Source organism: Humulus lupulus, chromosome 4 (assembly GCF_963169125.1).
Source record: "Humulus lupulus chromosome 4, drHumLupu1.1, whole genome shotgun sequence".
NCBI lineage: Eukaryota > Viridiplantae > Streptophyta > Magnoliopsida > Rosales > Cannabaceae > Humulus > Humulus lupulus.
In genome coordinates this window covers 144,575,169-144,719,347 of record NC_084796.1, presented here as the reverse complement: position 1 = coordinate 144,719,347, position 144,179 = coordinate 144,575,169, and the positions used below count along the sequence as shown (strand labels likewise).

Sequence of the window (144,179 nt, the reverse complement as noted above, 5' to 3'; positions counted from 1 at the left end):
GACGGGATTACTGAAGTATAAGGGTCGGATCTATGTTTTGATGGATTCAGATATCCGGCGAGAGATTTTAGATGAACTGCATACCACTCCCTATTCCTTACATCCAGGCATGACGAAGATGTACCAGGATTTAAGAGCTTTGTATTGGTGGTCAGGCATGAAGAGGGATGTGGTGGATTATGTGGCCAAGTGCTTAACTTGTCAGCAGGTCAAGGCTGAATATCAGAGGCCATCAGGGTTGCTCCAGCCTCTAGGGATTCCGGAGTGGAAGTAGGAAGATGTCGCCATGGACTTCGTGGTTGGGTTGCCGAAGACCATGGGACAACATGATTCAGAGTTGGTGATTGTGGATAAGTACACCAATTCCGCCCACATTTTACCAGTCAGGATGACTTATACTGTGGAGCAGTATGCTGAGCTATATGTGAAGGAGATTGTTCGACTGCATGGGGCTCCGAGGTCGATAGTATCCGACAGGGACCCCACCTTCACTTCCAAGTTTTGGGAAAGCCTGCAGAAGGCTATGGGCACACAGTTACGGTTTAGTACCGCTTACCATCCTCAGACAAATGGACAGACTGATTGGAAGATTCAGATATTAGAGGACATGCTACGAGCCTGTTTGCTAGATTTTGGGGGATCTTGGAGTAAGTATCTTCCTTTGATTGAGTTCTCGTACAGCAAAGGCGACTATCGGAGTCGCTCCGCATGAGATGCTTTATGGGAAAAAGTGCATATCACCTATCCATTGGGATGAGATAGGTGAGAGGAGGTATTTAGGTCCTGAAATGGTTCAGAGGACCAATGAGGCGGTTGACAAGATTAGAGCTCGAATGCTCGCCTCCCAGAGTCGCCAGAAGAGTTATTCAGATCTGAAACACAGGAGCGTGGAGTTTCAAGTTGATGATCATGTGTTCCTTAGGGTTTCACCTTTGAGGGGAGTAAAACGATTTGGTGTTTGGGGCAAGCTGAGCCCTAGATTTGTTGGGCCCTTTGAGATTTTGGAGCGAGTTGGAGAGGTAGCTTATAGATTGGCGATGCCTCCATCCTTATCAGGGGTTCATGATGTGTTTCACGTGTCTATGCTTCGGAAGTATGTGTCTGATTCGACGCATGTTTTGAGTTATGAGAATTTGGAGCTGGATCAGGATTTGTCTTACAAGGAGAAACCAGTTCAGATTCTCAACAGGAAGGACAAAGTCTTGCGGAACAAGACCATCGCCTTGGTGAAGGAGCTGTGGAGGAACACCAAAGTCGAGGAAGCGACATAGGAATTAGAATCAGAGATGTGGGAGCGGTATCCCGAGTTATTCAGGTAATTTCGAGGACGAAATTTCTGTAAGGAGGGGATAGGTGTAACGACCCAAATTCGCTGATAATGCTTAGGGCCTTGATTAGCGTGCCTGGAGGGTAATAAGTGAATTATTGTCTAATATGTGAATGTGTGTGAATATGTGATTAGTGATGCATGTTTAGGTAAATTAAATATGCATGTGGGCCCCATCTGGTTATTAGGGGCATGATTGTAATTTTAGCATGCTGAGGGAATAAATGTGATAATTGTGATATACCTGCGTTATATCTGTGTTGCACGATCCGAGATAGTTCTAGGGAGCGGTTAGCTAGAAAGTCACAACGGGGTCGAAAATCCGACCAGGGGCGAGTCGAGGGGTATTTCGGGTGTCAATCATTTTATGGGGTTATCGAGTTATAGAAATAAATATTTGGAGATATATTTGATGTTAGAATGTCTAGGAGGGAATATTAGGGAAATTTACCATTTTGCCCTTGGGGACGTTTTTGGTACTCCGAGCCTTGAGGTAACCTTAGAGACTAAGTTAAATAAAACAAAACATTAGAAGCTCTCAGAACTTAGGGACCGACCCACCTATTATATCTCCCTCTCTCATCTTTTTCCTAGGATGCTTGAAGGCCTAGTGACATTTTGGAGGAAACTAGCCAAAAACTAAGGAATTGGAGTTGGGATTTTGGGGAGCTTGAGGCTTGGAGCTTGGTGCTTAGGAGATCAGCTCAGAGACTTAATTAAGCAAGGGTAAGCCTTTAAATTATTTGAATTATGCTTGAAATTTCTGCTGGTGTGTTAAGAGTTTTGCATGTTGGAGAGATGAAGATCCAACTTTGAGTTTGATGAGGCTTTGAACTAGAATTCTGGTTAGGTTTTGTTGTTGAATCTATAGTATAACCTCTGTGATGATTAGTTTGGATTGTTGGCTTGCATTTGGGTTTAATTAGATTGGTTTTTGGGGTGAAAATGGTGAGTTTTTATGGGCTCGAGGGTTCAGGCCGCAGCGCTATTCTTGCGGAGCTGCGACCCCTTAAAACTTGGGGCGTCTCAAAATGGAGGCGCGCCGCGGCGCCCTACAGCAATGGTCGCGGCGCGTGTGGGCTAAAATGAGGCAGGGCCTTGGGTTGAGCTGGGGGCCGCGACATGAGTCCCTAGGGCAGCGGTGCTTAGTGCATTTTTGGGTTCTAGAGAGGTTTTAGGCTCATGAATTCAATAGTTAAGGCTCGGGATGGATTCTATCACCCGGATTGATAGAATTCAACATTCTGGAGATTAGAATTATGACCCAAAGCTATTTAATGGATTAGAACTTGATGGGTGGAAATTGTTAATGCGTTGTGACTAGGGATTCGGCGAGGCTCAGACTAGGGAACTGTGCTCGGGACATCGGTGCTTGGAAAGCTCGGGACACAGGTAAGAAAACTACTGTTCTCATAGAGCTTGTGTTGCAGGGCTCGACCCTATAAGATTAAACTGCAGGGCTCGGCTCTATATAATTGTGTTGCAGGGTGTGGCCCTTTGATTGTATTTATATGTGCTTCAATATCTATTTAGTTATATTATGTGTGTATAAAAATGGTGGAACAGAGATGGCCGGGAACGGCGAAGGCCGGGAACGGAGAAGGTCGAGAACGACAAGGGGCCGAGAGCAGCGTTTAGCACACGGAGTGCGAGTTTCCAGGGGGAGACCCCAAGGGATACCTGGGATATCCTTACGGTATAGACTACGAACCCAGCGCATGGGACGGCATGGTCGTACGTGTATAGCCTGATGATGCCATGTTTTTATATTAAGTGTTTGATATGCATGTATTATCTGCTTGTGAGGGTTTTCTTGCAGGGCTTCGGATCACGGGTGCTCTATGGTGCAGGTAAATGCAAGGGGAAAGTCGATCAACCTTGAGTATGGTGAGCGTGACGAGCGACGCGGACATGTCTGGTCTGCCTGGCTGCCACGGCCGGGGGTGTTTTTGGGAGATGATTGTACCAAACTTGAATTTTGTCGTTTAGTAAACTTTGGTTATATTTTTAGTTGTAAATATTTCTAAACAATGTTTTTGGGATCCCAAATGTTAAACGTTTTATAAATTTTTGTTCAATGAAAGGTTTATTCTCAAGTTTATGACTCTGATTATGATTTAATTACACTTTTGTCCTAAAAACCTCGGTTAGCGAGTTAATTGAACATTTAAAACTCACTCAGTAACGACTCTAAGGCAGTAGGGCGTTACAAACTCTAAGCAAAATAATACAACAGACAAGATGATAGAAAAATAAGTGTTACAACTCTATTGCTCAAAGTACAAGTAAATAGAAGGATATAGAAGAAGAAGATTACAAACTCAAAACAATATGATAATACAAGTAAATAAGAACAAGAAGAGCAACTCATACAACCAAAGTGTAGAGTAGTGGAGATCACCAATTTGAACAAGGTTCAAAATTTTTGTCCAAAAGCTTATTTCCCTCTATTCTCTAAGCACTAAGGGATCTCTCTAGGAAATAACTCTTGTAACGCCTTGGTTACCCCAGAACAGTTACGGTGATCGGTGGACCGGAAATTTGACCCGCTACCCGAGTCCTTTGGTAAGAAACGTGCTCTAAGTATAATTAACAGGTTAAGGTGGAAAATTAATAAAAGGGAATGGATATCTTTTATTACAAACTGCTCTGCAGAGTTACTCAAAACATTTACAAGCTGTTCTCAGTGCAAAATGGTCATTACTGTTTCAAATTTACAACCCCGCCGACCTAAGCGGCAAAAATAGGGTGAACCCCCTAATGTATCTGAGAACGCCTTGGCCGTGGTGGTCAAGCGGCCGCATATGTACACATCACCACCTAAGCTCTCCACTCATGGCTGGGTGAGCTTTTCTTTCCCTTTACTTGCACCACATACCACCCATGAGCCAAGGCCCAGCAAGAAAACAGAATAAAGCGTGATATAATATCAACAATGATCGTAATAATCATCCAGGACTATCAGTCCCAACAAATAGGTGACTATCGCAAGAGTCACTAATACAGGGACAACACCCTCCAGCCATGCGACGATAGGGTCACCAGGGCTTAACTGATAAGTGAACCTTTCATAAGTTTGAACAGGATAGGTGTATGGCGAATAGTCACCAACATAACCTTCCTCATGACTATAGAGTCATAACCCTGGAATAGTGTTCCCTAGCCACGTGACAAACAGTCACCGGGGCCATATGCCCTGGCTATGAATAACTGGTCTTAGACCAGACAAGCGCTTATAAGTTCTTCGACCTTAGGGTCGGTCCAGCATTAATACCCCATATGAGTCATTCAATGCTGATGTCGATTAGATCTAATCTTCATTTGGCTCGACGTTCATGACGCTATGCCATTTCTGACTCTCTAGGACAGTATCCCTGACTAATCAGTACATATACAAGTATTCAACATTCACTAGCATTCAATAGGCAATCCATGTCCACATTTATCAATCAACATGCCTTAATAATAACCACGCATGTCACATATACACAAGGTGCAGTTTTCTTACCTCCTGTTCGAGTGAGAATTTATAATAAGAACGACCCTTGAGAACGATCAACCTTTTGGTCCTTAAGCGGTTACCTGGTCATAACCAATTATGGGGTTCCATCAATAAAATGAATAATAAAAGGTTCCCAAACCAAAACCTAGCCTCCGAGACATCAAACACTACTAAACCAGGTAGTAGGATCGAACCCGAGGCCTAAGGCTAGCATCCCCGAGCCAAAAAGCCATTTCTGGCCAAAAAGCCACTAAGGGCCGCGGCCCTCCTTGGCCATGCCGCGGCCCGCCCCTCAAACAGAGGCGCCTAACTTCAACATCCCTCAAGGGCCACGGCCCTCCCTGGCCATGTTGCGGCCCAACCTCCAGTTCAGCCATAACCCCTGTTTTTCTCCCCTTTCGATTTCTCTTGGAACCAACCTTTTAAACCCAGCTTAAACACCACTCAAACCTCCAATACCACCCCTAAACTTGATCTACATCACTCCCTTAGCAAAACCCAAGATAAACCCCAACCAAAACTTCCATCAATTCCAACAATCCAGCACAAAAATACAAGCTGGAAACCAACACCAAAACAGAGTATACCAGTAAACTAATGGCTGGAATCTTACCTCAAACTCAGGTTGTGATGCTCTTCAATGGTGGAACACTCTCCCAAACTCCCAAGGTCTATTTCCCAAGCTTGAATCCTCAACAAGATCACCAAAACTCACAAAGAAAATGGAAGAAGGAGAAGGTACGGGAAGCTCAAGAACTTGCTCTGTTTTTTCTCATCAACTTACTGCTGAACTCAGTTTATATCTATCCTAGGGGTAAAAAGACCATTATATCCCTAGGTCATTTAAGGGTTTCTAGAGGCTCCCAAGGGCATATTTGTCCTTTCCAACCTATCTCGTTAATCATAATTAACGCTCTCCAATTCCTGCTATTCTCAATAACCCCAAACACCAATAATTCATATCATGTTACCCTTTAGTGCCCGGTAACGCACTAATCATTAAAATCACCCCGAGACTCCTCCCGAGCCTCGAACTTAAACCTGTTATGACTAGACCGCTAATTAACATTCCATGGTCGTCTCATGCCGAATAGCTCGAACAAACCCACATTATAATGTGGTCTCAACATATATCACTGACATGCATACAGATATACAATTACACCCTCAACGGGCCAAATTACCATCACACCCCTATAATTAAAATGTGGACCCACATGCATGCATTTAACATCATATTATAATATAATTCACATATACATGCATAATATCATTTAATGGCTTAATTAAACAAATATGGCCCTCCCGGCCTACTAATCCTACCATTAAACACATCGGAGAATTCGGGGCATTACAACTCTCTAGAATTACAAGCCTCTATAGTGTATTTTCCAGTCAAGTGTTTTGTAGATAGAAAAATGGTGTGTCTTACAAGTGAGCATTAGGCTCCTATTTATAGAGTTTGAGATACCCTTTGAATTTCAAATTCCACCAACCCCTATGGTTGTTACCAATGTTTAATTGAATGTTTATGGAATTAAAATGGAGATTTGGGACTTACTTAGGATGTTAGAAACGTTCAAATTGGAAAATTTTGAAAAATGGTATTGACTGTCAGCCTCACTAGCTGCGCCCAGGAGTATTAGTGGTCGCGGCCACTGGCCTCTGTCCCTCAGGCCGCGGCCAGGGAATATCAGTGGCCGCGGCCACAGCCCATTTTCAGCATCGAAATTTCAGTTTTTCAAAAACGTCCCAAACCCTTTCTCACAGGATTTTGTAACCTCCATACACATAATGGGAGTTAAAAACATGTATCCAACAACCATATTTCATAATGGCTTTGTGAAATCTAAACTAAAATGTGTAATACACAATCTATACATTATTGGGTAATATTTGGGAGTGAAAAATTTATAAATGATTTTGTAACTCCAAAATATGTCACATTTGGGCACACACATGTGTCCAATTTTGTGACACTCAATAAAATGTTACAAGGTGTGACAAATCACATTATGTCACATTATTTAATCTAACAATCTATTATTTAAAATAATATAACATTTCCCCACTTAAATTAAATTATCACTTTTTGTAATACTTATTTAATCAATCAAACATTATATTAAAATATAATATTCCCCCACTTTATTAAATAACTACTATCTATAGAAACCTTTGCATTGGTGCATAAAGTAAAATGTATTTCGACTTGAACTTTACCTTAGTGTAATTATCACAAAGTTTGTTGAAATTTTTGTTGCCGAAGCGTTAAACCACTATCCCTTGATAACAAACCGGTGATAACACACACCTTTGCTATGTTCACTTGAGACCTCAATGTCTCGCTTTTGCACCGTTAATGGCCATGTGCACATTCCATTCATAGAATTTTCTTGAGAATGACTCCCAATTCTCATGTCGCCCCTAGGTCTACCCCTAGGTCTATAAAGGTAGAACTCTTACAGTATTTCGTTACCCTAAAATACTTGTCTTTTCAAGACTGGGTTCTATTAAAAAAAACATTTCAGTTTTAACCCTCATTTGGTAACACTCTAGTACTCATATCTCGGATGGGACAAAATTTGAGTACTATTACTATTTACTTGATTGACTTGTTGTTACCTACGCGATGGGCTGAATGATCGGAAGGAACGGGCCCACAAGGAAGAGATTCGCCCCCAAGATGGCGACCTTAGGAACGACATCAATGACAGGAGGAACGAGAGGGTTCCCCTAGAAGATGGCACGGCCAGGCAGCTCATGGAGCAGTTGGCCGCCTTGAAAAAGGTCATGGACTGCTTGATCCGCAAGCAGGAAGGAGCGGACACCGATTTTGATGAGGAGGAAAAAGAGCCCTGTGCGAGGCACATTCTGGGCGCCCTGCTCCCCAAGGGGTTCAAGATGCCGAGTCTAACTGCCTACACCAGGAACACCGACCCCAGGGATCATCGATCCCGGTATAACCGACTAATGATCGTGTCCCATGTTAGTGACGATGGCAAGTGCCTCTGTTTTTCGATCACTCTAGGCGGCCCCGCAGAAGAATGGTGGAAGAGACTCAAGCCAAGATCCATCCAATCCTGGTCAGGACTACACTTAGCGTTTCACAAATAGTTTGTGGCCGCCATGAGAATGGACATGGAAATTAGTGCCCTCGCCAACATTAAACAGCTCCCCGCGGAGACACTGAGAGCCTACATCCAGCGTTTCACCGAAGAGGCCTCCAAGACCAAGGTGGACGATGGGCAACGCCTGGTGGCGCTGCAGTCCGGAATCCGGGTCGGGTCCCCCCTCTGGGATGATATGCAGCGTAGCAAGGCGGCTACCCTAGAGGTGTTCATAAGAAGGGCCCAAGGATTCATCAACTGGGAAGAGGTCCAAATTCAGGCGTTCGGATGGCAGCCGGCACCTTAGCCCAATGGCCAAAGGTTTCCGGGATTTGGGGTGCAGTTTTCGGCGCAGAAATACCTCCCTCCCCCACTTGCCACAGGATCGGCGGCCACGCCTGGGATGACCTTCACCACGCCCATGGTGTACGGTCCTGCCTCTTCAGGATATCCCCTGGTCCAGTTCTCCCCTTTTTCCGGATATGGAGCCGCACCAGTCGGGTACAGCGCTGCCCCCGAGTGGATGGCCATGTGGCCACCATCGCGGGCAGGCTTCATTTAGGAGGGCCATCCAGGAATGATCAAAGGTGCTACATTAGCGAGCTCGACCACAATCAGGAGGTGTGCTGGTCCAGGCCCTGGCTCAGCGCCCGAGGCTGATGAACCCCCTTTCACCTTCACGGAACATGGCGCCCGTAATGTCCATTTCCCACATCATGACCCTCTGGTCATAGACGCCCAGATCGCCAATAAACTTGTGTCCCGGGTGTTGGTGGACGACGGAAGCTCCGTCAATATTCTGTTCAAGCCCGCCTTTGCCGCAATTGGCTTGACCGAAGCGGATCTGGCATCATGCCCAACCCAGATCTACGACTTCAACGGGGATGCGATACTCGCTATGGGAAAAATCCAGTTTCCTGTAACGTTGGGGAGCGACTTGCAGTGCTCATTCAAGTTCTACACGTTGGTAGTAGTGGACTGCCCCACTGCTTACAATGTCATTTTCGATCGACCCGCATTGGTTGAGTTCGGGGCTATCACCTCCATCCGTCATCTTTGCATGAAGTTCCCTTGCGATAACGGAGGGGTGGGAACAGTCTGGGAGATCAGAAGAGCGCTCGAAAATGTTACCACGTGTCCGCCAGCCAATCTACACGGTCCGGGAGGAACCCTTTGAGGGATTCATCGGCCCAGTTATGCCTCCTCCAGCTGGAAGAATTTTTTAGGAGGAGGACGATCTGGACCCGAGGATAGGAGACGACCATGTCCTGGAGCCCATGGACGAGATTGAGGAGGTGTACATTAGTGACACCAACCCGACCAGGGTAATCCAAGTCAGAAAAAATCTGTCGGCAGAGGTCCGGGCCGCCATCGTCACCCAGGTAAAGGAGAACCAGGATATCCTAGCCTGGTCTCATTTAGATATGATGGGGATCGACTGTTACATCATCTGCCATGCCTTAAACATTGAAAAAGATGCGACCCCGATTCGGCAAAAATGAAGGCCCTTGGGAACGGAGAGGGCCGAGGCCCTCAAGCTGGAGGTCGAAAAGCTATCGTCGATCAACTTCATCCGCGAAGCTATATACCCCATATGGCTAGCCAACCCAGTTCTGGTACCAAGGCCAAACGGGACCTGGAGGACATGCATCGATTTCACGAATCTCAACAAGGCTTTCCCTAAAGATTATTTCCTGCTTCCCCAGATCGATCAGATGGTGGATGCGACGTCCGGGTATGAGATCTTGAGTTTCATGGATGCTTACTCCGGCTACAATCAGATCTCTATGCATGTAGCAGACCAGGAGCACACTAGTTTCCAAACCAACAAAGGGGTATACTGCTACATCGTCATGCCTTTCAGGCTCAAAAACGTCGGAGCCATCTATCAGAGGCTCGTCAACCGAATGTTCCGGGCCCAGCTGGGGCAGAACATGGAAGTCTATATTGACGACATGCTGGTCAAATCTAGAACCTCTGGGAAACATTCCGACGATCTGGCCGAAGCCTTCAAGGTCATCTGAAAGTATGGGATGAAACCGAATCCCAAAAAATGCACTTTTGGTGTGGCTTCCAGGAAGTTCCTGGGTTTCATAGTGAGTTTCCAGGATCAGCGCCGCCTTAAGTCGTTTCGTCTCAAAGGCCAGAGTCTGACCGGGCGGGTAGCCGCCTTAAGCCGTTTCGTCTCAAAGGCCACAGACAAGTGCATCCCATTCTTCAATGTTCTTCGGGGAAGCAAACATTTTGAATGGTCAGCCGAGTACAAAGAAGCTTTTCAAAAGTTGAAAGAGCACCTAGCCCAAGCACCGATATTGGCAAAACCGGTGGACGGGGAGCCTCTATACCTCTATTTGGTTGTAACAGAACACACGATCAGCGCCGCACTAGTGCAGGAGGATGGGAAAACCCAACTCCCGGTGTACTACGTGAGCAAGAGGTTATTGGGGGCGAAGTCAAGGTATTCGTTGATTGAGAAGTTGACATTTTGTCTACTGGTGGCGTCCTGGAAACTCCGGCCTTACTTCCAGGCCCACGCCATAAAATTTCTGACCAACCACCCTTTGCGGCAAGTGTTGCAAAAACCCGAGTCATCAGGGAGACTCTTGAAGTGGGCTATGGAACTAAGTCAATTTGATATAGCTTACGTTCCTAGAGTCTCAGTCAAGGGGTAGGCCCTAGCCGACTTCATCGTGGAATGCTCCGGGATCACCAAAGGGGACGATCCCGCAGAACCCGCGACGCTCGTGTGGAAGGTGTTCGTGGATGGAGCCTCGAATGAAAATGGAGCAAGGGCCGGAATCATCCTAGTGTCGCTGCAAGGGCACCAGTTACAAAACGCCCTGCGCTTCCACTTCAAGGCGTCGAACAATGAGGCTGAGCACGAGGCCATGCTGGTCGGGTTGCGTCTGGCCCGGGAAGTGGGAGCTGTGAACCTAGAGATCTATAGCGATTCCCAACTGGTCGTCAGGCAAGTCTCGGGAGAATACCAAACAAAAGGGGAAAAGATCACGGCTTACGTGACTTAGACAAGAGAAATGCTACAAACGTTCAAGAGGCACTCCATCCACCAGATCCCCAGGGAACAAAATGTGTTCGTGGATACACTGGCAAAATTGGCCACCGATGCCGAGGCGGAGCTGGCTGGACTGCTCCTCGTCAACCATCTCCCCATCCCAAGCATTCAAGTCTCTGCGATCAACGCCATTGGCCACTCCACATCCTGAATGGGACCCCTTATCCACTGTTTGACAACCGACAGGTTGCCAACGGACAAGGCCGCAGCCAGGAAGCTTCAGTACCAGGTCCACAGATAAGTCGTGATGGACGGAAAGCTCTACTCCAGAGGGTTATCCATGCCATACCTCAGATGCATATCCAGGACCGAACTGAGCGCAATCATGCATGAAGTGCACAGAGGTTTCTGCGGAGACCATACAGCCGGACTCAGTCTGTCCAAAAATATCCTGCGCCAAGGATATTTCTGGCCAACATGAAGAAATACTGTATTGATTACGTCTGCAAGTGCGAGCAGTGCCAAAGGTACGCGAAGGTCCTGCGAGCCCCTCCAACATAAATCACCCTGATGACAAGCCCCTGGCCTTTCGCGGTGTGGGGAATCGATATGGTAGGATTGCTCCAAACCGGGAAAGGAGGGGTGAAGTACGCCATTGTGGCTGTTGACTACTATACCAAGTGGGTTGAAGCAGAACCCATGAGTACAATCACCTCGAAGAAGGCCCTGGATTTCATCATCAACAACATCGTGTGTCGGTACGGGCTCCCCTACAAGATTGTATCCGACAACGGAAGGCAGTTTGACAGCACCCACTTCACAGATTTTTGTGAAAGACATGGTATCGTCAAGAGCTTCTCTGCAGTCGCCAAGCCTCAAGCGAATGGGCAAGCAGAGGCCGTCAACAAAATCTTGAAAGGAACATTAAAGAAAAAGCTCCAAGCCTGGAAGAGCAAATGGCTCAAAGAGTTGCCCCGCGTGTTATGGGCTTACTGGACCACCGAAAGGATGTCCACCGGGCACACTCCTTACTCCATGGTGTACGGGTGTGAAGCCAACATCCCCATTGAAATGACCATCCCGTCCCACAGAAGAGACACGTACGATCCCGCCCAGAACCACGCCTTACTCCAGAAGTCCTGGGATCTCATCGAGGAGATCCGGGAAGAGTCACAAGTTCAGCTGAAGATGTACCAAGGCACGATCGCTCGACATTTTAACTCGAAAGTAAAAAGCGGGAGGTTCGAAACTGGCGATCTGGTCCTGCAAAGAGTCTTCCTTGCAACCCAAGATCCGGGAGTAGGGGTTCTGGGCCCGAATTGGGAAGGGTTGTGCGAAATCCAACACGAAGTGTGCCCCGAAACATATCGTTTAAAACTGCTCAATGGAACGGAAGTCCCAAGAGCCTGGAACATGGAGCATCTCCGTAAGTACTATCAGTAGTCAGGAGAGCATGTTCCAGTTTTATATTTTCATTGTAAACACTGTATGCCTCAGGGCGATTCCTTGAATAATAAAAATGGCATGTACAAAACTTCATAGAGAAATATTATCAAACAATGAAAATTCCAATCTACTTCCCTAATCAAGTGACCCAAGACCAGTCTTTGCTCACTTGGGGGGTATCTCTAGTATGAACAAATACCACGTGGGACACAAGGCTCAGTCCCAGTCCCGACCCAGACCGGCAAGGTTTGGGGGGTACAAACTCTGTGGGTTACAAACCCCATTAGACCAAGGCTAAGGCCTGGTCCCGCCCCGGACAAACGTTGTCCGGGGGTATGATAAAAAGGACCAAGGCTCAGGCCTGGTCCCGCCTCGGAAAAACACTGTTCGGGGGTATGATAAAAAGGACCAAGGCTCAGGCCTGGTCCCGCCTCGGACAAACACTGTCCGGGGGTATGATAAAAAGGACCAAGGCTCAGGCCTGGTCCCGCCTCGGACAAACACTGTCCGGGGGTATGATAAAAAGGACCAAGGCTCAGGCCTAGTCCTGCCCCAGACAAATGCTGTCCGGGGGTATGATAAAAAATACCAAGGCTCAAACCTGGTCCCGCCCCTGACAAACGTTGTCCGGGGGTATGATAAAAAGGACCAATGCTCAGGCATGGTCCCACCCCGGACAAACGCTGTCTGGAGGGTAAAAATATCCAGTAGGACGTATGGGCTAGCTAATATCCTAACTGTCGAACGACCATGCATGGCCCCAAACAACCGAGTACCCGTCCACGTAGCTTCCACAATAACTCACGACTACTAGGGCGCAAGTCCCAGGTGTAAATGGCTAGGTTGTGGGAGCCTAGTCTAGGTTTCAAAATAAGCTAATCGACTAAACCCCAATGGTCTGGACCGTCAGATTGGCAGAGTTGGGGACTGGAAGAGTAGATTCAGTGATAATTATCAACTCCCTAATGGCCCAGGTCATTGGATCCTGAGCAACAGGATTAAAGTGAGTTGATAAATTAAAGTCAGGAATAATCTAGTCCATGCCGTTGGAACCGGGACCAAACACTCGGCTCATTCATGCACGGTGGTGAAACACTTAGTGAAAGCTTAGCGGGTGGAAACGGGAAAGCAATAAGCAAAAAATAAATTGGATAAAACACCAAAAATTGTCTTAGACACATGCGTGTCCGTAAAAATATTGCAAAATTATAAAAAAAAAAAAAAAAAAAGGTCCGGGTCTAGAGTTCGCCAGGTCCTGATGCCTCCGGGATGGCTCCATTCGCCTCTTCATCATCCAGGGGATCCGTGTCAGCTTTCTCCTTGGCCTCAAATTCGGCTCTCTTCGCGGCAGGGACAAGATAGACCAGGAGGTTCATGTTCTTATCTTGGACCCAGGCCATATAGATGGCCTCATCGAAGGTGACACCCAACATGTCGTTCGCCTGCTCTTTTTCACGACGGGTCTCCTCATGCGCCTTGACCTCCCTGTGAAGCAAGCCGTTCAGCTCATGGATCCGGGCCTCCAGACCTTTGACCCTCTCCTGGTCCTGGATGGACTGAGTCACAGCCACCTCATGCGAAGCCTTTACTTGAAGAAACTCCGCCTCCAGATTGGCCATCTGCTCACCAGCCTCGGCTTCTTTCTGCGACAGAGCTTCTTCAAGCTGAAACTTGACTCAGTCGAACTCCGCGTGGTCTGCTTCAGCCTGAGCAACCGCGTTGGCCAGGGACGCTTTAGCCTGGGTTGTCTCCTTAGCCAAGGCCTCCTTGGCGGCTTCTCTTTGATTCACGGCCGCCTCCAGCTCCAGCTGGAGCGTCTCCATCTTTATGGCAGCCTCGGCCACCAGGTCGGCACTCCGATGGGATAATAGAGCATCCTGGAACAAAGCAAAGTTAGAAGAGTCCTTACCGAGTAAGGAAAAGGAGAAAGAGAAGATACAAAGCAAACTTACAGCATTGGCTTGGTGGCGGAGAGCTTGGGAAATGAACAGCATGTCCTGGTTGGCGATGGTGGCATAACGCTTAAGTTGGAGATTGGACATGGTGTTCCCCACTTGATCCAGTAGATTAGTCGTGAACGGGGTCGTGTCCTGCCCCAGCTTGAGGCGGAAACCTGTCTCGGCAACCAGCCGATCCACGATTAGCTGAGGGGCACTGAAGGCTGCCAGGCGATCAGCGAATTCAACCTGACGACGAATCATCAAGGCCTTCTAATCCTCCTTCCTCCTTTCCCGGCCACTCTCCCAGGTCCGGGAAATGAGTTTGGACTGCTCGTTCCGCAAGACGGCCTCCCCCTCCTCAGGTAAGGCCGGGTGGACGGGAAGAGTCGGTGCTACCAGAAGGTCTTTAGCGGCAAGGTGACTCTCCCCGAGTGACTCTCCAGCTGAACTAGCCCACCTCGTCCAGGCCCTCTTGTTTCTTGGTTCTGCCTCCTCCGCGCCCAAGTTCGCGACTCTTTTCCCGGAGCTCTGGCTTGCCGCTGGTTCCAACTCCAGGTTAATCACCAGGGGTGAGCGGGAAGGTCGGGGACAGTGGCCGGGTCAACGACCGTGATCAGAACCGCTGCCAGGGCTGCCTTGCTAGGTTGAAGCTCCGGCCCTGGCATCTCCTTAGACGCTTTCTTCACAGCCTTCCTGGTCGCGGCCCTCGCCTTGGCAGCCCGGGTCTCGAGGAGCTGCTTCATCTTATCAACGGGGTCGGATATATCGAAGTCTTCTAAAATAAACACACAAAAAAAAGAGTTAGTACAATTAACAAGCAAACAAGGAAGTCAAGACTAAGAGTGGCCTGGGACGAACCCTTATTTAGGCCCCAGACCTGACTCAATTCGTCTAACGCGAAAGAGTAGACTCGGCCCCCATGTCATATGGGTGTAGAAAGTTACCTTGCCTTGATACACTAGCCCCGGGGGTCCCCGTATTCAGTTGTGCCTTGTCGAAGAGGGCTTCTAGCTCGTCGGAGGTGGCCACCTCCCTCTGTTGAGCTTGATCCCTCTTTCATTTGGCCGCCTCCGCTAGTGCCGCGGCCTCCACAGCCCTGATGTGTTCCAGGGCTATCTCATCCCTTAGTGCAGGGTCTTTCTCGCATTGTATCCCCCGGAGGCTTGGGGCCTTGATCGTTTGTTGGGCAGCGAGCATCACGATCACTCGGAGGTTGTTAGTGTTGACGTAGCCCCCCACGTCCAAATCCTTTTCGCTTAGCTCGGAGTAAAATTTCTTCCTGTCCAGGATGAACTGGGTGAGGGGAGTCTGGGCATAGGTTCCTGCCACCCAAGACGATGAGGTGAGAATAAAAAAATAAGAGGACAAAGAGAAGAAAATAAACTAGGGAACGGGAAACCACTTACCCACTCACTGGAAGTCCAGCATCAGCATGGGGTTCTTTCCTATAAGAAACTTGGACATCATGAACCAGTAATGTCGGGCGTCCGGGGGATGCTTCCAGGTGCTGGTAGGAGCAGGGTAGTTGCCCCGCGGTTTAAGCCGTCCAGGGTCTTGTCCTTGACGTTGACCTGCGACTCTATCTTGTAGAAGTATAATATTTCTGCGTGGGTTGGCTCCGGGATCTCCCTCGTGAAGCAGAAGACGCCCCATCTCGCAATCAATTGGTATGCTTGGGGTAGAAGCTAGAAGGTCACGATCCCCATGAATGTCAAGAATCGCACGAAGTAATCATGGAGTGGGAGCGTAGCCCCCGCACTGATGTGACCTATGCTCCAGGCCCCAAACCCATTCACGGAGGTGTGGGCCCTCTCCTCTTTCCTGGCCAGGCGATTATGGAACAGTCCGGGAGTTGACTCCACGCCCAAGCGCTTCTCCAAGGCATATAGCATCCGATAGTTCTGGAACAGGTTCAGCACCACATCCATCTCCCACATGTTGCCTTTAGGGGTCCTGGACCAGGAAGAATGGAAGGGGCCTTGTTAACTTCCTCCTCCGAATGAAGGTTGATGCTTGATGTCATGGCTGGTTAAGGTATGGTTAAGCAAAATAGAGAAACAAACCAAGCAATCAGTACCGAAACCCAATAAGGTTGGTTAAGGTATGGGGGCTCTCCTATGAACTGCTTGGAAGAGTCCCCTCCAAATCATGTCCGAGACCACTAGAGATCCGTAAGATCCTAATCAGGAACAAAAAATAGGCTACACTCCTAAGCTGGCCCATCACCGCTTGTCCGGGAATCACCCGGACCCGGAAAGGGGCCAGAGCGGCCCAGACCAGGCTGTCTTTCCCTAACACTAATTCTAAACACAGGCAAGGTCTAGCAGCCTAAGAAGATAAGCAAAATGATAGGAAATCTAAGTTTGTGTACATATAAAGGTGAAAAGGCAAAAGGCAGGGAAACTTACTATAAGTTGTTGGTCGTGAAAAGTGGTGGTTGTCCGGTGGCAAGGACGGCAGAATCTCAGTCTTGAACTGGTGGAGACATTTAACCAGCTCATCAAGAGGGTAGGCTGGTGGCGTCTGCTCGGGCAAGGGTGCAGATATCGGAACCGTTGGAAAAAGGCAACGGCGCAGGTGGAGCAGACGGTGAAGTATATCGTCGGCAAGCTCGGTCATAAACAAATTCTTCGAGTTCTTTTACTGGCTCGAGAGTGTAAAGGTTTCAAATGAAAGCTTGGGGGTATTTATAAGAGCCCAGGCGCTGATTTTTGATCTAATGGTTGGCATCGGTCCCCCCATCGGACGATCCAGGATCGTGCAGGGGCATTAATGGATCCACTCGAGTGCTAGATCACGGTACCCCCGAGGCGCGATCCGTGCCACTCCGATCCGATGTCCCAGAGAGATAGGCCCTTCAAAGGTCGCCCTATCCTACGGTCCTTGTCACTGAAGTAATAATGGAAAATGCCCATGCGGATGGGGAACTTCGTGATCCGAGCTGACATAGTAGCCCTAGCCTAGCGACCCTTGAGGTGGGTGTTGACCTTTCAGGGTCAAGTGTCATCGGTGCACCGGTTGTTAGGAGACGCGTGTACCCCTCATCATGAACCGGGGCATTGGTAAACGAACCCGGACCCAGGTAAATGGTTCGGGCTCCATAGTCGTTCGACATGCGGTGCTTGCTCTGAGAAGGAACCGAGAAGAATGCCAAGAGGATTCATGACTGAGACAAGCCTCCACCGCGCAGGCCCAGATGAAGGCTTGGGGGGTAAATTTTATCCCCGTTTCCTGCCAGGCGTTTGCCAAGAAGTATAATAAATATTGACAGCCCAATTCTGGGCGAGGCCCGAAAGGCGTCCTGGGAGTATTGTCCAGGACGGTCATCCGGGAGATGGTGTGTTTGGCTTTCGAATAACAGTCGGGATCGATGAGGATGATCCCGAATCCTGGTAAACGGTCTGGGCTCCTGGTAAATGATCCGGGCCCATGGTAGACGGTCCGGGCTCATGGTAAATGGTACGAAACCTCGACGATCGGAGAGGGACATGGGTAAACAAACCCGGGTCAGTTCTCCAAGGTTGGCAGGATAAAGCATCCGTGACCCTGACTTCGTCCCATGAAGCTTTGGAGTTGTCCCCACATTTCACCTGTAGAAAAGGCCACCTTGGGATTGTATGTCGGTTGTTCAGACCTGTGCCGCCACTACTTTGATCGATCTTGTCCCCTGAATCTGCCTCGTAACTCAAGATGCCCAAACCAAAGCTCCAATTTGTCACATGATAGATATGGTTTAGGCTGGCCCAGTGGGCTCAGATTAATGTATTTCTCTTGTGTTTTAATCCTTTGTATTGGGCTTCCGATAGAGCAGCCAGCAGTATTTATACCTTTATTGGGCTCGGGTCAACCCGGCCTAAGCCCAGTGCACCTGTGAACCTATAAATACATGTAACAGAGCACTGGAGAGGGGATCTTTTTTTAGTGTATATACAGTTACTCTGCTGAAACTGATCAAAAACTCCATTGTTGTAAATTCTCTAAGCTCTAATACAACTGTCTCGTGGACTAAGGCTCATTAACGCCCCAACCACGTAAAATTCTGGCTTACAACTTCTAAACCCTTTCTCTTTAGTCTCTCTTATCTTTTACTATTGTAGTTTCCGAAAAACTCGTTAAAAAAATATAAATCCAAGATATGAGATATTAAAAGAATTTAGGGATATTGAAGAATGTATACATAACTGGGAAACAAATAAGGGAAGCTTAGGAAGAGTCTCTAGTAATTGTAAATTCTACCCCAGCTATAGTAAAAGAGAAAAAATGTAGTAACTGTTTTGAAGAAATGTGCATTAAATGTATGAATAATTTATATCAAACTAATATAGGAGAAGTCAATCATGTTAATAAATTAATAGAAATTTAATAATATAATAAAGAATTAGAACACTTGACAATAGAGTAGCACTATTAGAAGAAGAAATAATAAATTATCAACAAATTAATAATACCATAAATAATCAAGAAGAACCAACTGAACTAATAGATGCTATTGACACAGGATGCAGTTCCGTAGTAATGGATAGTACACTAATACCTAGAAAATATTGGAAAACATCTAGTACACCAAGAATAGCCCAACAAATGGATACAAATACTTTTGAATATAAATATTATCTTGACACTTGTAAATTTTGATTCTTTGTACTAGTTGTAATGATTATAGCAACGAATATCATTCAGGTCAAGTATGGCTCAGAGACTTAAAAATGAATAATATAGATATTATTATAGGATTAGATTTTCTATTTAAACAAAACAGAGGCATTAAAATTACTAAAGACTATGTTAATATTTATAAAATGGCTCGTATTATACCCATTCAATCAGAGTTGCTACGGAAGCGTGGTGGCTATCCTAGTAATTTACAAAATACCCAATGCAACTGTATTAGAATCATGTAAAAACTTAATAGAAGAAGATGAATTAGTAGATCTAATAAAAGAAATAAAACTAGATAGAGAAATAATAACAGGAAAAGAATTATATGACTTAATATTTAGTAACGATATAGAACATTTAATATATAAGGTACAAAAACAATGAAATATCGGAGATTGTATGAAAAATTTAAAACAAAATGATAATACAATATGTAAATTATTAATAAAAAATCCAGATTATAAAATAACTTGTCAAACACTAAAATTTAATCCTATAGACATAGAAGATTTTAAAGATCATATTGAAGAATTATTAAAAAATAAATTTATTCGACATAGTGACTCACCACATTGGATTCCTGCTTTTCTAGTAAGAAACCATAAGGAAATAGTTAGGGGAAAAAGTAGAATTGTAATAAATTATAAAAGATTAAATGATAATAATGAAGATGACTCTTATAATATTCCTAATAAAGATGATTTAATAAATAAAATATTAGGTTGTAGAGCTTTTAGAAAATTTGACTTAAAATTAGGTTTTTACCAAATAAAGATGGCAGAAGCTAGTATTCCCTGGACAACATTTGTCTGCCCACAATGATTATTTGAATGGTTAGTAATGCCAATGGGACTTAAAAATGCCCCAGTAATATTTCAGAGAATAATGGATAAAATATTTTATGAATTAAGTTATTGTTTAGTATATATTGAGGATATTCTAGTATTTAGTAATGATTATAAGGAACATGAGTACCATTTAAAACAAGTTTATAAAAAATTTGAACAACATGGTTTAATTATTAGCAAAAAGAAAATGGAATTAGGAAAATAATATATAAAATTTCTTGGATCTGAAATAGGAAAAGGGAAAATAATATTACAAGATCATATTAGTAAAAAGATACTAAATTTTCCTGAAAAGTTTGAAGATTTAAAATGTATTCAGCAAGTTCTTGGATTATTAAATTATGTCCATCCATATATTAAAAAATTATCAAAATTACTTGGGCCATTATATAATAAGACCAAACTTAATGGTCAAAGATACTTCAATAATGAAGATATTAAACTAGTAAAGAAAATCAAAGAAGTAGTAAAAAACTTACAAAAATTATCCCATCAATTAATAACTAACTATTTAATTATAGAAACAGATGTATGTGAGAAGGGATGGGGAGCACTATTAAAGAAAAAACCTAATTCTAATAAAGATATTGAAGAAATATCAAGATATGTGTAACGACCCAAATTTGTTATCGGGCTTAGGGCCCTGGTTAGTGTGCCTGGAGGGCAATAAATGATTTAATATGCTTATATGTGGATTTATGTGTATATATGATTGTGATGCATGTTTAGTTAAGTTAAATACGCATGTGGACCCCATCTGGATATTAGGGGTATAAATGTGATTAATGTTATATATATGTGATATGTCTGTGCAGCACGATCCGAGACAGTCCTGGGGAGCGCTTAGCTAGAGAGTCACAACGGGGTTGAGATTCAGACTCGGGGTGAGTCGAGAGGTAATTTGGGTACTAGGTGTGTTATGGGATTATAGGGACATGAAAATAAATATTTGGAGATATATTTGAGGATAGAATGTCTAGGCGGGAATACTGGGGAAAATTTACCATTTTTCCCTCGGGGACGTTTTGGTACCCCGAGCCTTGAGGTAACCCTTTAGATTTAAGTCAAATAAAACAAAAAGTGGAATTACTTAGAAACTCTAGGGAAACCGACTTACTCTCTTTTCTTTCAGCTGAGGATAGTTTTATCTCTTCCTTTCTCATTCACTCTCTTAGATAAACACAAGGGAAACTTAAGGGAAATTAACTTTAAGCTAAGGGATTTCAGCTGGGGAAATCTAAGGGAACTTAAAGCTTGAAGATTGAAGCTTAGGGGGGATTGGTTCAGAAGCTTAATTCAGCAAGAGGTAAGTTCTAGCTATTAAGGTTTGGTCTTGAATTTCTGCTGGTTTTGTGGATTGCATGTTAGTCAAGATTAGTTTACTTATTGAGATTTTTGGCTGAGTTTTGAAGTAGGATTCAATGGGGTTTTGGTGCTGTTTCTAAGCTGAAATAATTGTGTTAGTTATCTGGGTTTAATAGATGAGTTTTGGGTGAATTGACTTGAGGAAAGGTGTGGAAAATGGTGGAAAAATTCTGGGTTTGGAGGTGAGAGTCGCGGCCCGTGTGCGCGTACGGCCATGGGAGGCCGAGAAGCTCATGCGCGCTACGGAGCTTGGTGGGCGCGCCGCGGCCCGTGTGGGGGTCAATGTGGTGCTAACCTCTGTTTCGAGGCTAGCCACGGCTCTTGTGGGTGGGGCCACGACCCTTAGTGCCAATCTGAGTTTTTAAGGGTATTTAGGCTTGGGAACTTAATGGGTAAGGCCCGGGATGGATTTTATCACCCAGATTGATAGAATTCAAGGTCCTGGAGGTTAGGGTTATGGCTCAAAGTTATTTATTGGATTAGAATTTGATGGATGGACATTGTTAATGTGTTGTGACTAGGGTTTCGGCGAGGCTCGCGTTAGAGGACTGTGCTCGGGGTATCGGTGCTCAGAAAGCTCGGAACTCAGGTAAGAAAACCCTTGTTCCCATAGAGCTTGTGTGCAGGGCTGAGCCCAATGTATTTGAATAGAATTGATATGCAGGGCCGAGCCCAATATGTTAGAACTGCGGGGTGTAGCCCTTTAACTGAATATGCTAGAATTCTATACTTGCTTGTTATGCTATGTATATTATGATGTGAATGGTCGGCTTAAGCCGGGAACGGTGTAGACCGAGAACGGCGAAGGGTCGGGAATGGCATTGGGCATGTTGAGTGCAAGGTCGAGAACGGCAAGGGGCCGGGAGCAGCGTTGAGCACGTGGAGTGCGAGTTGCCAGGGCAAGTCCCTAGAAGGATACCTGGGATATCCTCACGGCGTGGTCCATGAACCCAGGGCTTGGTAAACGCCTGGGACGGCTAGGCCGTATGGGTTTAGCCATTGGTGGCCTGTTTATATGCTTGATATATGTGTTGCATATGTTATCTGTTTGTGGGTTTTCTTGCTGGGCTTCGGCTCACAGATGCTCTGTGGTGCAGGTAAGGGTAAAGAGAAGATCAACCAACCATGAGTACAGCAGGCGTGAGGCGGCGTGTACATGTTTGGCCAGCCTGGCTGCCACAGCCAGAGGATTTTGGGAGATGCTTGTAAATGAACTTAGATTTTGTCGTTTAGTTGACTTAGTACAGTTTTTATGTTGTAAATATTTCTAAACTGTATTTTGGGATCCCAGGTGTCAAACTTTTACGATCTTCAATGATATGGAGTTAATTCTATACTTTTCCTCTGTTTATGGCTTAATTCCACTGTTTGATTTAAAACCTCGATTAGCTAGTTGAAAGCACGTTTTTAAACTCACTTAGTAACGACTCTAAGGAAGTAGGGCGTTACAATATGCTTCAGGATAGTATAAAGAAAAAAGTATTACTAGGATTGATGTAGAAATAATGGCAATCGAATATTCCATAGATGCCTTCAATCTTTATATAATTAATAAAAAAGAATCCACTATTAGAACAGATTGCCAAGCAATAGAAAGCTTGTAACGACCCAAAATTACTAATAAGGCTTAAGGGTCTTGATTAGTGTGCCGGGAGGGCATAATTGGTATTTATGTGAATAAATGATTAAATGCATGATTATGTGATATGCATGATCCTATGAATATATGGATGTGTGAAATGCACGTTTATGAGAATTAATATGCATGTCAGCCCTATTTAGTATATAAGGACATATTTGTAATTTTGGCTCGTTGAGAGCATAAATGTAATTATGTGCGATAAATTTTTTAGACCACATTATTATGTGGATATACTTGCAGCATATGACTCGAGACGGTCCTAGTGAGCGGTTTGACGAAATAGTCACGGCGGAGATTTAAACCCGGCTCGGGGGAGCCTGGGGATGTTTTTAGAAACATAGAAATTATATTCAGGGTTATTAGACGTTGGGGAAATAATTGGATGATGGGATTTAAGTAATAAATATTAGGAACACTTGAGGAATTAGTGGGAATTGGGAGCAAATAACCATTTCACCCCTAAAGCAATTAAGTGGCTAGTATTTTATGGGAGGGCAAAATGGACATTTCAAAATAAGGACATGCTCAGATTTATTTGGATAAAGGCAGAACATTTTAGAAACTCCTTCTCTCTCTCTCTCTCACCTGTTCTCATTTTGGAGATTTGAAGCAAAGGAATGAAGAGGCTTGGGATAGAATTTAGAGCTGGTAATCTTTGATCGAATTGGAGAGAAGTTAAGCTGGGATTTGGAGCTGGAAACAGAGGAGAATTCAAAAGGAGTAACCTGAATTGGTGCAAGGATTTAGTTAGGAAACTCAGCTCCAATTTGAGGTAAGGGCTTTAGATTTAATCTCTAAGTTTTTGATGAGTTTGTTTAAGCAAATTCCATGTTCTTGAGTAGAATTAGTATAGATTTATAGAGTGTTTGATTCTAGTGGAATTAAGACAGTGATGTTGGTGTTATAACTGAGGTTTTGAGGATTTAAAATATGTAAATTGTTCTGGATTGGGGTTGAGTTAAAAAGGGATAAGCTGAAAAATTATGGTTTGATGGTTTAGTGTTCTTGGCTTGTAGGAAGAAGAGAAAACCCTGAATTTTCTAGGTCGAAGGGGGCGCGCTGCGACTTGGCCAGGGGGCATCGCGGCGCATGTGGCCCTTCTGGCCTGGGTGCTCTCTGATTTGGGGGCGCGGCACTACTTGCCTGGCCAAGTTGCGACCCGCCTCCCCTTTGGCTTGGGAGGATGCTCTCTGACTTGGGGCATGTCGCATCTTGCTAAGCCAAGTTGTGACTCGCCTGGGAGGTTTGGTCTTGGAAGAATTCTAAGTATTATTAAGGCTCGGGGGTTCCAATATAGGTGCTCGGGACAATTTATACATACCTGGTGTAGTAGAAATTGAGGTCCCAGAGGCTAGTTTTGTTCCTTAGTTATTTTGTTTCTAATTGGAAGTTGATAGATATCCATGGCCTTTGTGATTAGGTTTATCGTCGAGGCTCGAGGCTAAGGACCGTGCTCGGAATCAAATCACCTTCATTGCTCAGAATCAAAGGTAAGAAAACTGCACCGAATTATGTGGTTATGTTGGGACTAAGAGCTCCCTGTATTTGTATATAATGTCATATGATGGTATTATTCCATGGGGACATGAGATAAATGACCTAAGAGTACCGAAATTAATATTTGTGCACATGGACACAGCTTGGCCACTAGTAGCTGAGGCTAATTAAATAATCACTAAGCTTGGCCTAAGCGAGCCAGAGTCAGTGGCTTGAACACTGGGCTCGGCCTAAGTGAGCCGAAGATAGTGACTTAAACAGAGGGTCCAGCCTTAGGGCGTCGACCCTAGTTATTGCATGATATGTTTTTTGTGTTAATCTGATGATTATTGCATGTTAAATACTTGGTTAAAGGACTATTGATTTGTCAATTACTATCACTAATTATGTGAATGCTATGGACTGTCGAATATCTGGTTATGCTTTGTAAATTATTCGGTTGTTGATATTGATTGTGCTATGATGTCATAGTTCTCTTAGTGGGCCTCGGCTGATGGGTTCTACGTGGTGCAGGTAAAGGCAAGGGTAAGATGAATCGACCTTGGGTTGGAGAGCTCTGGTGGGAGGTGTACATTATTAGCTTCTCGGTCACCACGGTCGGGAGAAATTGTATAGGGATAGAAACCTAAAATGTGATTTTTCCATTAGAGTGACCTTGATTATTTATAACTTTTGGAGATTTTGCAAATATGTCTTTTAAACCCTGATTTGGGATCCCATGTACTAAACATTCATTTTAATGAAAACGGCCTGTTTATGACCAAAACCTTTCAATCATAACCTGTTTAAGACTTTAGATTCACGTTTTTATTTAAATGACTTGGTTAGCAAGTCTGGCACTACTTTAAACACACAGTGTAACGATCTTGGTTATCAAGGGCGTTACAACTTGGTATTAGAGCGGTTTAGGTTTAAGGGTTCTTGAAGACTGGTTAGACATGTACACTCGCCGCTAAAGACAAGCTCAACTCAGGGTTTTTTAATTATATACCTGAGATTATATGCTTAAGTGCTTGAATGAAAATATGAATGTGTTAAGTGGTATAATTAATAGGGAGCATGAGATACTGATAGGGCCTGGCCCTTGACTGTTGTGTGATGAAATTGAGGCGTGCTGATTAGCATTGCTATTTCATGTGGACGAATATTTGGATAATGGTTTGTATACTTATTGTATGTGGTGAGTTATTTAAATTGAACCTATATGTTGTACCTATTTATTGGTATACGGAAGGCATGGTAAGTGTGAATGTACCAGGTAGTAATGAAATTTGATAATTAAATGCATGGTGCTGTAGATTGGTATTTATTATGCTTTATGTGTACATGATTATTGTGGCTCTTTGCGCTTGGCCGTGGGATGGTTCTGGGAATGAACATTAGGGCTGAGGGGTTTAGTCGGTGATGGCGGATGAATTCAGATTATTGTGTGCAGATCAATTAAGTGGACCTGGTATTGTTATAGTGAGGGTTACAGATGATAGCAAGGGTTGGAATCCTCCATCTGCCCCTGAATGTTGCAGCAGATGTTCGCTAATTTGTGAGAAAGGTTGTTGGGTCTGATAGAGGGAATTAGATGGCTGAAATAGCGGGCTTTTATGGGGAAATAGTTACTTTGTATATCTTGACAGTAGGGATACCAGCGTTGGTTTAATTTGAAGATATAGACAGATAAGAGTACTATATGGAAGGCTTAGAAGGCATTATCCTCTGGTTTTGAGGAAGGTTTGGGTCTGCTCGAGAGTTGATTAGTGAATGGACATTGCTAATCCTATCTTTGATAATATGAAGGTCATAGGTCGTGACAAAGTGGTTGTGCTAAGTAGTTGAGGCAGAAGGAGACCCGGAAATGGTACTCAGACCCAAAATGTTGTTATAATGGGCTGAGAGGAGTTCAGACAGTAATTTGATAAACAGGTTACTATGAAGTAGTTGGAGTCACAGAGACTAATGAGTTTATGAATGTGGTTTAGAATGGTAAGACAATGACACAGTATGTCCACAAGTTTGAGAGTTAGTCAATCTGCTTTGGAAGTTGATACAAGTGGATGTAGCCTAGAATGATGACTCATTTAAGGATTAAACTCTGGGATGGCCCAGAGCATTAGGGTCGCTCCAATGCACAAGATGTTTATTCGTGCTTGGACAGTAGGGAGGGCCATGTTACTTTAAGGTATACAAAATGAGGTATGGAGCGTGAATGTCGTAGGGAAAGAGATGCAGATGACAGTATTTCCATTGGTGGAAATTAGTAAGGATAGATTCTTGATAATTGGAATAAAAGGGACCCCTAACAGTTCTGTGGCTTCTGGCTCTGACAAGAAGGGGTCGGGTTTACGGGATAGCCGTTAGGACAGTGTTGAGACCTAATAAAGTTGCTTAGCATGCATTAAGAGCAAGAGACGCCATTTGGGAAGGCGTTAGGTAAGGGTACGTTTTTACATGGAATAGTTCTGTATATCAGGTCGAATTAGGGATTTTTCAGGATTAGAGAATGGAAAATTAGAATGCCTTGTTACATTCGAGGTCCGAGGCTAGTTCCTCGGAGGTGATCAGTTGACTTATAGTCTTTGTTCTTGGTTATATATGAGCTGGAGGGGTTTGGTGTTGCGTATCTTCTAGGAGAGATTCAACTATGAAGAATATGCCTCAAGGTTATTATATGAGGGGCTTGAGACAATAGCGTGTATTGGGAATGAATTAGAAACTTCTAAGAGAAGATTTGGAACGCAACTGATGAAGAGGTTCGTAGTGAAAGAAATTGAACTTGTCATATGAGAACCTTGTTGTGAGCCTGAGTGAGATCTAATCTGTTAAGAGACAACCATGAATTGTAAGGGACATCACTTGAAGTTTATGGGTTGGAGCTAATGGAACTGGGTTGGACAGTAGGGATTCAGATGGGTATGGAAGAAATTGTTGGATACACTTCAGAATTGAGCTATGGACAGACTCAGTATTAGGGACACAATGAAGAATGAAATTAGTTTGGCAGACAGGATTACTGGTTCAGTGGAAGAAGTTTTTGATTTAGGAACATATTATACAGAGCATCATATTGTGGGATTTGTTGTCATCGCTTGTTAAGGATAAATAGTTCAAATGCTTTGTTACAAGACAGGACAATGCCTCTAGGAATTGATCTTCGATCTGGTTATTACCAGCTGAGGATCAAGGAAAGAGACATTTCAGGAATTATTAATTGTACCTAGTGGGGTGTGATGAATTATTAGTAAAGGTTCTTAACTGACTTAAACTACAACAGCATAGGTAAGTTCAACAACCAGAGAGTGCAGGAACAATTTGGATAAGGCACCTCTAGGTTTGCTAGAAATGCGTTGATCTACTTCAAAGTTAGAAGCGGACTATGGACGACTACTACACTGATGATATTAAGATTAAAGCAGCAGGGTTACAAATAAGGTTCTAAAAGGTATTAGCTTCGTTTCTTCAAGGGTAATCAAGGTCACGCTACAAGCAGAAAAGGGATCAGGTATGAAGAAATTTAATTTGAAGCCACAGAGAAGTTACTGAAGAGCGTCTGAGGGATAAGTGTTACATTATTTTATAATATAATGTTTTCGATTAAATAAATATGACAAAGAGTGTCACATATTGTAACATATAATTGAGAGTTACAATATTTAGATATATGAGAAATATCCAAATATGTCACATATTTGGTGTTACAAAATTGTAACTTCCAAATTTTACCCTTTATTGTGTAAATTTGTTGTTACACAATATTGAGATGAATTTCATAAAAGATATATGTGAAATGGCTGTTAGAGATATGATTTTAACCCCAATAATGTGTTTTGGGGGTTACAAAATCATTTGGGAGGGTTTGGAACCTTTTGGAAAAACAGCACATTTTCAAGTACTGAAACAAGACTGTGGCCGCGGCCACTGAATGATGGTGGCCGCGGCCTGGGGGACAGAGAGTAGTGTTTGCGGCCACTGATGTCCCTGGCCGTGGCCACAGGTGCATTTTAGGCCAAATTTTCAGTTTTTTCCAAATGTGTTGAACGGTTCCAAAAATCCAAATAACTCCCAAATCTCATTTTTAATGCCATAATAATCCAATTAATCATTGGTAACAGCCATGGGGGTTGGTGGAATTTGAAATTCAAATGGTGTCTCTAAACTCTATAAATATGAGCCTGCTCACTTGAAAGACACAAATTTTCTATCCATTAGAGCACTTGGCTATAAACACCTTGAGGCTTGATAATTCCATAAAGCATTTCCAATATCTGAGAGAGATCCCTTAGTGCTTGAGTTAGGGGGAAATAAGCTTTTGGACAAAGGTTTTAAACCTTGTTCAAGTTGGTGATCCCAACACTCTTCACTTGGGTTGTGTAAGTGAGAGTTTAATTTTGTTTTTGTTCTTACTTTTTACACTATTGCTTTTCTTCTTATTCTCTTGTTCTATTTACTTGTAACCTTTGTTTAGAGTTGTAATCTTCTTTTCTTTTGTTTCAAACACCTTTACTTTACTTGTAATCTTTTGCTTAGAGTTGTATTATTCACTATTCTGTTATTCTTCATCTTCTTCCTTTTCTTTGTTTATTTGTATTTTTCAGTTATAGAGTTGTAACACTTTATTTAATCAATCAATATTTATTTTTAATATATTGTCTAGAGTTGTATTTTCTTACCATTTCCATTGAGGCAAAACTATTTTTCCTAACATTCAAAAGCTTATCACATTGTTTGTTTCAATGGAATGTGAGACTATCAAGATCATGAACAAGACCTAGTGAGGTTGCATAGATTTGATGGAATCCAATTGAACTAGGTGGTAAGAGAAGGTAAGTGTAAATGTATTCACTATTTTATATAATAGTGATGAAATTTTATTTCATGTATTAGCATGTTTTTCAAATGTTGATATATGAATAATTGTGTAAATGTTAACATGTTAAATATGAGATGCATTGTAACATAGTTGACACGTCTACTTGTGAAAGATAATGTGTAATCCTTAGAAATGAACTTTTGACAAGCTCTACATAATCTAGGGATTTTTTATCTTATGTATGCCATATGTGAGATAGTAGTACATACATTTGACATGAAAAATCATGTTTTGAGATTATATTAAGCATGATAATTAGGTAGTTTTTGACATGCCTATATATTAACTTTATGAATCAATATTATATTTCAATATGTGGATATGTGAATTATTGTATGATATTTGTGATATACTTACAATATAATTATGAGATTCAAAATGTATGCTAATATGATGGATATATGTTGACAAATTATGTGAAATTTCTTTTAGACATAATTATGTTAATATATAAAAGTATTTTGATATATACATGAGAATTATCACGATTATTATGGTGTGCCATATAATATGATTCTTAAGGTGATTATAATATAAATATTTTTTATCCCATATTATTGCAATGTGATGAGTTACCATTTATTTGATAAATAAAAGAATTATTTGAGAAATTAAATTTCTCATCTAAGTGTTGACCATCTCAACTTATGAGATAAGAAAAGATGAACCTAAGGGGGTTAAATCTTTTGATAAGTGTCTTGCCATTGCAAGAAAATTGATTAAGGGGATCCAAAATTATGGGATGACACATTGACCTTTAGGCTTGGAGTCTAAAAGTGTGGTCAAAAGAGAAAACATTTGAGAATTATTTAGTGACAACAATTTTCAAATATTCAATGTCTCAATGAGGTGACATTACAAAATTGGAGAAGTAATTTTGAATCTATATACCAATAGTGAATAAGGTTGAAGAGAATTTTATTCATTCTTGTTATAAATGGTAATATGTTTTAAATTAATCTCAATGAGGAGATAATGTTAAACCAAAGCATTAGAAATCAAAGAGTTTAAATAAATCATTGAGGGTTTATTTTCTTTGATTTAAGTGTTAAAATTGACATCCTCAAATTGATTTTGATGAGAAAATCAATGGATGTCAAAATGACGTTTTCAAAAGAATCTCAAAGAGACTCTTCAAAATGCACAAAAATTGTTTAAGTGATTTTGAGATTATTTAGACGACAAAAAGTGAAATTAGTGATTATTTGCTTGAGAAATTTTCACATGGTATTTATATCTCCATATGAGTTATGGAAAGGAAGAAAACCCAACATAGGATACTTCAAAGTGTGGGGGTGTCTTGCATATTGCAAGAAAAACGAACCTAATAGAACAAAGTTAGGATAAAGAGACATAAAGTGTGCTTTTGTTAGTTCTGCCAACAATAGCAAAGATTATAGGCTAGTATACTTAGAGTCTAATATAGTGATTGAATCTAGAGAAGTTGAATTTTTTGAGAATATGTTATGTGACAACAATTCTCAAGCTTCAACATCTCTAAATGAGAACTTGTTATATGAAAACAATTATCAAGCTTCTACATCCAAAGTTGATTCTCAAGAGGAGAATTCTCAAAAGAATGTAAAGCAACCCTTTGAACTTAGAAGAAGTCAAATACTTAAAAATCATAAAAGTTTAGTTATGGATGAGATAGATTCTCAACGAATTTCATTCTACATGGTAGAAGGAAATAGAAGGAAGTCATTAGGAAAATTCCTATTGTACTTCTCGTTGAGGATGATCCTAAAACTTATAGAGAAGCTATGCAATCGAGAGATAGTGCATTTTGGAAAGAAGCCATCAATGATGAGATGGATTCCATTCTTTCCAACAACACTTGGCAATCGGTAGACCTCCCACAAGGGTCTAAGCCAATTGGGTGTAAGTGGGTATTTAGGAGAAAATACCACACTGATGGCACTATTCAAACCTATAAAGCTAGATTAGTAGCTAAAGGGTTTAGGCAAAAAGAGGGTATCGATTATTTCGATACCTATGCGCCTGTTGCAAGAACAACTTCTATAAGAATTTTGTTCGCTTTAGCTTCTATACACAACTTGTATGTTCATAAAATGGATGTCAAAACGGCATTCCTTAATGGTGACCTCAATTAGGAGGTCTATATGGAACAACCCGAAGGGTTTGTCCTATCAAAATATGAACATAAAGTATGTAGACTTGTAAAATCCTTATATGGATTGAAACAAGCTCCTAAGCAGTGGCATGAGAATTTTGATCAAGCCATCATGTCTAATGGGTTTAGACATAACAATGGAGACAAGTGTTTGTATTTCAAAACTTGTAAAGGATATGTGATCATTGTTTGCTTATATGTGGATGACATGCTTATTCTAAGTGATAGCATGAAAGGGATAGAAGAAATGAAGAAATTTAATCATCAACATTCGAGATGAAAGAACTTGGAGAAGTTGACACCATACTTGGTATCAAAGTAAAGAATCATAGTGGGGGTTTTGCGTTGGGTCAAGCCCACTATGTTGAGAAAGTATCAAACAAATTTAACCATCTCAAGGTTAAAGATGCCAATACTCCATTCGATCATAGTGTAAAACTAGAGAAGAATGAAGGAAGCGCGGTGGCTCAATTGGAGTACGCTAGTGCTATAGGAAGTCAAATGTACGCTGCTCAATGTACTAGACCTGATATAGCATTTGCGGTAAGTAAACTTAGTAGGTTTACAAGTAATCCAAGTGTGGATCACTGGAAGGCTATTGGAAGAGTCCTAGGTTATCTCAAGAAAACCAAAGAACTAAGCCTTCGCTACTCCAAATTTCCTTCAATCTTAGAAGGATATACAGATGCAAGTTGGATATCCAATCTTGGGGACAACTTGTCCACAACTGGTTGGGTATTTACACTTGGTGGGGGTGCAATTTCTTGGGGTTCCAAGAAACAAACCTGTATTTCTCATTCCACTATGGAAGCAGAGTTAATAGCTCTAACTACTATAGGCAAAGAGGCTGAATGGTTAAGGGATCTGTTGATAGAGATTCCCCTAATCAAAGAGAATGTATCTACTATATCGATACATTATGATAGCCAAGCAACATTGGCTAGAGCATACAACAAAGTGTATAATGGAAGTCTAGACATATTAGTCTAAGACATGGATATGTAAGAGAAGTGATTCAAAGAGGAGTAATCTCAATATCCTATGTGAGAACAAGTGAAAATCCAGCAGAACCTTTCACTAAGCCACTAACGAAGGATATAGTGGCTGCATCATCTCGAGGGATGGGCCTTAAACTCCCTAAAGAGATTCACGATTGATGGTAACCTATCTTAACACTAGTTATTCAACTAGTGTTAAGTTCAATAGGTAACAAAAAGTCAATCAAGTGAATATTAGTTGTACTCGAAACAAGTCCCATCTGAGATATTGAGTACTTGTGTGTTACCAAAGTTGAGGGTTAAAACTGAAAGGTTTTTTTAATAGAATTCAGTCTTGTGAAGACAAGTATTTTTGGTAACAAAATACTGTAAGAATTCTACCTATATGGACCTAGAGGTGGTGCTGCCTCTCATGAGAATTGGGAGTATTCTCAAGAACGTCCATGAATGTAAAGTGCGCATGGCCATTAATGGTGCAAAGCGAGACATAGAGGTCTCAAGTGAACATCGCAAAGGTGTGTGTGTTATCATCGATTTGTTACCTTGAAAAGATGGTTCAATGCCTAGTGCAACCAAATTTTTCGACAAATTTTGTGATCATTACACTACAGTAAAGTTCAAGTTGAAAAACACTTTACTTTATGCACTAATGCAATGACTCTTATAAGAGAGAGTTCTTGTTTAATCAAGTGAGGGATTTGTTATATTTTAAAATATAATGATTGATTAAATAAGTGTTACAATAGATAACTATTTAATCTAGTGGGGGAATGTTATATTATTTTATAATATAATGTAATATTATATTATAATATAATTGTTTAGATTAAATAAATGTGACAAAGAGTGTCACATATTGTAACATATGATAGAGAGTTACAATATTTAGATATATGAGAAATATCCAAATATGTAACATATTTGGTGTTACAAAATTGTAACTTCCAAATTTTACCCTTTATTGTGTAATTTTTTTGTTATACAATATTGAGATGAATTTCATAAAAGCCATATGTGAAATGGCTGTTAAAAATATGATTTAAACCCCAATAATGTGTTTTGGGAGTTACAAAATCATTTGGGAGGGTTTGGAACTGTTTGGAAAAACAACACATTTTAAAGTGCTGAAACTGGGTTGTTGCCGCAGCCACTGAATGATGGTGGCCGCGGCCTGGGGGACAGAGAGCAGTGGCCGCGGCCACAGGTGCATTTCAGGCCAAATTTTCAGTTTTTTCCAAATGTGTTGAATGGTTCGAAAAACCAAAATAACTCCCAAATCTCATTTTTAATTCCATAATAATCCAATTAATCATTGGTAACAGCCATGGGGGTTGGTGGAATTTGAAATTCAAAGGGTGTCTCTAAACTCTATAAATATGAGCCTATAGCTCACTTGAAAGACACAAAATTTCTATCCATTGGAGCACTTGGCTATAAACACCTTGAGGCTTGATAATTCCATAAAGCATTTCCAATATCTAAGAGAGATCCCTTAGTGCTTGAGTTAGGGGGAAATAAGCTTTTGGACAAAGGTTTTAAACCTTGTTCAAGTTGGTGATCCCAACACTCTTCACTTGGGTTGTGTAAGTGAGAGTTTACTTTTGTTTTTGTTCTTACTTTTTACACTATTGCTTTTCTTCTTATTCTCTTGTTCTATTTACTTGTAACCTTTGTTTAGAGTTGTAATCTTCTTTTCTTTTGTTTCAAACACCTTTACTTTACTTGTAATCTTTTGCTTAGAGTTGTATTATTCACTATTCTGTTATTCTTCATCTTCTTCCTTTTCTTTGTTTATTTGTATTTTTTAGTTATAGAGTTGTAACACTTTATTTAATCAATCAATATTTATTTGTAATATATTTTCTAGAGTTGTATTTTCTTACCATTTCCATTGAAGAAAAACTATTTTTCCTAACAATAAGAAGCACAATGGGACCAGTGGGCATGTCATCTACCACCTGAAGTATCTTCGAAGACAGCAACACCAGAGATTGGAAGGACATAAAGTAAGACCGAATGGATGATTTTGTATTTGATTTTCAGAAGACAGAGTAAGTGTAACTCCCTGGATAGCCAAGACCGATGCACTGTGTACTTATAAAGGTGCAAGACTTGCCAATCAAGTCATTAATTTAAAAACGTGTCACTAAACATGTATGAGCTAGGGTTAAAAAGGGTTTTGGTCTCAAAAGTTTTACTTTATATAATTAAACAGTTTTATACATGGGATCCCAAAAAGAAGTAGGGTTTAAAAGTTGATTTACAGAATCTCCAAAATACAGACAACTATCAGCCATACTAAGGCAAAATAGACATTTCTGGTTCTCGCGTCATTGCCTAAACCCCAACTGTGGCGGCTGAGCAGCTGGTCATGTACATTCAGCTTGCATAGCTCTCCAAGTCAAGGCTGATCAAGCTTGCCCTTGCCTTTACCTGCACCACGTAGCACTCGTGAGCCAAGACCCAGCAAGAAAACATAATGTGCAACACAAACAACAATAGCAGAAAGTTAATTCTTTAAGCATGATCAATTATTAAATACTCCACAGTAACCATTCAGCACATACTCAAAATCAAAGATGCAACTAATAACAAATAACATTCAGTTCTCATAATACTCAGATCACATAATAGTCAGAGCCGACAACTTAGGCCGCACCCTCTGTTTACCCCCATTGACTCCGGCCCGCTTAAACCGAGCTTAGTGCATAATAAGCTGTCCTCGGCTACCAGTAGCCAAGCCGCGCTCTGTGCGCTAGTGTAACCCTTGGCACTCTTAGGCCGTTGGTTCACTATTTACATGGAATAATACCATCCTTTCAAGCATACACATTAGGGAACCCTTAGTCCGAGTACAGATATACAACCAGGTGTAGTTTTCTTACCTTTAGTTTCTGCATTCACTGATTACGAGCAACGCTCCTCGAGCACGATCCATTCCTGAGCCCTAGCCTTAACACCTAGTCACAACCAAGGTATTGGATTCCATTAATATTCAAATAAGGGTTTCCGGATACAATACTAGCTTCCGGGACATCGAATTCCACCAATCACGGTGGTGAAATTGATCTCGAACACCCTAGGCTAGATTCCCGTGCTTAAAATCCCCAAATGATCAAGAATGTACCTAAGGGATGCGACCCTTGAACCCTAGCCACAGCCCGCCCCTAAAATAGAACCCAAGGCCCTCAACAAGCAGACACGCGTTGCGGCCCTGCCCAAGGGCGTCACAGCGCTCTCCCCTGGCCGAGCCTCCCTGGCTCTCTTGCTTCGTAGGGCCGCAGTGTTCTAGAACAGAGCCACGACCCTTCCCTTTGTGCCTAGAAAAACCACCATTTCTAGCATCCTAACCCCATCTAAAACCATTCCAAAACACCCTAACTCAAAATCCATTAATCACAAAACTTTTATCATGACTCTAACAACATAATCCAACAGAAATTCAGCCTAAAAACCTACTAAAACTCCATTTTGATTCTCTGAAACCTAGCAACTCTAAACACCAAAACCAGTCATGCAAAACTCAAATTTTAACCTATGAATTACGAATTAAAGCTTTCCTCTTTTGCTGAACCACCTTCTTGACGAATACCTGAGCTTAAATCCAAGCTTCTCAGCTTAATTCAACCCTTAAACATCAAAACCATAAACTCCCTTAATACCCAGTCAAAACTCAAAATTCAAATGCTCAGAGACATGATTCAGCCCTTACCTTAATCTTGGTTGAGTTCCCTTAGTAGAGCACTAGATTTAACCTACAAGTTCCAGCCCAAATCACTAAATTCCCAGCTGATTTCCCTTGAATTTTCTGTGTTTTCCTTGAAAGAGAAGAGAGAAGGAAGAGAAGGGAAGAGAGAAGAAGAGCTGAGGTTAGTTTGTGTTTTGTTCCTCTATTTTTCATTAACTTCATCTAATCCTAGCCAATTAAGTCAATCCCGAGGCTCGGAGTATCGGAAACATCCTCGAGGGCAAAACGGTTAATTTCCACAATATTCCCGCCTAAACTTTCTATCCTCAAATATATCTCCATATATTTATTTCCATAACCCAATATTCTAAATAACTACCTGATACCTAAAATACCCTTGACTTATCCAAAGTCAAATATTATTAAGCCCCGTTGTGACTATTCCTGCTATCTGGCTCCCTAGGATCGCCTTAAGTCGCTCACTGCTAATCTACCCACATAATAATGTGGTTCTCACAGATATAACATTTAACCACATTTACATTCAAATATTCATACAAGCATGCATTAAATCAATAAATTCACTCATAAGTCAACTATGCCTTCCCGGCACACTAGTCAGGGCCCTTAAGCCATATTAGTGATTTTGGGTCGTTACAGTAAGGATTGGCTAGCACCCTGTGGTATAGGAAACTGTGTGTAATGGATGGATACGAAAGAGTAACGTGAAGAACCTTGTCTTTGTTAAGACATGAAACTGTAAGCGATGCATCAAAGGCTGAGACGTGCCCAGTTATACACTGATGAGATGATGGTTTGTGCCTCGTGGGAGGTGAAAGAATGGGAACGTGGCCGATATACATGGGACATTAAGTTAACAATGAATACATAACATAAGGGATTTGAGCGTTTGGTCATTTTTAAGAAAGATAACCCTGAGACCAAGATTCAGTGAGACTTAATGGGCGACTCATGTTTGGAACCCTTGTCTGTATAAGGGGAGAATTAAATTGGAAGCTGACCTCTTACTTGGGAAAGTTTGTGTCGATTCGATAGGACACCACAAATTATAGTAAGGTCAAACAAGGTAATGATTGAGATTGGTGTAACACTTGTAATTGGTTATGGGCAGAGATATATTTCCTTGGACAATGGAATCCAAAGTGAGGATCTTGTGGAAATGATGAAGAACCCTACCAGAATCATATGAGTTAAGTTATGGAGATCGGACGAGTGATCTGATGAGATTTGGTGTGGAGATCTTAAATGAACAATGTACTACCTTCTTAATTATAAAATAGTCAAGAAGTTTAAATGGATGATAAGATCTAATATTTGGATATTGGAAGTTAAAATGGTATAAGGATGGTTTGTAGGAATGGACCGTATTATACTACAAGTAAAATAATTGGACATGGACGGTTGCAACCTAGCAGATTAAGTTAATATATTTTGGTTCGTGTGAACGGGTGACAAGGCATGGTAATTGATAGTGCCGGGTTGAGATCCTTTAGTTTTCAGGTTTTGGAAAGAAGTTAGAGAACGAAGGGAACAAGGTTGGAACCTGGAGTTATTGGTTGACTACTGATAGTATGGCAATCTGAAGACTTAATGGATATTCTAAGGGATTATCTATTGAATGTGAAAATGATTGGGATATTAAGAAAGTATAGTCCCTTGATGGAATAGTTGCAGTGATTAATGCTGGATTACAGCTAAGGTGACACGACAACAGACATGGTAAGATAGAAAGCGAGAGGTACTGGTTCTAGGTGAAGGAATGGAAGGCAGTAGGTATTATGGTTCAGTATTGGTTCAGGGGAAAACCATTGAAGTTGTTAGAACTATTAGGGCAGAAGTATCTGCTTATCTGAAAGGACATAAAAGTTTGTAAGTTGTACACTTTGGAACACGAAGTTCCAGGATGAGAGACAGACAAGAAAGAGTATGATATTCTAGGGAAGAAATGGGAGTTTTGGCTCTCAATTCGATAAGAGTTCTGAGATCCTATCATGGTTTAGGCCAAGGGCCTACAAGCTAACCTTACCCTAGTATGGTTGATGGCTTATGACTATTACTGGCATCAATGACATGGAAAAATCATCGCTCATGAAATAAGCAGACCCTGGGATTTTAGCAAAGTTGTTGTACAAGAAAGGGTTAATGAAATTACAGTCATAAGGTAAGATCTTATGGAACAAAATTATAATGTCCCGGAATATTTACTTAGTTAGCTAGATAGTAGTAGTAGTTAGTATTAGTTTGTAGTATGTTAGATTCCGTGGATTTTGGTTCAAGTCAGGACTTAGTTGGCCACTCATAGCAACAGTTATGGACTTTATAAGTTTAACCTATAGTTTAAGAATATTAAATATAACATAAGGTTTGATTAATATTTCTGGTCCTAGAAATATATTTATTATAACCTAAGGTTTAAATAGAACCATTAATAGCATCATACTTGTCATAATCATGTTTATGAAGGATTTAAGTATTTATGATGAATAGTTTAATTAAAAGAAGAATCTAGAAGCTCTAAAACCATCTAGATGCTGTTAGGATTACGTTTAGACTTAGTCAAAACTATTTTATCAATTAAAAATATGCTGAAAAAGTGCAAATACGTGTTTGATATATCGACGTATGCCGATATATCGCAGCTATAGGGGTCGATATATCGCCTACGGAAGATACGGAAAACACGTCGACTTTGTACGAACGTTCGAACGGGGCTCGAGAAAATGGTCCAGCCGATATATCGCCCCTCGTGCTTTAATTTTTTAAAGTTTGGATTTTAAATTTTAAAAATAGCCTTAACCACTTCGACCTACCTTAGAACGATTTTGACCGAGTTCTAGGAGTCGGTTGAACAAAAATTCAATCTTTTTCATTTTATAATCATTTATTTATTCAAATTAAAATGGGTTAGTTTCACTCCTTGAACTCTATAAACAAGACCTAGTACTCAACCATTTTCTTCATTCTTCAAGTAGTCTTTAGAGCCTCCAAGTTGCTAGTGTTACTATAGAGAGAAACACTTGAGTTTTTGGGTTAAAAGCTTTATCATTCTAAGATTTTCTAAACACTTGGGAAGTGAGATATAGTGAGATTTCGATATCGACTTTTAGATCAATTCATAAGATCATTCAAGGTATTCTTATCCTTAACTTCAATTCTCTATGGTTCTTTAGTTTTCTTTATTTTCTTTCTTTCAGATCCTAACTCTTGTTTACGATTCTTGGTTAGGTGTTTAAGTTTCTTCCTGATGGTTTATTTCTCTTTTCATCTTTATTCTTTAGAGATACTCACCATTCATACTGTTGGTTTTTAGGAGTGTTCTAATCCCGTTTTTGTTCCCAAATATCCCGATTTGTGGTAAGGAAAATAGGATAGATTATATGTGTTTATATGTTTATGCTATAATATGTTTATGCTATGATATGTTTTATGATATGTTTTGTAGTCCTTGGGCATATGACTTGCTTAGATAGCAAGCCCAAAGAATATGTTTTATAGTCGCTTGGGCATATGACTTGCTTCGATAGCAAGCCCTAAGAATTTTTATCATTTCGTGGGTTTAGAGTTATGATTTACCCTACCTTGATTAGTAGACAGAGGACCTAGATGGGTTATCATATACTACCATGTGATCTAACCTACCTCGATTAGTAGACAAAGGACCTAGATGGTTTTATCACATGCCGCGTTAATGAGTTAATGGCCATTAACATTGTAGTCCTATATTATAGTCATATGTTTTATAGTATATGTATATGATATAGTCTTATGTATATGATTTATGTTCTATATTGTTAGTAGATTTTCCTTGCTGGGCAGTAGGCTCATTCCTTTATTTTTTAGCTTGATGCAGGGAAATGATTTATGGAAGGTTGAAAGATTCATGGCAGCTTGGCTTGTGTGTTGAGGATGAATGGATTGAATGGACTTCGTGAGGATCGATGATGACGTTTTTTTAGTCTCTTAAATTATGTTTTGATGTATTTCCGCAATTAGTATTTAAATGATTAAAGTTTATGTTTTATGTTTTATAAACAATGGGATCCCATACCATATCACATTTTATTTTATATTTTTACTTTATTTTGTATTGGTGCAATATTTTGGATTTTAAATAAAGTTATGTTATCTCTTATGTATGTTTTCCCAAAATAGTAGCTATGTCTAGTAGTTTTAATGGTCCAAGGTCTTAGAAATAGTTGGGTCATTACTAAAATTGTCACTCTAGTAAGACTGTTACTAACAGATAAAAGGTGAAGAATTGGGCTCTGGTATTATGGTCAGAGGTATGAGAGTTATCACCTGATGTGTTCGCATAAATTTCGAGGACGAAATTGTTATAAGGAGGGGATAGTTGTAACGACCCAAAATTACTAATAAGGCTTAAGGGCCTTGATTAGTGTGTCGGGACGGCATAATTGGTATTTATGTGAATAAATGATTAATCGCATGATTATGTGATATGCATGATCCTATGAATATATGGATGTGTGAAATGCATGTTTATGAGAATTAATATGCATGTGGGCCCAATTTAGTTTATAAGGGCATATTTGTAATTTTGGCCCGTTGAGAGCATAAATGTAATTATGTACGATAAATTGTTGAGACCACATTATTATGTGGATATATTTGCAGCATATGACTCGAGACGGTCCTAGTAAACAGTTTGACGAAATAGTCACGGCGGGGATTTATACCCGGCTCGGGGGAGCCTTGGGATATTTTTTGAAACTTAGAAATTATATTGAGGGTTATTAGACGTTTGGGAAAATAATTGGTGAATAATTGGATGATGGGATTTAAGTAATAAATATTAGGAACACTTGAGGAATTAGTGGGAATTGGGAACAAATGACCATTTTACCCATAAAGCAATTAAGTGGCTAGTATTTTATGGGAGGGCAAAATGGACTTTTCGAAATAAGGACATGCTCAGATTTATTTGGATAAAGGCAGAACATTTTAGAAACTCCTTCTCTCTCTCTCTCTCACTTCTTCTCATTTTGGAGATTTGAAGTTAAGGAATGAAGAGGCTTGGGATAGAATTTAGAGCTGGTAATCTTTGATCGAATTAGAGAGAAGTTAAGCTGGGATTTGGAGCTGGAAAAAGAGGAGAATTCAAAAGGACTAAGATGAATTGGTGCAAGGATTCAGTTGGGAAACTCAGCTCCAATTTGAGGTAAGAGCTTTAGATTTAATCTCTATGTTTTTTATGAGTTTGTTTAAGTAAATTCCATGTTCTTGAGTAGAATTAGTATAGATTTATAGAGTGTTTGATTCTGGTGGAATTAAGACAGTGATGTTGGTGTTATAGCTGAGGTTTTGAGGATTTAAAATATGTAAATTGTTCTTAAATTCGTGGTTGGATTGGGGTTGAGTTAAAAAGGGATAAGCTGGAAAATTATGGGTTGATGGTTTAGTGTTCTTGGCTAGTAGGAAGAAGAGAAAACCCATAATTTTCTAGGTCGAAGGGGGCGCGCTGCAACTTGGGCAGGGGGCGCCGCGGCGCGTGTGGCCCTTCTGGCCTGGGTGCTCTCTGATTTGGGGGCACGCCGCAACTTGCCTGGCCAAGTCGCGACCCTCCTCCCCTTTGGCTTGGGAGGATGCTCTCTGACATGGGGGAAGTCACGACCCGCTTGGGAGGTTTGGTCTTGGAAGAATTCTAAGTATTATTGAGGCTCGGGGGTTCAAATATAGAGGCTCAGGGCAATTTCTACTACCCGGTTTAGTAGAAATTGAGGTCCCGGAGGCTAGTTTTTTTCCTTAGGTATTTTGTTTCTAATTGGAAGTTGATAGATATCCATGGCCTTACTAGGTTTATCATCTAGGCTAAGGACCGTGCTCGGAATTAAATCACCTTCATCGCTCGGAATCAAAGGTAAGAAAACTACACCCAATTATGTGGTTATGTTGGGACTTAGAGTTCCCTGTATTTGTATGTAATGTCATATGATGGTATTATGCCTGGGCACATGAGGTAAACGACCTAAGACTGCCGGAATTAATATTGGCGCTCATGGAGGTGGCTCATCCACTGGTAGCTGAGGTTAATTAAATAATCACTGAGCTTGGCCTAAGCGAGCCAGTGTCAGTGGGTTGAACATTGGGCTCGGCCTAAGTGAGCCGAAGACTGTGACTTAAACAGAGAGTGCGACCTAAGGGCGTCGACCCTAGTTATTACATGATATGTTTACTGTGTTAATCTGATGATTATGGCATGTTAAATACATGGTTAAAGGACTGTTGATTAGTCAATTACAATCGCTGATTTTGTGAATGTTGTGGACTGCCGAATATCTGGTTATGCTTTGTAAATTATTTGGTTGTTGATATTGCTTGTCCTATGATGTCATAGTTTTCTTGCTGGGCCTTGGCTCACGGGTGCTACGTGGTGCAGGTAAAGGCAATGGTAAAATGAATCGACCATGGGATGGAGAGCTCTGGCGGCGAGGTGTACATTGTCAGCTGCTCGGCCGCCACGGTCAGGAGAAATTGTACAAGGACGGAAACCTAAAATGTGAATTTTGCCATTAGAGTGGCTTTGATTATTTATAACTTTTGGAGATTTTGTAAATATGTCTTTTAAACCTTAATTTGGGATCTCATGTACTAAACATTCATTTTAATGAAAATGACCTGTTTATGACCAAAATCTTTTAATCCTAACCTATTTAAGACTTTAGATTCATGTTTTTATTTAAATGACTTGGTTAGCAAGTCTTGCACTACTTTAAACACAAAGTGTAACGGTCTTGGTTATCCAGGGCATTACAAATGTCCCTTCTGGTAGCCAAAACTCACTTTTCTTAAACTTGGCGTATAACTGGTGCTCTCTTAACCTCTACAGGACCTGTGCAAGATGAAGACAATGACGAACTGATCCAAGAAGTCCTTGAACACCCTGTTCATTAAGTCCATGAAGGCTGCTGGGGCATTGGTCAAACCAAACAACATAACCAAAAAATCATAGTGCCCATACCTCGTTCGGAAGGTGGTCTTTGGTATATCCTCGTCCTTGATCCTCAGCTGGTGATAACTAGATCGAAGATCAATTTTTGAGAATACCATATTTCCCTGCAGCTACTCAAAAAAGTCGTCAATTCTTGGTAGAGGATACTTATTCTTGATAGTCAACTTGCTCAACTCTCTGTAGTCTATACACATTCTCAGAGTCCCGCCCTTCTTCTTCACAAACAAAACTGAAGCACCCCATGGCGAGTAGCTAGGCCTGATAAATCCTAAATCAAGAAGTTCCTGCAGCTGTATCTTCAATTCCATCAATTCTACCGGTGCCATTCTATATGGTGCCCTCGACACTGGCTCTGTCCCGGGCGCTAACTCAATAACAAACTGAATCTCCCTATGCAGCGACAACCCTTAGAAATCCTCAGGGAATACATCCAAGAACTCACAAACCAATATGGTCTCCTTCGGCCCTGTTGACAACACCCTGGTAGTATCCACAACACTAGCCAGGAAACCTATACATCCCCCCAGTAATAGGTCCCTAGCCCTCAATGCCGAAATCATGGGTACGCGGGGTCCACATACCGCACCCACGAAAACAAAGGGATCCTCGCCCTCTGGCTCAAAGGTCACCATCTTCTTCCTACAATCAATAGTAGCTCTGTATCTAACCAACCAATTCATCCCCAAAATCATGTCGAAATCCCCCATACTTAACTCAATCAAGTCCAGTGATACATCAACCATGATTGGCAGTGCTCTAATCCACCTCCTAGAAACTACCAGTTCCCCTGTAGGCAATATAGTCCCAAACCCCGCAGTACAGTACTCACTAGGTCTACACAATCTATCAATCACCTTACTAGAAACAAATGAATGTGTAGCACCAGATTCAATCAATACAGTAAAAGGAAAGCCAGAACTAGAAAGCTGACCTGTCACCACCGAGGGACTAGCCTCGGCCTCTACCTGCATCAGGGTTAACACTCGGGCTGGAGTCAAGTTTTCCACCTTCCCTGCTTTCCCTTTCTTCACTATTGGGCATTCCTTCTTGAGGTGTCCCACCGCCCCACACACATAACAGGCCTTAGCCCGACATTCGCCCGGATGGCGTATTCTGCACCTAGTACACTCAGGGTAGCTCCTCCATGCATCACTGCCTCCCTGACGGCCACCCTGAACACCCTGACCCTTCCTATCAGGACAAGCAGCGGTCGAAGTCTCAGGGGTCTTCCTCTTCAGATCACTGGGGCCTCTACCCCTACCAGACCCAGAATATGGAGGCACTGCTCTGTGACCCTCCCGTCTTGCAGCATTCTCCCTCCAGATCTTGTTCTCCACTTCCTCAGCGGTAAGAGCCTTCTCAATAGCCTAGGCATAAGTCGCCCCCCCCCCCCAGGTATAGTTGTAATCCTCACATCTCAGCCTATCATAGCATTAAGCCCTCTAATAAATCTATCCTACCTACCTGCATCTGTAGGCACAAGATCTGGAGAAAACTTCGCGAGGCTATCGAACTTCAGGGCATACTCTGTAACTGCCATGTTGCCCTGAACAAACCCCCCAAATTCATTCACCTTTGCTGCCCTGATGGCAACATTCTAATACTTATGGCTGAACAAATCCTTAAATCCATCCCAACCTAGGGTAGTAACATCCCTGGTCTGTGATGCCACTTCCCAAAAAATGCGGGCATCCTCTCCCAACATATATGTGACACAGGCCACCATGTCTTGACCCTCTACCCTCATGAAGTCTAGGATAGCGGTAATCATACTCATCCACTGCTCAGCCTTTAGTGGATCTGGTCCCCCCTCAAAAGTTGGAGGAAGCTGTCTCCTAAACCACTCATACAACGACTCCCATCTATTCCCAACCTCCACTGGCTGTATAACCAGGGCCACTACAGGTGGCACAATGGATGCAGCTATAATGACCCAACTACATCTAAGACCTTGGACCATTAAAACTACTAGACATAATCACTATTTTTGAGAAAGCATACATAAGGAATATTCATAACTTTATTAAAAACACCAAAGTAAAAATTGAAATACATAAATGAGAGGCATAGGATCCCATTGTTTTAAAATAAAACATAACTTTAAATTAAATGAAGTTTTTTACAAAGCAAAATGCGGAAAATACATAAAAACTAAAATAAACGTAATCCTTGATCGACTCGCAACCCATTCCTTCCCTTCATCCTTAATACATAATTCATGCCACCAAGAATCCTTCCGCCTCCGTATCCAGTTTCCTGCATCACACTAAAAAAAATAAAGGAGTGAGCCTAATGCCTAGCAAGGAAAATCTACTAACAACATATAGCATAAATCATATACATAAAACTATATCATAAACATATGCTATAAAACATATATCATATAAGACTTCAATGGCCATCATACTTCTTGGGGCTTGTTAACTAAGCAAGTCATATGCCCGTATAGATTTGTGGGGCTTGCTAGCAAAGCAAGTCATACACCTATAAATTATTGGGGCTAGCTAGCTAGACAAGTCATGTGCCCAAGGACTATAAACATACTATACATAACGTAAACGTAACATAACATAACATAACATGAGATAACATATCATAAGCATAATATATCATATAAACATATCAAAGTTATCCTATTTTCCTTACTAAAATCGGGATATTTGAGAACAAGAGCAGGATTATAACACTCCTAAAACCAAAACTAAGAATTGTGAGTTTCTAAGGAAAAGAGATGAAAAGGAAACTAAATCATCAAAGATGAAACTTACCGAGAAGATCCTTAGATCAAAGAACTTAAACACCTAACCACAAAAACCATAAACAGAAGTTAGGATCTGAACACAGCTTGAAGGCTATGAACACAGCTTGAAGAATGAGAGAAATGGCTAGGTACTAGGTCCTATTTATAGAGTTCAAGGAATGAAAATATCTACTTTTTGGCTTGAATAAAATAATGAATATTAAATGAAATATACTTGAATACTCGATCAATAGATGCTTAAGACTCGGTCAAAAATGTTCAGAGGCAAGTCAAGAGGTTAAGGGACGAATCATGCTCAGATTTATCGGAGTTCGAAAAACTGCACCTAGGGCTGATATATCGCCCACCTTAGGCGATATATCGCCTGATCCTATATCCCGAGTGTTCGTGATTTCGTTCGTGCAAAGTCAACATGTTTTCCGTACCTCCCGTGCTGCGATATGTCAGCAAACGTAGATAATTTAAATGCGTTTTTGCACGAATTTAGGATAATTAGAGTTGATTAATAAGGTTTGACTGAGTAATACGTGATTCCAGCAATTTCTGGAAGGGTCTAGAACTTCTAGATACTTCTAATATTGAATTATCCATTTAAAAATGCTTAAATCCTCAAATAAACAAGATTGTGACAAGTGTCATGTTCTTAATGGTTCTGGAAGATTCTATAGTTTCTAGAACTATCTTATAATTAAATCCTTAAATAAATATAATTATGACAAGTGTCATGCTCCTATTGGTTCTATCTAAACCTTATGTTATAATTAAAATATTTGTATGACCAAAAATATTAATCAAACCCTTTGTTATAATTAATATTTCTAAACTATAGGTTAAGCTTATAAAATCCATAACTATTGCTATGAGTGTTCTACTAAGTCCCGGTTTGAACCAAAATCCACGAAATATAAAATACTACAAACTACTACTAACTATCTATCTAGCTAAGTAAACATTTTGGGACTCTAAAATTCTCCCCTACTTCGAAGAATTTCATCCCTGAAATTTACTTACCAAACAATTCCAGATATTGAGCTAGCATGTCCTCCTCAAACTCCCACGTTGCCTCTCGTTCAGAACTATTACTTCATAGGACTTTGACTATCCGAATACTCTTAGACCGTAATACCTTCATCCCTCTATCTAGGATGCTAACTGGCTGTTCCTCCTAACTCAAGTCTTTCAGGAGTACTATCGTATCATACTTGAGGACGTGACATGGGTCTGACACATATCTACGCAGCATCAAGATGTGGAAAACATTGTGGCTATCTGCTAGGGTTGGCGGTAGGGCTAATCTATATGCAACTGCTCCCACTTAGTCCAATATCTCAGAAGGACCTATAAACCTAGGACTAAGCTTGCCTTTCTTCCCGAATCGCTTGACACCTTTCATAGGAGATATCTTTAAGAAGACTTGATCTCCAACCTTGAATTCCACATCACACTGCTAGGCATCCGCATAACTTTTCTGACGGCTCTGAGTAACGAGCATAAGCTTCCTAATCAGTGCTACTGCATTTTGAGCTTCTCTAACAGCTTTGGGTCCAAGTAGTTTCCTTTATCCTACCTCGTCCCAATGCAATGGTGATCGACACCTCCTTCCATAAAGTATCTCGTAGGGTGCCATCCTGATAGCTGACTAGTAGCTATTGTTGTAGGAAAATTCTATCAGTGGCAAATACTTACTCCATGATCCTCTGAAATCAAGCACATAAGCACGCAACATTTCTTCCAAAATTTGTATGGTAAGCTCGGACTAACCGTCCGTCTAAGGATGAAATGTTGTACTAAGACTTAACTTGGTACCCATGGCTTGCTGCAAGCTTCCCCAAAATCTTGATGTAAACATTGATCCTCTATTAGATACTATTGTCTTAGGAATACCATGCAGTCTTACTATTTCTTGAGCATAAATGTTTGCATATTCATCTGGTGTATATGAAGTTTTGACAGGTAGGAAATGACCTGACTTGGTTAATCTATCTATTACTGCCCAAGCCAAGTCGTGCTGCTTATTCGTTCGTGGCAAACCCGTCACGAAATCCATGGCTATATTGTCCCATTTCCATTCTGGAATGCTAAGTGGTTGCAATAAACCTGTAGGCTGCTGATGTTCTGCTTTCACTTGCTACCATACTAAACATTTAGACACATATTCCACTATATCTTTCTTCATTCCTGGCCACCAATATATTTCCTTAATGTCGTGAGTCATCTAGGTCGACCCTGGGTGAACTGGGTATGGGGTATTGTGTGCTTCTTCTAAAATCTACATCTTAATTCCATGATCATTCTGCACACATACCTGATCCTTATATCTCAAAAACCCTTGTCCTGAGATCGAGAAATCTGTGGACTTGCCATCTTTAACTGCATCCATATGTGCTACTAATGTGTCATCATGCCCTTGCCCGATCTGTATATCTTCTAACAAACTTGACTGGATAGACAAGTTAGCCATCTTACCGATGACTACTTTTATTCCAGCACTAATCAGCTCCTGCTGTAGCGGCTTTTCTAATTCAGCTAATGCCTCTAGACTTCCATAGCTCTTCCTACTTAGCGCATCAACAACTACGTTTGCCTTTCCCGGGTGGTATAGGATTTCGCAGTCATAATCTTTTACTAATTCTAACCACCTGCGCTGTCTCATGCTGAGCTCCTTTTGCGTGAAGAAATACTTTAAGCTTTTGCGGTCCGTATAAATCTCACACCGTTCTCCATAAAGATAATGGCGCCAGATTTTCAAACCAAAGACCACCGCTACCAACTCCATATTGTGTGTTGGATAGCATTGCTCGTACTCCTTTAGTTGCCTTGAGGTGTAGGCTATCACCTTGTCATTCTGCATCAGCACACATCCCAACCCTTGCTTCAACGCATCGCAGTAGACTACAAACTTATCGTTGGGTGTCGATACATAAAGTACTGGTGCTGAGCACAACTTATCCTTAAGCAACTGGAAGCTCTCTTCACACTTATCAGTCCAGTTGAACCTCTGCTATTTCCGGGTTAGGTTGGTAAGTGGAGTGGCTATCTTAGAAAAACCCTCTACAAACCTTCGATAATAGCCCTCTAGTCCCAAAAAACTTCTTACCTCAGACGCGTTCTTTAGTCTTGGCCAATCCTTCACAGCCTCTATTTTTGTTAGGTCTACAACAACTCTTTCCTTGGATACTATGTGGCCGAGAAATGCTACTTGTGAAAGCCAAAATTCGCACTTCTTGAATTTGGCGTAAAGTAGATGCTCTTTCAGTTGCAACAAGGTCATCCCTAAATGTTCCTCATGCTCGTCTTCGTCCTTTGAATACACCAAGATATTGTCAATGAACACTACAACAAATTTGTCCAAGTAATCCTTGAAGACCCTGTTCATTAAATCCATGAATGCGTCTGGAGCGTTGGTTAGACCGAAAGACATAACTAGAAACTTGTAATGCCCATAACGAGTTCTAAAAGTTGTCTTAGGAACATCCTCTTCCCATACCTTGAGCTGATGATACCCAGACCGTAGATTTATCTTTGAAAACACGGTTGCTCCTCGAAGTTGATCAAACAAGTCGTCAATCTGGGGTAGCGGGTACTTATGATTAATCATCACTTTATTCAGCTCGCAGTAATCTATGCACATCCACATACTTCCATCCTTCTTCTTCACAAATAGAACCAATGCTCCCGATGGCGAATGGCTCGGACTAATGAATCCCAAGCCTAAGAGTTCTTGTAGTTGCATCATTAACCCTTTGAGTTCGGTAGGTGCCATCCGGTATGGTGCCTTGGAGAGAGGCTCGGTGCCCGATACTAGTTCGATTGTGAAGTCAATTTCCAGAGACGGCGACAACCCTGGTAAGTCGTCAGGAAATACTTCTGGAAATTCTTTTACAATGCAGACGTCTCCAACTTTTAGTGGTGTTTCCTTTACCATATCCATGACGCTGGCTAAAAATGAGTGACATCCTTTTTCTATCATCCTCTGTGCTTTGAGAGATGAAATAAGCGGTGTGCGTAGCCCTGAAACCTTTCCCATAAAGCATAGTCTCTGATCGTCAGGAGTCTCGAACATTACTTGCTTACGTCTCCAGTCGATGGTTGCGCCATGCCTTTCTAGCCAGTCCATTCCTAGTGTCACGTCGAAGTCTTTGATCTCCAGTTCTATTAGGTCTCCTTCTAGTTCTACGTCCTCAATTTTGATTAGTACGCCTCATACTATTCGTGATGATAGGATTATTTCACCAGAAGGAAATTTTGTTACAAACCTAGTTCTAATCTTTCACAAGGTTTGTCTAATTTTTCTATCATTCCTAATGAGATATATGAGTGAGTGGCTCCCGAATCAAATAATACAGTACATTATTGAGGATAGGAATCTGACCTGTGACCACTTTATTACAAGCATTAGCTTCTCCTTGGGTTAAGGCAAAGACCCTGGCAGGAACCATCTTGTTGTCCCTTTTCTCCTCTGTCTTTAGTTAGGAGCATTCTCCCTTCCGATGTCCTTCCTGACCACAATTGTAGCATCCCTTGGTATTTGCATGGCACTCAACAGGATGTTTCTTTTGGCACTTAGCACATTGCGGGCATTCTACATAACCCGGCTTATTACCTCCATTGTTTGCTCGTGCCCTTTTATCATTATCAGACTGCTTATTGTCAGGATCCCGTCTCTTCTGACCATTATTGTTGCTGGAATGATGGCTATTATGGTTGTTTTTCTGACCATTCTGAGGTTGGCCTTGCTATTTAGGCTTAGGCTTACTGGCCTCCTCTTTACTAACATTTGCCTGAAGTCTTTTTACTTCTATAACCCTTTCTAGAACATTGGCATAAGTAGTATTTCTTGGGTTTGCTAGCTTAACCGCTACTCAATCTTTGGTCTAAGTCCTCTAACGAACTTGGTAACCCTCAAAAGTCGGTTGGAACCATCTCTGGTGCAAATATGGCTAGTCGGTCGAACTGCCAAGCATACTCTGCTACTGATAAGTTCCCTTGCTTCAGACCAGCGAACTCCTCGACTTTTGTAGCGATGACAGCTGAGTTGTAGTACTTTTTATGGAACAGCTCCACAAATCTGGTCCAAGTCATGGTGGCGACATCGTGAGTCTGCTGAACTAAGTCCCACCATATTCTAGCATCCTTCTTGAGCAGAGACAAAATGCAGGATATGCGGTCTGTGTTGCTGAGATTCATGTGTGCTAGGATCGGATCCACATTTCGGAGCCATTCTTCTGCCTCGAAGGGGTCTGTTGTCCCTTCAAAGTTCAGAGCGTGTTGCTTACGAAACCGCTCGTAGATTGGCTCCATGTGCTGAGTTGGGTATGGCGCATAGTTTGCCATTGGCCATCCCCCATAAGGACCTACTTGATGGGGTGCTGGAGCCATTTGCTGCGGTTGCAGCTGAGGCAGAGGCTGAGTCTGAGTCTGAGCCTGTTGTTGTTGTTGCTGCAGTAATTCCTCAACTTGTTGTCGTAGCCTGGCAATTTCTGCAGTGTTGTCAACCGGCAGCGGCGCACTTCGGTTAGTAGCAGAAGTGGTAGCACGCACTCCCCTTCTATGAACTGGAGGGGCTTCATTGCTTTCAGGAGCGGCGTTGGAGGCATCGGCATTGGTGCGTGCAGACCTTCTGAGCGACATCTTCAGCGGAGTTCTAACAGTTGATAAAACACATGTTAGAACTTACCCTAATAGGCTCTAAGGCAAAAACTTAATTTAAGCAAACGTAACTCGGACCTATTATTTATGATTTCTTATGAAATAAAACAATATAAGCCTTCTTTATAGTTAGGGTGTGTTTCTATACTTAGAAAAATAAGCCATCTTTATTATTTTCTAAGTGTGTTTCTAATTATCCTATATGACTTAATTCTCAGGCTTGAAACTCGTCATTGTTCCAAAGTTAACCATATTGAGGGAGGGCTGGGATCAATAAAATCGTTCCCACTACTCTGGCCCCCTAACTCTCAATATAGAACCCAGTCCATTGATTTGTATCCACAATCACCGAACTTGGTCATTATTTATTATGATTGTAAAAAAGTCAAACTCATACATGTCATCAAAATAACAATGATATTTATTTGGAAAAATAGTTTTCATTAAGAACAATCATAAAAGCAAAAATAATAAATAAAATAAATAAAGAAACTAATCTATTCTAAAAATTGGGATCTTCTACATCTGATCCTTCATCTAACATATCATCATCTATCTCTTCATAATCATCATTTTCGTGAGCCTCAAAATTTCCTCTAGGAAGATTTGTAAACATTCTATTCTTTTGCTCTTTTGTGAATTGGAATTCCATCTTAGAGGTAAACCTAAGTATGAGAAAATAATATCTCATAGCTACTGGTAATTCATCTTCATCATCTATTGTCTCCCATATTTCTTCTAAAGTTGCAATTACAATAGGAAAATCTTTAAAAAGTCTAATCAATAAAACATATTGCTCTGTTGCTCTCATCATGATTTGTTTAGTTGCTTGGAGGTGACCTATCTCGTTGTGGAATAAAAGTAATCTTCGAGTGATTCTTTCTAATACTCCTACTGTGTTCCTTGGCTCTCTAATCCTTTTTAAGGCCTTAATGGCTCGAATATCGTCATAGGTTAAGGCTCCATCCATTCTTAATAGAAAACATAAGGCTTAAAATGTTAGCTAAACACAAAAACATAATAACTAAAACATAAACACTTACATTGGCAGTTAGATCCGGAGCTTGAGAGTGTGTATCAAGGAGAATTTCATGTAAATGGATCGTTGCCCTGATACCAAGTGTAATGACCCAACTACTTCTAAGACCTTGGACCATTAAAACTACTAGACATGATCACTATTTTTGAGAAAGCATACACACGGAATATTCATAACTTTATTAAAAACTCCAAAGTAAAAATTGAAATACATAAATGAGCGGTATGGGATCCCATTGTTTTAAAATAAAACATAACTTTAAATTAAATGAAGTTATTTACAAAGATAAATGCGGAAAATACATAAAAACATAAAAACAAAAATAAACGTCATCCTGGATCAACTCGCAGCCCATTCCTTCAGTTCATCCTTAATACACAAATCAAGCCACCAAGAATCCTTCCGCCTCTATACCTAGTTTCATGCATCACACCAAAAAAAATAAAGGAGTGAGCCTAATGCATAGCAAGGAAAATATACTAACAACATATAACATAAATCATATACATAAAACTATATCATAAACATATACTATAAAACATATATCATATAAGACTACAATGGCCATCATACTTCTTGGGGCTTGTTAACTAAGCAAGTCATATGCCCATATAGATTTGCGGGGCTTACTAGCCAAGCAAGTCATATGCCCATAAATTATTGGGGCTTGCTAGCTAGACAAGTCATGTGCCCAAGGACTATAAACATACTATACATAACGTAAACATAACATAACATAAGCATAACATATCATATAAACATATAAAAGCTATCTTATCTTCCTTACTAAAACCGGGATATTTGAGAACAAGAGCGGGATTAGAACACTCCAAAAACCAAAAGTAAGAATGATGAGTTTCTAAGGAAAATAGATGAAAAGGAAACTAAATCATCAAAGACAAAACTTACCGAGAAGATCCTTAGATCAAAGAACTTAAACACCTAACCACAAAAACCATAAACAGAAGTTAGGATCTGAAAGAGACTTAAGGAAAACTAAGGAATCATAAAGCATAGAACTTATAAATAATATTACCTTGGATGAACTAGAACCGATCTACACTTCAATATCGAGAACACACTTTTATCTCACTACCCAAGTGTTTATAAAGCTTAAGATGATAAAGTTTGTATCCCCAAAACCCAAGTGTATCACTCTATAGAAATCCTAGCACCTTGAAGGCTATGAACACAGCTTGAAGAATGAGAGAAATGGCTAGGTACTAGGTCCTATTTATAGAGTTCAAGGAATGAAAATATCTCCTTTTTGGCTTGAATAAAATAATGAATATTAAATGAAATATACTTGAATACTCGGTCAACAGATGCTTAAGACTCGGTCAAAAATTTTCAGAGGCAAGTCAAGAGGTTAAGGGATGAATCAAGCTCAGATTTATCGGAGTTCGAAAAACTGCACCTAGGGGTGATATATCGCCTGACCCTATATCCCGAGTGTTCGTGATTTTGTTTGTACAAAGTCAAACTGTTTTCCATATCTCCCGTGTTGCGATATATTACCTCTAAGGCTGCAATATGTCGGCATACATAGATAATTTAAACGCGTTTTTGCACGAATTTAGGATAATTAGAGTTGATTAATTAGGTTTGACTAAGTAATACATGATTCCAGCAAGTTCTGGAAAGGTCTAGAACTTCTAGAAGCTTTTAAGATTGAATTATTCATTTAAAAATGCTTAAATCCTCAAATAAACAAGATTGTGACAATTGTCATGTTCTTAATAGTTCTAGAAGATTCTATAGTTTCTAGAACTTTCTTATAATTAAATCCTTAAATAAATATAATTATGACAAGTTTCATGCTCCTAATGGTTCTATCTAAACCTTAGGTTATAATTAAAATATTTGTATGAGCAAATATATTAATCAAACCTTATGTTATAATTAATCTTTCTAAACTATAGGTTAAACTTATAAAATCCATAAGTATAGCTACGAGTGTCCTACTAATTCCCAGTTTGAACCAAAATCCACGAAAACTAAAATACTACAAACTACTACTAACTATCTAGCTAGCTATTAAACATTCTGGGACTCTACAGCAGCACTCCCTGACGGAGCCTGCTGTCTCAGAAGTCAGATCTGCTCATCTTGGCTCTGAAGCCAGGCTTGCATATCTGCCATAATCTGCTGCCAGTTCTTAGGGACTGGTGGAGGTTTCTAGCCCTGGTCATCATCTCTAGTCTCAGACCTGGTGCCAACTGGTCGTGTAGATCGTCTTGGACGCATTCTATCAAAGTTAATCTGCAATCAACGACTCAACGATCAGACAGGGTAACAATCTTTCAATGCATCACCATTGGAACACAACCAATCACAAGCAATCAAACTATAACAGTTCATCCAAATATCCATTCACATGCACAACAATGATAATAAGCATGCCTCAATATCATCACACAACAGTCAAGGGCATGGCCCTATCAGTATCTCATGCTCTCTATTAATCAAACAGATTTCAACATTCATATTTCTTTCCAATCATTTAAGCATATAAACATGTATACACAATTACCAAATCCTAAGTTGAGCTTGTCTTTAGCAGCGAATGTACATGTCCAGCCAGTCTTCAGGAACCCTTAAACCTAGGACGCTTTGATACAAGGTTGTAACACCCTGGATAACCAAGGTCGTCACACTTTGTGATTATAAAGGTGCAAGACTTGCTAATTAAGTCATATAGTTGAAAACGTGACCCTAAAGTCGTAATTAGGTTAAGGTTAAAATATTTTGGTCATAAATAGGAAATTTCTTATTTAAAATAATCGTTTAATACATGGGATCCCAAAATAGGTTTTAAAGGACAGTTTAAAAAATTTCAAAGTTTATGTACAACCACAAGCCACTCTAATGGAAAAATAGGCACTTTAGGTTCTCCTGTCCCTGTACCATCCCTCAGTTGTGGCGGCCGATCATCTGACTATGTACATTCTTCCCCAGAGCTCTCCAACTTCGGACTAGTCCACCTTGCCCTTTTCTTTACCTGCACCACGTAGCACCCGTGAGCCAAGGCCTAGAAAGAAAATCATATTACAGAGCATAATCAATAATCAATAGTCAGACAATTCACAAATCATTAATCAGATACTCAGCAGGCCACATTGTTCCTATAATCGATGATATCAATCTGTAAACCAATAATCAATCATCCATATAATAAACATGCTATAATCATCAAATTAATAACAATAAATATAGCACACAATATCTAGGGTCGACGCCCTTAGGCCGCACCCTTTGATTGTTCCACTGACTCCGGCTCGCTTAGGCCGAGCTCAGTGATTATATACTTAACCTCAGCTACCAGTGACCGAGCAACGTCCTGTGTGCAAATATTAATTCTGGCACTCTTAGGACGTTTCTCTCATGTCCCTATGGCATAATACCATCATATGACATCACATACAAGTATAGGGAACTCTTAGTCCCAACATAACCACATAACTGGGCGCAGTTTTCTTACCTTTGATTCTGAGTGCTTTGGCTAATTGAGATTACCCTCGAGCACGATCTCGATCCGAGCCTTAGCGTACACCTAGTCACATTCCATAAAGTAGAACCATCATTAAATCTCAATTCTGTAACCCAACTTCGGGACCAATCCTAAGCTCTCGGGAAGCCCAATTCCACCAAACAGGGTGGTGGAATCGACCCCCGAGCCCCCAAGCAAAAACCCTAAGAAAAAAATACTCAAAAGCCAATTCTGGAGGCAGGGTAGCTCTACAGCGCCACAAGAAGGGCGCTACATCACTATAGACAGAAATAAACTCCCCCAGAAAACCCCTCCTAGCGTTGTAGCACCCATCACCTAGGGGGACGAATAACTAATGAACACCTTCCGTAGGGGGACGAATCAAAGCGCCTCGAGGCCCCATTAAGCTATTGACTATGTTAAACCAACGGTGGAGATCGAATAAAAATCTTAAAATAAGCTCATTATTAAAATAAAAAATAGTATTTTTATTATTTATTTTTAGAAAATTAATGACTATGGTTTTCCAAAAAAAATTAAACAGATTAAATTTTTAAAACCAAAGTCCTATAATTTCCTATTAATTCTAAAGTGTCACATTGAAACAAATTCAATTAATTTAGAATTAATTTGTTGCTAATCAATATTTAGGTTTAACTAATATAATGAACCTATACAATTAAGTCCAACTCAGGTAAATGGGCCTTAACAATTGGTCTTGTATGGAGGAGGGTTGGGTCCAGTATGTCGTTCCCACTACAAAGGCCCCCTATCTTCCATACAAGGTCCAAAAGACAGGAATTTAAACATTTGTTTTATTAATTGTTATTAATTGATTAGGCCCACAATAGTCATGCAAAGCAAATGGGCCTTCACAAGTGGAATTACCGACAAGAGAGGAATTTAAACTTTACATTTTCTAATGGGCCCAAATAAAACCGATCATTTTATGAATATTTTATTTGGCAAAATACCATATATCTAGCAAACATATGGGCCACTATATGCATCTAAGCCCAATTGTAAAAATACCACATATAGTGCAAACAGGCATGCTATAATTGGATGGGCCTAATCATGTTACTATATGAGCAATTCTATGAATTTATGCAAAAATACCACAATTAATTATCTAGAATTTATAAAAAAAAATCAAATTAATTAAATTTTTACAAAAATTAAGTCAATTTAAATGAAATTTATCAACAATTAACAATAGTTAATTTAAATTTCATTTATCAACAATCAACTTGGTTTTAGGTTAATTTGATAAAAAAAAAATATATTAATTTAATTTAAATAGGATTTATCAACCATTAACCAAAGTTAATTTAAATCCCATTTATTAAAAAAAATATTTTGTTAATTGGCTGAAAAAATGATATTTTTCAAAATTTAACCAATTTTAAATTTTAAAATCAATATCTAAACTATTTTCCAAAAATATCTTGTGTTGTTACAACTATTATCTAATATTTTAGCCATTTAAAAATAATAAAATACAAATAGTTATAACAACCCTAAAATATCTCAAATAGTTAAACAAATTCAAATATCCATAAAAATATCTAACTAACAATGTTCAAATTTCAAATAATTTAAATATTAAAAACTATAGAATAAAAAGATATTTATATTTTCAAATAAAGATTTAATAAAAATATCAAGAATTTAAATGAAAATATCTTAAATATCTGATATCATAATTATAATATTTTAATATATTAAAAGATTTAAAATTAAGTTGTTAGTCTATTTTTAAATTTGAATTTGAATTTGAATGTTTGTAGAAAATATCTAATTATTTAAATCTCAACTAACAAACATATCTTATTTTTTTTAAAATATTAAATGATAAAACAAAAAAGATATTTTTGGTTTTGATTATAAATAATTTATTTCTACAAATTTTATTAATTAAAAAAAAAGGATGAATAGTACCCGTGATGCTGTTCACGGGTACTGTTCATCATGCTGGTGGCTGGTGTGCGCAGGCGGGGCGTGCGCATGCGTGCGCTGGTGCGCACGGTGTGCGCGCGCATAGGAGCCAGGCCAAATTTTTCCAAAAATTTTTTGAGCAATTTTTCAAACCAAAACTATTTTCTAATTAATTTTTAACATGTTTTACACAAAATAAAACATATATAAAAAATTAATAGCATAGAAAACACAACAAAATAATCTAAAAATTACTAAATCACATAAAATCAATATGCTCATAAAAACATGAAAACCATCCAATTATTCAAACATATCAAATAATCCAATTTTAAACATGTTTATGCATGAAAATAAAGATTACCAAAGGCTCTGAGGCCAGTTGTTAGATTAGCTTATACAGGATCTTTATTTATTTTCATGTATATCTAATATTAAACAAATTACTACGAGATAGCCTAAAACATATTTCTAAAATTGAATTCAAAGAGAAATAAAGAATAGAATACTTACAGTATACGCAGCGGAATTAAAGAGTCATTCCTTCAGTTTCTCTAACTCTTGTATCCTCTCTATCACAGAGTATTATCAAGAAACTGAACCGATCTTCTATTTTCTTCACAATCTTCCAATGTATCCTTAGAACCACCTAGACTAGTGTGGGCAATTCTCAACACATGAGATAGATATAGAGAGAAGAAGAGAAAATAACAAAGAGGCTTAGAAAAGGACTTGTGTTTAGAGAGAATCTAAAACTATCAAAAAATATGACTTGTGACTTATCAAACTTATGTTTTGACTTCTCTCTAAGCACTCCTTTTATAGACTCAATTAGGTCATTTAATTTAATTAAAAAATCAATAAAATAATAGCCATTTCGAAGCCCTAGGTCGAAATTATCATGGGCTATATAGGCCCGTGAAATTTCCCATTTGATTATAAGCCCATTGGTCTTAAAATCAAGGCCTGTATTATTATCTATTGATTTAATTAATTAAATAATTATTTAAATCCTTTATTAAATTAATTATTTATAATTTGAACCTTGATTTAAATTTATTTATTAATTTAGATACCAATTTATCTTAATTAATAAATCTGTCATAATTTCTCTTTTCTTCTCAAAATTACATAACTATGTGAAACTATCCAAAATTGACCTGGTTAACTTTGATAATTCTAATTGATAATTAAATCAATTAATTGAGACTATCTAGATGATTTTATCTAAGGTACAATGGGGACCATGGGCCTATGAAATCAAGCTCCAATAAGTTATCATAAATCTAACAAATAAATTTACTAACTTATTAATTCCTCGTGACTCCACTATAGACTCGGAATTGCACTCTTGAATTCATAGAACGCTCTATAACATATAGATACACTATTAATTATCCATTGTTACAACCATAATTGTCACTCAATCCTCTATAGACGGTCTACAATGAGATAGGACTAAAATACTGTTTTACCCCTCATTGTATTTTATCCTTAAAACACTTCGTTCCTTGTAAATGATATTTCAGTAAACTAATTTAATTACTGAAATGAGATCTCTATCATTTAACACCTTGAACCAAACTAAAAGGAAACCATCGTTTCACTTTTTCATCAGAAGCTATAGATGTTCATATCTATGATTAAGACTCCCACTCAATTATACTATCGAGTTCCCAAGATGTAAGTATGGGCTAGTCCGTAGGGTAAGCTGATAACGAACAAGTCAAAGAACTCAAATAATACAATCAATTAGAATACTAACCACTCAGAATTGAGATTGAATTGACCTATGGTCAACTATATGATATGACTAGAATAGATAATAACGGTATGTTTACTTATCTTATCAACTGTCAATATCGGTCCTGTCCGATGTAACAAATACATCCGATCTTATCTACTTTGCTAATGTTCTGGAAAGAACATAACACTGTAATGTGTAAGTAGATCATATCGTAGATTGGCAAGTCAGTGTAAATCCTGTGCACTGACTAATCTTAGGACTAACTTATTTTAAACACATAATCATATTTATATTCCACTGTGATTACGCCACTATAAATAAGATGAGCTATATGCTCGGGATTTAATAGAAGTTTATATTAAACTAATAATCATGAAAATAAAACATGTGAGCAAAGTGATTAACCAAGTCAAAAAATTATTTCTATTCTTTTATTGATAATAAAATGAGATTACAAAGAATTTGGGTTTTAATTAGGGCATAAAACACCAACAACTTTCCCACCTCGATGGGAGGAACTGATATTGTGGGGGGGAAAGCTGCATCAACAACCTGGAGAACTGAGGAGGCATCTCAGGGAGCTGAAGGAGGAGCATCATTGATTGTTATCGTGGAAGATCATAGTAGTTGTTGGGAAGAGGCAGACTGTAATGCCCTACCTCCTTAGAGCCATTACTAAGTGAGTTTTAAATGTGCAATTAACTCGCTAATCGAGGTTTTATGTTAAAAGAGTAGCTAAACTGTAATAAAAATTATATAATTTGAAAATGTAAACATTCATTTAAATTATAAAGCGTTATACATTTAGGATCCCAAAATAGTATTTAAAAATACTTACAACTCAAAATACTATTAAAGTCGACTAAACGACAAAATTCGGACTAATACAAAACATCTGCCAAAAATACCTCTGTCCATGGCAGCTAGGCAGGCCGAACATGCACACGCCGCCTTACGCTCTCCGTACTCATGGTTGATCGAACTTTCCCTTGCCATTACCTGCACCATAGAACACCCGTGAGCCAAAGCCCAACAAGAAAACTCCACAAGAGAAATCAACATATGCATAATTATCAATTAGCATATAACAAAGCTGCCAACAGGCTAAACACATAACGACCATGTTGTCCCAGGCGCTTTACCAGGCCCTGGGTTTGCGGTCTACACCATGAGGATGTCCCAGGCGTCCAAGAAGGGTCTCACCCTAGCGACTTGCACTCCGTGTGCTTATCGCCGCTCTCAGCCCCTTATTGTACTCGGCCTTGCACTCCACGTGCTTAATGTCGTTTCCGGCCCTTTTCCGTTTCCGGCCTTGCCATTACTCGGCCTTCGCCGTTCCCGGCCCTTGCCGTAAATTTACAGATAGGGAACACATAGTATAAAATTAACAAATACTTAAACAAATACAAGCATAAAACAATAGGGCTACGCCCTGCATCATTATCACATAGGGTCATGCCCTGCAATACAAACTATAGGGCCATGCCCTGCTCTACAGGTACAACAATTTTCTTACCTGTGTCCAAAACTTCGCAAGCACTGATATCTCGAGCACAGTCCTCTAGTCCAAGCCTCGCTGAAATCCTAGTCACAATGTATCAACAACATCCATCCCGAGCCTTAACTTTTAGATTCCCGAGCCTAAAACTCGCTCAGGGTCCAAAAACTCACTAAGCATCGTGGCCCCAAGGTCCTATGTCGCGGCCCGCCTCAACCAGAAACCCAGCCTACATTTTTGCCTATGTGCGCCGCGGCCTGACCCTTCCAACCCAGAAAAATTCCCCATTTTCACAACTAAAACCAAGTCAATTTAATCATCACAGAAGTTCTTGAATAGTCCCAACAAAACAACCTAACAAAAAGCTAGCTTAAAACGTCATCAAATCCCAAATTTAATCTTCAACTTCAAAGACTCAAGAAAGCTAAAACCTCAGTCAATAATTACAGAATCTAATGGCTAAAATCACAGTTCAAAGCTTACCTTATCCTCTGCTTGAATCCACAAGTTGAAGCTGAGCTATTCCCCAAGTTTAGAGCCCAAATTCCTTGCTTAATCTTCAATGTTTACCTTGGTAAGGTTTAGAACAAATAAGATAGAGAGAAAAGAGTGTTTGGACCGGTTTACCAAGTTTTGAGTGTTTTCTAAGTCTTGTTTTACTTAGCCTAAGTCACCTAAGTTACCTCCAAGGCTTGGAGTACCAAAAACGTCCCTGAGGGAAAAATTATAAATCTCCCCAATAATTCCTCCTAAACGTTCTAACTTCAAATATATCTCCAAATATTTATTTTCATAACCCTGTAAAATATCTAATGCTCAAAATACCCCAAGTCAGGTATTTGACCCCGTTGTGACTTTCTAGCTAAATCGCTCCCTAGGACTGTCTCGGATCATGCATCACAAATATATCACCACTTACACGTGGTAAAGATCACAATTATCACAAATATTGCATTTATGCCCTCAACGGGCTAAAATTACAAACATGCCCCTAATAACCAAATGGGGCTTACATGCATATTTAATTCACCTAAGCATGCATCTTTAATCACATACTCATCAAATTCACATATTAAAATAGTAAATCACTTATTTCCCTCCAGGCACGCTAATCAAGGCCCTAAGCCTTATTAGAAAATTTGGGACGCTACACGGACTCCTTGGCCTTCGCTGGAATTCCTGTCGAAACTCTAGCCCATATGTAGTCCTCTAGGAGATCCCTTGTCTCTTAATTACATGGCCGGAGCTGGTGAAGGCATTTTTCATATTTATATCGTGTTCTACAAAATGATCAAAAGAGTTAGACAAATTATAACTATGTAAACAATAAGAAGTAAAAGTAAAAGAATCCTACCCTTCAAACTAGAAGAGGAAACTACAATGATTAGCTCCGGATTGGGGGATGGGCTAGCTATGGTTGGAACCTATAACTCTTTGATTCTTGGGGGTGTAGGTGTAACGCCCTGGGTAACCAAGACCGTTACACTCTATGTTTATAACCGTGCAAGACTCGCTAATCAAGTAATTCAGTTAAAAGCGTTACCCTAAAGTCGTAATCGAGTTAGGGTTAAAAGATTTTGGTCACAAATAGATAAATTTTCATTTAATTAAACGTTTGGTACATGAAATCCCAAAATAAGGGTTTAAGGACAATTTACAAACTTTCAAAAGTTCTATACAATCACAAGCCACTCTAATGGAAAAATACACATTTTAGGTTTTCCTCTCCCTGTATTGTCCCTCGGCCGTGGCGGACAAGCAACTGACTATGTACATCTCGCCCCCAGAGCTCTCCAACTCAGGATTGGTCCACAATGCCCTTGCCTTTGCCTACACCACGTAGCACCCGTGAGCCAAGGCCCAGCATGAAAACCATAAAGCATAACATAAGCAATCAAATGATGCATAAGGCAGTTAACCAGATATTCAGCGTGTTATGACAGACACATAACCAGTGGTGGAAATTGATGATTCACAAGCCATTCATCTTAGTACTCAACAAGCCATAAACATCAGATTAACAATAATAAACATATCATACTCATCATACAATACTCAGGGTACCCTCTATTTAACCCACTGACTTTGGCTCACTTAGGCTGAGCTTAGTGATTATTTAGTTGACCTCAGCTCTCAGTGGCCAAGTCGCATCCTTGCGCAAATATCAATCCCGACACTCTTCGACCGTTTATTCATGCTCACATGACATATCATAATCATAAAATATCTGTATCCAAATATAGGGAACCCTTAGTCCCATCACAGCCATACAAAAGGGTGTCGTTTTCTTACCTTTTACACTTGCACTAGATTTCAAGAGAGGGCCCCTCGAGTATGATCCTGTCCCAAAGCCCAAACGATCACCTAGTCACAAACCATAAGTAGCACCCTCATTATAATTCGATTCCATAAACCAATCTCAGGACCAATCCTAAGCTCTCAGGAACTCCAATTCCAGCAATTAGGGTGGTGGAATCAACCCCCGAGCCCCTGGACAACAACCTTGAAAAAGTACCCAAAAATCAGGTTTTGAAAGCAGAGTAGCGCTATGGTGCTACCTGATGGGCGCTACAGTGCTAGATTCAGAGACTCTAGCCCCCCAGAAACGCATCCTAGCGCTGTAGCGCTCCCAACCTAGCGCTACAGCGCTAGTACCAAAAATGAAAAATTTATGGGTTTCCCTCTTCGAACCTCCCTGAGCCAAAGCTCCAAAAATCTTCCCCAATCATCAACTAAACACAAAATTGAGCCCATAAATCACTATAGCTTACCCAAAACAACATAATAACACTACAACTTAGCTAAAAACCTCATCAAACACGGAAATCAAAATTGAGCTTTGAAGCTCAAGAACCCTAACTGAAAATCAGAAAACTCAAGATAATCAAGGGTAAAAAATCATTACCTTAGAGAGGAATTCGACCCTAGGCTACCTCCAATGCCACTATAAGCTTCAACCCTCAATTCCCAAGCTAGTGTTCCTCAAACTTCATCCCAACAATCCAGTTATCCAAAATTAAACTCAGAACTTACAAGAATAAGTGAAAACCTAAAACCAGAAAAATGAAATACTTACCTTCTTCCCAAATTCAAAATTTCTAAGTGTGGATGGCTGCTAATCCCTTCTTCAAATTGATTTCACTCTTTAATTTCTTCAAAAACAAGCTCTCATGACTCATTCTCTGTTTCTCTCTTCTTCAAAATTGAACCAAATGACCCAAGGAATAATCTGAAGCAGTCTAACACGTGAGAGTCTTTTCCTTCAGCTGTGGGTTTCTAATTTTAACACTAAAAGACTATCCTAGCCCTCCTCAAACTGAGCCATACACTAAACCTCAAGGGTAGCTAAGTCAGTTCACCACTCTAACAGAAATACCACTTTTCCCTTCTTATTTCACTAATACCACTAACACCAAGGTTACTAATGGTTACCAACCTGAACTAAATATCCTTTACCACAATCGTGACTCTCGACTAATACCGTGGGACAGGATCTCCTCATGCCGGAAACACCATACATAACTCAAAAGCATACCCTCAACGGGTTCAAATTACAAATATGCCCTTATAAACTAATCAGGGCCCATATGCATATTTAATACTCATAAACATGTATATAATCATTTATTCACATATAATCATATAATCATGCATTTAAACATTAAATCATACATATATACCAATTATGCCCTCCTGACACACTAATCAAGACCCTTAAGCCTTATTAGCAATTTTGGGTCGTTACAACTATCCCTTCCTACTGAGAATTTCGTCATCGAAATTTACAAATAATCATATACATACCATCATTCACCCTAGAAGCAAACATGGGAATGACCAAAATAATTTGGGGTTAACAAGTACCCCAAAACATGCATACCATTATAATGAAGAGTCAAATATCAACATTATCCATTCCAACATAAAATCCCAAAAAGGGCAAGCTGATAGAGTAGTTTTTATGGTGTTTTAGAGAGTTGTTTTAGGGAATTTTCAAGCTTATTTAGTTATATTTTTCCATGTGACGCTTTTTTTTGCCTTTGTTAATATTTCAGGATTTATGGAAGAATTGATGAAAAGACCGTGTTTGGCCACGAAAAGAAGTAAATTGGCGAAAATCGCACATTAGAGTCGCGACGCTGAGTATTTGAATCGCGACGCTACAATGAAACAGAGAGCTGAAGGTTCTGGGCAAACGAGGGCTGCAATGCAACCTTTTGGAGCCGCGACACTATTACTTGAGGAATTAGAGCCACGACGCGGGCAAAGTATATCCGCGGTGCTGGTTAACTAAGAGACCATTTATTTTTGCAATCGAGGACTTAGCCTCAGTGCACACTTATGGGGTCGCAGCGCCTGAGGCGCTCAATGTGCATAGTAGCACATTTTAAGATAGGTAAAAAGTTTAATTTCACGTTAAAAGCACAAATAACTATTTCAGCATTATTATGACGATTTTTGAAGAAAATGACCCTAAGAAGAGAATCAAGGAAACACTCTATGGAGGCAAAATCTTGGAGATCAACTAGTTCTATCATTCTTTTTCTTCTTCTTCTTTTACTTTCTCTTGTAGTAATGTTTATATTTAGTTTGATCGATTTGATTATGTTTAGCATGAACTAATTTCTTATTTAGATTGTTAATGGATTCTTCTTGAAACATTATGATTATCGAATGAAGTTTTTATGAATTCCCTATCAATATTGTGAATTTTTTGTCTTGTATTTATTGCTTGTGAATGTTTTATCACCATTTACATGATTTATATGATTTTAACCTGAGATCGGAGAAGTGAACGATAAATATGCTATGGTCAAATAATCATAGCTTTCTATTGAACGAGAGTACTTCTATGATTTGTGTAGCTTAGGGATTACATTTTTAATGCCTGTGATATGTTAATTTACCATAGAGATGTAGGAGATTTGCTTATTGTAGAGTTATATGTCCTAGTAAGAATATAATTTACAGTTGTAATCCGCTATCACAATAGAGATAGGAATTCTTAAATTTACATTAGACATGCATAGGTGGATAGTTGATGAAATTAATAACCCTATCTCTTATTCCATTTGTTATCCAATAAATTAGCATTGGTGACGTGGCAATTAATCTCTTGACACGTGTCTGATACCTGGAAGCGTCTGCTAGAGTATCGACCAGGAGACACAGTAGAAGCAAGGCAAGCCTGTCTTACCCGCGACCAGTCTGGTCGGTAGTTCCGCATACAAGGCAACATTATTGGAAAGATCTTTATGAATCCCGAATTTATCTCATACAATCTTCTGGATACCCAATTATTCAGGGAAGAATATCTGTAACAATCTCTTATAACCCTCCTTGAGCCTATAAATAGCAAGAGATAGCTCAAAGGAGAGGACTTCTCTCACTTTTTAGTCATTCAAAACTATAGTAATTTTCCAAGTAAATTTTTATTGTTCTTGAGAAGAAGGTGAAACTCATTGAACCCTGGTTCCTTGATCATCCTTCTGATTTTACAGCAATATTATTCTAAGTGGACGTAGGTCATTACCAAATCCTGGGGCCGAACCACTATAAATTATTGTGTCTTCTTTACTTTTGTCATTGCGTTCTTCTCCATACATCCGTCCATATCAATCACGTTTTGACTCCGTGTCAGTTGGCCAATTCTTGGGTCAACACCATTGATTTAATAATTTTGTATTGAGTTGTCTATTATTCTAGTTTATTGTTATATTTTGTTTAAATTTAGTAAAGTATATTTTCATTATTCGTCAAATAATTTAGAAATATAGATTGATTCTTTGTAATTAGTAACAGTCCTCCTGGGAGTGATACTCTACTTACTATTTTATTACTTGTTACGAGTGCGTATATGTAATGCCTTGGATAACCAAGAATGTTACACTATGTATTTTAAAATAGTGCAAGACTAGCTAACCAAGTCATTTGAACAATAACTGTACAGACTTAAACCCCATGTACTTATTTTGGGATCCCATGTACAGACTTAAAATTTTTAATAAAAATAATTGTTCCTATGATTAATGTTTTAAAACCCTAATCAATTAATTACCCTTAGTTTCACGTTTATATCTGTTGACGCGGTTCTTCGGCAACAGGTAATTAAGAGAAGAAGAGAAAGAGATTAGCACTCAGGGTAGAACCGTCACAGATATGAAATCTTATATAATGAACTAGGTGACTCAAGACACGTTTTTAAGTGGTTCGAAGGTTAAAATCCTTCTACTCCACTAGTCAATATTATTCATCCTTTCTGGGTATTTGGTTTACAAAGTATATAGTTCTTCAAAGACTATTTTTCCCAACCCCTATCAACTCCCAGGGTCTCCATATTTATAGGAGAAGGCACCTGGAAGTTGGTAGGGAGGTCATCCCGTGACCTTACCATTTGTCATATCAACTCTGTGGCATTCATGATTAATTCCTAAACCTGACACATAAGTGTGGTCTAATCAGCATGGAAGGAGATAATGGGCCGCACGGCCCAACCCATCCGTGGGTGTCTGACACGCACGTTCCTGCTGCGTGTCCGAGAAGTCAGGGGGATATCAGACACGTGATGTCAGATATATGCACATTTATCTTGCGTGCGTTGACTTCATAAAGGCTCAGAGCTTCCTGGGCTCCTCGTGACACGAACAGCTCGTATTACGAGCTGTTCTCCTGGCGTGGCCTTCTGATGCCCCCTCTCGAGCTGAGAAGATCCGTCCTGGAAATAGGATCTTCGTCCTGTGGGCACCTCGGACTAAACCTGATTAGTCCGAGGCTCGTCCTGCTAATCAGCCCGTGGGAAAATCAGGGCGTACAATATCCAAATGACTTGATTAGCAAGTCCAGTACTATTTAAAATATACAGTGCAATGGTCTTGGCTATACAGGGTGTTACAATCCGTGTGCTTGGTGAAATTAATTTAGTGATTAGCTTTGATCTGAGTTTTAATTGCCATGAAAGCCTTAATTAATAAATTTCTTACAATCCCATTTGTTTGTTAAGAATAGAAAGAAATAAGTTTGGGCGGGTGTAGTATCTTTAGAAAAAAAAATCAAAAGTATGAATTCTCTCAAAGTAGGAAATTTTGGGAAATTGGAGGATTGTTTGTGGGTTTTCAAGTTGAGAAATATTGGTTTGTTTGACTGTATATGTTAGCCTAAATGACTTTTATTTACCTACCTAAGCCTAAGCCTTTTGTTACAAGCTAAAAAAAAGTCATTTTGATTCTTGAGTATGTGTTATCATATTAGGGGAGATTGATGAATTATGCAAGCGTATGAATTATTTGATTTTGATGGAATGATCTGGAAGATTTGACATGTATATGTTATTGAAATTGTGTGTTATTTATTAGTTAAGGCTTATTGGTGCAGCAAGGATTGAAGTTGATTATTGAATTGATTTTACTGAAATTATAGATGAAAATTCTGAGCTTGTTTGGCATGGTGTTTTTGAGACTGAGGCTTGCTAGGTTATAACTTGATTCGTATTTTTTTTAGTTGTTTTAGAAATGTCAAATATTTTACTCAAGGATGAGTAAAAGTTAAGTTTGGGGGAGTTTGATAGAGTAGTTTTTATGGTGTTTTAGAGAGTTGTTTTAGGGAACTTTCAAGCTCATTTAGTTATGTTTGTGCAATATAACGTTGTTATTGCCTTTGTTGTCAATACTTCAAGATTTATGGGAGAATTGATGAAAATAAATTCTTTGGCCTCAAAAAGAAGTAAATTGGGAAAAATTGGACATTAGAGCCGCAGTGCAGAGTATTTGAGTCGAGGCGCTGTGATTAAACAGAGAGTAGATGGTTCTGGGCAAACGAGGGCGGTGGTGCAACCTTTTGGAGCCGTGGTGCTATTACTTGATGAATTAGAGCTGCAACGCAGGCAAAGTAGGGTCGCGACGCTGGTTAAGTCAGAGACCATTGATTTTTGCAATCGATGAAATGGGTCGCGACACACACTTACGGGGCTGCAATGCCTGAGAAAGTTAATGTGCAAATTAGGCATTTTAAGGAGGGGCAAAAGTGGAATTTCACATTAAAAGCACAAATAACTATTTAAGCATCATTACGACAATTTTTGAAGAAAATGACCATAAGAAAAGACTCAAGAAAACACTCTGTGGAGGCAAAAGCTTGGAGATCAACTAGTTCTATCATTCTTTTTCTTCTTCTTTTACTTTTTCTTGTAGTAATGTTTATATTTAGTTTGATGGATATGATTATGTTTAGCATGAACTAACTTCTTATTTAGGGTGTTAATGGATTCTTCTTGAAACCTTATGATTATCTAATGACGTTTTTATGAATTCCCTATCAATATTGTGACTTTTTTGTCTTCTGTTTATTGCTTGTGAATGATTTATCACTACTTACATGATTTATATGATTTTAACATGGGATTGAAGAAGTGAAGAATAAATATGCTATGGTCAAATAATCATAGCTTTATATTGAACAAGAGTACCTGTATGATTTTTGTAGCTTAGGGATTATATTTTTAATGCTTGTGATATTTTAATTTACCACATAGATGTAGGAGATTTTCTTATTGTAGAGGTATATGTCCTAGTAAGAATATAATTTACAATTGTAATCTACTATCAAAATAGAGATAGGAATTCTTAAATTTACATTAGAGAGGCATAGGTAGATAGTTGATGAATTTAATAACCCTAATTTTTACTCCATTGAATTAATATTTTAGTATTGAATTCTATATTGTTCTAGTTTATTGTTCTATTTTGTTTAGTTTTAGTAAAGTATATTTTCATTATTCATCAAATCAATTAGAAATAAAGATTGAATCTTGGTAATTAGTAACAGTCCTCATGGGAGCAATACTATACTTACTATTTTATTACATATTACGATTGCGTATACTTGTGTACATAATTCTCACAACACAAGCATCGGTCCCCAGGGCATAAATATTATTATAGGTGTAAATATTATTACACTTGTTTACAATGCAATATATAGTTAATATTGGGTTACTCATCTAATAATCATAGTCATAAACTTGAACCGTACCGAGTAATAATCATTTCCACAGACTTGAATTAGACTAAATAATAAAATGAGATGACTCAAACCACGAACACAAGGTACTCATTTCTTTGGCCAAATGTCGCAGACTTGAACCAGACCTAATAATAATTATCACGAACTTGAACCATACCAAATAATTGTTTCATAATTAAACCAGACATAATGATAATTGTGACAAACTTGAACCGAATCGAATAGTAATTGTCACATACTTGAACCAGACCTAAGGATAATTATCACTGACTTGAATTAGATCTATTTATAAAACGAGTGAAATCAAACCGCGATCATAAGCGGAATCAAACCGCACCACTAGTTGCACCGATTGGGTTTATGGTCTCTTTGTGAACCTTCTACGATAAGTGTATGCATGTGAATGTGTTCCTATACTAATGTATATAACACAAGATATTTCTTGTTGTAACCACATAAGTCAAAAGCTGACTTACCAGTAGCCCTTAGCAATACGTGGAATTTTCTTCTACTAGATGTCTCATCTTCGATTAGCCAATAATATAGTTAGCCATACAGTACACTCAGATTAATTACGACAATTAATGTTTATTAAGTTTTCTTTGGACATCAAGATCAATATAAAATACTTAATAAGGACAAAGAATTCCTTATTGGGTTTCCAAAACTTTTTCCTCTAATATCCCTAGGGAGAATTGACCTTAGGTCTTGTTATAGGCTCAGGCCTAATTACTTTCCATATTCCACTCAACGCTTGGCCCTAGCTCGATTATTATAAATTAGAAAACATTACCTTCACTTAACTAACCCCCTCCCAGTTAAATAATTATTTGAGAAGAATTTATTCATTTATAAGCTTAAACAAATAGTACCCATTTTAAGAAAATAAGTTGATTTTTACTTTAATTAGGTCTTAGAAGGATTAGTATAGATAAATTAATTTAGAGGCCAAATAAAAGTCTAATTTGAAAAATAATTTTTTTCCTTAGCTAGTTTGGAAAAATTTAGGCTTTGGACCATTTTTATATTTTTATTATTTTTCTATAGAAAATACAAAAATTATAAAATATTCCTTTCATAGGTACCAAATTAACTCTAACATTTAATTAAGTTAAATTATAAGTCCTATACTTATTAAGATTAAAATAGAATTAAAAATTTAGCTTTTGATAGAAAAATTGCAAAATTTTCCTAGTGTTGAAAAACTGCCTTGTTTTGTGAAAATTTCCAAACTTTGGAAAACTACAATTATAAATCCTTTAATAAAAAATTCATAACTTTTACAGAGCTATTCTTGGCTATTCAAAGAAGTGTCTTGCTCATTTTTAGCGAAAAATATACATTTTTACCAGGTGAGAGTTATCACCAAAAAGTGTTAATTGAAATAGTTTCTTATAAATCTCTTATTTTTCTTAGACTTTGACTATGCATAAAATCTAATCTGTTTATTGATTTGATCTAATTTTTGTTAGGTCCAAAATATGATATGGGAAAATTTTGCTCGCGAAAGTTTAGGTTCAAAAATCAAATTTTGCTTAGACAGAGACACCTTTCTAATACAAGGGTCAAACTGGCCAAAAAAAATTTCCAAACTTTCTTGTCAACATTGAAACTTTACAACTCCCTTCCTACTGGTTATATTTTCACAAAACTCACTAGAGTTGAACGTTGATATATCGTGAACGTACTCTCAAAATATTAGCTAAAAAAAATTTGATTTACTTAATCAAAACACTACCAAAAGTTCATGCATTCAAACTGCAAGCATTTTCCAGATTTGCATCAATTTCACAAAATATTCAAAACTCTCATCATACAAAACATTGATGGAGTTTATTTTCATAAACTAAGTCATTTTGGCATTGCTTGACCCTTTGGAAGTGAAGACAAAAACTTGGCAGCAACCATATTTCTACACAATCTATTGGAACTTTGGATTCCAAGCTAAAAATCAACACCATAACTGATACAAACCACACCAACACTGTGATGAAACCCGACACCAAATATGGCACAGCCACCAAGAACACACGAAATTGGAATGGTAAACCGCGACCCTATGCTTAACAAAGCACGAACCTTGGTATGAGGAAGACGCCACAAACGGGGATGGGAATCTGTTTGATAAGTCAGGTTGAACGCCACAAGGAACCCCTTGATAAGTTCAATAGTTTCTTCAAGAACTCAAGAAGAAAAAAACTCACAAATTTCATTTCATCATAATCTGCCTTTTTCCAAATGTTTTCAAGGCCTAATATAGGCGAAAATTACATCAAGACAAGCCCCTTTGTCTTCCTAAAGCAAAAACCGAAATTTAAAAACAAGCATTTTGTCTTCCTAAAGCAAAACCGAAATTTAAAAACAAGCCTTTTGTCTTCCTAAAGCAAAACCGAAATTTAAAAACAAAAGACTCTTGGACTCACACAAGTCAAGTGTTTGACTTTTCACAAAATAAACAAAGACTAAATAAAAAATACAATAAGACTCATCAAGCTCCTAAACTGAGTCTTTTGGCTCGCGCCCTCGTCACCAGACCAACTGGAACTAGACTTGGATCTTTAGTCTTGGTGTCCTCATCATTCCCCCCCTCTTGAGAAGGATTTGTCCTCAAATCTTTACCTGCATCAAAAGAACTCAAATCAGAAACATTAAAAGTAGCACTAACAGTATACTCACCTGGTAAATCGAGTTGTAGGCATTGTCATTGATCCTTTCTAGCACTTGAAATGGACCATCTCCTCGAGGTAGCAATTTGGAACGTCTTTGTGCTGGGAATCGCTCTTTCCTCATGTGTACCCATACCCAATCACCGGGGTCAAAAACCTGCTTGTGACGATCCTTGTTAACATCAAGTTGGTTAGTGTTTAAAAGAGCCTCCTTAACCTCACTTTTTTTTGCATAAAAATTATTTTGTTTTCTCTCTAATTTTCCCTCATTGATCGAACTCTTCTCTTTCTTTTCTCTCTCACTTGATTCGACCCTTTTCTCTCTTTGTCTCTCTTTTTTCTCACTCTCATTCATCTTTTCACTCTCCTTCTTTTGCTCACTCAATTTTTTTTTATCACTCAATTTTTGCAGCCTCACTTGGTCTTCATATACTTGTTTTGGCGTCAATGGAGCTAGAGTGATTGTTCGTGGATGGAACGTGAATGAGTACTTGTTGGTGAAGCCATCATGCCGGACTCGCCGATCAAATAGCCAAGGCCTTCCTAGAAGGAGGTGTCCAGCTTGCATGGGAACCACATCACACAATACCTCATCCTCATACTTGCCAATTCGAAATGATACCAGCACCTGTTTTGTAAACCTCACTTCACCACTATCATTCAACCACTGCAACTTGTATGGACAAGGATGTTTAAGCGTTGGGAGCCCCAGTTTTTCAACCATGGAAGAACTAGCAACGTTAGTGCAACTACCACCATCAATAATAACACTGCATACCTTGTCTTTCACATGACAACGAGTGTGAAAGATGTTCTCCCGCTGCACCTCTTCTTCCTCTTCTTTTGCTTGCAAGGTTAAGGCTCGTCTTGTGACTAGTGCAAGCATCTCACCAAATTCTGGCCCATACTCTTCATCATCAATAGAAGCATCTTCCAATGGTGGCATGTCAGCAAGAGCATCTTCATCTTCATAATCGAGCTCGCCACTTTCTCGAATCACCATAACTCTCTTGTTTGGACATTGGCTAGCTATGTGTCCTCACCCCTGACATTTGAAACACTTTATCTCACTAGAATGGGACGAAGTAGGGGCTGTTTTACCTTGAGAGGTCGTGGTTGGTTTTGGTGTAAAGGATGAAGTAGGTTGGTCTTCTTCCTTCTTTGGATAGCTCGACCGCCAAGGTGTTGCACTTGAATTTTGTGGGATTTGTCTCGGATTTGAACTTGTACTACCCCTCTTGAGCTGCCTCTCAACTTTGATTGCCATATGCACCAAATCTTCCAATTCCACATAATGGTGTAGCTCAATTGGATTAGCAATCTCTCGGTTCAACCCATTCAAAAACCTTGCCATTGTTGCCTCCCGATCCTCTTCCACATTGGCTCTAATCATAGCCATCTCCATCTCTTTGTAATACTCATCAACACTCTTGGAACCTTGACGAAGACCCTGCAACTTAAGGTATAGATCTCGATAATAATGAGATGGTACAAACCGTCACCTCATCAACCTCTTCATAGCCTCCCAAGTGTCAATGGCACGATCTTCATTTCGCCTCCTATTGATGCACAACTGATCCCACCAAACAATAGCATAATCAGTAAATTCAATGACAGCTAGTTTTACCTTCTTCATGTCAGAGTAGTTGTGACAATCGAAAACCAACTCCATCTTCTTCTCCCACTCAAGGTATGCTTCAGGATCGCTCTTCCCCTGAAATGCTGGAATTCTCATCTTGATATTTCCTAAATAATTATCTACCTGGTTCCTAGCTTCTCTATCCCGACCATACCTCCTATGGTTATCCGCCGACATCCTATCAAAGTCTTCATCAGAAACTACCCCTTCCAAATCCCCTTCATTCTCATCCTCCCTTTGGTACACCCTATTCCTCCGTGGCCTCCGTTGTGTTCCCTCTTCTACCCTATCCAACCTCTCATGTATCTGCTCACACTCCTCCCTCAACATCCTTCGCATCTCCCCAATTAATGCTTGCATTTGTAGATTCGGAACCTCAGGTGGCGGAATATCATTGCTTGCATCTTTCTCTGGATTTTGTGCCACGATGGAAATCTGCAAAATAAGGTTAGAATAATATGGAGAAAAGACCTCACCACACTCCCTCCCGTGTTTCACTCAAAGAAAATGGTCACTCAAGTACACTCGTGTTTCACTCAATGATGGCTTTTACCCTCAAATAAGCTCACACCACTGCCTTTTTCCACTCTATTCTTCTTTAAGCTCTTTGAAAACTAATGAAACGGTGATATGGAGGTTCAAGCAGCCAATCCTACCAAACAAACCAAACGAAAACCGATGAAAAAGTGGCGAAAACTGGTGATTTTTGGAACACTTGTGTGGGGTTTTGGCAAAAAGGCCTCTAGACCATGGGGAACAAGAATAGAACAAATTTTTTTAAGAAGGGTTTCCAGACTCTTGGTTTTCTTCTTCTTTCTTTTCTTTCTTCTTTTCTTTTCTTTTCTTTTTTCTTTGATTTCTCAAATGCAGATGCAAGGAACGATTCGAAAGCAAAATGAATCAGTTTTCACAAGAGAAACAATGGAGACTCAAAAAGAAAAGAGAAACAATGCAGATTCGGATGTCACAAAAAGAAAAGAGAAAACCCAACCCACTTTCGGATTTAACACTAAGAATAAGAGAAACTCAATCCCAATTCAGATTTCACAATAAGAACAATAGAAACTCAAACCCAATTTCAGATTTCACAATAAGAATAAGATAACTCAATCCCAATTTCGGATTTCACAATAAGGACAAGATAACTCAATCCCAATTCGGATTTCACAACAAGAACAAGAGAAACCCAAGGCAAAATTCGGATTTCAAAAGAAAAGTAAAAGAAACTCAATGAAAATTCGGATTTCACAATATGAACTAGAAAAAAAACCAATGCAAATTCAGATTCCACAATTAGAACAAGAGAAACCCAAAGCACATTCGGATTTCACAACAAAACAAGAGGAACTCTATGAAAATTCGGTTTTTACCATAAGAACCCTAATTCATGAATTCAGAAACAAAAAGAAAACAAATTAGGGGAAATTTCAGAAACCCTAATTCAATTGCACGATTTGAACAATGAAACGAAAAAAGAGAAACAAGGAAACAAATGAAATAAGGAAATTAACAAGCTCTAGAATAGTTTTCGGATTTCACAAGGAAACAAGGACAAAGAAATCAAAACACGACTAGATGATGATTTTTTTTTATTTTTTTTCTAATATAGAAACACGAATTGAAAGAAAAACACAAAGTAAAGGATAGGCCAAACCGGATGATCCTAATCTCTGATACCAACTGATACGAACCACACCAACACTGTGATGAAACCCGACACCAAATATGGCACAGCCACCAAGAACACACGAAATTGGAATGGTAAACCGCGACCCTATGCTTAACAAAGCACGAACCTTGGTATGAGGAAGACGCCACAAACGGGGATGGGAATCCGTTTGATAAGTCAGGTTGAACGCCACAAGGAACCCCTTGATAAGTTCAATAGTTTCTTCAAGAACTCAAGAAGAAAAAAACTCACAAATTTCATTTCATCATAATCTGCCTTTTTCCAAATGTTTTCAAGGCCTAATATAGGCGAAAATTACATCAAGACAAGCCCCTTTGTCTTCCTAAAGCAAAAACCGAAATTTAAAAACAAGCATTTTGTCTTCCTAAAGCAAAACCGAAATTTAAAAACAAGCCTTTTGTCTTCCTAAAGCAAAACCGAAATTTAAAAACAAAAGACTCTTGGACTCACACAAGTCAAGTGTTTGACTTTTCACAAAATAAACAAAGACTAAATAAAAAATACAATAAGACTCATCAAGCTCCTAAACTGAGTCTTTTGGCTCGCGCCCTCGTCACCAGACCAACTGGAACTAGACTTGGATCTTTAGTCTTGGTGTCCTCATCAATAACCATGCATGCATCAATCATCCACATTAAACACATTAATACATGTCAAAGAAATGATTTAATAACAAAAATTATACATGCAACTCATATTTACTAATCATAAACAAAGTAATCCAAAATCACAAGATTTTTTGCCTTTTCTTGTTCTAGATTTTGGGGTTGTGTTCTTCTAAGTTTTTAATTCCTGCCACTAGCTTCCAATGCCTTCAAACCTGCCCCAAACACCACAAGGTCAAATTATACCACAAGGAAAGAAAGAAAATAATGGAGAGGGATTGGCATTTCATACCCTAAATAAGTTACCTCATTTGGTGCTCAAGGTTACATGCATGCACCTAGATGAGCTTGTACAACTTGGGGTTGCTTTTTTAACCTCTAGAACTTGAAACCATGAATACAAATTTCTGAAACTCATAGAAGAAATGGTGGGAAAATGGAGCCATAGGATTGTCATAGAGATAGGGATTCTATAGCTCGCCTTAGTAACTAGTTTTCCAAGCTTCCTTCATGCTTCAATGGGGTTTTACTCCTAGAGAAAGTGTGAAAGAGAGAGAGGGACGTCTGAAATATTTGTGATTTGAAATGAAAATGAAATGAGGGATGGGTTGAGAGGTTTCATCTAGGAGGGAAAAGAAAGAAGAGAAGGGAAACGACTTTGGCAACCTTTTTGGTTTTGATTCTCCAAGAGTAGAATTTTACTATTTTCATGCATCCGTTGACACCCCATGCATTCCCAACTCCTCATGACTAGCCACCTCCTATTTACACCCCATTTTTTTATTTCAACACAAATTCCTCAAATAATGCCCAAAACTAGTTATTCCAAAAGTTTTATTAATACCACTAAACCACTATCCATTATCATTTGGGGCAAGATACTATCTTAGGGTAAAATTAAATGATAGAATAAATGTGACACCAATATTTACCTGTGTCACATTTATTTAATTTTTTTCAATTAATTTGTGGAATTATTCATTATTTAATTTCCACAATTATGCATAATAAGCATTTTCCTTCAAAAGGAAGATTAAGATTTTTCCAAGAGTTTCAATAAATAAAACTCACCATTACAATTATATTTCTATGCCCAAGATAATATTTTCTCAATAATTATTAATTCCACTTAAATATCCTCGAACTTAACTGATTAATATTTTCGGTTCTATCAGAGATCGAAAGTCTTGGTTTGACTGCAAACCACAGTTTTCACACATTGGCTAACACTACAACATCAAATATAATTCCCAAATATATAATATTTTTTAACAAAATAATATTCATTACAGAGTTTCAACATCCCAACTTTGTTACTCGTAGGTGGCTAAACATCCCAACTTTGTTACTCGTAGGTGGCTAAAAAGTGGGGCGTTACAATTAAAAGGGTAAATACCATTTCGGACCGTATGTTTTGCAAAAGTTACCGATCGGACCCCGTGTTTTGTTAAATGATAATTTGGACCTTGTGTTTTGCAAAATAGAACAAAATAATACCCTAAGCCCGATTTTGGTCAAACTTTTTTTCAATATGACCAAAATACCCCTAGCTTTTAGTTTGACTTTGATATTAATTTGATTTAATGTATTTTTTATTTTCAAAATAAATAAAAAAAACATTAAAAAATTAATAAAATTAATAAAAAACTAAAACAAGTTACCCATATCTATATCTATTTGCCACGTATCTATACCAGGGCCAATATCTATATATGTTCTTCTTCCTCACGCAAACGAAGAAAAGTTGTTGGCCACCATTGTCAATGAAGAAGCTTCTGATCATAGAACTCTATGCATTTCGCCTCGAAGGAGTAGACTGCACAAGATTGAAGGCCATTCGAAAGGTATGTCCTTCCTTCGTCAAGCTACAGTTTTTTTCTGGTTTTTTTTTATCTTTCAAGCTATAGTTTGGGAAAAAATCTTTCAAGTTTAAGGTCCACTCAAGGTATGTGATTTTTCTTGTATTTTCATTTGTGGGTGTGGGAAAAAAATCTTCATTGGATGGTTTTTTACTCTGTATTTAGAGTTTTGAGTATTTTGGAAAGTTGTTGATGTTTTAGGGTTTCCTGTCTTTTATTTGAATTTTGTTTGTGTCATACGACTGCATTTGTTAACAGTGCAATGGCATCCTACAACAGAAATTCATTTTCCCAAAATTGTAGAAGATTCAGAAATAGAAAATGCATGTGTGGCAAAAAATGTCATGTGAGGATTAGTGAATCAATTAATAACCCAAACAGGCTTTACTTTCGCTATCCCTTTGGAGAGAAAGGGTGTAATTACTTCTCATGGTGGGTAGATGGAGATTTTGTAAATGAAAGTTTTGAAAAGGAAGATAGAGACCAAGAAGAAACATCATTTCGATATGATCCAATTATTCTAAAAAGATTACAAAGATTGGAAGCAAATGTAGCTACTGGGCACTTGTTGGTGATGATTTTTGGAGCAATATGTGTTATTGATGTTCTTAATTTTGTGTATGACAATGAAGATGTAATAGTCAGTGGTATGACAATGAAGATGTAATAATTAGTGAATTTTTGCTGCAATTATGGAAGTTGTACTTAACTTTGCATTTTTTAAAAATTAATGTCAGTTTGTTTGATATTAATTTGGGTTGTTATTGTTTAATGGTGTCAATATTAAAGGTAAATTATTGTATAATTTCCAAGGCAAAGTAACCATAAATCATAATTGAACCAAAATTCCAAACCAAAATACATTAATATTGCATCTAAACAAGCTAAAGTTTAGTGTGCAAAGAACTAACCAAAACATAAAAACCTGCTAATTTTGTGTGTCCAAAGCACTAAACAAAACATATAAATCTATTACATTTTAGTGTCAAAAGCACTAACTAAAACATGTAAACCTGATAATATTTAGTGCCAATAGCACTAACCAAAACACTCAGGCATACATAGAGTATTACATTTCAAAATACAGCAACTTCAACAACACATATTTCAAAAGACACCAACTTTGGAAACTTCACCAACTTCACTGTGTAGGCTGAGTCTGGAAGAGATCTTGAGGTGTTTCAAATGTGTTAAGCTCCTCTGCATTCTATGGTATCTGTTCTTCAATCCCTTCTGATGATTGATAATTTTCCAGAAATAATAAAGTAATTAAAAACACACAAAATATTTCTATTTTAGAAATTCATATATAATTTACAAAATGTTACATGAACTGTTATACCATGAGTTCTTCCACGACCTCTGCACGTGGTCTTCCCCTACCTCTCTTTGTGTTTCCTTGTTCATAACCTATAATTGGTGCATCAGACATTGTAGCTTGATCATTGCCTCATCTCCTGCCTTTTCCCTTGCCTCGTCCCCTCCCTTGTCCTTTAGGTGGAGGTGGAGGTGTTCGTTGTTTGACAAACAGAGGTGCATTGCAAGTACGTATTGTATGGCCAAGTTGGTTACAATTTTTACATCTTTTTGTGATAGAAATTGGCTTCACAATCCTTTCTTCTCCTGCCACTTTCCTTCTTCAGTGTTTTTTTGGTCTACCTGGCTGGTTCCTAGTGGGTGGGGGTAACAGAGGCTCACCATCATGTCTAATCGACATAGATTCATCAGGGATTGGATGTATCATAGGTTCATAAGTCTTTCTCCACATTTCAGTTGTGAAATACTCTGAACAATAGTCATTGATATTAGCCCTCGTATGATTAATACATGCAGTTGCATGAACACATGGGATGCCTCTAATATGTCATTGGCCACATATACACCATCCTACATCTAGCCTCACTGCGCACGTTTTGCTCATGTAGTCGACTTGAAATTCATTAGGGACCACTCGTCTATCTTGAGCATATCTTGCTCTCCTCAATAATTGTTTGACCTTTAGAGGTACCTTTGGTGTTAGCTTTTCATTCCATCTTTCAGAAGTGACCCTTCTTGAGCACATCATGTCTGCGTTTTGGATTCGAAGACTTTCTAGCAGCTCGATTGGTGGTTTGAAAAGTATCTCATCGATCCAATCATTGAAAGATTCAACATGGTTGTTTGTCAGATGTTAAACCTTTGAAGTTGTGTCAAAACAACTCATTGACCAATGTTTAGCATCAATGTCAGTCAACCACTTGTATGCATCCTTGTTGAACTCCTTAATTTGGTCCACAATATGCTTAAATGTTTGGACATTTCCTATTTCAGCCACTGCCCAAAACATGTTCTTCAGATCAGAAGTTCCAAACTCTTTCACCATGTTGTTTTCAACGTGAAAACAACAATAACGATGGTGATTATCAGGTGCATGACTAACAGCCTCAATTAAACCCTGCACCATGTAGAAGAACAAGGCATGTGTAAGTATTAATTAAAATCAACAAGCAGTCATGTATGAGAGAGTTGTTTTCAATCAGCTTAATCAACAAGCACCAAGACGGATTTAATTATTCATGCACACTTAAGCATCAAATATTCTCATTCACAATTTAAAAATTGAAGAATAAACAAGTAGACAAGTTCAAAAATGAAGAATTGCCTTCTGCGTATCACTCATTATGCACCAAGGCTGACCATTGGGATGTCTCTCTCCAATTTGTTTTATTAAGTGCTCCATAAACCACCTCCAACTTTCATTGTTTTCCGCCTCAACCATGGCATAAGCACTGGGATAAAAGTGGAGGTTTGCATCAAGTCCAATGGCAGACAATAAAATACCCTTGTACGGGCTTTTAAGATGGCAACCATCAAGACCAAAGAAAGGTCTGCAACCAACCAAAAATCCAACTTTCACACCGTTATAGAAAAAAAATATCCTCTTATACAAAGGCTTCATAATTGTGGGAACGTATTGCACAAGTGCACCCTCTTCATTGTAAGTTTCAATAGGAACCAACTGTGATTGTATGATTGTAGCACTTCTAAGATTTGTCTGCAAGATCATGGCTGCATAATTTCTAAGCTTCGCATAAGATTTAGCATGACTACCATGAACTTCTCCTCTTGCATACTTCTAGCTCTCCATAACCTTCTATTGTCAACCTCGATCCCATATTCATCCTTCAATTGTTCTTTTATACCCTTTAGTTTCATTTCAGGATGTCTTTGGAATGTCTTCACCAATTTTCTACCAATCCAAGTACTTCTAGTTGTTCTATTCTTGCAAACACATTGGCATGTATGGTCTTCAATGAGCGTCGTGATGACAAAGTTATTCAGATCAGGGGTCACTGAGGCATGTATCCTCCATGGGCAGTCAATTTCTCTACAACCATATCTGAGCCTACTCTGTTGGTGCTTGATTTTTTTCAATTCAAAACCCTATTGAATTGTATAATCTTTTAGAATCTCAGCAAAGTTTCGGTAATCACTGAATTTCAAGTATAGTCGCAGAACTATTTCTCCATCTTCATAAATTTGATCACATTCAAGAAGTGGCATGTTCTTGTTAGGATCCAATCCCTTTCTTCTCAGCCTCTTCAAGTTCACATGCCCACCTTCATAACTATCACAATATTCTCTGCCATCATCCTCATCACTTGCAGTCAGTGAAGCCATTTCAGATTCGGTACTGCCATCTTCTTCACTATTGTAATGACCCAAATTTACTAATAGGGCTTAAGGGCCTTGATTAGTATGCCGGGAGGGCATAACTGGATTATATGTGATTTAATGATTAAAAGCATGTTATATGATTATTTGAATATCTAAGATGCATGACTATGTGTATTAGTATGCATGTAGGCCCTGACTAGGTCAGAAGGGCATAATTGTAATTTTGGCCCGTTGAGGACATAACTGTATATATATATGTGATAAATTGTCGAGACCACATTATTATGTGGATATATTTGTAATCTTTGACTCGAGGCGATCCCAGTGAGAGGCTTAGCGAAAAAGTCATAGCAGGGATTTATACCCAGCTCGGGGCGAGCCTGGGGGTATTTACGGGAATTTAGAGAATATATTGGGGTCAGTTGTAACATTGAGGAATATAGTTGGTAATTAGTTAGGTGTCGGGAAGTAAGCGGTAAATATTAGAGACACTCGAGGAATTAGCGGGAATTGGGTGAAATGACCAAAATGCCCCTAGGTGAATTAAAAGGCTTGGGATTTATGGGAGGGTATTGTGGTCATTTGGCTTATAATGGATAAATGTTATTAGGCTTTATACTTAGTGGATTGTGTAGAAAGAGTTGGAATTTTGAAGGAAAGAAAAGAAAGAAGAGAAGGAAAAAGAGAATTGGAAGTTGTGGATGCCAAAAATCCACTAAAGAAAAACTCTCTAGTCCCTTGTTGGAACACAAGGATAAAGGCCACTTAGTCATGCTATCGGGCTTGAGCCTGTAGGCCTTTTGAAAATGGGAGGTTGTCTCAAGGGAAGCAACACGTTATGAGTCATGGGGTTTGGCCCTGCTAAGCAAAGAGGCCAAAATAAACATTGCAAAAGAATAGGTGCACAAGGCCCTCACATAATGAGGTCCGGAGTGCTTGAGCAAGGTTGACATGCTCATAGATCAAGATGTACTCACATATGTGAGAGTTGACAAAGGCACCTAAGGCATGTGCCTACCTACGTGCAAAGGACACCCGAGCCATGTATGGCGAAGGCATCCAAGTCATATGCCTCGGCCGTGCTAGCATCCCCTGCGACAAGACATGCCACACCATATCCCTGTGCACATCTCGCAAGGTACAGCCTCGCGACAGAGCCTCGCATAGTGAGGCACAAGCCATCTCACCCGCGCGCGTCTCACGAGGTGCAACCTTGTCGAGGAGCCTCGCGCAGCTAGGCACAACCCCCCTCACACCGCGCACATCTCATGAGGTCCGATAGCACCCAAGAGCCTCGCACCATCCCTCGGACAACCTCGCATAGCGAGGTTGAATGCTTTGCCCCATTCCTTGAACAGCCTCGCATAGCGAGGCTGTGTGTCTTGCACTTGGTATCTCCTCCCGAGCCTCGCGCCTAGCATCTCGATGGAGCACCCCTCAGCCACGCACCTAGGGCCTCGAGGCATGGGCCTCGCCCCAAGCACCCCTCGGCCATGCATTCGGGCCTCGTAGCACCATGGTCTCGCGCCACCAGCCTCGCGCACCTGGGCATCAAGGCCTCGCGCACCCATGTGCAAGGGCCTCGCACCACCATGGTCCCACACCCCCCTAAGGCATCTCACGCCACCAGCCTCGCACACCTAGACATAAAGGCCTCGCGTACCCATGTGCAAGGGCCTCGCACCACCATGGTCCCGCGGCCCCCTAAGGCGTCTCGCGCCACCAGCCTCGCGCACCTGGGCATCAAGGCCTCATGCACCCATGTGCAAGGGCCTCGCACCACCATGGTCCCATGGCCCCCTAAGGAATCTCGCACCACAAGCCTCGCGCACCTGAGCATCATGGCCTCACGCACCCATGTGCAACGGCCTCACACCACCATGATCCCGCGGCTCCCCAAGGTTCCTCGCACCAACATAACCATCAGGTACAAAGTACCCGTACGTGTACGGGTACAGGATGTACGACCATGAGGAGGACATAAGTGTGACCCTGACATCTGTATCATGCAGGTAGTGGAGGTACAGATTTGTACAGAGAGTGAAAGAACTATGTGCATGCCTCTGACCACGTACCAAGCTGATACCATGACCTTCTGCTCCACCATGACCTATGCTACTACCCAGACAATGTACCTATGTACAGTCTTGTCCCCTGGGACCACAATGTATGAGGAGCCATTAGAGCTCCAGTATAAATAGATCATTACCCCTCCAAAAAAGGGGATGGAAAATTCATTTTATGTAGAGGCTATTAAGCAATACACATTTTTTACTCCATTATGGATTTGTGTTTGTCCTTCGATAAATCCATTCTAAGTTCTCATCTAAACATCGCCACACTTACCTTTGATTTTTCCGATCTAATTTCGTTGACGAGATTTCACCGTAACAGAAGTCTTTTTGCTCTCTCTCGGTTTAAGCTCTTCTTCACCATCTCTTGAAGTCTTTTGGGGCAGAAACTCAGGAAGAGTTTGGGCAAGAGCTTGAGGCTAGGATCCCTGTTCTGGTTGAGGAATTGGCAGAGCAATCCATCCATTTAAGGTAAGGTTCATGGTAGTTTTTCAGTTTCTAGTTCTTGGTATTGTTGTGGAATTTGAGGTGAGTTTTGGTGGGGAAGTTTAGGGAATTTGAAGTTGAGCTTTGAGGAGGTGAAGGCCAAGCTGGTGAGGAGGATAACCCAGGCTAATCTCATCCAACAAAGGTAAGGAATTCTAGTTTAAGTTATGTGGTTTCAATTGTTGTTTTGTTGAGTTTCTGAACATTAGGTTCAGCTATGGTGAATTCTTTGTTTAGGGGTGCATGTGATTGGGTTAAGTGTGTTTGGGATGCTTGGGATGAGTGGAGGATGTTGGTAGGCTTGTTTTTATGTTTGTTTGAAGTTTGGAAGAGTTTTGGAAAGGTTTGGCTTGGGGAAAATCGAAGGAGGAAAAATGCAGGAGTTGCTGTGTTGTGACTAGCGCTACAGCGCTAGTCACTGGGCACTGTAGCGCTAGGCCATGTTGTCTAGGGTGTTTTAGGCTTTGTTTGTAGCGATGTAGCGCCCTCCTTAGAGCGCTGTAGCGCTACCCTGTTTCCAGAAAAGGGTTTTTGGGTTATTTTCAAGGGTTTTTGCCCGGGGGTTCGGGGTTTGATTCCACCACCCCGTTTAGTGGAATTAGGGCTTCCCGAGGGCTCAGGATTGGTCCCGAGGCTAGGTTTTGGACTTGAGTTTTGGTGATGATTCTGATATATGGTTGTGACTAGGTGTACGCTAGGGCTCAAGAGGGATCGTGCTAGAGGATCAATTGAACAAAGCTAACAAATCTAAAGGTAAGAAAACTGCACCCAATTATGTGTTTGTGATGGGACTAAGTGCTCCTGATGACTGTATAATGTCATAGATGGTATTACGCCATGGGACATGTGATAAATGGCCTAAGGGTACCATAAATTATATTTGCGCACAGGGCGCGGCTCGGCCACTAGTAGCTGAGGACAGCTTAATATTCACTGAGCTTGGTTTAAGCGGGCCGGAGTCAGTGGGATAAATAGAGGGTGCGGCCTAAGGGCATTAACCCTAGTTACCATATGTGGGTTGATTATTGATATGGAATGATATACTTGGTATGCTGATTACTTGGATAACATGAATGCTTAAACTGTTGAGTACATGCTTATGCGCTATGAGATATCTGATTGTCTGTTGATTGATTGTGCTTTGTTATTGTGTTTTCTTGCTGGGCCTTGGCTCACGGGTGCTACGTGGTGCAGGCAAAGGCAAAGGCAAGTTGGACAAAACCTGAGATGGAGAGCTGCAGGGCTGAATGTACATAGTCAGTTGTTCGGCCGCCACGGCCGAGGAGTGGAACAGGACGAGAAATTCTTATCCATCTGTTTTGCCTTAGAATGGCTAATCACTATATTTAAATCTTGGATCTTTTGTAAACAGTCTTTAATTACTGCTTTTGGGATCCCATGCAAAAAGAAAATGTTCATTTAAAAGAAATGCGTCTTTTGAAACCAAAATGTTTTAACCCTAGCTCAACTATATTTTCAGTAACACGTTTTCAATTAAATGACTTGATTAGCAAGTCTTGCACTTTTTTTAAACACACAGTGTAACGATCTTGGCTATCCAGGGCGTTACAATATAGTATTTTCATTGTTTCCATTCTAGGTCACTGTCATAAGTGGGTGATGATAGAGCCACATCTTGTACACTTGTAGACCTAAAAGCACTTCTCATTCTTGTCTAATACTCGTGCCTCTTACTATGACCAGCTATGTCCTTCCCACTAGAATCTAGCCCTCCAATGTCTGGGGTTGAAGCTGCATTGAGAAAATAATGTTTCATGAGAACTTAAAAACATTAAATGATCATGAATAAATCATTTATTTAAAAAAAAAAACAAAACAACCACAATAACTAAAATTAGTTACTTGTAGGGTCAATGGACATTGGAGTAGAGCTTTCAACCTCATCAAACGTGTCATTTTCATTTTGAGCTTCAGGAGGGGCTGTGGCTGCATTTGGGGCCAAACAAAAATAATTAATATAAAGGACCAAATCATTTGATTTAAAAAGCAGAACTACAATAAAAAAATTTAGTTACGTGGACATTGGAGTAAAGTTTTCAGTTTCATCAGGGAACTCATTTTCAATTTCATCGGAGGAACCATTTTCAGGTGCAATGTCACTAGCCTTATTCATTACACTTTCACATCCACTATCATAAGATTGAGTTGCATCTGCCCTTGTAGTAGGTGAACTTGAAAACAAACATAATCAAATTAAAGGACCAAATCATTTAAGTTATAAAAACAGAACCACAATTACTAAATTTAGTTACCTTTAGGGTGAACACACATTGGTGAATCAGGGGCGGTTGATGCATTAGGGAATGTGGCAGCATCAGGGGCCATTTTAGAATCAATGGTTGGATCTTCTTTGCTGGTTGCAACATTTTCAAAAGCAAGATTTGGCATGGCACACTCTTCAATTCCAATTGCATCTGAATTGTCATTCACTCCAGTAATAAGTGTTGCATTCTTATTAATTTTAGATTCCTTAACAATTTGAAACCATCGAGGAGGATGACGACTAGTTTTTCTAGCCAACATTTTCTTTCTTGTAGGATTTGAAGCGGCTACCACAGGAGCAGGGGCACTTGTACCAGCTACAGAGACTATTGAATCGACTACTACAAGGGTAAGGGTAGATGTAGCAGCTACAAGGCAAGTTGGAGCATCTACTACCTCCAGCGAGTCATCATTAGATACACCAATGTTAACTACTTCCTCCATCACTTGCAATGCTTGTGCTTCTACAATGGTCACATGTAACTTTATACAATCCCCAAGAACATTCATATTAAACATAGTCAGCATATCTGTATCATCAGAAATATCTAACATAAACTCCCCTCCAATTTCAGCTAAAATCTAAAATCAAATAGAATTCCTCTCAATTGTTGAAGATCAATAGCCAAATCCTGATACAGGTGCTTATGCAGCTCCATCAAGTTGTATGTTTCTGAATTGACCTTGAAAGGTTTGAGGTGCTTGCCCTCATTCAGTATTTGTAAATAATGATAACTCATTTTCCACCTCTGTTATCAAAAAACAAACACATTACACCATCAATGACTAAAAATTTCATTAGAACCCACACCAACCAACAACAATATAACAGTGACCAAATAGAAAACTCTAACAGAAAAAAAAAAAATCAAACCATACAATCAAAGTCTTATTTCTAGTACAATACTGTCAAAAATCAAAACTTGAAGATTGCACACCAAGAAAACATCAATAACTTTCCAAAATACTCAAAACTCTAAATACAGAGTAAAAAACCATCCAAAGAAGATTTTTTCCCACACCCACAGAAGGAAAATACAAGAGAAATGAAAGGAAACAAAATTTTCAAAGAAAAAAAAATAACAAAGGACAATCAATATGCATAACTGTAGCTTGAAAGATAAAAAAAAATACCAGAAAAAAACTGTAGCTTGACGGAGGGAGGACATACCTTTCGAGTGGCCTTCAATCTTGTGCGGTCAACTCCTTCAAGGAGAAATGCATAGAGTTCTCTAATCAAAAGCTTTTCTTTGTCGACAATGGTGCCCAACAACTTTTTTTCCTTTGCGTGAGGAAGACGTAAAGAAAGTTCGTGAACTTGTTTTAATTTTTCTATGGGTAACTTGTTTTATTTCATTTTTTTATTAATTTGTTTTTTTTAATGTTTTTTATTTATTTTGAAAATAAAAAATACATTAAATCAAATTAATATCAAAGTCAAACTAAAAGTCGGGGGTATTTTGGTCATACTTAAAAAAAGTTTGACCAAAATTGGACTCAGGGTATCATTTTGTTCTATTTTGTAAAACACAGGGTCCAAATTATCATTTAACAAAACACGGGGTCCGATCGATAACTTTTGCAAAACACATGGTCCAAAATGATATCTACCCCAATTAAAATAGAGAACAAGAAAAATGTGAAAGGCAACTCTAAGCACCGCAGCTACTAAACCCGAGTGCCTCCACCCTCATTACACTCTAGCAAGCTTCAAAGCCTTGATACTTGATAGGCTTCAAGATGTATGAATATTTATTGTGTTTGATTTAATGTATACATACACATAATGATCCTAGTTTTCGGTATTAAATGAAAAAAAATAATGCAATACACCTTCTGTGACACACTATGATTTACATATTTAATACCAATAGTGCTTCCGAGGGGTGATGTAGTAGGCTTTGTGAGAAGTACTTGATTTCTTGTTGGTGACAAAATTAAAAATTGGTATATGTCTTTGCAAATGTGAGGGAAAGATTTCAACCCACCATACATGGAAACTGCGATAAAGTGGAGAATTGAATTTGGGCGAAGTTGCATGGGATAATGGTTAAGTAAAGATAGAATTTGAACGACAAGTTATCAATTGGAAATCATAAAACCTGTAGGGTTTAGCACTAAAGATAATTTCATCTTTATTTAGAATATTTTTTGTTTTCCATTTGCCCACTTCGTTTCCATGAGTCTCCAAATGCATTTGAGATGAGGTAAATTAAGCGAAGACTAAAACTTCTTTAATAATAAATATGAAGGAACGACGAATGATGGGTTCCTTTAGATTTAAGTGGACATTTTATTTTTTAGACTAAAAAATAATTTTATAAGAATGATAGAGAGGCACGAGAATCAAAATTTCTAATCGTGAAATTGCAAGATTGTGATCGTTTTGAGATTTTTAAAGAGCAAATTAAATTAGGCTATATGGTAATTGTTCTTTGTCTGATACATGGCAACACTTCAACAAAGAATAGGAGTAATTTCCTGGAGCAAAATTATCCTTGCTATTAAATGTTGTTTTTATCTATTTAAATATATATTTGATTTTATCATACTCAAAATTACAAACATTCAGTATTTGCTAAGTAAGGGAGTCAGAAGAAAAGATGTTGTGAGTTCACCCAATCTTATAAGGATCGATTGGACTAGGCCCCAAATTGTTGGGCAAGTTCGAATAAGTTTGGATCTTGTTGTATCTAGGCTGTCAAATTAGTTATTTCTACCGCATTATGTAAAGTGACGTGGACCAATTAAGATAAGTTCTTTTCTAACCTTTAACTGCATTACTTTGTCTATAAATAACACTTTCAGGGACAAGAAATAAGACCTTGGATTCATTAGAGAAAATCCTTACTAACTCGAGGTTCAGAGTACCTTCTTGTAGGTACCCGATGAGATTTTTTTCAAGACATGGTAGATAAATCCATAGAGAACATTGTTGATCTATCTAGTTATAGCAATCTATAATATATCCTTATATAAAATATAGATTGATATTATTTCTGAACTTTTTGGATCAAACAATGATGGTCAAATTTATTCATGTGTTTTAATATATATGTATTTTTATATTTAACTATTACCATATTTAATAACAATGAACAAGTCATAAGAAGAGGATTGAATTGGAGAAGGACATGACCTCGCTCCACCCTTCATTGGGTTGTTTTTGCCAGACCCTTAAGGGTGGAAAGGAGTAGCATCTTGTCAGACTTGCTCATTTGAATCGTTATTTTTTTCCTTAAGGTGGCTGACATGGACCAATCATGATAAGTCTTTTCAATGTTGAATGACTAATGAAAATCTATAAATATTAACACTTACTAGAAATGAGACTTGGGTTTGTTTTCACACTTTTTTTCATTCAATACCATGAAGACTTTGTTGATTCAATCTTTGGAGTTATTTTAGTTGATCCATTCTAAGTGATCTCACTACATATGATAACCATTACAAAAATATGGAACGAGTTCACCCAAAAAACATTTGGATCGAAATCATAGGCTCTCAAAATATTTTGTTGATTTCTAGGGTAGCTGATGAAACAATAATAAAGTTGGCCTGAACAATGTACGTAGTCACAAAAATCTCAAAGTGTATTGCTTTTCTTTTTGTTTTGAATGCTATCTTCTACTGAAAATTATGGAGATAATTAATCGGGTCTGACTTTCCTTCATACAAGGACAGGCGGGTAACCACAAAAAATTACTTTAGTTTAGGCTCAATCGCAATCCAATCATTGAATGGGGACTTTGTAACCCCCTTGATTACCATGGAGACAAATTTTTCTGGCTTTTTGGCATGACCATGGACTTCATTACTTTATCATTTCACTTTACCAGTTAGAAGGTAACTCTACCTTCGGACTACCATCAACGATCATCTTCTCCCTCAACTTCGTAAGCTCTTCATCTTTTTCCTCTTATGCATTATTGGCAGTGAGTTCTTCCTTAACCTCTATATCAACAACAACTTTGTCCGATTGAGGTTAGCTCTATGCCTGAGTTTGTGAATGAGATTTTGATTGCAATTGTAGGGGGGATTGAACACGGGCCTTGTTTTGATATTGAGCCAGCTGCCTTCTAGTTTGAAATACTCAGCCTTTAGGGACTCCATGGTGGAAAGCACTGCATTTTTATGATCTTCAAACATTTTTTGCACATCTTTAAAGAACTGGTGAATTTTCTCCAATTGATCTCCAACGTTGCTCTCTACAGCAAGAAATGATGGAGATTGTATCTATTCATGGTTCCAATCAAATATTTTGTGACAATGTTCTTATGTGGTGACATGGGTTCTTATTGAATTGAGAAAATAATCTAGATGGATTGAATAACTAATGTCTTTATTGTATTGAAATTAAAGAAACCCCCTAGGGGTACTTCGAGAAAGGCATTCTGATGGATAAGTCAACAATCTTTTCTCGAGATCACCATCACGAAAGTATAAGATTGTGAACGGAAACGATGTAAGATCCCTTATTAGGTATCATTAGGTGTATTTATAGTTTTCTATAAGTCAGTTAAGATAAGAAATACTTATTGTGATTGACCCATGACAGTAGTAAAAGAGCGACCAAAATGTCACTTTAACTAAGATCTAGCGATATCTTACCTTGTCAACCCTTAAGGGTTTTGTAAGCTTAATCTGGATACAAGGTTGGGCGAGATATGAGAACTTCCTTCTATCAAAGCCTCAACTAATAACCTACTCAATAATATTAATAATCACAAACAATTGTTAAATAGAAAAAAGATTATTTAAATACATGAATTAATTTAGCTTACACTAAATATCTTTATGAAGATTAAGTTAAATTTGTATTAAAATATTTGAAATTAATAATTGTTTAATATATGAAAACAAAATTGAATCACATGCCAATATTCTTTTAAATTTCACAAATTATATATTACAAAAATATATATATTTTTTTTAAAATAACAATAATATAGCTTAGTAACATGTGTTGACATTTTTTTTTTAAATATCACTAAAATTATTCTTCAATATAAAACTAAAAAAATAATTTATTATAATAAATAACTTAGTGACATTTAAAAGTACTACTAATTATAAATTAGTGACATTTTAAAACACCACTAAAAGAATTAATAAAAAAGCACTAAAAATATAATGTAGTGACATTTCAATTGTCCCTGCACTTTTAGACACACTACTGCATCTTATATTTGTCACAAATATCACTAAAATATAAAATGTCACTATAGATAAGTAATAATGACATTTATAAATGCCACTAATTCAATATTATATAGGTTAGGTGGTATAGTTACTTATGTAATTAAATATATATATATATATATATGCTTTTACTCACAATTATTATCAATTTTGTTGATGTAAGTGAGGTTTCCATAAAAAAACATTTTTCGCGTGAAAATCATTGAAGGGTCGAACACATTGACATACAGAAACCGAGTAACACATGTGAACATTATGGAGTCATCGACTCGATCGTTTCAACCAATAATATAGACAAGACCCTCTTTTCCTTTTTAACATTAAAATTTTTTTTGACCTTCCTCCTCTATACTTGTTTTACGGTGGCCCCTCTATCACATTTAAGATATTTTTTTTCTAATAAAATGTTGACTAATTTATATTTATACTAAGTAAAAGCGACTTATTTCGCGCGTTTACTTAATTTTAAAGTTATAAATATTGTTTATAATTTTAATAAAAATTATTATTTGACTATTTTTAAGAATAATATATATATAGAATAAATTATAATTTTATAGTATATTTTATATCAAGAATCTCTACATATATGACATTTAAACATAATGTTGACATAAAATTTAAATGATATATATATATCAAATATAATAATATTTAAAAATAAATTAATAATTGAAATAAAATAATAATAGAAAAAATCATAATGTACACATTAGTATATATGCATCAATTATATATTTTTAGTTTTTAATATATCTTGCAATGTGTCATTTGGTGAATTTGATGAAGAAAAAAAGTTTCAATCACTTGATAAAAAATAAACTATCACACAAATTTATAACATAAAAAATGATATGTATGTCTTTATTATTTTTAAATAAATATGATTTAAATATTTAAATTATCATAAACTATCTTAAAAATATTCTATTTTAATAAATTAATTAATTTATTTTTGTTTAAGTGTATGATTTTTCTAGTTTTTAAATTTGGTACTGACAACAAAAGATTATATATTATATGTTTAATATAATATTAAATTTAATTAAATTTTATTTAAGTTATAAAATATATGGTTTTATTATTTTTAAATAACTATCTTTATAAAATATCTTAAAAATATCATATTTTAATTTATTTAATTATTTATTTATTTTATTTAAGTTTAAGTCAGATTTACAATCTATTTTTAAATATAATAATATTCTGTTAAATATTTATATTTTCCTAAAATTAACTAAAAAAACTCCTTTAACACCAAGAAATTGCATTATTATCTAAGCTTTTTATATAGAAGAAATTTATATAAATATAGAAGAGATATATAAAGTTCTAGCCATGAAGTGCTTCATTTTGTGTTTCTTTACCAAGTGAACACTTTGGCAAGCCAAAAAAAGTTTTTAGCCTAAAAAAATGCCGTCGCCAACGTTAGCCATTTTTCTAGTCATCGTTGGAACTCTATGCTCAATAATCCTCATCCGGCGTGCCTCTCAAAGCCACAACAAACATGTTCAGAAGCTTCCGCCGGGCCCATGGCCCCTACCAGTCATCGGAAGCCTTCACATGCTGACCACCCTGCCTCACCGTGGCCTCCAAAAGCTAGCGAAAAAGTATGGACCAATCATGTCCCTGCGGCTTGGCAACGTCCTAACCGTCGTCGTTTCCTCCCCCGAAGCCGCAGAGCTGTTCCTCAAGACAAACGACTCTGTTTTCGCTAGCCGGCCCAAGCTGCAGGCCACCGAGTACATGTGGTACGGCACCAAAGGCATGGCATTCAAAGCCTATGGTTCGTACTGGCGGAGCGTGAGGAAGCTGTGCACGCTCCATCTGCTGAGCTCGTCAAAGATTGTATCGTTCGCGGAGCTAAGGAAGGAAGATATTAGGTCTATGATGGAGGGCCTTAAGAGGGCGGCGGTTGCGCGTGAGGTTGTTGACATAAGTAAGTTGGTGGGGGAGGTCATTGCCAATATCTCGTGTAGGATCATACTGGGGAAAGTAAGGAACGACATCGATGGCTTGACGGGACTCGTTGGGGAGGCATTAGCCTTAGGCGGAGCTGTCAATATTGCTGATTACGTGCCATATCTAGCTCAATTTGATCTCCAGGTTTGTGATATTCGCCGATATCTATCATTATTATTATTATTATTGGCTGTGCTTGTTTGGGTTTTGACTTAACCTAAAGTTGGATGACTATTACATCTGTTGTCTTTCTGCACATTAAAATTAACTTGATCATGATCAATAAAAAATGTTAAAAAGTGGTCTAACTTGTGAAAATGTACAGCATCAATTATTCTTAGTTAATATATTGCCATGTGTATATCATCATGGCTCTTCTACTTATTACACTTGATTACATATGACTGACGGAGCAGAAATATTTTTAGGAGTGCTAATTATGTATAAAAAAATTTAGACCGGGGATTTTATTACTTTTTTTTAAAAAAAAAATAACTGATTTAATTAAAGATTTAGGGCTTGAACTCCAAAGCCATTGACTGGCTCCGGCACTTTACTTGTAGAAAGACAGGGAAATAAATCTTTAAGACGTCAACTCTATAATTTCAAATAATTATAATAAGAGTAATGATATATGAACTTAAAATATATACTTAAATATTATACAGTGATGTACCAGTTTAACCTAGCTAATCACATTTATAAAAATTTGGATATTTTATTTTAAAAATCAATATCATGTTATTGTGTGTAATATTTGAGTACATATTTTGGGTGCATACAGTATTACTTTAATAATAAAGTGTGTGGACTTTAGGATTCTTGTTTATTAGCTCTTTTGATAGTGGATGTGGTTTTGCCCTTTGTTGGGGGTTGTTGAGTTGTTTTGTCTTTTAGCTTTTTTTTCCTTATGTTATGTTCGGCTCAATTTTGTTAAGTGTGTTTTGTTTGTGGTTGTTGTTTTGCACCGTGTTTTCTTAATGAGTATTGTTATTTGATATATTAAAGTATTCAATACCACATGATGTGACATCTTATGGTTGATTGTCGATATCCTACAATACTTATTAAATTAGAATGTGTGTAACCAATATTAAATTACAACAATAGCTATATGTCACTTGCTTGTAATTTTGGACAATATTGAAACCTTAGCAATATGGTTTCTTAATCATGTTTCAGTTCCCCTTTGGTTAAAATGATCTCTTTAATTTGTATATATTAAATTGTATTTTCTCTCTCGTAGGTTATGTTGCCCTATTCACTTTTAGTGGGATTTTTACCATTTGTCTTTCTTTTCTTTTTTTTTATCATATTGTGGGCTTGTATTCCATATTTTAGGCTCCATAAAAGTGTTAATTATTTGTACTTTTGTTCTTTAACTTGAAATGATTATTATAGGATACTTGTACTATCTAAAAAAAAGTATTTTTAAACAATAAATTTAAAATATCCTCATAATTAACAGCTTAACAAAATATTGAGCATTGTTAGGGCACTCATAGTGTCCAATACTATTTTATGTTGATTGATACCATTTAGTATCGAGTCTCATATATTCTAAATTAAAATATGTGGGACATAAAACTAAATTGTACTATACAAGTGGTATTGAAGATTAAGCCCATTAGCATTTTAAAAAAATATATTTGCTTTATTATTTCAAAATATTAAATGAAACAAGCAAAATTTATAATTTAAAGAAGACAATTTGACTTTCTCTTACTCCTACATTTTTACTTTGATTTAAACTAATTTGATATTATTTTTAATTATTTCTTTGTAAAATTATTTTTAAAATATATTAGAATATTAAAAGTGGTACTACAAAAAATCTTAGTTTAGTAATAATAAAATTTGTGACTTCAAGTAAGAAATTTGTAAGTAAAGAAAAATTATTTTACCTATGTCATCACTAAAAAGTGTAGTTAAAATTATTAGTCACAAAAATCATAATTTATTGTTACTAAATATATTTTTAATCATAACAAATTTTATTACTAAAAATAATAGGTTGTGACTAAAACTATGTTAATGATAACTTGTGATTAAGTATGACTTTGTAGTCACAATTTTTTTTTTTACTAAAAGTAGTACTTAGTCACACAAAATATATATTGTGACTAAAATATTAGCACTAAAGATTACATTTATTTGTAGTGTTAGATAGTTTTATCTTAAAAAATGACAAATAAATTAGAAAGCTAAATTTTTGTTTTATCATTTTTCTTCTTTTGAAAAAATAAACAAAAACAAAACTTATAAATGAAAATGATATTTACTAATTTATCATCTTTAACTTCGATTTTTTTTTTTGTTCTAGATCATTAATGATGTTAGTCTCATATATACATCTTTCTTTGTAAGTGAGAATTACGAATACTTTTGGGCTTTGGTTCTGACATTTCCGACAGTAATTAAGATACATGAGTCATGACCCGTACATTGGCGAAAAAGCGGTTGATAATATACTCTTAAAATTAAGATAAATTTTTATAAGAGTACGGCTATTTGCAACCTATTATGTTGCCATCTATAATATTTATTAAATTAAAGTGTGGTTGAGATTTTTTATATTGGATTGTACAATAAATGTTGGACATCCATTAGTGCAACTTAGCAATACTCTTTCAATAAATAGGGGTTTTTTTAATAATGGATTAAATATGACTTTCCTATATATTAATAATTTTTCATAAATTTTAAAATATCATATTTTTATATGGCTATTTTTTACCGATTAATTGTCATATTTTCATATAATACAAATTAATTAAGCTATAAATTATGCCTTATTTTCTTAAAGTTGTACTTATATAGCAAAAAAAATATCATATATTTGAAGAAAAAAAACCGTACAGACATAAAACAAAATAAAGATCCTATATATTGGCGAAAAACTGTGTCAACAGTTTTGTTGCTTTTTGTTATACAGAAACTCTGTAGAAATTGTGAGAAAGTAATAATATTGTCTCGTAGACTAGGTGAGTTTTAACCACTCAACCACGTAAAATTGTAAGTGTGAAAAGTTTTTCATATAGTTCATTACGTTCCACCGTGTGGGGGAGGGGGTGGCGGCAAATGTTGTACCCTAAAAGTAAGCATGAATTCAATCACTCAGCTACTGGTACAATTGAGCAAGCAAGTAGAACATCTAGCTAATGATGATATGAGCAACTTAAGTTAGGACTTGGAGTACGACATGCAGATAATTTTTAGACTGCCTCACAGGATAATGATCCAGTTCGAGACATGTAATGGCCAGATCACCTTTAGGGTGCTCTGAACTTAATCCGAACTAAAGTTTATTCACTCTTCAATCCCCAACTCGATAAAGATGTTCAGCTCGTGGAAACCAGGTCATGATGCATAGTGAAGGATCCTGAAAGACTTAGAGGCTCTTTATACGCTCATTAATGCCCATGCTGTATTACACATTTATTGCTCGAGATAATGGGAGTAATTTCCATAGGCAATCGTATCCTTATTGTTGACGGTGAAATCTCGTCAACGATATAAGGTTAGAAAACTAAGACTGTATTGCCAAAGGTATCTTAGAAGAAGATGGAGACAACTTGAAAGAGTAAATATGCAGAACTACTATGGAGTCGAAATTGTATATTACTTAACAGCCTTAGCATACAATCAATTTTCCAACCCCTTTTCTGGAGGGGTGATGATCTATTTATACTGGAGCTCTAATGACTCCCCATACATTGTGGTCCCAGGGGACAAGATTGTACATAGTTACATTGTCAGGGTAGTGGCACAGGTCGTGGTGGAGCAGAAGGTTATGGTGTCGGCCTGGTACATAGTCAGAGGTATGCATGTAGTGCTTCCACTCTCTGTACAAACCCGTACCTCCACTACTTGTAGGGCACAGATGTCAGAGTCATGCCTTTACCCTTTTTCAGGGTTGTACATCCCGTGCTTGTACATTCATCTCATGCGTAGTGGTCCCGCTTACCTAAATATCTTCTCTAGGTTTCTTCTTCATATTTTAGTAAGTGTCGAACCATACTTCTTTTATCCCGACCCTATTTCCATGTATGAGACCTTGAAATAGGCATGTACGAGGCTAGGGGATGGGTCTCCCAAGGCGAGACCCTTGGTGCCCAGGCGAGTACCCATGCATGACTTGGGCATTCACGAGGCTCGGGGATGGGTCTCACAAGGCAAGACCCTTGGAGCCCAGGCGAGTACCCATGCATGACTTGGGCATTCACGAGGCTTGGGGATGGGTCTCACAAGGCGAGACCCTTGGAGCCTAGGCGAGTACCCATGTGTGACTTAGGCACTCACGAGGCTCGGGGATGGGTCTCACTAGGTGAGACCCTTGGAGCCTAGGCGAGTACCCATGTGTGACTTGGGCACTCACGAGGCTCGAGGATGGGTCTCACCGGGCGAGACCCTTGGTGCCTAGGCGGGTGCTGGCACGGGACGGCTGCATGTGCACGGTGGGTAGCCTCGCAAAGCAAGGCCCTAGGAGTCTCGACAGGCGCGCGCACACGATGGGCAGCCTCACATAGCGAGGCCCTAGGGGTCTCAGCAGGCGCACGCACACGATGGGCAGCCTCGCATAGCGAGGCACTTGGGTCCTTGGAAGATGCGTGCGCATGGTTGGCAGACGCGCGCGCATGGTGGGCAGCCTCGCATATCGAGGCACTTGGGTCCTTGGCAGACGCGCGCACATGGTGGGTAGCCTCGCATAGCGAGGCACTTAGGTCTTTCTGGGAACCTTCGCTCAGGCCTCCTATGAGACATGGGTCTCGTGTGGGGCAAGACTTCGGGTTGCTTGGTTTGCCCTAGGCTAATGAGGGTAACCCTCACTTTTTCTCTTGAGAGTTGACTATGGCTCTAGTCAATTTTTGGCATTCACACTTATGTAAATGAGAATTATCTTGATTAAATGCTTACCATATTTATGAACAAGGTTACCCAAACCTGTCCAAGAAATTCCAATATAAATATCAGGGTTAATGGATAGGAAAAGGGACTGCTTTCTGTAATACAGAAACTCTGCAGAAATTGTGAGAAAGTAATAAAATTGTCTCGTGGACTAGGTGGATTTTAACCACTGAACCACGTAAAATTCTGAGTGAAAATTTGTCCATATAGTTCATTATGGTTTATAAAAGAGCACTACTATCTCTGTTATTGGATTTCTTAATCTATTGTTGGCAAAAACCACGTTAAAAGTTTGGTGCTTTCGTTGAGAGTTCGTTAGTGCTTAGTCCTTTACAAGTTTAATTCAAACATTCATCATGGTGGTTACTCAATCAATGCACGACAAAGAAATAAAGCAGCTTGGTGGGAAAGAGGCGCATCATACAGCCATTCCCATCGAAAAGGGCCCAAACGTTCAGCAATGCCCTTGAAAGCAACAGGTGGGCCAAGACGATGTTGGGAGTTCAACGTCACTCTCACCAAATCCTAATCCAGGATATCTAACAGCCATCGAGATGGAGAATGCTCAATTAAGGAGCCATCTCCCTCAGGCTAACATGCAGATCAAGGAGGTCCTAGCTCGGTTACCCTCTCTTGCAATTGATGCTAACATTAGAAAGAGGAAAAGTGGGTCCCTCAGTCGTTCTGTCGAAACCACAACTCCGAGTTTTGTACCTTCAGAGAAAAATCAGCTAAGTGTTTAGCCTGCTAATCATCACAGGAACCATCATCCCCATCTTAGTTGATCAATCAGAACTGTGATCCCCAGCTTCGTGCCTTCCGCAGAAATTCCAAGGAATGTTCACAACAACCCAAAAGGGTGAGCTGGGACAAATTCACGGAGACAAAATGCCCCAGCGAATCCACCTACGCCACGATCAGAACCACGGGCACAAAGAACTCAGGAGATCGGGGTAGAACCGAGACCAGCTAATTTAGTCCGACCTGACGGGACGAGGATAGCCTCGCCGATAAGACACCCGCCATCACCGGTTAGATATCCAACACCACTGTGCCCACATAGAGATGCTCAAGTTCATGGAAATAGTAGGAGAAATCCTCCCCCGTCAGTGGACACTTACGTCCCACGAGCACATGCAGATAATCCAGGTCCTCGATCTCAGCCGCGGGTCGTAAGTTTCGCTAATGGAAGTTACTGGATGGGGAGCCAGCCTTGAGGCATGTCTCAAAGCGACCTGAGGAATCATCTGAGTTCCACACAAAGTCCTCGTTCAGATCAACATCCTGCCCTGCGTGACCATTTGAATTCACAAGGGAGGTATCCAGCTTGCAATGATGATATGAGTTACACTCAGCATGGGGGAGGTTTATCTATCGTACGCGACAATGGGAATGTCCCACCTAACCCAACTCAAACTTGGAGGGAAAACAACCCATCAAACGCGTACAATAGGATGGGGGCTGGTGAACAGCCCCTAGTTAACCTAGAGACCAAAGATCCAACCCTCGAGCGATTGGCCTTGATGGAGGAGTATATGAAGAAGGTTTTATCTAGAAAATGAATTGATGATTGTGATTACTATGAGGAGCTCGAACCTTTCGCCTTAAACATTGCAGCAGCTCCGTATCCTATTGGCTTCAGGATGTCGACCATGCCTACATTTGATGGAAACTCATATACATCCGATCACCTCGGGATGTTCAATATACTGATGATGGCCCACAATGTTGGGTTTGACCTAAGATGTATTTTTTTCCTCATGAATCTGTCCGGACCTGCCAGATAGTGGTTCAAAAAATACAAAAAACATTCGATCAGCTCGTGGAAGAAGTTATCTTCCGAGTTCAAGAGAGTGTTACGAGCTTCAGAGGAAACTCGCGTAGAGGCTAACTCATTGGCCAACATAAAACAACAACCTGGTGAGTCCTTGAAAGCATATATGAGCAGGTTCACCAACGTCACAACACAAGCTAGAGATGCTGATGATAGCTCCAAGCTCATGGAAATGAGAACAGGAATCCTAGTAGAGGCGATTTATGGCAGGAGCTCCAGCGAAAAGGAGTTAAAAGTGTAGATGAGTTCTTGGCCTGGGATCAAGAATGGATAAACTTGGAGGAGGCGCAATCTGCTGTCACAGGAACTAGCCAGGTCCCAATTCAGCCCACGGGAGAGGTGACAAATGTTGCAGCTACGACTCAACCTTCTACCCAGAATAATAGAGTGGCACAAAGAAGAACAAACCCGGGGGAAAATCTAAGCCCATCTATGCCACCTACACTCACCTGACAGATACATGGGAACATATTTTCCTGGCGAACTCTAATCGCCTTTCGTGGAAGAAACCAGAGACATTAAGGCACCAGAGGGCGAAGAAAGATCCCTCTAAGTTTTGCCGATATCATAATGACATTGGCTATAACACTGATGATTGCCGACAATTGAAGGACTAGATCGGAACACTCATTTGAGCTGGACCGTTAACCCAGTATGCCCAAAACCAAGTCGCTCCCAATCAATCATCCAGGCAGAACTCTCGTCTAGCTCTAGAAACTCAGATGGATCAGGGGAACCAAGTTGACCCTCCTCCACTATTTCCAGAGAACCTCATTTGGCGGGCATGAGTAGCAGAGCCCAAAAGAGGTATATACAGTAGCTGAAAACTCACAATGACATTGAATTTATCTCGGAGCAACAATTATCAAAACAACAGCGATTGGAAAAACAACCAATCATTTTCATGGAAGAGGACGCTAGCCACATTCAATTTCCACATAATGACCCGTTGGTGGTAACCGTTCAACTCGCTAACCAAAGGGTATGAAGGATATTTGTTGATAATGGGAGTTCAGTAAATGTGCTTTTCAGGACCACCCTAGAAAAGATAGGATTATCCATAATCGATCTTAAGGCGACCTCAATGACATTGTACGGATTCTCAAGTGAAGGAACAACAGCCATAACGAAAATCGGACTGCTGGTTACGCTAGGGGATGATACGTGAACTGTTACTAAAATTCTTGAGTTTGTTGTAATCGAATATCCGGCTGCGAATAACGCAATTTTGAGACGACCCGCACTGATTTTTTTGAGCCCATGACCTCGATCTGATACGTGGCAATAAAGTTTCCCTCAACTTCAGTTATATGCACCATAAGAGGAGACCAGCTCGCTGCTAGAGGATGCTATAGCATTGCCATGATGGGAAAATCAAAACTCGGGCAGTAGGCAATGGTCATAGTCGAGGGACGAGAGGAGTCCCGAGTAATGGAAGTTACCTATGGGATGAAAGAACCTCAAGAAGGAGATAATGAGGTCGCCCAATAGGATGACATTGATCCACGATTAGGTGAGGATAGGTTTGAGCTCCAAGCTCTGGAGGAGCTGGAGGAAATCAATATCGATCCAAAAACTCCTTCAAGAGTTGTAAAAGTTGGGAAAAATTGTAAAGCTTAAAGGAAGAAGGAGCTGGTCAAATTCTTGAGAAAGAACCTGGATATCTTTGCCTGGTCATAGGAAGTTATGGTGTGAATCAGTCTGAGTGTAATAATGCATACTTTGAACTTCGACAAGAATGTGCCTACAAAGTCCAAAAAATGAAGGCTATTGGGGAGAGAACGGTTGGAAGATTTAGAAGAAGAGGTAGCTTGCCTACTTAAATGCGAATTTATCAAGGAAGCAAAATATTTGACCTAGGTTGCTAACCCTGTTCTAGTCGTGAAGCCAAATGGGAAGTGGAGAACTTGCATGGACTTCTCCGATCTCAACAAAGCATGTCCTAAGGATTGCTTCCCATTACCTAAAATTGATCAGTATGTAGACGCAACAGTTGGTCACGAGCTCATGTCTTTCATGAATACATATTTTGGATATAACCAGATTGCGATGAACCCTGCAGACCAAGAGCAAGCTTCATGACTGAGCATGGCGTATACAACTACAAAGTTATGCCATTCGGGCTATAGAATGTTAGTGCAACATACCAATGATTAGTCAACAAAATGTTTGTTACCTAGATCGAGAAAAACATGGAGGTGTATGTTGATGATATGCTTGTTAAATCAAAGACTGCCACAAACCATGTGTCCGACCTGGAAGAGTGTTTTGGTGTAACGCCCTGGATAGCCAAGACCGTTACACTGTGTGTTTATAAAAGTGCTAGACTTGCTAATCAAGTCGTGTAGTTGAAAACGTGTTACTGAAACTATTGTGGAACTAGGGTTAAAAAATTTTGGTCTCAAAAGCCGCATTTCTCATAAGTAAACATTTTATGTTTACACAGGATCCCAAAAATATAACGATTAAAGTCATTTACAAAGATCCAAGATTTAAATACAGTAATTATCCACTCTAAGGCAAAACAGACTGATAGGCATTCCTTGTCCTGATCCACTCCTCGGCCATGGCGGTCGAACAGCTGACTATGTACATTCAGCCCCGCAGCTCTCCATCTCAGGATTGGTCCAGCTTGCCTTACCTGCACCACGTAGCTCCCGTGAGCCAAGGCCCAGCAAGAAAACACAATAACAAAGCATAAACAATCAACAGACAATCCAATATCTCATATCACATAAACATGTTTTCAACAGTTTAAGCATTCATGATATCTAAGTATTCAACATACCAAACATATCATCTCATATCAATAATCAATTCACAAATGATAACTAGGGTTAGGACCCTTAGGCCGCACCCTCTGTTTATCCCACTGACTCCGGCCCGCTTAAACCGAGCTCAGTGAATATTAAGCTGTCCTCAGCTACCAGTGGCCAAGCCACGCCCTGTGCACAAATATTTTATACGACACCCTTAGGCCGTTTATCACATGTCCAATGTCATAATACCATCATTGACACTACACAGATATCGGGAGCACTTAGTCCCATCACAAACATATAACCGGGTGCAGTTTTCTTACCTTTAAACTCGCTAGCTTCGTTCACTTTGATCCCTGAGCACGATCCCTCTTGAGCCCTAGCGCACACCTAGTCACAACCATAGGTCAGAATCATTACCAAACCTCATGTCCAAAACCTAACCTCGGGACCAATCCCGAGCCCTCGGGAAGTCCCAATTCCACCAAACGGGGTGGTGGAATCGAACCCCGAACCCCCGGGCAAAAACCCTTGAAAATAACTCAAAACCCCCTTTCTGGAAACAGGGTAGCGCTATAGCGCTCTAAGGAGGGCGCTACAGCGCTAAAAACAGAGCCCAAAATCATCCCAAGGCACTTGGCCTAGCGCTACAGCGCCCAAAGGCTAGCGCTGTAGCGCTAGTCAGAGAATAGCAAATGCTGTTTTTCCCTCCTTCGATTTTCCCCGAGCCAAACCTTACCAAAAATTCTCCAAACTTCCACGAAACCTAGAATCAAGCTTACTAACATGTCTAACTCATCCCAAGCATCCCAACCTACAAAACTTAAACACATGCACCCCTAAACTCAAAATTCACCATGGTTGAACCTCAAACTCAGAAACTTCAACAAAACAACCAAAACCTCAGAATTTGAGCTAGAATTTCATACCTTCAATGGAGATTCGACCTTAAGTCAGTCTCTACACCTCCTTGGCTTACCCCTCCTCAAACCCTTAGCTTGAATTCCCTAGAGTTCCCATCAAATTTAGCTTAGACATCATAGTTCAACACCAAAACCAAAAACTAAAGAAAACTTCAAAGTCTTACCTCAACTGAATGAATTGCTATGCCAATCCCTCAAGCTAGAACAGGGATCCTAGCCTCTAGTTCTTGCCCAAACTCTTCCTGAGTTTCTGCTCCAAAAGACCTCAAGAACTGATGGGGGAAAGCCAAAACAACCTTGAAAAATACCCTATTTTCCTTTCCCTTTTCTTTCCCTTCTTTTTCTTTCTTTCCTTTTTTTTTTCTTTTCCTTCAGACTCTAGACTTTTCCCACTAAGGCATAAAACCTGATAACACTTACCCTATAGAAGCCAAATGACCAATCTGCCCTCCCTTTAATTCTAAGCCTTTAAATGCACCTAGGGGCATTTTGGTCCTTTCACCCAATTCCCGCTAATTCCTCGAATGTCTCTAATATTTACCGCTTACTTCCCGACACCTAACCAATCACCAATTATATTCTTTAAATTCCCATTTATACCCCCAAGCTCACCCCAAGCCGGGTATAAATCCCCGCTGTGACTTTTTCGCTAATCCGCTCACTAGGATCGTCTTGAATCACATATCACAAATTTATCCACATAATAATGTGGTCTCAACAGTTATCACACACACACACACATATATATATACGGTTATGCCCTCAATGGGCCAAAATTACAATTATGCCCTTTCTAACCTAATCAGGGCCTACATACATACTAATACACATAGTCATGCATCTCAGATATTCAAATAGTCATATAACATACTTTTTATCATTAAATCACATATATTCCAATTATGCCCTCCCGGTACACTAATCAAGGCCCTTGAGCCTTATTAGTAAATTTGGGTCGTTACATTTGGTATACTAAGGAGGTACGGCATGAAGTTAAATCCTCAGAATTGCACTTTTGGAGTCTTGTCGGGAAAGTTTCCTTGGTTTATAGTTAACACAAGGGGATAGAGGCGAATCTAGAGAAAATCATATCATTATTGGAAATGTCTTCGCCTAGGTCACGTAGGGAGGAACAGAGTTTAACTGGAAAAGTGGCAGCCCTAAACCATTTCGTTTCAAAATCCACTGACAAGTGTCTCCCATTTTAGAACTTTATTAGAGGAAACAAAAAGTTTGAGTGGACCGAAGAATGCGAGCAGGCATTGCCTGACCTGAAAGCTCACCTAGTTGAACCCCCTGTACTGTCAAAACCGACATCTGAAGAATGTTTGCTTCTAGGTCTGGTTGTGATGGAAAATGCAGGGTGTAGAAACCAGTGTACTACATAAGTAAAAGACTTCTCAAAGTTGAGACCTGATATTCGTTAATAGAAAAGCTCGTGTTCAGTCTTATTTTGGCTTCAACGAAGCTTAGACCGTACTTTCAATCCCACACCATCCACATCTTAACTGACCAACCTTTAAGGCAGGTCTTGCAAAAGCCTGAAACATCGCGACGTCTACTAAAGTGGACCATCGAACTCAGCCAGTTCAAGATATTGTATATGCCACGCACAACAATCAAGAGTCAAGCCCTCACTGACTTCATGGCCGAGTGCATAGGGTTTCAAGATGAGCCGATGAGAGAACCAATGCATAAGTTGTGGAAAATCTTCGTTGATGGATCCTCTAATGAAAAAGGATCAGGAGCTGGGATAATTCTAATCTCACCTGAAGAGCATCGATTTCATACAACTCTCATGTTTGTATTTGAAGCATCCAACAATGTACCCGAGTATGAATCCCTATTGAGAGGAATAAGGGTGGCAAAAGAACTAAAAGCAAATGCGATCCAATGTTATAGTGATTCTCAGCTCGTGGTCAATCAAATATTAGGGGAGTATCAAGCTCGCGGTATCAAGATGGCGGCTTACTTAAGGGCGAGTTGTTTGACTTCGAGTTAAGCTCCATTGAACAAATACCCTGCAAACAAAATTCCAATGTTGATACTTTGGCTCGACTTGCGACCACCAAAGAGGCAGATACACTACACGTAGTTCCAGTGGAGTTCTTGGAAAAACCAAACATAATAGCAGAATCGGTTGAGGTCGGACTGATTGACATAAAACATACCTAGATTACCCCAAACGTGGAGTACCTCACAACTGGTAAGTTACCTGACGATCGAAAAGGCTCAAGAGAGTTGCTATATCAAGCTCTGGGGTATGCTATGGTTGAAGGGACTCTATATCGACAAGGACATTCGCTATCCCTCCTGCGGTGTGTTCTACTGTAATGACCCAACTACTCTAGACTTTGGACCATTAACGAAAACTATACATAGACCCTAATCTTTAATAGAACTTACAAGTGAAAAAGATCGTACTTTATTAAAAACTTGTAAAAACCAATGTTAAAACTTACATAACTCAAAGCAGGATATGGGATCCCATTGTTTTAAAAAGAAAACATATCTTAATTGAAATGAAAAGAAATTACATAAATGGGTGCGGAAAAATTACACATAAACCATAAATAAAAGACTACATCCTCGACATCGAACTCTCGACTCCTTGAATCCATTCATCACCGATACACATTTCCCAAACGTCCACGAATCTTACCCACCACTATAGCTATTTTCCTGCACATATAAACAAAAAGAAATGAGCCTAATGCCCAGCAAGGAAAATCTACCACATAGTTCATATACATAAATTTCATAAGAAACATAAAAAACATAACATAACACTTATATCATACACATACTATAATGGCCATTATTACTTGGGGTCCCATAGACTAAACAGGTCATATGCCCATTAGATTAGTGGGGTCCTACTAGCTAAGCAGGTCATATGCTCATAATCTATTTGGGGCTTGTTAGTCATATGGGTCATATGCCCAAGCCTACATACATACATAACATAACACATTTCATAACATAAAAACATAAGATAACATAAGCATATAACATATAGATTCTATCCTATTTTCCTTACCAAAATATCGGGATAAGAGGACAGAGGTGGGACTTTGGAACACTCCTAAGAACCATTTGAAAAAGAGTGAGTATAGTGAAGAAGAGAAATGAAAGGAATGGAAGGACTAAACCATTGAGAAAATACTTACCAAAACTTATGTGTGAGTTCTTAGATTTCCTAACCAAAATAAGAATAAGGATAGAATAAGTAGAAGACTATGAGAACTTTAAAGAAAAAGTACAGAAATGAACTAGAGTTTGGGTTACCTTGAAGACTTGTAAGACCAATCTAAACCTCGAACCGAAATACTATAAATCCTTACTTTCCCAAGTGTTTGATAAGCTTATGATGATCAAGCTTATGATTTCCCCACCCAAGTGTTTACACTCTCACACTCACCTAGCAACTTGCAGCCTCTGAACTTAGAGAAAAAGATGAATAATAGATGGGTACTAGGTCCTATTTATAGAGTTTAGGAATGAAAGGAACTTAATTTAACTTGAATAAAAATAATGGCTTTTTAGGTGAAAATAATTTGAATAATCGTTCAGCAGAGGCTGAAGACTCGTTCAAAAAGGTGCTGGACTTATCAAAAGTTTGAATGGTTGAATGGAAAACGAATTCAAAAGTATTCAAAATATGCTGAAGGAGGCGATATATCGCCCCCTATAGGCGATATATCGCCTGGACCATTATGCCCGAGGCAAACGTGCATCGTTTCGTGTTTTCCGTATCTACGTGCTGCGATATATCACCCCCTATAGCTGCGATATATCGGCATTCGCTGATTATTTAAACACGAAATTACACATTTTTAGCTTAATTCAAATTGAGTAAACAGCCTTGACTAAGCCCTCAAACGTATTCAAAGCTGCTGATTGACCTTAGAGCATTCAAACTTTTCCCTTATTAAATTTAATCCTCAAAAATACTTAATCCTTAATCACCCATACATAACATGTGCTAAAAATCCTATTGGTTCTTATCTAAACCTTATAGTATAATAAATATTATCCTCAATATCAGCCATATTAATCAAACCTTAGGTTAACATTAATATTCTTAAACTATAGGTTAACCTTAGAAAATCTACAAGTACTACTATGAGTGTCCAAATAATTCCCGATCTGAACCAAAAATCCACAGTCATAAAGATAATACTATTAGTACTATAATACTACTATCTAACTAGCTAAGTAAAGTTCTTGGACTCTACATCTACCCAAGGAATCACAAACTATCTTGCGAGAAATACATGAAGGCTTTTGCGGAGACCATTCTGGGGAGCAAAACCTTGCTCTAAAGGTATTGAGACAGGGCTATTTTTGGCCTATGCTGACAAAGGACTCGGTCTTGTATGTGCAGAAATGTGACAAATGCCAACGCTCAACAATTGCCCGAGCAGTGCCCATTGAGTTAACCATGATCTCATCCCCTTGGTTATTTTCAGTATGGGGGATCGACTTGATTGGTTCTTTGCCAATAGGAAAATGAGAATTTCGTTATTCTATTGTTGCCATCGACTACTTCATGAAATAGGTTGAGGTTGATCCTTTGGCAACCATAACCTCAAAGAGAGTCCTGGATTTCGTCATAAAGAATATCATATGCCGATTTGGGCTCCCAAAGAATATTGTGTTTGACAACGAAACTAAGTTCAATAGTGATCTCTTCACAAATTATTGTGAAAAATACGACATAACAAAGAGTTTTTCGTTGGTAGCGTACCCGCAGGCTAATGGGAAAGTTGAGGCTGTAAACAAAAACCTATAGGCGAGCTTAAAGAAGCGGTTCGATGAAGCCAAGGGTTATGGGACGAACAGCTCCCTCAAGTACTCTGGGCCTACAGAACCTCACATCGCACCTCCACAGAACATACCCCTTTCTCTCTGACCTTTGGAAGTGAGGCTATGCTCCTGATTGAGGCACTGGTGATGACCCATAGTCAGAAAAACTTTGATCAAGATCAAAAGCACGAGCTACTCAGTGCATCCCTTGATCTGATCGAGGAAAAATGAGAAGCGTCACAATTTCAGCTCGCCTATTATCAGGAGAAAATCACTCGTTACTTCAACTTGATGGTAAAGGGACGTAGACTCAGACTTGGTAATTAAGTTCTCTGGTTGGCAAGTAAAAATCCTAAGGATGGTGTGTTAGGACCGAAATGGGAAGGACCATACAAGATTGTGGAGATTCTACGTGAAGGGACCTTTAAGCAAGCTCGGTTAAATGGAGAGATAAATCCATAGACCTGGAATTCCCTACACCTTAAAAAGTACTATCAGTAATTTAGTTTTTTTTTTAATGTTTCAGGTATTATTGTTCCATGTAAGGCTTATCTATAAAAGTCACTTCATTTTAATAACAATTGGATTTTTACGTAATCAATGTTGTCATCTTATTATTGTAAAGTATCACGTGCTCATTTCGTAAAAGCGACCTAAACCATTTATAAGTTCTAGTCGTTTTGGGGGCACATAATAGAAGAGAGATTTTAAAAGAGTTTAGCATATTCGAATAAAGTTTGAAATTTAGAATATGGAAAAACATAGAATTTGGAAAAATTTATTATTCAACGACTTTTCAAAGCATAGATTTTCAAAATAATTCTAAATACGAACTAAGATGGGAAATTTCTAAGACAAAACAAAACCTAGAAGAAAACTAGGAAACCCTAGATATAACCAAGTTCGAGGTATGATTCTTAACAGGTACTATGCTATTAAGCAGGCTAAACTCCTGAATACGACCAGGTCCGAGGCTTGATTCCTAACAAGTACAACGAAATTAGGTGGGCATAATGTTGGATGCAACCAAGATATCGACTAAAATAAATTAGTCAAGCCATCAAAATCCTATCCCGATCTAAAGACAACCCTTAAGATTTTGAGTGTACAAGAATTCATGATTCATAATAAGTGAATAAGTGATGTTAGAAGAAACAAAAACAACACAAGGGCTTTCATACCTGACAAACTTAGGCCATTATTGTTGTAGTGAAACAATAACAAATCTTGAAGAAACAAAACAACCACTGAATTACACAATAATATAGTGTTTGCAATTATATCAATAAATACAATGGCAACTAATCAATATAAAACAGTTAACTAAAATAAAATTAAACATCAGCAAACCAATTACAAGAGTAATTTGTAGTGAATTTATAAATGAAATACTAAAATTACTAGGCAACAAACTTTAGTCTAAATGGTAAAATATATCAGTCAAATTATCATTTAAACAAAAAAATTTAATAAGTACATATATATGTATATACAGATGCAAGATTAGTAAATATTTAACAAATGATTTAGAATTACTTCTTTCCCACTTCTAATGCTTCAAACATAGACACTGCCATCACCAAAACTTGTCAATTTTTATTTAGTAAGTCCATGAAAAGAGAAACCAAATTCAGCTTTTGTAATGGATTGGATTTGTGTTACATTTCTCCAATACATATCTTTTTCTAACAAAATTTGGATTTATTGAACTTCTTCAAATAAAGACCTTGCCATGAATTTTGTGAATACACTATTAATTATGAAGTATTAACTAAAAATCAATCACAAGAGAGAGTACCAAAGGAAATTATCAAAACTAGCCCTTGGTCATCATATCTTTTATCAAGCCTTTCTTACACATGTAAAAGCATTCCTTGAGGGTACACGAAAGAGGGCCTGCGATAAAGCATTCCTTGAGGGTACACAACACATGCTAAGAGAAACAATCTTGGAAATGAATGTAAACACATGATAGTTCTTCATCCAATATAGATATTTCTGTACAAACTTCAATTAAGTGAAACTCATGCCAGTAGTTTGAGAAATCATACACATGGTGATTAAAAGAAGAAAAAAAATTCAAAGATTCAAAAAGATATATCCAGAATTTGGTTATATAAATGCTAAAACAAAATATGTAAATAGAAATCTAGGAGGGGTTTCAAGCCCATTTATATATATATATATATATATATTATCCAGTAACCAACATTTATCTAATAAAATACACATGAACAAAGAAGCAAACCAATAAACAAAGTGTATATACACAAACACTTTATGCATCCACATGTCACCACCCCCACTCCATAACTCGACAGGAAAAAAAATTGAAACCCCACATATAAATCAACTATATATTTTAATGAAAACAAACAACTTTATTAAACATATAAAGTATGGAAATTGGTGCGGAAATAAACCTTGAAAACCAAATAGGAGAGTTACAGAATTAACAAACCTGGCAGCAAACTTAATTGATGTACAAATATAGCACGGAGCTATAAAGATGAATCACAAGTATTAGTAACTTCTCTTTGATTAAAAAATGGCCAACATAAATGTACAACCAAATGATTTTAGAATTATAAAATAATTTTAAATATGAGATCCAAAGATTTCCCAAAGCAGTGGATACATCACGGACAACTTCAACTTAGGCATCATGATTTTCGTCAAAGACTTACAACACTAATCCTAAGATTGACAATCTGTGGTAGATGAGACAAATCAAAAGAAGCAGGAATCTGCCAGGAGTTTAGATTGATTTAATGACTAGTTCTTTTCATTTTTTTTCCAAACCTGAATGCATCAAGTGTTGTAAACATTGACAGATTTATACACCAAAAGTTTTACAATTATATACAACATTAACAAAAAAATGTAAACAAAACTGCTTTGTACTAACCAACACAACTTACCTACAACATTAAAAAATCAACACAACTTACCTACTATAAAATTCCTTCAAAGGAAGAATGAGATTGAGCATTACGATATCCCCTACTAAAGCATACATGACTCCAAATCTCACAAACCACCAGAATTCATAGATGTAGACTTTGGTCTCTAGACCAATCATAACCAGCATAGAACACCAAGCAAGTGCCTCGATTATGACAGAAACTATCTGTTGAAAGAGGACACAAGATGGAGTCAAAATTTAAGGCAACTGATTACGAGAGCTAAGTTAAACATGCTTGCATGGGCTAATAGGCTCTCATTTAAATGTACTTTATGGGAGATCACATATGATTTCCCAAACATTGTATTTCATTAACTATTAATACAAAGTTGTTTCTTTTTTAAAAAAAAGTGTGCTTGCATGGGCTATATACATGCCTTGTGCGAAATCTTGAACAATAAGTTGCACTTTTCAAAACAAAAAAATACATATATACATAAGAAACAAATAAACTGACACCTGAATCGCATGCTGCCCAATAATCAGATTGCTAAGAATGATAATATCGTGGCCATAGAAATAGCCTAGTGGTAATACATTAGTCCTCACAAGAGGAGGTCCCAAGTTAAAATCTACCCTCCCCAAGTCAAAAAGAAAAAAAAAGAACGATGATATCCAGTTCACTCACACAAAAAACAGAATTGAGACTTGATACCAACTCAAAGACAGCTTTTGTTACAAAGACAAAATACTTATAAAAACAGAAGACAAGGCATCATCAAGAGAGGACCATGCAATAAAGTTTATATAGCATTCTTTCAGCTCAAAAAAATACAAAGAAGAAGAACACTTTTGAACTATCCCTATTTAAGAAGCCCACAAGAACCAAACATAAAGTTGATCCTAATTTTAAGTTTTCCACGAAGTCATTTCTACTCATTATGGTAAAACTCCTTCCAGATATCAACTTAAATCTCACATTTGGCCAGTACAACTCACACACAAAACGAATTAGATACAGAATTCTTGTCTCATATACAAGACAGACAATCAAAAGTTTTAAGACAATAATGCCTCTTAGGAGTACATGTCACTACAATTTTACAAGTCTAAGAGAACAACAAACAACAACAATCAAAGAATTGAACGAAAATCAATGCTGCAGTACATATATGCAGAGAAGTTCAAACATTACATGACAAAGAAATAAATAAAAAGAAAAAATACTCAATGAATCGTCTAAAAGAACATTATGTCCAACACAACTCTACAACAAAACATGAGCTTATGTGAAGTGTGAACTATGTCTAAAACAACATCCAAAATATTACATTTTTTCCTCTCTTTTTTCGGGGGAAACCTGTTAAAGCTATGAAGCATCAATAAAATTCTAAAGCTGAAAGGTGAAAGTCCGAAAAGTTCATATGCAGAAAAAATATAGGGCATATCACAAAAACATACCTCAAAAGGTGCAAGACCAGGCAGCCCATCCAAATTTAGCACTGAAAATCCCATTATAAATCTGAACAGAGGCTCAGCAGCAGAATAAGCAGCCAAACACGGCAACGCATAATTATAAAGATTGGACCTCAAACAGAACCGTTGAACTGTAACATTTTTCTTAATCCTCCATATTCGATATAAGCACAGGCCTAGAAGAACCAGATGAGAAACAACCACCACTAAGGAGTCAACCCCACATGGTGTGTAAGCACCAAAGGCATTCTCCACTGCTTTAGTCCAAAATCCATTTTTCATAGGGCGACAATACCACACCAACGGCCCAAAAGCCATTTCTGTTTACTAGATTTCCCGTGGAAAAAAATACCACCTTCACTTGAAGCTCAAATCACCATATCCATACTGAACACTTCTTTATACTACTGTACGAAGGAAAATTTGACTTCTCCTACAGCTTCCGGATAATTCTAGGACTCCCACCTACTCCTGCAACAGAGTGAACATTCAAGAAACAACAGCTCCATTATATCACCCAAAAGAAATTAAAAAATGAGGGAAAAAAATTATTTGTTCCATTGAAGTCAACTATGAACAATACAAAATATATATATAAATAATGGTTGAAAGATTAATCCAAAAAAATTTAATTGGCGAGAAAGATAGAATGGATCAACTATATAAAATCTATTCAACGTCTACTTGTTACTATCTAAAGAAAAAATCAACACCATATAAAATATTAATCAAACTTACTTTGAAAAGATTAATATCAAATATAAAATAAGAGAACCCAGTAACTATAGATTCTTATCTCAAATTGAGAATCTGAACACAATGGTCACCGAAACAGAATTCCATTCCAAGGAGACTTATATTCTACATATATTCATAAAATATACGAACAAATAATGGACTTGTTGCCCAAGAAAAAACATTCAATGGTAAAATGAGACACTTGAAAGTTAAAAGGGCCAAAGTTAGAATGGTAGTGCATAAAAAAACAGGGGCAATTGAGACCCGAGTATATCCATAATAGCAAAAAAGCCACAGCCAACTGCAGACCATAAAAAGTTCTGTAATGCTCTTTTTTAATGCAAAACGAATGTCTATAGTATACACTTTTTAAAGTCTAGGTATGCAGTATACACCCTACAAATGAATTATTTGCTAATCCATGAACAATTTTAAAAAGCTTAATGGAAGTTTTCCTGAGAACTAATGAGACAAGAGAAGGGGAAAAAACTAAATAAATAAATTCAATACCTTCCAGGAGCTCACGAAGCTGGGGTCGGTGCCGATTTTTTTCTGGGTGCGATGGAGCTCTCGATGCAGGAGTTTTCTTGGAGACACACATGGCCTCGCATTAAGGGGAGGCACGCCTGGGTTTGTGGAATCTAGGCCCTCGCTTGGGGCACACTCGGTGATCTACAGCGGAATGAGTGCAGAATCGCGCCTGGTGGTGGTTCGCGAATGGAAGTCGCACTGGGTCGAAGGCACGCAGAGGTGGGCTCGCACCTGGGGTCACTTGGTTCGGGAGTTGGGTTCATGAGTGCCTGAGATTTGGAGCTTGGCTCAGAGAAAAAGGGTTGGGAGGATGGCGGTTAGGTGGTCGGAGCTGAGGATGATGGTGGTTACGGGAGTGGTGGCTAAGGCGAAGGGAAGAGAAAGAGACGAGAAGGAGAATGGGAAAAAAGGTATCGGGGTAGGCTGTTTTTTTTTTTTTTAATTTTATTTCTATTACTTTACCACTTTTTAAGTAGTATATATTATAATACATTTTCAAAAGACTTATAATTAAGTGTTGTGGAAAGTAGTTTTTGGTGTAGTGAGGTATAAAATTAAGAAAGTTGGGAGACTTACGAGGACGATTGAAGTATCTGTGAGTGCAGTTCTTGAACCCATTCGACATAAAGAACTGATCTTTATATTCATGTGGGTGGCTGGGGAGATCGATGACAAAGGCTATGTTGGGAAATGAGTGAGGTAGTAGAAGTCGTCACCTCGTCCCTTCTGATCAGGGCTGGCTTTGAGGCAGAAGAAGTGCATAATATCACCTAGAGTGCAGACCTCACACTCGTGCCTCAAAAATTAATATTTTATCACCACTGAAAGTCAATTTGAGTTTGGGGGGAGCTGGAATGGAGCCAGTTCGACGTAGTTCAAGAAATCTACAAAGTAATGGTCTAAGGGAAGGAAAGCACCTGCTTTCATGTGCTCATCACTCCAAGCCCCGAAGTCTTCTTGAAGTGGGGCACAGGTCTGATCTCCTTCAAATGGAGTTCGCGCGATAAGGCCCTCAATCCTCATCTCGAGTCCATGGCTCAATAGTATCTTGTTAACATTTCACTGAGTTATTATTCGGGACACGATGTGCTCGACCTCAAAAAAGGTGTCAGGGTTGACAACAATCTCCCTTTCCACCACTGGGGTGAATTGAGGAATAGGATATTCGAACACGATTTGCTTGCCCTTATTCTTGTTTTGGATAGAGGAGCTCGCGACGTTTTTCTTTGGCGGGGCCATGATCTAGCTCGCCTGATGACAAAGTAGCCTATTAGTGGTGACCTAAAATAATGCCTAGCTACGGCAATAAAGGTACGCTAACCCAAAGGTTTGAGTGTGGTTCATTTCTGGCCTACGGTGACCCAAAATTTACACGAGCTAAGCTATGTCCTAGCATCAACACGTGTTTTTTACTCATAATCCTAGGCCACACACTATAGGCTTGGGAAATTCTCTAGTACTTCGGGATTCACATGTCAGACCCACTACTTTTCTTTTGAAAGTTGTTTAATGCCAAACTGCTTAAGGTGTTGTGACCTTTAAGCTACCTAGAGCCAAACCTAAAACCTCTCAAATTTTACATCCAAACAGGTATCTTAATCGATTCTTCAACAATGCTTTCCTTACAAAACCTTGAAAAATTGCCTAGTTTTTAAACACGTTATTCCTAAACAAGTCTAATATCATTCTTTTAGCCTAAACTAATCCCTATTGAACTCAGACATGGCTAGAACACGAAACGATACTCAATGTAAAAAATATTTTTCAAAATAAAAAGAACTCAATGGAAAATAAAGAGTGAAAGATTCAAACAGATGAGGAGATACTTATAGTTTATACGTTTACTCGATGAGAATGCTGGGTTAGATCAGAATTCGACCCTAGGCTGCCTCCAATTCCACTCCAAGCTTCAATCCTCAAAACTTCATCCCAAAACCCAAATTCAGAAATCAACTTCACATTCCTCAAGAAAAACACAAAAGACCTAAGCCACAAAAATGAAACTCTTCTTAAATTTCAAGATTCCTAGGTGAATGGCTGCTAATCTATTCCTCAATTCTAATTTCACTCCCAATTTCCTTCAAAAATCCAGTTGCCTAGTCTTGCGCTCTCCTCCACCTTCTTGAACACTTGAACCAAAGGACCTTGGAATGCTTGAGAAGCCTAGAACGTAAAGACAAACTTCAGCTGTGGGTTTGTCTAGTTTAGAGCCTAAATGACCATTCTACCCCTCTGTAACGACCCAAGTTTGCTAATAAGGCTTAAGGGCCTTGATTAGTGTGCCTGGAGGGCATAATGGGATTTTGTGTGTGACTTTAATGAATTAAAATGCATGATTATGATTTAATGCATGTTATATGACTATTTGACCATTTGAGATGCATGACTATGTGTATTAGTATGCATGTAGACCTGATTGCCTTAGAAAGAGCATAATTGTAATTTGGCCAGTTTGGGCATGACTGTGTTGATATCTGTGATCTGTGACTCGAGACGATCCTAGAATGAGCGGGTTATCGGAAAAGTCAAAGCGGGAATTTATACTCGGCTTGGGTCAAGCCTGGGGAGTTTAAATGAGAATTTGGAAAATATATCGAGGTTAATCTTGATGATGAGGATTGTATATTTGGTGATTAATCAGGTATTGGGTAGCAAGCGGGAAATTATTAGAGACACTCGAGGAATTAGTGGGAATTGGGTAAAAGGACTAAAATGGCCCTACATGGACAAAAAGGTTTGGAATTTATAGGGAGGGCATTTTGGTCTTTAGGCTTTTTAGAGATAAGTTAAATGAAGCTTTATATTTAGTGGGATTGGTAGAGTAGAATTATAAGGCTGAGAAAAAGAAAGAAAAAAAAAAGGAAGAAAAAGAAAAGAGAGAAAAACAGAGGGGTTTTGTTTCTAAGGAACGGTTTGTGGTTCTCCCACCATTTCCCTTCATTTTTCTTGGAGTTAAGCTCAGTGGAGAGCTAGGGTAGGCTGAGCATCAAGGATCCTAAGCTAGACTTGAAGATTGGCAACGGATTAGCTAGAACACATCAGAAATTTGAGGTAAGTTTTTAGAAATTTCAGTTTTAGGGTTTGACTGGTTTGAGCTGTGTATTTAAGCTGAATTGATGGGGATTTTTGGGGAAATCATGCCAAGATTGAGAAGGAGCAAGCTAAGGAGGTTTAGGGTTCAACTCAAGGTCGAATTTCCATCCACGGTATGATTTCTAAGTCTTTAACTTTGATGTTTGACTGAATTTCTGGGTTTAAGGTTCATTATGGTAGATCTTGAGTTTTGGGTTGCTTGAGCTTGGGTTATGGGTTCTTGGGATGCTTGGGATGAGTGTGAGGTGTTGATAAGTTTGTTTTTGGGTTTGGGAAATATTTGGTCAAGTTTGGGGTTGAAATGGTTGAAGGAAATCGCAGAAAACGATTTTTGGGTGTGGCCTGTCTGCAACTAGCGCTACAGCGCTAGTCTTTGGGCGCTGTAGCGCTATGCCCTGTTTCTGGGGATGTGTGGTTCTGCTTGTAGCGCTATAGCGCCCTCTTAAGAGCGCTGTAGCACTGCATTGTTCACAGAAAGGGGTTTTTGGGCTTTTGTTGAGGGATTTTGATCTAGGGTTCGGGGCTCGGTTCCACCACCTTGTTTTGGAGATCTGAACGGGGGCTCGGGATTGGTCCCGAGGCTAGGTTTTGGACTTGAGGTTTGGTTATGACTTTGACTTATGGATTTTTCTTAGGTGAGCACTAGGGCTCGAGTGGGATTGTGCTCGAGGAGTCAGGTGATCAAAGCTATTGAATTGAAAGGTAAGAAAACCGTAACACCCGAGAACAGGGCATGGGCCCACAGTGTTATTGCAGGGCATGGCCCTAGATTGTATTACGTGCAAATGTATAACCTTAGATGAATTATTATATGCTTGAATGATTATTTCGAAATGTACTATACGTGCGATCATAATGAAATGAACGGCTAAGGCCGAGGGCGGCGAAGGCCGAGTACAGCCTTAGGGCCGGAAGTAACACTTAGCACATGGAGTGCTTATAGCCAGGGTGGGACCCAGGGATACATGAGTTATCCTTACGGTAAGGACCGAGACCCCAGGCTTTGGTAAGGCCTCTGGGGCAGCATGGCCGTGCTTGTTCAGTCTAATGGTTTTCCTATTTATCAGTGGATTATATGTCAGCTATATTTTATGCATATGTTATGTACTGTATGAGTTTTCTTGCTGGGCCTCGGCTCACGGGTGCTCTGTGTTGCAGGTAAAAGCAAAGAGTCAGTCAACCGGCCATGAGTATGGAGAGCGTGGGAGCGGCGCGTACATGTTCGGCCTGCCCGATTGCTTTGGTTGGGGGCATTTTGTATATGGTTGTATTAACTTATTCTTTTGATAGTTAACTAGATGTAAATCTATTTTTGAGTTGTAAATATTTGGTAAACCTTATTTTTGGGATCCTAGATCTTTGACACTTAATGTTTTCAATGAAACTAAGCATTTGCAAAGACTACAGCCTTAACTTCTGATCAAGTCACACTTTTGGTTTTAGAAACCTCGTAGAGTCAGTTAGTTGCACAATTTCCGTTTTAAACTCACTTAGTAACAACTCTAAGGTAGTAGGGCGTTACACCCTCCTTCTTTACAACCTCAATAACATCCTAGTCCTTTCACTCTTTAAAAAATACGACCTTTTACTCATTATTTCATACTTATTATTTCATTAACAACACCAACCACAAGTTACTAGTAGTTACCAATCTCACAACTAAACACCAATTTCGTGACTCTCTGCTAACACTGCAGGACAGGATCTCCTCATGTCGGAAACACCGCACATATCACAAAATCATACCCTCAAGGGGTTCAAATTACAAATATGCCCCTAATAGCCAAATGGGGACCACATGCATATTTAATTCACCTAAACATCCATTTATAATCACATAATCATTAAATTCACATATTAACATAATTAAATCAATTATTGCCCTCCCGACACACTAATAAGGCCCTAAGCCTTATTAGAAAATTTGGGACGCTAGAGGCACACGAGACAATCTCTGTTGATCCTGTAGTGGCTTATTATTCGCTCCATAGCCCTGGGAAGCTTCAACATCCTATGGAGTTGCTCCGCCTCAAACCCTTTGTCCTTGTATGGATTGGTGCCATGGAGAAGGGTCCCCATGTTTACTTCCTCCTCTAAGGTGCTCCTCCGAACAGGCCTCTCTGCCACTGGAACTACCTCCTTAACTACTATCGTCTGGGCCTGCGCCGGGGATGGTACACTTCTCTCCTCTAGTTGTCTCCCACCTTCTCGGGCCATGGCTAATATCTCATGGTCGAATGTGTAGAAACCTTGCTAGTGTAATTGATAGAGCTCATCAGACATTTGAAAAACAACAACCAAGCAATTAACGCCTTGACCAAAAGAAAACAGGCAAAAACACGTGAACCCATAAGATAACTGCTCGGAGAAAGAAGTGTCACCAGAACCCCAAATCTGCTGCCAGAGACACCATCGAAAACTAGAGAACTTCGTCGGAATCTGGAAATTTTCTAGAATCTGGTAGAGTGCCCATTTTTGCTAGTTTTAACACTAGCATATGCTAAAAGAGGTAAAAATCACCTTTGAATCCTAATATTGTAAGACCTAAACACCAAACCAAAAAAAAAAAAGCAAGAACCCAAAAAAGAAACCAAGTGAAGCTTACCCGATATAAATCGCTTGTAAGTGTTGTAACGGGCGCGAACACAAAAGTATTGACACAAAAGTATTCATTAATACCCCAGTAAGGGAGAATGTTTGTAATAAATCTCCATTAGGGAATTAATTGTCCTCATCCATCTATAAATAGGGTTAGGGCATACATTGTAAAGAATCCCAATTTTTTGGTACTATGAGCACTGCTAAAACGTTGCCTGAGCTCCATAGAAGCTTGAAACCCTCAAGTTTCTCAAATCTTAATACAACTAACTCGTGGACTAGAGTTAATTAATAACCTAAACCATATAAAAATGTGTGTCTCCTTTCTCTATTTATTTAAGCTTTTATTTAATTAGTTGGAAGCGAAAAAACTAGTCATTAATAAACAATATACTTAAAAAGATAAATAACAAGTGCCAAATATCTGTAAAAAGAAAAACTCATCAAGAAAAGATAATGTTAAGACATAACATAAAAATACTCAGCATCATTATGAAACCCAATGAAGAGAAGCTAAAGAACATAAAAGAAAAATGGCAAAATTTTGCTTCCCAAGTTGTATAACATCTTGTCACTTTTGAGAAAACAAATTAAAGGAAAACCATATCTAAGGTAAGAAAGTAAGCACGCACTTCTAAATTGAAGACATCATCTACAATGAGTTCGTCAAAATTTAAGCAAAAACCAGCTTTACTTGTTTTGACTGCAAATAAATAAAATTTAATATATATCTATAAATAAAAATTAAAGTAATAATTAATGAACAAAAACACAATAACAATAATAATTGACACAACCAATTATAATAAATAAAATAATAGTAAAATAAATTTATATTAATAAATATAATTAATTAACTATCCCCATTTCGTAAAAAAATTAACATATATTAACTATCATAATTAACTTAATATATAATATAGTATAATTTAAATATTTAAATTTGTAGATAATATAATAAAATAACTAACTTTAAAAAATGTCGAACTGATAGAAATGATACATTCTAACCAGTAGTGAGCAATATATATATATAAACATATATTATAATATAGTTAATTTATATATTAAAATTTTAGATTATATATAATAAAATAACAAATTTAAAAACTACCAAAATAATTGAAATAATATGTTTTAAGTAGCAATGAATGTAAAGAGTAAATGAAAAACTACTAGAATTGCAGCAATACAAACTATTATGAATCCGCCATTGCCACAAGTGAGAATTGAAAAAAGATTACAAGGAAAATATATTATCAGAAAGAAAAATAACATATCTACCTTCATTCAAAGAAAAATATTAATCCTTTTTTTATTAGAAATTAGTCTTAGTTTGTCTTTAATAATTCCATAAAGGGTAAAAAAGCCAAAAGTACAAAATAAATAAAATCTTTAACATCAACCACACTCTTCCCCTTTAAATATGTTTATAACAGTTGAGATAATAGAAATGAATGGAAAAATCACACGTTCTTCATTGAGCTTTTTGATATATATATATATATATGATACAATAGAAATTAGAAGAAGCTTCCTAATTTAGTTAGAGACTAACAACATATCAGTTAGAAAATGTAACAGAAATAACAAATCATAATAAGACTCTAACAGAAATAACAAATCATAACAAGACTCCTAACTAACTAATTCCAGATCTGATACATGCATAACAGCCCCCCTCTAAATGTACTTAGAGTAAGCTAAATGCAGCTTGTGACAGAGAAACTCAAAGTGTGGAGATGAGATTGGTTTGGTGAATAAGTCAGCAGGTTGCACTTCAGAAGGAATATAACGTATTTCTAACTTCTCAGCTAAGAGGGAGCGAACATAAAGAACATCAACTTCGATGTTTTTAGTTCGAGAATGAAACATTGGATTTAGAGCTAAAGCCTGGGCGCCCTGATTGTCACACCACAAAATTAGAACTTGGGTGGAGACAGAGATGCCGATTTCCTTGAGAAGAGCATGTAACCATACCAACTCAGTTGCAGTGGAAGCAAGGGACCGATATTCAGATTCAGTGGTGGATATAGACACTGCCTGTTGTTTTCAAGATGCCCAGCTGACTAAGTTGCCACCAAGAAATAGACAAAAGCCACTGGTGGATTTACGATCATCTAAGCTTGAAGCCCAATCATCGTCAGAATATGCTTCTAAGGTCAAGACTTATGCTGGTTGGAAATGAAGTCCAAGAGTGAGGGTCCCTTTGATGTAGCGCAATACTCTTTTGCAAGCATTCCAATGATTCTGAGTTCGAGCTTTGAGAAATTGACTCAACTTGTTGACTGAGAAGGAGATGTCTGGTCTAGTAAGTGTGAGATATTGTAAAGCTCCGATAACTCTTCTATAGATATCTGGTTTGTCAAATGGTGGACTATCATCATGACACAGTTTATTGCCTAGAACCATTGGTGTTGGAACCAGTTTGGAATCTTGGAGGCTGGACTTATGTAATAACTTAGTAGCATAGCGAGTTTGAGTGAGATAGAGACCAGCTGTGGTATGAATTGCTTCAAAACCCAGAAAATAATTGACTGTGCCAAGTGATTTTAAGGCAAAGTGAGAGTTTAGATCAGCAATTAGTTGAGCAATTAACCCCGAATTGGATCCTGTAATAAGGATGTCATCAACATACACTAAAAGGAGTAAAGGTCATGCTTTGTGATGTAAAAGAGAGAAGAATCTGAAGTGGACCACTTGAAACCCCATTGAAGAAGTGTAGATTTGAGTTGCTGAAACCAAGTTCTAGGGGCTTTCTTGAGTCCATAGATTGCTTTGTGAAGGAGACACACATGATTAGGACAATGTTGATCAGTAAAACCACTCGGTTGCTTCATGTATACTCGTTCATGAAGCTGTCCATTTAGAAAAGCATTGTTGACGTCGATTTGTTGGATGTCCCAACCATAAGTAACAACAAGGGAAAAAACCACTCTGATAGTCGATGCCCTGATAACTGGACTAAAGGTATCCGTGAAGTCAAGGCCAGGTGCTTGTTGAAATCCTTTGGCGACCAAGCCTGCTTTGAATTTATCTAAGGATCCATTAGCCTTGTATTTAGTTATGAAAATCCACTTGCAATTGATAATGTTAACATTATCTGGGGCTGGTACCAAGGTCCGTGTATTGTTTCGTAAGAGTGCATTATATTTAGTTGTCATAGCATCTTTCCAAGCAGGAATTGTCAAGGCTTCTTTGACTGAAATCGGTTCAGCAGAGAGAATCTGAGTTTTTTTGGCTACTGTGTACACTTTTGGCTTGTAAATGCCGGATTTGGACCTTGTTTGAATTAGATGACCATGGGGCAATGATGGCAGAGTAGGAGGAACAAACTCAGGTGCATGAGAAGCAAGAGAAATGTTAGTAGTAGAAACTAATTGCTGAAAGGAATCAGGAGGAGAAACACTTACTTCTGTATTGTGTGGAACAGTGCTACGATCAGATGCTACTTCAGGAGATATTGGGGTACCAGCCCAGGCAGGAGCTGAGTTAGGAGAAACATGAGGAGATCTTGGTGACGCCAGGGAGTGAGACTGTTGAAAAGACGAAGCAGGTGTGGTGGAAGAGGAAGAATTGGATGAATTAGTGACTGAAAAAGGAGGAGATGGGAGAACAAAAAAGGATTGTGAATGATGTTGTTTGAAATATGAGGGATGACTGATTTTATGAAAGAGTTCAGAGTAGGGGAAGTTAGATTCATTGAAGGTGACACTTTGAGCAAGATGTATTCGACCTGTGGGGTGGAGACACCTATATCCTTTATGATTAGGGGCGTAGCCTAGGAAGACACACTTAGAGGTTTTGAGCTCAAGTTTATGTGTGTTGTAAGGACGAAGAAATGGAAAACAGGCACATCCAAACACCTTTAAAAGTGTGTAATCAGGAGGATAGTGATATAAAGACTCAAATGGTGATTGATATTGAGAGACAATAGTGGGAATCCTATTAATGAGATAAACTGCTGAAACAAATGCATCCCACCAAAATAATAAGGGAAGTTTGGCTTGAGCTAACAAGGTGAGGCCAACGTCAGTAACATGCCTATGTTTGCGTTCTACTCTACCTTGTTGTTGATGTGTGTGTGGACAAGGATGCATAAACACAATTCCTAATTGCTGAAGTGGTTTTTGGAAAGGTCGAAATTCACCACCCCAGTCTGTTTGGATATCCTTAATGGATGAGTCAAATTGTTGTTTTGAAAAGGAGAAATGTATTAAATGCTTCAGACTTTTGATGTAAGGGATATATCCAAGAATATTTTGTAAAATCATCTACAAACAAGATGTAGTACCAATATCCTTCAGGTGACAAGTTAGGTGAGGGACCCCATAAGTCTGAATGAATTAATTGAAGTGGTTTTGTTGTTTTAAGAGTTGAACTAGAAAAATGCATTAAATGTGTTTTTCCATATTGACATGCATCACAGAAGTGAACATCAGACGTAGAACAATCAACATGTATTTTATTTAGAACTTTTCTCAAAACAACTTTAGAAGGATGTCCAAGCCTATTGTGCCGCAAAGCAGCTAGCTTATTGGACTGAGTACATGGATCACTACAAGAAGGAAGACAAGTTTTATTACTATAGTAGTATGAGAAGAAGAAACAGCTGTGAAGTAGGCTGATGTTGAGTGAGGCAAAGATGAAGAGGACTTGGGAAGCACCAGCTGGTAGAGCCCGTCGTGGAGTGTGCCCTGAAGTAGATTCTGTTTCGTGGTAATGTCTTTAACAAAACAGAAGTTAGGTGTGAACTCAATAGATACATCATTGTCAAGAGTAAATTTAGAGATGCTAATTAAGTTTTTCTTAATTTCAAGAACATGTAAAACATGTTTTAGATGTAATGATCGAAAGACATCTATGGAAGAATGACCAATATGAAGAATAGGAAGGGAGGAACCATTACCTACAACCAATTTCTCTTTCCCTTTGTATGATTTTGGAGCAGTGAGATTGGTTGTGGCTATGGAAACATGGTGAGAGGCTCCACTATCCATATACCAGTTTGCATTAGCTATGGTATTTGGAGAAGCAATGAGGGCCTGAGGTGTGGAAGCAAAATCAAACTCTTGAACATGTTGAGAGGATTCACCTTGGTAGCTGAGATCAAAGCGATGGTAGCACTTGAGTGTGATATGCCCTGGTTTGCCACAAACTTGACAGATAGGTCGATTGGGATTCGGATTGGTATGACCTCCACTAAAACGTTCGTGACCTCGACCATAGAAACGACGGTCACGATTGCCTGGATTGGCATTGAGAGTGCCAAACTTTTTGTGAGTAGAAGCATAGTTCGCAGTTGGATTTTGAAGATCCACCGTAGCAACAACATTTTGTTGTTCAAGCCTCATTTCATGACTTTGAAGTGAGAACTATAAATCAGAAAGGGAGACAGTCTCACGAGAAGTAAGATTAACAACTACAGAGTCATATTCAGGGCCTAATCCTCCTAAGATGTAGAGCACAAGTTCATCATCAGTAATAACTTGGCCAGCTAACTTGAGAGCATCAGCTATACACCGCATCTTAAGCACATATTCATAAATATGAGTGGAGCCTTTTTTGGTCAGCTGAAGATGAGTGCGTAGTTGAAGAATGCAAGCCTTGGATGTATTGGAGAAAAGGCGAGCTAGTTCAGACCATATCTCAGCAGAGGAGTTGCATCAAGCGACATGGCCGAGCATGATTGCAGACATGGAGTTGAGGAGCCAGCTCATTAAGAATTGATCCAGACGTAGTCAGTAGTGAAACTCTGGATTTGGAAGCTGCCTAGTCGCATCAGATGGATCACGAAGAAATGGAGGGGGTCGGATTCGATCGCCGGTGAGAAAACCTTCCAGATTGTGAGTTCGGACTGAGGGAAGAACTTGAGATCTCCAATACGGATAGTTGGTGCGAGTGAGGCGAAGATTCAAGGCCGCCATGTTTGCAGGGAAGTCAAAGCCAACTGCTGGATTTGCTGGTGGAGCCCGAGGAGGCAGAGGAGGTACCACAGGTGCAGTATGCTTTGGAAGATCGACAATGGGGGAAGGAGTGGTAAAGGTAGACGCCATGAGAGAAACTTTTCGAGAAATGAGGGTGAATTTGGGAGTTGTGGTGAGGAAAAAAAAACCTAGGGCACTCATACCAGTTGAGATAATGGAAATGAATGGAAAAATTAACACGTTCTTCATTGAGCTTTTTGATATATATATGATACAATAGAAATTAGAAGAAGCTTCCAAATTCAATTAGAGACTAACAACAAATCAGTTAGAAAATGTAACAGAAATAACAAATCGTAATAAGACTCTAACAGAAATAACAAATCATAACAAGACTCCTAACATACTAACTAATTCCACGTTCTGATACATGCATAACAATAACAAACCTTACTCTTCATAAACTTGATCTATAGCACTAACAACAACTAAATTATAAGAAGCAATAAAGCAGTACTAATAAGTCGAGGATAAATCTAATCGACTTATACCCGTAGAAACAAAAAAAGAAGGCTAACTAAAAAGATAATTTCTAAATGAAAACATGCTACTTCAAATCTTTCATAGTAAGCAATATGCTCCTATGAAAAAGAAAGAAAAAAACTACATACCACTTCGGATGTAGTGCTGCTCTAAAACTAGTCCGTTGCATAGTACAAGTAATTTATAGTATTACAAAAGCAATTTAAGAATAAAATTATATTGATGATGCTCTACATTACTTATCTTTGAATTATTATTAGTGTCAAAGCCGCACTACATCTACCGTTATATATACATGTATAGTTTTAACTATTTATGATTTTTAATTCTTGTTTTAGGGTTATACACGACGCATGAAAAGAGTTAGTGTGAACATGAACAAAATGTTAGAGAAGATAATCATCGAGCATGAACAAGAAGCAATATTATTACTAAATGAGCAAGAAGAAGAACATGGCATGCATAAGGGTTTTGTCGATGTTTTGCTCTCCTTAATGAACCAACCCATGAATCCTCAAGATGAGAAGTTCCACATAATTGATCGAACAGATATCAAAGCCATCTTACTAGACATGATTTCAGCATCATTTGACACATCGGCCACAGCTATCGAATGGACATTATCCGAGCTTCTGAGGAATCCTAGAGTGATGGAAACTCTTCAAGGCGAGCTAGAAAGTGTGATTGGGATGGACCAAATGGTGGAAGAGAAGGATATAGGGATGTTAGAATACTTGGATTTGGTGGTGAAAGAGAGCTTTAGACTACACCCAGTTGGCCCATTATTAATTCCACATGAATCCATGCAGGACATTACTATTAAAGGATATCATATACCGAAGAAATCGAGAATTATTGTGAATACTTGGGCAATAGGAAGAGATCCAAAAGTGTGGTCTGAAGATGTGGAAGAATTTTATCCCGAAAGATTCGTTGGTAGCAATAATATAGACATGAAAGGACGTGACTTTAGGTTGCTTCCATTCGGGTCAGGTCGTAGAGGGTGCCCCGGAATGCAATTGGGTCTTGTCAACGTTCAACTTGTTCTTGCTCAGATGTTGCACTGTTTTAATTGGGAGCTTCCTTATGGTACAAATGCTGAAGACCTTGACATGCTTGAGAAGTTTGGTCTGTCTATGGGTAGAGCTAATCACTTGCTTTCTAAGCCCACATATCGTCTCCTTTTCTAAATTATGTCTACTAAATCCCAAAACCATAATAAAAGTGTCTCATAACACTAGCAAACTTATTTCGTACTCTTTTATATATATTTATAATAATAAGTCCAAGAATTTGCGACTGGGGCTATACAAAACTTGTTAAGGAAGAAGATCATGTATATACATTGTGGCCAGGGATAGCCTACATATATGTTCAATCATCTAAAAGTTTCTCTTTAAAAAAAAAATATCTATAATTTTATGAAGACATAGAACTTTATTAAAGCTGTGTTAGATTTATTCACACAATACTCAAGAAAAACATATAGTAACCATTAGAACTTTTTTTTTAAAAAAAATACGAAGTTGCTACAATTTTATATTACTAAAAATATTTATAAAATTTTATTTTGGCTATTAGACTGTCTCTATGTAAACTCATATAAAAAGAATTCAAATCAATAATTTATTTAATATTTGAAATAAATTGAATGATATCTTCTTATATCCTTTTAAAAAAATCAATATATATATAAAAAATTTAATGGTATTTTTACAAATGTCATTAACATAGTCTAGTCCCATTTTGAAAATGTCCCTAAAATTGTTCTTCAACATAAACCATAAAATAATTTTGTTTTTATAATAAATCATCTAGCTAGTGACATTATAAATTGCTATTAATTATGATTTAGCGACATTTTGAAAATGACCATGAAGAATAATCTATCACAAGAATTTAAGTGATTTTGGACATTTTTTATTTGTAACTAATGTTCCTAATTCTAAGAATGGGATGTTGGATTAATACTATTTTATGGGCACATATGTATAATGTATAATGCTAGTATAAAGTGTGATATAAAATTAAGTGACCAATTATGTTATAAATATCATAGGGTATTAAAGTGTCATGGATTTAATGTGTAGAAACAGGAAAGTAAATTTTTTAATTTTATAATGGACAAAATTAGAAATCACTAATTATAAATTAGGATTGTGGTCCCCTATATATATGTATTATTCTATTCTGTCTGTCATCCCATTAACAGAAAAGAAAAGAGAGACCCTTCTCTCATAGAGATACATATTATATAGGAAGATCTAAACCATCTGTGCAATCTCCAACAATGGCATCAGATTAGTGCTTCCGCTCTTGTGTTAATCTTCTTCTTTAATTTAGCAAATGATCTATAGAATTATGATTTAGGATTTCTCATATATGCATTTATAATGACATGATTTTGGATTATGTGTTGGTGATTATTATTTGTTCATGTTATTTGATTGTATTAAAAATTCTAACAAGTGGTACCAGAGCCACCTTTGCTGAATTTATTGAAGATTTGATGATTTTGTTCGTAAGAAATTTGGGAATTTTATAAAATTAGGGTTTTGATTATAAGATAATATTACTGCCTCTATTATTTCTTGATTGCATTTAAGTGCATATTATTATGTTTTGGTATATGTAAATATGCATATATAAATTGGTTGAATAATTTTGTGGCTGTTATGTGCTATTGAAAATTCTAGTTATCTATGTACATAGGCTTCAAGCTTCAGGAATCAAATCAATCTTTTGAGTCCATATCTATTGTACATGGCTGTTATGTTTTTTTTCTTTTGTTTTATGTGATGCATATACGATAATAACTTCATCACTTCAGATTTTTTTTTATTATCATTATTATTATTTTATTGAATATAATAAAATATCTCAAAGTTGTATATAATAAAGAAGATATAAATTTATACGTAAATATATATATAAATCATTATCAGTTTTATTTTATTATTATTATTTATTGAATATATAATAATTTCAGTTAAAATAATAATAATAATACATAACAATTAAATTCAAATTTGGTTTTGGTTTTAGATTTTATCAATAATATCTAATATTTTAAATTAATTAATTAAAACAAAATATCACCAAAGTGATCTCTTTTGTGTAGATTAATTTAATTAAAATGTTAAGATAATTGTGTGTATGTAATTCATGCATTTATTAACTTGCCCAAAGGTAAGTTAATATTTGGCAAAGTTTCATGCATACCTGTGGTAATAAATGTGTGACAATTATAAAGTATTTTGTGTGAGCAATATGTTAGTCCAAAGATTGACTTATTGTTTGACATAATTTATTGTCAATGTTTGATTGCTACAACAAGAGTATCACTTACAGTTAATATTATTGTCCAAAGACTTAATATTAATGTTGTGCTTGGTATCTTGAGATGGGATTAACCAAAATTTGAATTTATTGTTTGATTATGCATATTGATGTGAGCTTGTTTTGTTTGTTTTGTTCTATATTCAGCTAGTTCATCTTCTGTTGCCTCAATATCTGCTAATATTAATTCTATTCCTATGCTTAATGGGACCAATTTCAAGGATTGGAAAAGGAACTTACTTATAGTTCTAGGATGTGTGGATTTAGACCATGCATTAAGGGATGAACAACCTGCACCTCTCACTAAGGAAAGCACCCGTGATGAGAAAACAGATTTTGAGAGGTGGGATCATTCAAATCGCATGAGTTTAATGATTATGAAACACAGCATTCCAGAAGCCTTTTGGGGCACAGAATCCGAAGGGATTACTAAGGCCAAGAATTTCCTTGAACAAATTGAGGAACATTTTGCTAAAAACAATAAGGTTGAAATGACAACACTTCTAGGTTCTTTGATGACCATGAAGTATAAGGGTCAAGGAAATGTAATGGAGTACATTATGGAAATGCATCATATTGTCTCAAGGCTTAAGACACTTAAGATCAAGCTTTCTGATGATGTGCTTGTGCTTATGGTTTTGTTAACGCTTCCTGCACAGTTTAACCAATTTAAAATTAGTTATAACTGTCAAAAGGAGAAATGGACTCTCAATGAACTCATTTCTCACTGTGTGCAATAGGAAGAAAGGTTAAAAAAAGACAAAACTGAAAGTGTTCACTTGGCCACTGCCTCTAAGGATAAGGGCAAGAAAAGGAAATCTGAGAATGAAGCTACTAAGGGTCCAGCCCAAAAGAAACAACAGAAGGATTCGAAAGGTTGTTACTTTTGCAACAAGCCTGGACATGTGAAGAAAGATTGTGCCAAGCATCACGCATGGCGTGCAAAGAAAGGTATGATTCTTACTTTGGTCTGTTCTGAGGTTAATTTAGCTTCAGTACCTAGGAACACTTGGTGGATAGATTCTGGTGCTACTACTCACATAAGTGTTTCTATGCAGGGTTGCCTGAGCTACCGAAAGCCAAGTGATGGTGAAAGACACATCTTCGTGGGCGATGGAAAATCGGTGGAAGTAGAAGCAATTGGGCATTTTAGGTTGTTATTAGGAACTGGTTTTTATTTGGATTTGAAAGACACTTTTGTTGTACCGTATTTTAGACGAAATTTAATTTCTGTTTCTTTGTTGGACAAATTTGGATATTCTTGTTCTTTTGGAAACAATCAGTTTAATTTTTCTTTAAATTCAAATGTTGTTGGAACTGGTTACTTGAATGCTTATGACAACCTTTATTTGCTAGAAACAATTGCATCCTATAATGAAACCTTGCATGTGGAATCACGTGGTACTAAACACAAATTAAATAAGGAAAATTCAGCGTCATTATGGCATAAGCGCTTAGGTCATATCTCAAAAGGTAGAGTTGAGCACCTTGTGTCTAATGGCATTTTAGAATCTCTTGACTTCACAGACTCTAATGTTTGTGTCGATTGTATCAAGGGAAAACAGACCAAAACTAAGAGATTAGGTGCCAACAAATCTTCAGATGTCTTAGAATTGATTCATACAGATATTTGTGGGCCATTCCCTACAGCATCATGGAATGGTCAACAATATTTCATATCATTCATAGACGATTACTCACGTTATGGGTACCTATATCTCATTCATGAAAAGTCTCAGTCTCTGGATGTGTTCAAAGCTTATAAAGCTGAAGTTGAGAATCAACTCAACAAAAGGATTAAAAATGTCAAATTTGATCGTGGTGGTGAGTACTATGGTAGATATGATGGCTCAGGCGAACAACGTCCAAGACCATTTGCTAAATTCCTAGAGGAATGCGGTATTGTCCCACAGTACACCATGCCAGGATCACCTAGCACGAATGGTGTTGCTGAAAGACGCAATAGGACTCTTAAAGATATGGTAAGAAGTATGATTGCTCATTCTACCTTACCTAAGTCCCTCTGGGGAGAAGCATTAAAGACAGCAACTTACATTCTGAATAGAGTACCAACTAAAGCAGTTGCAAAAACACCTTATGAGCTTTGGACAGGTCGAAAGCCTAGTCTAAAACACTTTCACATTTGGGGATGTCCAGCTGAGGCAAGGCCTTATAAGCCACATGAACAAAAATTGGACTCCAAAACAGTGAGCAGCTACTTTATTGGTTATTCTGAGCGATCTAGGGGCTATAAGTTTTATGATCCCACAATTAAAAATATTTTTGAGATGGGAACTGCAACATTTTTTGAGGATGTTGATTTTGGGGGGAGAAATAATGTTAGAGACATTGCTTTTGAGGAGGAATTGAGTTCAAACTCAGTTCCTACTATCATTTTTGACAATGTTCAGGCTTCTACACCTGTCATTGTTCAAGAAATGAATCCTGAACCTCAACAAGACAATGTTGAACAACCCCCAAATCAAGATGAGGTAATTTTTCCAGAAGAACAAACTCAACAACCTCAAGAACCAGAGCCATTAAGAAGGTCCACAAGAGAAAGAAGAAATGCCATTTCAAATGATTATGTTGTATTTCTTCAAGAACATGAGGATGACAATGGAATGATGGAAGATGATCAAATCAATTTTCATCAGGCCATTAAAAGTTCTAACTCTCAAAAGTGGATTGATGCCATGAAAGAAGAGTATAAGTCTATGTAAGACAATAAAGTTTGGGAACTTGTCCCATTACCAGACGGTGCAAAACCAATTGGTTGTAAATGGATATTTAAAACCAAGAGGGATGCAAATGGTAACGTGGAGAGGTATAAAGTGCGTCTTGTAGCTAAAGGCTATACTCAGAAAGAAGGCATTGATTATACAGAGACTTTCTCTCCAGTTTCATCGAAAGACTCTTTTAGAATAATAATGGCACTTGTTGCTCACCTTGATCTTGAACTACATCAGATGGATGTTAAAACCGCGTTTCTCAATGGAGACATTGACGAGACAATTTATATGGTGCAACCAGAAAACTTTGTGTCGGGAGACCCGAAGAATATGGTTTGCAAATTGACAAAATCCATCTATGGACTCAAGCAAGCTTCTTGTCAATGGTATCACAAATTTCATCAAGTAATTATCTCATTCGGTTTTGAGATGAATGTTGTTGATGATTGTGTATATCATAAGTTCAGTGGGAGTAAGTATATATTCCTGGTTCTATATGTCGATGACATATTGCTTGCCACTAATGATATAGGCTTATTGCACGAAACCAAGAGATTTCTATCTAAGCATTTTGAGATGAAAGATCTTGGGGACGCCTCTTTTGTATTAGGAATTCAGATACATCGAGATCGTTCTCGAGGTATTCTTGGATTATCACAAAAGAGCTATATCGATAAAGTACTCAAAAGATTTGGCATGCAAGATTGTAGACCAGGTGATACCCCTGTTGCTAAAGGAGACATATTCAGTCTCAGTCAGTGCCCTAAAAGTAACCTTGAAATTCAAGAAATGCAAAAGATTCCCTATGCATCAGCTGTTGGGAGTCTGATGTATGCTCAAGCTTGTACGCGTCCGGATATTGCATATATTGTTGGAATGTTAGGCAGATATTTAAGCAACCTTGGTATGGACCATTGGATAGCAGCCAAGAGGGTTATGAGGTATCTTCAGAGAAAAAAATGTTACATGCTCACATATAAGAAATCAGATCGTTTGGAGGTCGTAGGGTATTCTGATTCTGATTTTGCTAGGTGCCAAGATAGTAGAAAGTCTACATCAGGCTATATTTACATGTTAGCTAAAGGAGCTATTTCTTGGAAAAGTGCCAAACAGACACTTGTAGCTTCTTCCACTATGGCAGCAGAATTTGTAGCATGCTATGAGGCATCGAATCATGGAATATGGCTGCGAAACTTTGTCCCTGGGCTGCGCATTTTGGAGAATGTAGAAAGACCACTCAAGTTATTTTGTGACAATAATTCAGCAGTATTGTATTCCAACAACAACAGGAGCTCATCCAAGTCAAAGCATATTGACAAGAAGTTCCTAGTTGTGAAAGAAAGAGTGCAGAGTGGACAAATATCCATAGAGCACATTGGGACACACTCCATGATAGCAGATCCGCTCACAAAGGGATTACCACCCAAGGTCTTTCATGAGCACATTGCTCATATGGGTGTGGTATTGTTTGAGGATATCATGATTTAGTGGGAGTTTGTATTTTATTTGCTTTATGTTTATTTCAGACATTTATGTATTTGGTTATTTTCTGATCAGAAATGAAGTTTTTCAATTCATTCACTCTGTTTTTGTTATTCTGACCTCGCTAAAGTTTAAGGAGGACTAGTTGAAAATAGACATGTTTGGTTCACATTGCATGTAATTTCCATGCTACGCATCCATGATTGATCTATGTCATTTGATTGTATTTGTATATGTGACCATTGATGGGTTTAGTCATGATTAATATGACAAAGACCGCTTTGATCCTATGGATATGGTTGATGGACGAGATTGTTAAAGAATACCTTTATATGATAGCAAATTTTGAGCTCATAAGGTTGTACATTTATGAGGAAACATATGTTGCCCAAGTGGGAGATTGTTGGATTAATCCTATTTTATGGGCACATATGTATAATGTATAATGTTATTATAAAATGTGATATAAAATTAAGTGACCGATTATGTTATAAATATCATAGGGTATTAAAGTGTCATGGATTTAATGTGTAGAAACAGGAAAGTGAATTTTTAATTTTATAATGGGCAAAATTGGAAATCACTAATTATAAATTAGGGTTGTGGTCCCCTATATATATGTATTATTCTATTATGTCTGTCATCCCATTAACAGAAAAGAAAAGAGAGACTCTTCTCTCATAGAAATACATATTATATAGGAAGATCTAAACCCTCTGTGCAATCTCCAGCAATGGCCTCAAGTTAGTGCTTCCGCTCTTGTGTTAATCTTCTTCTTTAATTTAGCAAAGGATCTATAGAATTATGATTTAGGATTTCTCATATATGCATTTATAATGACATGATTTTGGATTATGTGTTGGAGATTATTGTTTGTTCATGTTATTTGATTGTATTAGAAATTCTAACATGGGAATAAAGCTATAACATTTTTAAATGCCACATATAATATATATTGTTGTAATGAGGCTTCTCCTAGAGAAATGGCATTTTACTTTCTTTTTTTTAAGCTAGAAAGACGAAGAGTTTGACTTTTTTTGTGACCGACATTGTTGCAGTGGCATAAAGTAATATAAAACATTTGTTGTATGGCTTTTGATCACGAGCCATGTGGCGCATAAAGATTGACCTTCACGAGCATCTAGTCTTGTGAACGCTTAATCTCCGTCTGGCACCATAAGCAGACTCACGAGGAATACGAGGGCAAAAGAAAAAAAATCACCTGTACCCAAATTTTCTGTCTCCTTCATGTCCCACAAATTATTTAAAGACACCTCATTTATTTATTTAATATATATTTAAATTATTTACAACTTTCTCTTTTCCCAACTATAAATAAATGAGGTGTCTTAAAATAATTGGTGGGACATAGAGGGGACAAAAAATTGGAGACAGCAGATTTTTTTTCGGGGCAAAAGGGATCCCTCACAAGGTAAGACACATCTCAGAAGTTCGTGAGACTATAAACGAGCCTCATATTAGCTGATACAAGAGAATGAATTGATTTTATTGATCTGAATCGATGACCAAAGTTACAGAATAGGCTTTATATAGCCGAACTACAATCCTTGCAGTTACTAACAACTTAAACTAATTATTAACTAATTTAATCAACTAACTAACAGAATGGGAAGTAAGTTTAACACACCCCTCAAGATGGAGTGTATTGTAAAATCCTAAATTGGTTAACATTTTTAATAAATATATTTTATTATTTAATTGGTATTTTCGAAATTATATATTTGGTAAGTGAGTGGATTGTGTCTCTTTTTTGTTAGAATAAATTCTTTATAAGTGCATTTTATATATAGTCAAGTTTCTTTATTTATTTATGACAACCTTCACTACTATAAAAATAAGTTTTAACATTACTTTTTATATAGAATTGTTGCGAAATACATAAAAAAAAAAGAAGTTAAAGCTTTCAACGGACTTTTGACTTTGTCTTTTAGTTTGACGCTTACAAAAATCAAGCTACTACTTCAGTTTTATGGAAGGTGTTTAAAACCCTTTTTCACCTGCACGTCTCCTTATTTTGAAATGCAAAACAGAACCGAAAACCCCCATTACCACCATGAGGGAGAAAATTGTTTCACCTATTTTCCATCATTTTTCTTGTTTCTATCCAGTTTCTTCAATCATTTTTGCTAAAAATCTCATCTAGATCATAGAAAACTGGTTATATTTAGCTTTGAGAGAAAAAAGTTCATTTGATAATGGGTATGGGTGGTGGTCGAAAAAAAAAATATTTTGGATTTTTGAATGGGTTTTCAACATCCAAACACGCTTTTAAGCTTTGAAATAGGTATGGATAATTTAATATTCGTTCGTATGATTTTTTATTTATTTTTCTTATTATTTCAGATTTATTATATTTTTAATAATATATTGATAATGTATAGGTTAATAAGGTTGAAAATCTTGATTTGGAGTTGCATTTGACTATTTCAGAAGGTATGCACCTTCAAAGTATGTGTTTATGATAATTTCTTTTATTAATCCAAATTTAATATTATTATATTAATAAATTTAGAATTTTTTGTTATTTTATAGAATTTTATTATTTATAATAATTATTTGGTGTATTAATCAAGTTAATATTTTGTTGTTGAAAAAAAAATTAATATGTTGTTGTTGTAAAACAAAAAATCAAGTATGTTGTTGTTGTAAAAAAATCAAGTTACTATTTTGTTCAAAGAGTCATTTGTATAAATATGTTTGAATAAATGATATTTTTTTCCCCTGAACTATGACCACTATCAAATCGTGCCCCCTGAATGATTCACGATGTTAAAAATTCTCATCGAACTATGCACGTTACTGAAACATAGAACTTCTGTTAGATTCCATCCAATGTGGCTAATAAATGGTTGATGTGGCACTGACACATCATTGCCACATGTATAATTTAAAATAAAATTTAAAAATTATTTTAAAAGATTAAAAAAATAAATATGAAATACTAAAATTTTAAAATTTTAAAATTAAACAAAATATCAAATATTAATGAAAGACTTGTTTAAACTTTTACAATTTTAATTTATTTTAAAATTAAAAATATATTTTTATTAATAAAAATAAATTAATCTTATGCAACTCAGGTTCTTCCTACTAACCCCACACAAGGGAACAATCCCAAAGGATTCATTAAAATTGTTAGACAAAACCGTATTCATTTTAGAAAATATGATTAACACCTTGACTAAACCAGCAACAACACAAACTAGACTCATAAAATCAAGACAAAAACTAAATAATACATAATAAATAGTACTAAAAACACCACACACAAGAGCACCTAGCACAGAAAAGGCACCCTCCATCCACATCCAAACCACAGCTAGAACATCATGAACAACGGCTTTCGGATCTCCACTACGACGCGGGAGGAGGAAACCGTACCACCCAGAACCACCCACAGATCTACAACCCACTCACTCCAACCCACCGGCTCTATAAGGAAAAAGCATCCTTGTTGATCCCCTTGGGCACATCCACTACCACTGCCTCTCGTTCTGTGTAGAAGATATTGATTTCACTCCGAATTCACCAAGACCACCAGTCGTCGTTGAGGAAGATGAAGGCCCATTGTACGAAGCTACTCCCATTGGTTTTAGAACAGCCCCTAAATGACGATGAACCTTGCTTCAAATTTGGGGTTCTTTTTAGCCCACAACGACGAACCCAGAAAAGATGAAGAGAGCAGTTGAAGAAGAAGATGAAGGGGTTGAAGAAGAAAATTCGGGGAAAGAAAAAAAGAAAAGAGAAAAGAAAAACATATTTTATTATTTTTAAATTATTTTTTTGATTTTTTTTAACTTTTTAATTCATTCATTTAATTATGATTTTTTTTATCTTTAATTAGAAAAGAGATATTTTAAATTTTAAATTCGTTTTTATTTTGAATTGTACAGCTGACAATGACGTGGCAATGCCACACTGGACAGAATTTAATAGAAGTCCTCTGTTTCAGTAACATGCATAGTTCGAGGAGAATTTTTAACATCGCAAATCAATCAGGGGGCACGATCAGACAGTGGTCATAGTTCGGGGGGCAAAAATGCTATTTATTCAATATGTTTTAATGTTTAGTTTGTATTAGATATTAAATAAGTTTGGTACTAGTTATATATAAACTTAATTTTAATACTTTATTTTTGTTTAAACTTTTTAGGACGATTATTGTTTTGGCAGTATTTTTGTTTTGAATTAGTGGTTACTAACTTGAAGATTTATTTGAAGGTGAGTAAGTATTTTAGTTTTATTTATTACTATTGCACATATTTATAGTATTATAGTTAAATCATGTTGAGTTTAGTGGAATTTAAGTTTAAAATTAAAATTAGTAGAATTATGCTTTTTGATTGTTGTGTTTCTTTGTATTGAATTAACATGCACTTATGAAATTGAGATGCGTTATAGAAAGAGAGGAAACTCTGCCTAATTTTTTTTAGTATTTATTAATTAAACATGTTTTTTAATATGTAATATTTATTTATAGAGTTATAATTTAAACATTTTAGGTTTGGCGGTAGGTTTTTAATAGGATATCGTGAATTTGTGTGCTGCGGTGATAACCATAAGCCCCTAGTTTGAAGTAACGTTATCATGCCTCTTTACTGGATAATGTTACTTTGAACTAGGGGGTTATGGATACCGTCAAAATTCAAGGCAAGCATTCAAGATAGAAAATGGATTAACATGAGTTGTATTGTAATTGGAGACTAAGCTTTACTTTTTGAATGAGTTATCCCTTCCATTTCTGATAAACTTGACATGATTATGCTTATCTGCTCTGTGAACTGTTACAAATTTTAGTTGAAAATTGAATGTCAACAGGTTTGGGTAGTCCTATTTATAGGGGAAATTTTACTAAATTTAAAAAAAAATATTTAATACTTAAGAAATTCCAATATTTTAAATAATTACTTAGGTGAATTGCACATGTTTAGTTGTATGAATAATTTAGATGTTTATGTGGTACTTAGCTTTTATTTATGTATGAATATGTGTATATATATATGTATATTAAGTGTATATAGTTTGTGAATTTTATTTAATTTTAACTCTATTGGAATGTTCAAATATATTTATTAATATTAAAATAATTGTAAATTAGAATTAAAAATAATTATTAAAATATTTTATAAAAAACTAAAATAACATTACAAATAAAATAAATATATATTTTTTTTAGGAAAAAATACATTTAACTTCGTTTATTATGTAATAATCGAAGTTAAAGGGTACCCAAGTGTGAACCCTTTCACGAGCCTTGTGGTAACCTTAGTCACAACCACATAAACGATAACCTCGATAAAAACTAAGTCCGAAATTGGGTTCCAGTACTAATCCCTAGCTCTTAGAACTTCCAATTCCATCAATCCAGGTAATGGAATCGTCCCTCGAGCTCCCAAGCCTTTCCCCAAACAATAGAAAAATTACATCCTGAAACAGTACAGGCACATCAGCACCAACCCCTGGCACCGCTGTGGGAAGAGGAAACAAAAACGCCCCAAACCCCTAGTTCAGCGCCGCGGCACTGGCCCCATGGTGTCGCTGTGTCGTAGCACAAATTCAGAATTTCTGGGTTTCTCCCCTTCGATTACTCAAACCCAAAACTTGCCAAAAAAATAATCCCAACCAGTTTTATACAGAAATCAACTCCAAAATTCCCATTCCCAAACAAATCTTTACCTCATATAGCCACAACTAAACATCCAATCTAAGTTTCTAAATCAAAATCCAAGTTTTAGGTCAATTTTCCCCAATTTGCCAAAATCTAAAATTTAATCCAATTCCCTGGTTCTTAAATCAATTTCAATTGTTAAATCAATCCTAATTTATGTTTCTAACATCCCTATAATCACTAGCACATCCTAGGGTCACAAATTTCAAAAGCAAGACTCAAAATCCCATGAATCCCATAAAGAACACAAGGAAGAACACTTAGAAATGAAATAAGAAATCCACACCTTAAGAAATTTTGAATTCCTTGCTGGATTACTGGTTTGGTAGTTGCTAGACACAACTTGAGAGCTTCAAATCCCTCAACTATCCTCAAAATTCCTCCTGACTTTGGCCTCCAATTGATTACTTGAGTGTGTGCCTTAGATGAGTTCAAGAAGAAGAAATAAGTGTTTATAACATACAAGAGTCATCAACACTTGGTGTTATCTAATTTCATGGCCAAAAGACTAAAATACCCCTCCCATTAATACCCTTCTTAATAAACCTCAAGGGAATTTTAGGCCTTTTGCATAAAAGCTCTAATTATACATCAAGTTTCCTAGTTAATCCACAAATCCATCAGGATATTCATTTTCCCCAAAATACCCCTTGGCTCAACCCGAGCCAGACATTTATTCAAGTTGTCACTTTTCCACTAAAATGTTCGAAAGGATCCACTCGCGCCGAATATTTCAAATATATCCACATAATAATGTGGTCAAACACACATAGCTTATAAATCACAAATATACCCTCAACGGGCCACAATTACGAAAAGTACCCCTCGTTAATAAAAGCAGATCTTTAAACACGTTTAATACACATAAATATGCATAACACAATCATGCCATAATATAACTCATATAATTCACATAATCACATAATTTGTAATGATTCCAATTATGCCCTCTCAGCACACTCACCTAGGTACTAAACCTTATTAGAAGTTTTAGGACGTTACAAATATCCCCTCCTAATAGAAATTTCGTCCTCAAAATTTACCTGAACAACTCGGGATATTGATCCCGCATATCTAACTCTAGCTTCCAAGTCGCTTCTTCTACATTGTTGTTCCTCAGTAATGCCTTTACCAAGGCGATAGTCTTTTTCCTCAAGAATTTATTCTTAAAATCCAGATCCTGTATTGGCCTCTCCTCATAGGACAAATCCTGATCTAACTCCAGATTCTCGTAACCTAGCACGTGTGTTGTATCCGACACATACCTCCGAGGCATTGATACATAAAACTCGTCATGATCTCTTGACAGAGCTGGAGGCATAGCCAATCAATGAGCTACCTGTCAAATCCTTTTGAAGATCTCAAAAGGTCCAACAAACCTAGGTCTCAGCTTTCCTTTCTTCCAAAACCTTTTCACACTCTCAGCGGTGAAACTATGAGAAAGAACATAGTCTCCCACCTGGAGCTCTACATTTCTGCACTTCGAACCCGAGTAGCTTTTCTGTTTACTTTGTGATACGAGGATTTGAGCTCTAATCTTCTTAATAGCCTCACTAGTTTTCTGAACTGCCTCAGGGCCCAAGTATTTTATCTCTCCCATTTCATCCTAAAGGATGGGTGATCTACACTTCCTACTATACAACATCTCATACGGAGCGACTTTAATCGACTGGTTACTTTTATTGTAGGAGAACTCAATCTAGTACACATGCCCGTAGCATATCCTCTAATATCTGAATCGTCCTCTCCGACTGTCCATCTATCTAAGGATCATAACCTGTACTAAACTTTAGCTATGTATCCATAGCTTTTTGTAAACCTCCCCATAACATGGAAATAAAAGTGGGGTCTCGATATGATACTATAGACTTCGAAGCCCCATGGAGACGTACAATATCCCTCACATACAATTCAGCGTACTAATCCACCATATAATTTGTCCTCACAGGTTGAAAATGAGCTGACTTGGTATATCTTCCACCAGTACAAAGATTTTAGATTTTGATACATCTTTGTGGTGCCTAGATGTAATGAATACTGAGTGGTATGAGATTCATCCATAATCTCTTGTCTCATAACAACATCCATTGGCATACAAATTCGATCCTTGTACCTCAACATACCCAGCTTGGAAATAGTAAAGTCCTTAGCCCCTCCTGCTAGGACATCCTTTCTATGTTTCACTAACTGGGAATCACCCAGCTGACCTTCCTCTATTCTCTCCAAGAGTGTAGACTATAAAGTAATATTGGCTAATTGGACCACCACAAATTCTATCCCTGCTCTACTCAAATCCTCTGCCAATTCTTTGGGTTTCATCTTTAAGCTATACAATTGTCATGGGCCTCTTTGACTCAGAGCATTTTCTACCATGTTGGCTTTCCCTGGATGATAATGAATCTCACAATCATAATCCTTCACCATCTCTAGCCAACATCTTTATCACATGTTTAGATCCTTCTGAGTGAAAAATTTCTTCAAAATTTTATTATTAGTGTAGATCTCGCACTTCTCCCCATACAAATAATGTCCCCACACTTTCAATGTGAACACCACAGCCACCAACTCTAAATCATGAGTTGGGTATCGCTGCTCATATTCCTTTAACTATTGTGAAGCATAAGTAATCACCTTCCCAGCCTGCATCAGCACACACCCTAACCCTTGTCTCGAAGCGTTATTGTAAACCACCAACTTCTTTTGATATGAAGGAAGACAACACTATAACAGTGATCAACCGTCGCTTCAACTCTTGAAAATTGTTCTCACATCTGTCTGATCACACGAATTTCAAGTTATTGTGTGTCCACTCTATCAATGGTGTTGTGATTCTTAAGAACCCTTCAACAAAAGGCTGATAGGACCCTGCTAGACCAAGGAAACTCCTAATCTCTAAGGCACTTCTTGGCCTTGGACAATCTCTCACTGCCTCTATCTTGACTGGATCCACCATAATCCCGTCCTTACTCACAATATGACCTAATAATGTTACATGAGTCAACCAAAACTCACACTTCTTGAACTTAACATACAATCTGTGCTCCCTCAACCTCTGAAGTACAAACTGGAGGTGTTGCTCGTGCTTTGTCTCTGATTGAGAGTAAACCAGTATATCATCGATGAAGACAATAACAAAATTATCCAAATAATCCTTGAATACTCCCTTCATCAGATCCATGAATATTGCTGGGGCATTAGTCAATCCAAAGGACATAACCAAGAACTCGCAATGCCCATACCTTGTGCGAAAGGTTGTCTTCGAGATATCCTCCTCTTTGTTCCTCAGCTGGTGATAACCAGATCGAAAATCAATCTTTGAGACCACCATTTTACCCTGTAGCTTGTCAAATAAATTATCGATCCTTGGCAGTGGATACTTGTTCTTGATAGTCAGCTTGTTCAATTCCCTTTAGTCAATGGACATCCTTAATGTCCCATCCTTCTTCTTTACAAACAACACGGGTGCACCCTAAGGTGAAAAGCTAGGTCTGATGAATCTCAAATCAAGTAGTTGTTGCAATTGAATCTTTAATTCCTTTAATTTTGTTGGCACCATTCTGTAAGGAGCCCAGATATTGGTCTTGTCCCTGGTACCAACTCAATGAAAACTC

At 38.2% G+C, this 144,179-nt stretch overlaps 2 protein-coding genes across 5 annotated transcripts; one reads left to right on the top strand and one right to left on the bottom strand.

Moving 5' to 3' along the window:
* The first annotated feature begins 93,726 nt into the window (after positions 1–93,726).
* On the top strand, positions 93,727–128,529 carry LOC133830871 (cytochrome P450 CYP736A12-like). Its single transcript, XM_062260962.1, has 2 exons — positions 93,727–94,426; positions 127,665–128,529. The coding sequence occupies exons 1-2, from the start codon at positions 93,734–93,736 to the stop codon at positions 128,514–128,516; spliced, it is 1,545 nt and encodes a 514-aa protein (XP_062116946.1). The 5' UTR covers positions 93,727–93,733; the 3' UTR covers positions 128,517–128,529.
* On the bottom strand, positions 103,436–115,622 carry LOC133830873 (ABC transporter C family member 2-like). Of its 4 annotated transcripts, XR_009892261.1 has the most exons (5): positions 115,145–115,622; positions 113,882–114,367; positions 112,467–112,645; positions 111,314–111,411; positions 107,116–107,388 (listed from the first exon to the last, which is right to left on the bottom strand). XR_009892261.1 is itself a non-coding variant. In XM_062260965.1 (4 exons), exons 2-4 carry the CDS (start codon positions 114,212–114,214, stop codon positions 103,662–103,664), a joined length of 516 nt encoding a protein of 171 aa, XP_062116949.1. In that variant the 5' UTR covers positions 114,215–114,367; positions 115,145–115,621; the 3' UTR covers positions 103,436–103,661. The 4 variants fall into 4 exon arrangements, 3 of the variants coding, with proteins under 3 accessions (XP_062116949.1, XP_062116948.1, XP_062116947.1); XM_062260965.1 differs by lacking the exons at positions 107,116–107,388; positions 111,314–111,411 and adding an exon at positions 103,436–103,665 and having other exon boundaries at positions 115,145–115,621; XM_062260964.1 differs by having other exon boundaries at positions 107,116–111,411.
* Positions 128,530–144,179: the final 15,650 nt, after the last annotated feature.

Bases quoted from the DNA above. Each gene is read 5' to 3' on its own strand.
- LOC133830873 (XM_062260963.1), bottom strand. From the start codon at position 114,214: ATGGCTTTTGGGCCGTTGGTGTGGTATTGTCGCCCTATGAAAAATGGA. The intron at 112,646-113,881 runs GTATGTTTTTGT...CTCTTTCAACAG, and splicing joins CTGGTCTTGCACCTTTTGAG to ATAGTTTCTGTCATAATCGA. The intron at 107,389-112,466 runs GTAAGTTGTGTT...TTATATGTGCAG, and splicing joins TTGAAGGAATTTTATAGTAG to GAAAATAGCTATAGTGGTGG.
- LOC133830871 (XM_062260962.1), top strand. From the start codon at position 93,734: ATGCCGTCGCCAACGTTAGCCATTTTTCTAGTCATCGTTGGAACTCTA. The intron at 94,427-127,664 runs GTTTGTGATATT...TTCTTGTTTTAG, and splicing joins TAGCTCAATTTGATCTCCAG to GGTTATACACGACGCATGAA.